The 144,179-nt window shown below is 37.6% G+C and overlaps 4 protein-coding genes, 1 long non-coding RNA gene, 1 other non-coding gene and 1 pseudogene across 6 annotated transcripts; 3 read left to right on the top strand and 4 right to left on the bottom strand.

Annotated features, from left to right (window-relative positions):
- Positions 1 to 24,755: 24,755 nt before the first annotated feature.
- Positions 24,756 to 26,517, bottom strand: LOC114265936 (voltage-gated hydrogen channel-like protein). The gene has a single exon (XM_028206808.2). The coding sequence runs from the start codon at positions 26,468 to 26,470 to the stop codon at positions 25,781 to 25,783; it is 690 nt and encodes a 229-aa protein (XP_028062609.2). The 5' UTR covers positions 26,471 to 26,517; the 3' UTR covers positions 24,756 to 25,780.
- Positions 26,518 to 29,274: 2,757 nt separating this feature from the next.
- LOC114265935 (stearoyl-[acyl-carrier-protein] 9-desaturase 2, chloroplastic pseudogene) lies at positions 29,275 to 49,186 on the top strand (annotated as a pseudogene).
- A 962-nt stretch (positions 49,187 to 50,148) lies between these two features.
- Positions 50,149 to 50,850, bottom strand: LOC145792410 (uncharacterized). Its single transcript, XR_014331811.1, has 3 exons — positions 50,783 to 50,850; positions 50,568 to 50,690; positions 50,149 to 50,483 (listed from the first exon to the last, which is right to left on the bottom strand). It is a non-coding gene; the product is annotated as an uncharacterized LOC145792410 (long non-coding RNA).
- Positions 50,851 to 69,979: 19,129 nt separating this feature from the next.
- Positions 69,980 to 76,194, top strand: LOC114265911 (stearoyl-[acyl-carrier-protein] 9-desaturase, chloroplastic). Its single transcript, XM_028206778.2, has 3 exons — positions 69,980 to 70,274; positions 73,643 to 74,147; positions 75,217 to 76,194. The coding sequence occupies exons 1-3, from the start codon at positions 70,150 to 70,152 to the stop codon at positions 75,775 to 75,777; spliced, it is 1,191 nt and encodes a 396-aa protein (XP_028062579.2). The 5' UTR covers positions 69,980 to 70,149; the 3' UTR covers positions 75,778 to 76,194.
- Positions 76,195 to 86,047: 9,853 nt separating this feature from the next.
- SLP2 (Calcineurin-like metallo-phosphoesterase superfamily protein) lies at positions 86,048 to 87,594 on the bottom strand. Its single transcript, XM_028206777.2, has one exon. It carries the CDS (start codon positions 87,417 to 87,419, stop codon positions 86,247 to 86,249), a length of 1,173 nt encoding a protein of 390 aa, XP_028062578.1. The 5' UTR covers positions 87,420 to 87,594; the 3' UTR covers positions 86,048 to 86,246.
- An 8,282-nt stretch (positions 87,595 to 95,876) lies between these two features.
- On the top strand, positions 95,877 to 100,676 carry LOC114265908 (uncharacterized). The gene is made up of 3 exons (XM_028206770.2): positions 95,877 to 96,118; positions 96,220 to 96,357; positions 100,191 to 100,676. Exons 1-3 carry the CDS (start codon positions 95,990 to 95,992, stop codon positions 100,371 to 100,373), a joined length of 450 nt encoding a protein of 149 aa, XP_028062571.2. The 5' UTR covers positions 95,877 to 95,989; the 3' UTR covers positions 100,374 to 100,676.
- Positions 100,677 to 101,466: 790 nt separating this feature from the next.
- Positions 101,467 to 104,091, bottom strand: LOC114265909 (uncharacterized). The gene is made up of 2 exons (XR_014333159.1): positions 103,958 to 104,091; positions 101,467 to 101,908 (listed from the first exon to the last, which is right to left on the bottom strand). It is a non-coding gene; the product is annotated as an uncharacterized LOC114265909 (transcript).
- Positions 104,092 to 144,179: the final 40,088 nt, after the last annotated feature.

Genomic DNA, 144,179 nt, shown 5'->3' with positions numbered 1-144,179 from the left:
GCCACCGCTCTTATGGTCTTCAGCGACTCCAAGCTGGTGGTCAATCAGGTATCAGGGGAGTATGAGGCAAGGGATGGAAGAATGTCCAAGTATCAAGCGTTGGTGCGGGAAGAAATCAAGAAGTTCCCTGTGATAAGAGTGGAACAGATCAACCACGAAGAAAACAACTCGGCTGACGAATTGGCTGGGCTCGCCTCCACTCAGACAGCTTTTCCTAACCCCTTGATGACAGAGTTTTTACCTCGGCCAAGCATTGAGGAACCGGAAGCAACCGAGGTGCTCTGTACCGACTTGGGTCCTTCCTGGATGGATCCCATCATCGCCTTCTTAAAAGACAGAGTTCTACCGGAAGAAAAGAAGGCAGCCCACAAAATCCGAGCAAAGTCAGAGCGGTTTTGGCTCTCCCCATCTGGAGCCTTGTATAAGAAGTCCTTCACCGGGCCGTATTTGAAGTGTGTCCACCCCGCCAAAGTGGAGACTTTTCTCTACGAAATACATGAGGGCATCTGTGGAAGCCATACTGGGGGCAGGTCCTTGGCATACCGAGCAATTTCCCAAGGTTACTGGTGGCCGTGCATGCAGGCGGACGCACAGAAATATGTTCGCAGGTGTGAGAAGTGTCAGAAGTTCGCTCACCAGATCCATCAGCCGGCTAGAGATTTGCTCCCTCTCACAAGTCCTTGGCCGTTCGCGCTTTGGGGATTGGATATTGTTAGACCACTCCCAGCAGCGCCGGGCAATCGCAAGTTCTTTATCACCGCCACCGACTACTTCACCAAGTGGGAGGAGGCCGAGCCACTGGCGACCATAAAGGAAAAGGATGTGGAGAAGTTTGTTTGGCAAAATGTCATTACTCGCTTCGGTATACCCAGGGCCCTCGTCTCAGATAACGGCACTCAATTCGATGGAAAGCTCTTTCGCGAATTTTGCGAAGAGTTGAAGATCGAGTTCTATAATTCGACGTCGGCCTATCCTCAGTCTAACGGTCAAGCAGAGGCCTCAAACAAGACCATCTTCGATGGGCTAAAGAAGCGGCTTGAAAAAGCCAAGGGGAAATGGGCTGAGGAACTTCACAACGTGCTCTGGGCATACCGCACTACCCCAAGAAGGTCGACCGGGGAAACACCATTCGCTTTGGTCTACGACATGGAGGCAGTCATCCCGTTGGAAATCGGCATGCCAACCATCCGCTCTGAAAGTTTCCAGCCTGATCTGAATAATGAAGCCGTGGCATTAGAATTAGACCTTGCCGAGGAAAGAAGGGAGCGGGCACTAATCCACATCGCAGCTTATCAACAAGAACTCTCCAAGAAATACAACAAGGCGGTGCACCCCAGGCTATTCGAGGTCGGAGACTGGGTTTTGAGAAAGGTACTAGGCAACACAGTGGTCCCTGGCGAAGGAAAGCTCGGTGCGAATTGGGAAGGACCATACAAGGTGATTGGTCTAGCTGGCAAAGGGGCATACCATCTGGAAGATTTGGATGGCAAGGCTATCCCCAGACCATGGAATGCAGCCCACCTTAAGGTTTTTTACTTTTGAATTGTAATTTGCTTATGTTGTTTAAGCTTTTCCAGACCCTTAGCCTCTTGGCACTAGATGTAAAAGATAGCAATGCTTTTGTAATAAAAATAGCACTCTTGTTTGGTATTATATCTCTGTACAATGAAATCGCAAGGATACAAGGCAATCATGGATGCCAGGGGCAAGGAGACCGCCCTGAATGAGACCGGTCAGATTTCATCTCGCTGGAATGGAGACAGACCGCACAAAAAGTTTGCGTAGGGAAAAAGTTCGCATTAGCCTAGGGCCGAGCTGGTTTCCCTCGCCCGGTCGAAATGTTGGCGTCATGACCAACCTAGCTGAAACATTGGTGTTTTGCCCAATGTAAGGGCCGAGCTGATTTTGCTCGGCCCAGTTGGCATATTGGTGTCTTGTCCAATATGGGAAACGAGCAGATTTTGTTCAGCAGGATTTCTCGGTGCTAGCGTTTTGTCCAACCGATAGGAGGCCGAGCTGACTTGGCTCGGCCGAAAGGAAATGTTGGCAACTTAACCAACTCACAAGGCGAGCTGATTTTTGCTCGGCCTCATTGATGTAATGGAAATGTATGATTCTGCAAACATTTCAAACCGAGCGGATTTTGCTCGGCCAAGTTACAATGTCAGTCCATTTAAATTTTCACGGAGTCGAGCTGCCAGATGTTGGAAAACATTCTGGGTGATTTCGGCTTGGCATATTGGGCGGCTCAGCCGACCTGCCAGTTGTGAATTATCAACGTTTAAATCGAGACATTTCAACCGAAAAGAAATAGACGACATATACGAACAGAAGGTTCAAAAGTTTCATTGATTAAAGAAGATTCAGTACAAAGGTGGGGCCTGGCCCGGTTACATGCAAAAAAAAAAAAAAAAAAAGGGAATTATCAATCCATTTCAAGATGGACAGTTTGTCCGGCTGCCTCCACCGCCTGCTCGGCCATATCAATTGTCTGCTCGGGCAAGTTTTCCTCGGCGTCGTCGTCAGCACTATCCCCCACAGCAACATCCCGATCAGCCACTCCGTCATCTTGAGATGCTTCGGCAGTAGTTTGCTCGGCTTGTTGCGCGGCGGCGGCTTCTTCCTCTGCCTCCTTCCTTGCCTCCGCAATGAGCCGGCTTTGGGTAGCATTGGCGTAGGCCTGTATATAGACCGGGATATATGCTGCATGGGGGTTCACAAACATTTCGGCATCCTGACCAAGGCCAACTTTTTCCACGGCAGCCTTCTAGCCGCACTGGAAAAAGATGTCCTTGGTCGCTTGGACTTGGCGCTCGTAGGTTCTCTCCGCCTGCTTATATCCACTGTCCTTTGCCCCATCGACCGCTTTGTCCCTTTCTTCCTTATGTGCGTCGCGCAGCTTCCGCAGCTCGGCGAGATACCGAGCTTTCATCGACTTCACAGCTCGTTGTTTTTCCTCGCTAGCTCAGTCGACTTTTTGGAGCAAGGTATCTCGCTCCACCACGACTGCTTCTTGCGCGGCCTTGAGTTTTGCTATCTCGCCTTTCTGGGCCTCGTTCTCCGAGATGGCATCGCGCAGGCTCTGCCGCACTTTGATCATCCGGTCGTGGGCCAAGTAGTTCTTTTGCGCGGCCTGAAAACCAGCGAGAGATCATTAGTACTCAAAAAACCGCGCAAAAACCGAGCAAACAGTTTGACATAAGAAAATTGAGAACTTACCAGCACTATGGATTTCGCTGCCGAGCGGAGGACCTTGAGGTCGGAAAGCTCGTCATGTTTTTTCATATCGGCGGGCAAGACTAACCCCTTGGTCAAATTGAAACCAAGCAAGTAATCTTTGTCCGCGTAGATAGAGTCCTCAGAAGAAACTGCCCGGCCCTGGTATTTGAACTCGAGCGCCCAGACCGGGGGGGTGGCTGGGCCCTTGCCCCTGGATTTGCCGGCCAGCGGTTGCTCGGTCCGGTCCCCCTGTTCGGTTGAGGCGACCTCAGTTGAATCTTCATCAACGAGGTTTTGCCCGGTCATCTTCTTCCTCGTCCTTTTCTTTGATCGGCCAGTCGGTTGTTCGCTGGCGAGAGCAAGCACAGCTCCTTCTGTTTGCCCGGCTGGGGTTGAGGATGTTCCCCCGGTCGCCTCTGGAGGTTGGGACTCCCCTTCCTCTCCAGTAATCATCGATTTGATCGCCCTTATCTTGGCCATTTCTTGCTCGGCTGTAAGGGGGACGAGTCTGATTGGTGGCAAGTTGGGATCTGGTTCAAGGGATGGCGCACGTAGGAAGTCGGTGACTCTGCTCTTGCACGGCACTTGGTAATGGTAGGTTTGGTCGAAACCGAGAAGTTTTGATGCCTCCCTCTCCTCGGCTGGATGGCGAAGCAGGACTCTGACGGCCTCTTGGTTGGCCTGGTGGTAGTCCGCTGCTAGGTACTTATCTGCAGAAAGGAGTTAAGTGTTAGACCGGTGCAAAATTATAATGATGAAATTCAAAAAGAGGATAATGCGGTCAGCCGGGCTACTTACCAACACTGCCAAAATTTTTCCTAATGTACCAGCCCGGTATGGGCACCTCAGTGTCCTCGTAAGCACCGAACACCCAGAGGAAGTCGTCGTCGTTAGTTTCTTTGTCTGGGTTGCCTTCAATGAGTTTTGCTCGGCCCTTCTTGAATTTGAGGTACCAACAAAGCCCACTCTTATTTCTACTTAGGCTATATTGGTGGAAAATTTCTGCAAGACCGAGATTTAAACCGAGCCTCCGGTTCAGCTCGGCCACGCCGTTTATTATTTTGTATGTGTTATTTGAAACTTGGGTGGGGCAAAGCCTCGTCTGCCTCAAAAATTCGCAGATCAAAGGTTGCACGGGGAAGCGAAGCCCTCCTTCAACAATGGAAACGACCGTGAAGGGGCACCGGTCTAAGTCGCCCCATGGTGTGTCTCCTTTTTTGGCAAGTTCTAAGACGACATCATCAGGAACGTTGTACTCCCTTCTAAATTCGGCCATCGCGCCAAGCGAGCTTACCATAAATCGGTACTTCCCCATTATCTCGGTTCTATTTGGTTTAGTGTGTATCCCAGTCAAAAATGCTGGTGTATTTGCTCGGACTTTGAGCTCCACCAGTGGTAACGCTGAAGGGCTTGGTCGGTCCTAGTTTGTTCTGCATTGATTAAGAAAGAATTTCAAGGGTTAGCACGGCATAAACTGCACGGCTCACGCTGGATTTTTTAGCTCGGTGAATGTTTTTGGGTTTTTGGTCGGTCTATCCCTATCTCGGCTGGACGGCACGACTGATTTAGCCTTCCTGGTCTGGCTTTGATTTTATCTATGGTTTAGTCAAGGCAAGTTTTTGCTCAGTTAGACCAGTTTGTCGATTTTATTAAGCATTTAGCTCGGTTGCGGCCTCAGCGAGCATCCACAAACCATTTTTGCTCAGTTTAAACTCGCTCTACGGATTTAAATGAGCATTTAGCTCGGTTTTTAACAGTGTTCATCCTGTTCATCTTGTTTATCCTATGCTCAAGGCTCACTCGTTCAAACTAAGGGGAAACAGGGGCACGAAAGCCCCCTCCACTCCACCAGTTCCAGTTTTCCTAAGGTATGGCACTATTGGACTAAAAAAAAGGAACCTTAAAAGTCCCAGGCAGGGAACACGAAGCACAGTGGTAGAAAAATGCAAAGAACAGGGAGAACTGGAAAACGGGAGCAGAAAATACAAGAGAGGGGTAGTGTGACTTACCGAAAATGAATGAGAAGTGAGTTAGGCCTCGAGAGCTCGACTGCAACGTCAAGAATGGTAGACACAGTAAGTGGCAGCAACGGTTGGGAGCTTGGAGCGATGGAAGGCTAGGGTTTGGGCTCTAGAAGAAGATGGAGAGTGAAGGGTTCGAATGACCCTTGGTCTGTGCATAAAAAGGGGGGAAACCACCCAAACGGCGCAGTCGTTTGAATTCTGCGCGTGCAGAACAGCTGGCTGCACAACCCAATGGCATGAAGCCACTTGGCACTGGAAACGCGGCTGTCAGTACGGCTGTACGACCCTTAACAAGACTGCCGACACGATGGCCGGCCAAACGGGATAGCTCGGCGCCAGATATTTCCCCATGATGCTCGGCTCGGTAATGGCGCAATTCAACCGATTAGCTCGGTCACAAAGGTAAACCCAATCACGATAGCTCGGATGGGTTTAAGGGGCAATTGAGAGGGGAGATTTGCACTAGACTGTACGGCCGAGCTGAGATAACGTCAGACGTGACGAACCGCGTAGCGCCAAGGTAATCTTTGTTGACATGGCCAGCGGCCTGCATTGCACGGTCAGAAATATTGACCGGTCAGGCAGGCCGGTGCACTTTGGACCGGTCAGTCGATATAAAGTGGCTTCGTGCGACCAAGATTGAAGGTAGACCAGTTGGAGGCCGGCATGCCTCGCAACCGGATGGTCATGATGAACTGACCAATGATAGTTCGGCCGAGGTGGGTAGGCTTTCGCCTGATTCCAAGTTATAGGTCGGCGACACATAGCTCGGTTATGAGCATGTAATAACGACTCTCCACAAGTGACAGGCCGGTCGTGGTACTCCGGTTAAGTATGCCACCTAGGCCAATGGCATGAAGGAGAGGACATCCGCTCCACGCATGCCATTGATACCGTTGGGCAGTTCTGTGTGTACTAGAGGGAGGACTAAGCCTTTACACGCGTAAGGTGGTGAGAGGCGAGCACTGCCACCTGTCTAGGGAATGACAGCAGAGGTAGTGCGCGCACAATCTTGAGGCTGCATGGCCAACCTAGAAATATGGAGGAAGAGGGACGTTGGAGGTAAGCGAATTCATCCTACCAAAAATTCTCTCCCTGATAGCCTTCTTCTTCAGCTAGTGGTCTGACTTGATCGTCGGAGGGTCTTTCCGGCACACCACCGCCGGGTAGCTCACCATTTTTGTGTTGCAAAGATAGACGCCGTTACAAGAAGCTTGACGACCAAGGAGTACGGAGAACAGAGGATATTTCGCCCCCGTACAGGTACTTTAAATTTGAGAACTAGTAATGATCCAATATTAATAAATAAATAAATAAATAATTAAAAAAAAAAAGGAGTTTCTATACTTTGCACTCATAAAAAGCTGAATATATTTGTATGCATATTTTTATAACGAATTTAGCATAATCACAACTTTCATAATAAATATCACAATAAATCATAACTATTTTTATAAAAATAATTTGTAATATTTCTCACCACAAATATTTCATAACATTTAGGGTGGCCTTAGAAAAAATCTCGAACAAAGGCCTTTTCTATTTAACTATTAATTTAAATAGGCATTGCTCGATTTTTAAAATAATAAATTTTTATAATTAAAATTTATTTTTTTCTTTATTTTCAAAATATAAAATTACTAATTAAGTTTTTATAATAAACTTTAGAGAGAGAAAATGTTAATCTTGTTGGACGCTATTAGACTTCTAGCATACCTGATTATTTTGGATCAAAAAAAATATATATATATATATATATCACGTCTGTCTTTTATTTATTTGATCCAAGACAAATATTTAAAAAAATACATAAAATTTTAGTTTTTTAATTATGATTTGAGTATGAGGTCTCATCAAATTCATTTTTAGACCCGAAAAAATAACGAGTTTTTTCAGCTTAACCCATTACTAAGGGTATTTTCTTAATAAATAATATATTATTAATTATCATAACTCTACTAAAAAATTACATAATAATTACTATACAAATACGTAATATATATAAAAGATATATAATAAAATACATATAACGCACACCCTATAAAACGTGTGTATTGAATGGATTCTCTTAAATACAATTAATAAGAGTAGACTAAAACCCAATCACATAAGATCAATTTTTTTGGGAAAAAATTGCAAGTGAGTAGGACCTTCACAAAATATTTACTAATTTAATAAAGTTTATCACTGATTTAATTTTTTTTTTTTTTTTTTTTGAAAAGATTGTATTTCTTTTTTCCCCTCAATTTTATGTGATGAAATTTTAGTTTTCTATTTTATTTTTTAAATTTCATTATAGGAGGTTCTGGAGAGTGAGTTGAACCTGGCAAGGGAATACAAAGAAGAATAGTAGGTGAGAGGGTAATTTGTAAACAAATTGGGTCGAGCTAGGAAGAGTCTTCTTTGGGAGTTGGACCGCGTAATGGGCCGAGATAAGGGCTGGTGTAGCTCGGTCTTAGGCCAAGAAGACATCTCATATTTTGGGTTTGGGCCGAACTATGGACCGAGGTATCGGTAGAAAGAGGACTGAGCTAAACGATAGCTCTACAAGGCGTCATCTCGAAGTCAAGACTGATAGTAGTGCTTAAAGTATCACAGAGCCGAAGTAACTTGGCTGACCGCAATGTTAGCCGAGGTAAAGATGTCAACCGAAATAAGTGGACCTGGAGGTTAGCCGAGGTATTGGTGAGAAAGGATGTCGGGCTTGGTATAGCTCGGCCGCCGGTCTTGGTATAACTCAGCCGAGTGCCATCTACATCATTACTTAAGCGTGTGACCAAGGTAACTTAGCTCAGTGTGGTTGCAACAGCTTATTAAAAAGAGGTAGCATCAATGGCGAAGGCCGAGCTGTGTATAGCTCGGCAGGGTGGCATCCGTTAGATTGGCTTTCAATCACACGGTCCGAAGGGCAGGGGACCGAGATAAATCAGTTCGGGCAGGAATGTATAACCGAGGTAAACGGTTCAGCCATCTCACTTGGCTTGCAGTGATGAGACTCCTAGTAGGACTCTGCTAAGGAGAGTTAGAGTCCTACTGGGATTATGTAAACCATCTCACTTGGTTGGTAGTGAGTATGAGTATGACTCCTAGGAGGACTCTGCTAAGGAGAGTATAGTCCTACTAGGATTGTGCAAAACCATCTCACTTGGTTGGTAGTGAGTAGGGTGTCTGATTTCTAGGAGGACTCTCATAGGGAGAATTGGAATCCTACTAGGATTGTGCCAAAGTAAAGTCTATAAAAGCTCATGACCAGACCTTTATACAGGTATCCCAATTCTTACTCTAGAATGCACGGAGCATATTGTCTATTGTCTAGTTGCTGACTTAGGCATCGGAGGGGTTTCCGGCACACACCCGTCGGCTAGCTCACGTTTGTATTTTCAGGGAGTAAAGCGACGACGTACGGAGTAACGCAGACTTGATCAACAGGATTATACGAGAAGGTTTATTTCTTTCCCATACAATTGGCGCCGTCTGTGGGAAATTCACAAAGAGCAAAACCTCTTGATCAAGTTTTCCTCTCTAGTTGAAAGCAATGGCGTACAATGAAGACTTGCCGCAATCTGCTATAGATGGGCAAACTCCGGAAGGGGGTGGAAGGCACGAAGGTTTACCTTCTATCCCACCCATGGCGGAATTAGATCCCCAGCGAAGGAATCCGCGGAGAGAAGCAAGAAAAAGACAGGGCTCAAGTCCACACCACTCTCGAAGCCCTGATAGACAGAGGCGGAAGATGGATCATCAGGTTCTCGAAGATCGCATAAGGGAGCAAGACAAAGTAATAAGAAGAATAGCGGCTGACATAAAGTTTATGAAGAGCGAGATAAAAAGCAAAGGAGTGGCAACAAAAGAGGGGAGCAGAGGCAACACACAGTCTTGCCACTCAGAAGATCATGACAGACAAGTCACACTATCACAAACTGAAAGTAGAAGCCTTAGGTTGGGTGATACACAATCAAAGACTTCCAGGGCACGCTACTCCAGACCTGAGAGAAAGAAGACTGAAAGGGCTCGAAGGAGAGAAGACACTCAGGCTCGTAACCCCCGTAGAGTCTCCCCACTACAACGATTGGCTCCTAGAACACATAGGAGTGTCGAGGTTGGAATTCCAGAACCACGTCTCGCCTATGAACCAGCAGACAAAGCATTAGCGAGGTTGCAGAGCTCACCGTTCATCCTGATAATTGAGGACGCACCATTACCCTTAGGCTTCCGTCAGCCTAAATTCATAACTTATGAGGGGGAGTCAGACCCCTACATACACTTAAGCCACTTTCGCCAGGTTATGGCCGTGTATCGACGAAACAAGCCCTTAATGTGTATCATGTTTCTGTCCAGCCTTGGCGACATGGGTTTAGCATGGTTTGAAAGGTTACCAGAAGGTAGTATAGCCTCATGGGTGCAACTAACGGAGGCATTTGTAACCAGATTCAGAACAAACACCAAGACGCCAGTGGAAATTGACCAGCTTCTCTTCATCAGCATGGGCAAGAAGGAAACATTGAAGTCTTATGACAATCGGTATTGGGAGACCTTCAACCAAGTAACAGATTGTCCTACAAACCTAGCTATTGCACAGTACAAGCAAGGTCTGTTAGTAGGTCATAAATTGAGAGATTTAACAACAATGGCGCCACATCTTTCTATGGAAGCCCTGATGGAGCGAGTGCACCAACACATCTTGGTAGAGGAAGATGGGATGCACACCAAGGTAGAGTTCGATACAAACAGTGATATCGGACAGAACACCTTTGGCAAAAGTTATCACAGTTGGAAAGAAGGACTAACCAAGCGCAACAAGTCTTTACCCGACTTGGGGGGCAATCAAGAAGTTTAGCAGGAATAACCAAACGCTTAGCTCTATGTTGGCCGGAATAACCAACATTTAGTTCTCCTAAGCCCAGGATAAGGATCCAGGCTGCAGGACGTTTGGTCGGAATAACCAAACACTTTACTCTAGGTTGGCCGGAATAACCAACTTAGAGGTTGGCTGGAAAAACCAACACCCCTCCTAAGCCCAGGATAAGGATCCAGGCTGCAGGACGTTTGGTCAGAATAACCAAACACTTTACTCTAGGTTGGCCGGAATAACCAACTTAGAGGTTGGCTGGAAAAACCAACACCCCTCCTAAGCCCAGGATAAGGATCCAGGCTGCAGGACGTTTGGTCGGAATAACCAAACACTTTACTCTAGGTTGGCTGGAATAACCAACTTAGAGGTTGGCTGGAAAAACCAACACCCCTCCTAAGCCTAGGATAAGGATCCAGGCTGCAGGACGTTTGGTCGGAATAACCAAACACTTTACTCTAGGTTGGCCGGAATAACCAACTTAGGGGTTGGCTGGATTAAACCAACTCTTTGTACTCTTTAGCAGAAGTAAAGACATCGGCTAAAAGAGTGGTTGGCTGGATTAAACCAACTCTTGGTACTCTTTAGCCGAAGTAAGGACATCGGGCTAAAGAGTGGTTGGCTGGATTAAACCAACTCTAGGTACTCTTCAGCCGAAGTAAGGACATCGGCTAAAAGAGTGGTTGGCTGGATTAAACCAACTCTTCGTACTCTTTAGCCGAAGTAAGGACATCGGGCTAAAGAGTGGTTGGCTGGATTAAACCAACTCTTGGTACTCTTCAGCCGAAATAAGGACATCGGCTAAAGAGTGGTTGGCTGGATTAAACCAACTCTTGGTACTCTTTAGCCGAAGTAAGTATATCGGCTAAAGAGTAGTTGGCTGGATTAAACCAACACTTGATACTCTTTAGCCAAAGTAAGGATATCGGCTAAAGAGTGATTGACTGGAAAAACCAACACTTACTTCTCCTAAGCTGAGATAAGGATCTAGGCTGCAAGAAGTTGGCAGGTATGTCCAACAAAATTTCTAAAACTCTTTGGCTGGGATGATGGTTACCTCGGCCAAAACAGGTTGGCAAGGTTCGTATAAACCAAGTTAGTCTGTTTGGCAAGACACAGAAAAAACAACTCAACGTATACAAACTCAAAGGATACATACGTTAAAGGCAAAAAATCAGGGCTATTCAAATTTTTGGCATGACGATGGTAACAAGGAGAACAAGGATATTGGGGGCACGCCATGTATCCTGGGAATAACGTCGTACAAGATTAGTGGAAGGACATGCTAAGCAACTAACAAGGATCATTGGGACCGAACAAGCCGTGAAACCGAACAACTTCTTAGCTCGGTTAGAGAAAAAATAATCCCAATCATGCTACGTAGATGGAATTAAGGGGCAATTGAAAGGGTAATTTATAAACAAATTGGGCCGAGCTAGGAAGAGTCTTCTTTGGGAGTTGGACCGCGTAATGGGCCGAGATAAGGACTGGTGTAGCTCGGTCTTAGGCCAAGAAGACATCTCATATTTTGGGTTTGGGCCGAACTATGGACCGAGGTATCGGTGGAAAGAGGACCGAGCTAAACGATAGCTCTACAAGGCGTCATCTCGAAGTCAAGACTGATAGTAGTGCTTAAAGTATCACAGAGCCGAAGTAACTTGGCTGACCGCAATGTTAGCCGAGGTAAAGATGTCAGCCGAAATAAGTGGACCTGGAGGTTAGCCGAGGTATTGGTGAGAAAGGATGTCGGGCTTGGTATAGCTCGGTCGCCGGTCTTGGTATAACTCGGCCGGGCGCCATCTACATCATTACTTAAGCGTGTGACCAAGGTAACTTAGCTCGGTGTGGTTGCAGCAGCTTATTAAAAAGAGGTAGCATCAATGGCGAGGGCTGAGCTGTGTATAGCTCGGCAGGGTGGCATCCGTTAGATCAGCTTTCGATCACACGGTCCGAAGGGCAGGGGACCGAGATAAATCAGTTCGGGCAGGAATGTATAACCGAGGTAAACGGTTCAGCCATCTCACTTGGCTTGCAGTGATGAGACTCCTAGTAGGACTCTGCTAAGGAGAGTTAGAGTCCTACTGGGATTGTGTAAACCATCTCACTTGGTTGGTAGTGAGTAGGAGTATGACTCCTAGAAGGACTCTGCTAAGAAGAGTATAGTCCTACTAGGATTGTGCAAAACCATCTCACTTGGTTGGTAGTGAGTAGGGTGTGTGATTCCTAGGAGGACTCTCATAGGGAGAGTTGGAATCCTACTAGAATTGTGCCAAAGTAAAGTCTATAAAAGCTCATGACCAGACCTTTATACAGGTATCCTAATTCTTACTCTAGAATACACGGAGCATATTGTCTATTGTCTAGTTGCTGACTTAGGCATCGGAGTGGTTTCCGGCATACACCCGCCGGCTAGCTCACGTTTGTGTTTTCAGGGAGTAAAGCGACGACGTACGGAGGAGCGCAAACTTGATCAACAGGATTATACGAGAAGGTTTATTTCTTTTCCGTACAGTAGGACTGATGGAGTCCATGCAGAGGAGTAGTAATGCCAAGTGGAATATCACTCTCTTTGCTAAATGAATACCTGGAAATGGCATTCTGGCCTTCCTTTGTCCATACTGCCCCAACCTATTGCATTTTGGCAAAGCACAATATGACTTGTTGTCACACACTATCAAAGTGATGTCATAACAACAATATAAGCCTTTGGTGCGTTTGTTTAAACGGACTGGATAAGGAGGGATTGTAATCCATCGGACTATTAGTCCTAGGATATATTATCCCGGGACTATTTGGTTTGACTAAATTTGTATCCTATATTTGTTTAGTCATGGGATTAGATATCTGGATTGGACTATTTTTAGTTATCCAATATTTGTTTGGGATATTATGGAGAAGGATAAATACTCAAATGACTATTTTATCCTTTTCAATTATTTACTAAGTAATAGCAATATTAAACATAGTTTTAATATTTTAATTATTTTTAACTAGATTAAATAAAAATTTGTTTTATTTTATTTTTTGCACAATATTTTAATTATTTTAATTTATTATTTTCAATTAAATTAAATTTATAATTTATATTTTTTATTTTTTATTTAATATATAATTTTAAATTAATGACAATAAAAAATAATTTTATTTAATATATAAATTAAATTTTCAACGACACTAAAAAAATTTAATTTATAAGGCCATAATTTATAATTTATTATTTTTAAATAAATTTAATTTATAATTTATATTTTTTATTTAATATATAATTTTAAATTAAAAACACTAAAAAAATAATTTAATTTAATATGTATATTTAATTTTTTAAGAACACTAAAAAATTTTAATTTATAAGGCGATAATTTATAATTTATTATTTTTAATTAAATTTAATTTATAATTTATAATTTATAATTAAAATTTTTTATTTAATATATGATTTTAAATTAACAACACTAAAAAAATAATTTATAAATGTTCAAAAGACTATTTTATCTTTTTCTAATTGTTTGCTAAGTAATAGCATGGAGGGTAAAATAGACTTTTCACAAAATAATCCCATGGGATACCAATCCCATGGTTTCTATCCCACCCTCCCCCATGGGATAGGATAGTCCCATATTTGTGGGATTAGTAGTCCGGGGGGACTATTAGTCCGGAGCAAAAAAAATGAAACAAAACAATGGACTATTAGTCCAGTGGGATTAATAGTCCAATCCCACCCCCCTAATCCTTCAAAACAAACACACCCTTAGAGCATGTTTGTTTTGAGGGATAGAGTGTGGGATTGGACTATTAGTCCCACCGGACTAATAGTCCATTGTTTGTTTGCAAAATTTTGCTCCGGACTATTAGTCCCACAAATATGGGACTATTCTATCCCATGGGGGGTGTGGGATAGAAACCATGGGATTGGTATCCCATGGGATTATTTGGTGAAATGTCCATTTTACCCTCCATGCTATTACTTAGTAAACAATTGAAAAGGGTAAAATAGTCTTTTGAACATTTATAAATTATTTTTTTAGTGTTGTTAATTTAAAATTATATATTAAATAAAAAAATTAAATTATAAATTATAAATTAAATTTAATTAAAAATAATAAATTAAAAATTATGGCCTTATAAATTAATTTTTTTTAGTGTTGTTAAAAAATTAAATTTACATATTTCTCTAAAATTATTTTTTTAGTGTTCTTAATTTAAAATTATATATTAAATATAAATTATAAATTATAAATTATAAATTAAATTTATTTAAAAATAATAAATTATAAATTATGGCCTTATAAATTAAATTTTTTTAGTGTTGTTGAAAATTTAATTTATATATTAAATAAAATTATTTTTTTATTGTCATTAATTTAAAATTATATATTAAATAAAAAATATAAATTATAAATTATAAATTAAATTTAATTGAAAATTAAAAATTAAAAATTATGGCCTTATAAATTAAATTTACAAGGATAAAATAGTCTTTTGAACATTTATCCTTATCCAGTCCGTCTAACCAAATATTGGATTCATTAAAAATAGTCCAATCCAGACATCTAATCCCATGACTAAACAAACATAGGATACAAATCCAGTCCAACCAAATAGTCCGGGGACAATGTATCCCAAGACTAACAGTCCGATGGATTACAATCTCTCCTTATCCAGTCCGTCCAAACAAACGCACCCTAGTTCTTTCTTTTCCAAGTTTGCCCCAACTTTTCTCTCAATTTTCATTATTTAGCGTGCCTTCAACCAAATCTATTTTTGTTTGTATGTGATTTTTTTTTTTTTTTTGGACAAGTATGCCCAAAAGGGTTTAAAGGCTCAGTTTTATCAAGGGCATATAAATGAAATCAAAGAACTCAGTTTTAATGATTAATAAATATTAGAAATTCGACCATTAAAGTATAATAATTATTAATTAATAGAATTTAACAATTGAGAAGTTTCAAACCACATCTCTTTGTCTTTTCAAATATTCTTTTTTTTTGGTTCATGCATTCATTCTAATATTGATAAAGAATTGGACGTATGGAAGAGTGAGAGACATTAAAATTGTATATTGAGTTATGTAATTGTTGTGATGAAAAATAAAAGTTGTCTTCTTCTTTTATGGTAATTTATCTGGTTATACCTCTAATTAAAACGTCAGGTGTGCTTATACGTCATCATTAAACATTACTTTCATTTTTTTAGATATTTTGTCTCACAATTGTTTGTGTTTTATATTATGAAATTTATTATATCTGTACTTGCTAAAGCTATTATATAGACCTAATGCCAAATGTGCAAATTATTTCAATATCATTCTCAAGATTAGAAGTACAAAAAACATACACAAAAGGTATATGAATAGACAAGATTTTATAAAATTTATTTGTGAGTCTCACTTCTTGAAAATATCCTACAATTCATTTATTTTTTGTATTATACTTTATGTTTAGTTTTTGTACTTTTTTTTATTATAGTTTTTTTTTATTTAAAAGTTTATTTTTAAAAATTAATTAATAAATAAATAAATCATTTTCTATTTCAAACAATTTCATTTTTGTTTTTATTTTTTATTTTTTCTTAAAGTAGTTTTAGTCTTGCGCAATTATTTATTCTTTTTTTCTTCTATATATTGTAATTTTGTGCATTTCAAGTATATAATTTTTTTTCACTAATATACTCGGAGATACACTATGAAAGAAGTAACATCAAAAATCAAGCAAGAAGAAGAATAACAAATAAAACAATACGATGAATGTGGAGCAAATATTAAAGATTAAAACTCCCAAAGCAAACAAGCAAGAGTAGAATATAATGTTTAACAATAGACATTTGAAAATTTGCAACAAAATTTTATAACTTTCCTTTTTAGTAAGAAAATTCTATTTGGTACTAGCTAAATAAAATACTTTTACACTAGTTTTTTTTTTAATTTGAAATTAAAACTATAATAAATTTATGTAAGCATAATTGCTAACCACATTTTTTTACTTAATGTATAATATTTATATTAACTATCTTTTTCAAGTTTATTTTTTTAAGTATTTATATTGAAGTAAAAAAATGTCGTTAGGAAACATAAAAGCAAACATAAAATAATTGATTGAAAATATACTGCATTCGTTATATTCTTTTTTCTGTGTAAAAAAAATTAAAAATCACAATTTATATATATACAAATAATTATAAACACAATTCGTACATAACATGAGTCGAATGCTAGTGTAGATATATATATATATATATATATATATGAATTGAGTTTTAATTTTGTTGATTTTGTCGATTGTATGAATTGAATTTTGATTTTGTTAATTTTGTTAATCTTAACGGTGCTCGTGGAGATCCCAAAGCGTAGTCACGCAATTTCCAAAACCATCCACCACCGCTGCTAATAATATCGCCATCTTTCTTTCTTTCTCTCTATTCCAAAACAGAGATGAGATACAAACCGATATTACCCAATAACCAAAATAAACTGCACACAAGAGAACAACTCTCCACTAAGCCTGTGTTTGGCAAGGGCTTTTTCAGGCTTTTTTGGCTCTTTTAGCCACAAAAAACAAAATAGGCTATTTTAGCCATAACAAACAAAACATCACATCCAACCTATAATCATTACTTTCTTCTCTCACAAAAAAAGTCAAAAAAGCCAAAAAGCCAAAAAGCCCTTCCCAAACCAAGCTTTTTAGCCCAGGCTAAAATAGCCAAAAAAGCCAAAAAGCCAAAAAGCCAACCCACTTCCCAAACGGAGGCTAAGAGTCATAATTGCAATATGGAACCATTCAGCATACCTATACCCCACCCACCTCTTTCAATCTCATTTATTATCTAAGTTGGTGGCTTCCCACCATTACTCATGGTGCTTGCAACTTGCATATATAATAAATGCCAAGTCAAATAAATAAATAAATAAAATATTTGTTGTATATTGTATATAATTCAAATGGTAAGGCATGTTTGGTAATCATTCTGTTTTTAGTTTTTAGTATTTATTTACAAAAATTTAAAAAATTGTCATAAAAACTTGTTTAATAATTTTTTTGATTTATAAATGATTGTCTCAATTTATAAATTTGAGGAAAAAACGTAAACTCAAAACATAAGTTTACGTTTTCAGTTTTTAATTTTTTTTTTCAATTAATTTTTTTTCTAATAATTTATTTTCAATTAATTTTTTTTTCAAATATTTCCCAATTAAAAATTTTTTCAATTATTTTTTTTAATCAATTTTTTTTCAATTATAATGTGTGTGATCCCATTGTCATAAATAATAAAAACAAATATAAATATTTTAGGCCTGAACAAATATTTTTTAGTTTATATTTTTAAAATTTTTTAAACATTTTGTTAAAACCAAACTTGTTTGTTATTTTATTTTTTATTTTTTTTTAAAAAAAAAAAACAGAAACGTAAACATTACCAAACACTATCTAAGAGTCTTGTTTATCAAATTTATAATCTTAAGTTCAAGTCACACCTTCTTCTCTATTATTTTTCTATTTTCTTATGGGAATAAAAAATTGGACACTTGGCATAAAGAAAAAAAAAATTCTAAACACCAAATAGATGCTCACATATATAATGCTATATATATATATATATATGGACTGGGTTTTGATTTTGTTGATGATATTTATTTATAATTTGCAATCTTATTTATTAGACTAGCAATCACGGCTAAAGCTTTTACTACTGCAATTCTTTGGGTTGCAATGACTAATGAGGGGTAATTTGGGAAGTTAGTTTTTAACTTTTAACTCATTTTGAGTCAGATTACCTATCACATTTTTTACACATGAAAGGATAAAAAAAAATTTAAAAAAAAAACAGTTTTTAACTAACTTCCCAAATCACCCCTGAATGTTATCTGGAATTTGGTTTTGTGTTTGAATCATGGATTTTGGTAGTAATTTGGAAAGGAAAAAGAAAAGTATGAGTGAAATATAAATATATTTTATTCACATTTTCTATCTTTAAATCTTTATCCAAATTTATAATTCAAACACAACTTAAAAAATTAGACTTTGAAATGATTTACGTGCGTTTTTCTTTTGGTGGGGAGAATTGCAAGGTGTTTTTTTGGGTAATCCAAATTTATAATTCAAACACAACTTAAAAAATTAAACTTTGAAGTGTTTTATGTGGGTTTTTCTTTTGGTGGGGAGAATTGCAAGGTGTTTAGATACAACAAAAAAAAAAAAAAAAAAAAAAAAAGAAGACGGGATATAGCTTTGAAAGTTGTAGTCTAATTCTAAGTCTTGGATATGTATATTTAAAAACTCATATGAGGTTAACCACGACCAAAGTTTTCCCAATCTAGAATACTGAAGCAATTTTAAATTATTTATTTCTTTTTATCAAAGAGCTAGTAATAAATCTCTTTGTTTACTGGCCCATAAAAAAAAAAAAAAAAAAAAAAAAAAAAAAAAAAAAAAACTCTACTGTTTTGGTAATTTTCCAATTGTAAATATTAAATGTGTATATATATAATCATAAACAAGTTCTGACATTTGCATGATTGATTATCACAAATGCCATAACTAAACCCTTTTAAGTCTTTTATTTATTTTTTTTGAAACAACGAAAAAACTTAATTGATAATCATCAAGCAACACAATTACAAGAGATAACATCAATAAAGACCCACTTGGAGAGGATCCAACCAGAATAACAACAGCTAGAAATTACACAGCAACAAAGACATAGAAAATAGTACAAACACCTTGCACCCTTCTTCCTTTAATGCACCTTCTCACTTGCCTTACAAAATCCCGAACTATAAAACTATGCTCTGAGTAATATAGTCAACCATAATGCAACTCTAACTTTTATCACTTCACATAACTCGGCCACATTAGGGACTGATGCATTGAACACAACATCATTTCTAAGCTTCCACAGGGACAACAACACAACCAGAGGTATGCCCCCCCAAATCTCTCTCCTTACTGTTGAGCCTCTCCCCATCCCACCATAAAAGTATTCCTTCAACAGTTCCAAGTAAGACCCCTTGAACATCCCGCCAATTAAGCATTTCAACCCACACATTTGACGCAAAGAGGCAGGACACCATGACATGGTTCACTGTTTCAATCTTAGCTTTAATGCACTCTTTTAAGTCATAACTATAAAAGAATAAAAAAATGAGTCAGAATCAAACACCATAAAAGGTATAACTAAAGACTTTTTTTCTTTATATCATAACCAAAATAATGTCATAACTAACATCACAATAAATTATAACTAATAACACCATATGTATAATCAAGTCATAACTTGATTATAACTAATACCACAATATGTCATAATCAAAGGCCACAAAGGTCGTAACTGGAACATATAGTATATACCCCATAAAAATTCCATGTATTATTGTACATTTTTGTCTATAATAAAGCCTATGATTAAGAAAGTTTTTAGCCAATGTAGTCAGGTCCGCAAAAATGATTAGCCATCCATATTTATATTCCTATACAAATAACTGATTGTGTTAGCCAAATAAACATATAATGATACATACATATTCTAATTAAGGTCAAGTTTGGCAAGTTGAAAAAAAGCTAAAAAGTCAAAAAGTTACTCAAAAAGTTAAAAAACTATCACTATTCACCAAAAGTCAAAAAATACGGCTACACAACTCTCAATCCTAATTTTTCCCTACACACTAACTTATACAATTTTTTAATACACATTTTTTCATAAAAAGTTAAAAAGTTAACCCAAACATCCATATTTTTTCCCTCAACTTTTTAATCCAAAAAGACAAAAAGTTCACTTATTTAGGACACCTCAAACAACCCCTAAATATCATGAGGAAAGCAAGATATTTAAGTGGTAATTTATATCAGTTACGTTATGATGGCATTTCATATATAAATTTAGTAAATACAGAAAAAAAATATATATATATATTGTGGATGAAGAATGAGCTAGTGAAGGTTTCAAAAAATTATTGGCTATACAATTGCTCCTTGTCAAGCATTTACATTGTGTTTGGTTGGGAAATTTGGGAAGGGATTTAGAAAAGGAAAGAGAAAATGTAAGTGAAATATTAATAAAATATACATACATTTCAACTAATTTCACATACCTTTTCCCTTTCCATTTTCAAATCCCTTCCCAAATCACTTAATCAAATACAGCGTTAATGTACTCCATCATGCACTATAGAAGGTTTTCTTCTTTTTTTCTTTGGGAGGAGAAAGGAGGGGTTGTTTGGCTTATTCAAATTTTGTGGTTGAAATTTCATTAAACTATGTTACTTTAGTTATTTATTTGTTATATGTATTTTTATTTAATTTGGATATTGCTTTGCTGTTTATTGGAACTATATTTGTTTTATGAAAATTCATATATATTATGATTTTCTTTCTTTATTGCATTCTTGTCTTTTTACTCTAATAATATAATCTTCTCATTATATATGACCATTTATAGGCAATTTTATATTTTTGCCTACTTATGAAAGTTAAAGTAATGGAATTGATGCTTATAATACACTTTCAAAATATTCATTATAGTTATCACAAAATGGCTCAAGCCTTAATATAGCCCTGGTATAGCATTGTCTAAGACTAAAATTCATAAAGGTCATATTCAAAGACCTATATATTTATGTATCATAGTTTATTAGGGAATTTTTAAAAAGACGTACTCAGTGCACGAAACTCCCGCTTAAACGAAATCTGAGAAATGATTTATGTACGCAGCCTTACCCTTATTAAGGAGTCCCTATTTTCACTATTTAGATGTACTTTTATTTGTGTGAAATTTCTCCACCTTTTTTTATCTAAGAAACTACATGTATTACTTGGCCATATTAGGAAAAGAGTTACGTCATGGTTAATGATGGAGAAATATTGGGTGCATCTCAATAGGTAATGAAAATTACATTTAGAACCTGCTGTGCTTAAAATATTCATTCTCAAATGTCTTGATAAATTTGGATTTTGAATGGTAAAATAGAACTACAGATGAATACATGAAGGAAGTATTTTGTGTACATGGCTAAAAGGAATACAAGGTATCCAGAGAAGATTATATGTCCTTGCAAAGATTGTCAAAACTTAAGTCACCATTGTATTGAGATTGTGTATGAATATTTGGTCATAAAGGGAATGGATGAAACTTATACAAATTGGTTTCATCACGGAGAACAACCAAATGTGAGTGATAAACTTGATATGGAAATGTTAGGCTCATACAATTTATCTAAAGCTGCATGTATGCGAGATGACGATTATGAAAACCTGTTGACAAAAGTGGGGATGAGGAATTTTTCAAATTACTGGAAGACGTAGAAACCCCATTATATTTAGGTTGTGAAAAATGCACAAAATTGGTCGCAATTGTAGCTCTTTACAAGCTCAAAGTTGTAAGTGAATGGTCTGATAACAGTTTTAATAAACTTCTGAATATATTACATGACATGTTACCAATAGGAAACGTCATTCTGAAATCTGTATACTCTATGAAAAAATTTGTCAAAGCATTTGATTTAGGATATGAGAAGATTCATGCTTGTGTGAATAATTGTTGTTTGTTTAGAAAAAAGAATGTTGAAATGGAGAGTTGTCCCAAATGTAGTTTTTAACGATGGAAGGTCGATCAACACACTAATAAAATTAAAAAGGGTGTTCCTACTAAAGTGCTAAGATATTTTCATATAATTCCAAGGTATAGGAGGATGTTTATAGGTCATCACAAATGGATGAAGATTTAAGATGGCATTTTGCTCATAAAAGTGAAGATAGCAAGATGCGACACCCAATTGATTCTTGCTCATGGGATTTGGTTAATAATAAGTGGCCACTTTTTTCAACAGATCCTCACAATTTAAGACTATGTCTATATCTAAAAAATAAATATATATATATATATATATTGAAAATATTAAAAAAAATCGGTAAAAATAAAAAAAATACAAAAAAAAATTATTTATTTGTGCAAGTTAAACCAAAGAAAATGATTATTATTTCTCTTAAAATAACATGAACAAATTATCAATATTATTTTATTATTTTATATGTATAAAAGTTAAATGACAAATATGTCATTTTAATCTAACAAAAGAATAAGTGTAATCTTTCAAATATGAGAAGAAAATCTGTATTAAATAAAAATCTCAGAAAGTGTTAATGCAATTTACCCTTTGTATTTATAGTGACAAAAAAAAATCTAACGTGAAATTTATTTAGTATTTGGAGTATATAGAGCTTTGACAAAATAAAAAGGGCACTCAACAATAAATTTTATTAACTAGACTTATGTACTTATAGATTCTGATTGATAAATTTATCATTTAATAAATTTATTTAATGAGTAATAAGTTTTGAAAATAAGACCTATTAAGAGATGGTTTGGGATGTTCTAAATAAGTGTACTTTTTAACTTTTATAAATAAAAAAAAATGTATAGAAAAATAGAGAAAGTAGCCCGAAAAGTAGAGAGAAGATATTGATAGATGTTGATTGATCTGACCCAAATAAGTGTATGTATACAAAAAAATAATAATTTTTTAGTGCATACCAAACACCTACGAAGATTCACATTGGGTCCACCTTTACAACCAAACCTAATTATATGGAGCAATGATCCTCTCCTTGGCTCCTTACTTGGTAGGCCATTAGGTTTACTTTTTGGCTCAATTTCGATGATTCGAAATGTTCACATTTTAAGATTTGTAGAATATATTATAGCTGTAAAAAATCAAGTTAATCGAACTAAAAATCGTTTATTAAAAAAAATTTAATAAACAATTTTATTTTTTAATAAAACTTTTAATTCAATGATCCGAACATATGGCTTACCATATCAGATGGACTTAATTTTTTACAAATATGATATACTCGACAAATTTTAAAATATGAACAATTTAAATTATTAAAATTAAACCCAAAAGTAAGTCCAATAACCCACCAAATAAGGAGCTAGGACAGGATCCTTGCTCTCTAATATGGCCCAATCACTTTCGAAAGAGAGGACGTATTGTGAAAGTTAAGTTAACGAGTAAGTGATAATATTCGATTCTTGTTTCTTAATCCACGTGTACTCCCATGGAAACTAGGGTGGAGTTGAGGATAAACCAAGGGTGCAGAAGTGGCTCAGTTGTTAGGCGATTTAATTTGTCACTATGCATCAAAAAAAAATTTAAAAAAAAAATTAATTGTCAAAGGTTCCAATTTTTTAGAAAATAATAAGGTAATGTCTCATTTTAATATTTAATTTAAGGTCTTTGGAAAATTTGAGCCGCCATTGTAATCCAATAGTGGAAAATCTTAGAATATCATGACTTACTTTTGTTAGATAATTGAGAAATAAGAAAACAATTTACTTATAAGTTATAATCCTTTATTTATCGGGAGTACACGTTAGACTATGTAATAATTTTTCAACTAAAAATTCGTCCAATTATATTTATTTAAGCTTGCCCAAATCCCTAAACAAGTTTTAAATTGTTTAATTGAGTTGAACGTGCGAACTCATTTCAACCCATTTAAATGATTATCACTTCCTCCACCACTACTCCTCCACTAATTCAACACATATCCAATTCAATTCAAGTCATTTAAATTCTAAGTATTGTTGTTCAAACTTAAAAGTTAGACTCAATGATATGTCAATAATATGATTGGTTGATAATTAAAATATTTAATTATCAATCAATCATTTTCTTGATACATCACTGGATTTAAAAAAATAAATCTAAAAAGTAAACTTATATATTATTTTCCTAAATTCTTTTATTACATGAATGGATTTGAATTAAATTATTTTAAATGTATAATTCATTTTGACTTGTCTAAATCCGTCATAAACTCCCAGTTGAGACTCCTAGTAGATACTTACAAGGAGAGAGCAATTGATTTTCCAGCTTTACGATAGTTCGAAAGCCATCATAATAATCACCACATGCATCTTGAGTTCATTGTTAGCAAATACACATGTGATTGTGATATGAGAGAGAGCACATTATTAATTGTGTTATCTTTAATGAAGGGTACAATTATGGTTTAATTCATACATTTATTTTCACTTCCTAGTGCAGCAATCAGAATCACATGATTGGTTGTATTCCATTCTATATTAAAATTAAATGGCTAAGCTCTTTGACTTCTCTCTCTCTCCCTCTTAAACCAAGTCTCTCTCTTAGCCTCTTTCTCACTTATCATTTCATCTTTTCTGTGTCCTGTGGGGAGAGCAAAGCTGACAAGGAAGCAAAATAGATGGCAATGATGAAACTTAGTCCCCTCATCATTCAATCTCGACAGTAAGGAATAGGACCTCCCAAAGATTTCATGGCTTCCTCTCTTCCCTCAACCTCTTCTAAGTGAGTTCGTTTCCTTCTTTATTTTATGGGTTAGTTATATTTTTAGTGAGTTTTTGTTGTGAATTAATAGTATTTTTGTTATGTCTCATTATGGTTTAAAGTGGATGCGGGATTACTTATATGTCAAATTAAAATGGATTATGAAACTAGCAGTGTTTGAGTTTTAATTTTTACCCTTTGGTTTATTTTGAAAACTCAGTATTCGGCTAACTGGATAGAATAATCGGGGAGATCAATCTTACCATTCACTAGCAAGGATTCTAATTAAATTAATGATCTTTGGTTATGATTCACATGATTATTTTTCATTACGAATTTAGTGATGTTCAGTTAAGATTCACAATTTTTTTTTGATCGGCAAAGAAAACTTTATTGATGAAACACATACAAAGTACGTAAAAATACATCAATAAAAAGGAGCTTGGAGCTAGAAAAAGCTCCAACCTCTTAGTTGGTGAGGAACCAACAAACAGAGAAAAAGCAAAGACAAACAAGAGAAAAGAAAGACAGTAGCAACACCACAGATTGAAACAACAACAGATCCTGAGTAAACTCCAACCAATCCCAACAACAGAGCAAAGCCTCTGCTTGCAAAGCCTCCACTACTTGAGCATCACCTGATGGAGAACTCAATAGCGGCATCACATTGGTTATGAATCAAATTGACGCCTCAAATCCATTTTTTTAAGTTCTACCGACTAAAAATGATGATGCATATGATATACATATTTTCAAGAAATATGCATACTAGGGAGCTCTTATTTTCACACATGGTTTTTTTAAGTACACACATTTTTCTTAAGAACTTAATTTTTGAATAAAACTATTTGGTTTGAAAATCAACTTCAAAACCAATGAATATTGTTCAAAAACCCAACTTTCAATCTAAAAATTCATAATTAAGTATGTAAACTGAGATGAAGATAAAATATATGCACTAGTAGGAATTGTTTTGTAGTAGTAGATGTGGGATTTTTAGATGTCTAAACTAAGTGACAACTCTCCCATATTGGGTCTCCAATCCATTGGTACATACACTAGCCTTTATGGGTAATCTAGGCCTTCTAAAAAGATTAAAAATTCAATGACACGTGGACTTCGAAATTAAAATTAGAAGACTGTGAATTGGAGGTTTAAATGAGCTTTTTGAAGTAATTGATGGGCTTTGGTGAAGCCCAGAGAGCAAGCTTCACATCTCGCGATATATCACTGCTGACATGGAACAACATGAAAACATTGACACATAATAATTAGTTCAAATTCATGAGAGATCTATTGCTTGCTAAAATTGCTTGGGAAATTTCCAAGCTTTCATAGCTATCCCAAAGAGGTTCTTGCATTCCACAGAATTGGTGATAGGAATTCAATTTAAGCATGTCCACATTTTTCAAGTTCTTCTTGTAACTCCTCTATTATCCGATCTTTATCAGCAATTATTCCCAAGAGCCTTCTGTTTTCTTCTCTCAATGCCTCAAATTGACACACTATAACTTCAATCTGCCCTTCAATGGCCTCATCACTTAGTTCAAATGCGCTCTCAACAACCCTCACCACACGCCACAAGCTCACCACCACCACCAACCCGCCTCCCTTCCTCTCCAAAAACACTTCCAAAACCAACGCTGCCATCACAACCACTCCATCAATAACACAGCCAGGTCGCCTAAAGCAGGACCCACCGAGGCCTATGGCTAGAGCTACGGTCCTCAAACCGAGCAGGCTTAAGATTGTAATTCCCAACCAATGGTACCATACTTGTCCTTTCTCGTGCTTGCTTGGCGCGCAAGAAAGCAAAGACGATGAAAGTTCAAGGGTAGTTAAAATCAAATCAGCGAGAAGAAGTGAGAGTGCAATCACATGAATCGGAGTTGATTCTAGGAAATTGGCTAAGTGTGTTCTCCATGGGGATTTCTTGTAGTCCTCTAGTTGTTGTGTGGAATTGAAGTGTACTTTCCATTTTTGCCTTCTGATCCAGCTTTTTATGAGATTTTCTATGGAAAATTCAATGGTTTCAATAGATATGGAAGTTGATTGTTGTTGGCTTTGAGAGGAATTCATTGAAAATGTTTTTGGGTAATGTTTGAGCCAGTTAGGAAGATAAAGAACGTTGATGTGTGTTACTGAATTTAATATGAAAATATCAATGGAAGCTGTTAGAGAAAGGCACGTGGAATGCAAGGTAGGTTGAGCTTTCATGTGCTTAGGGTTCACGTTGAGAGCCACATTACAGTTTTGTTTTTGATCTCATGGTTGAAGATGCGTCAAGACTCGTTTATATCTTGTCTTACAACACCCTTGCCAACCTAATGTGTCCACACCACCAAAATTAAAAATAAAAATAAAAATTGAATACATCATTATTATCATATTATATTACCAGTTCATAACAATTCAACTTCACTATACAAATAAGATAGCTATTGAATTGTGAAATGAAAAAAAAATTACTATGCATGATTGTTATTATAAGAAAGTTATGAATTGTTGTGAATGATTGTAGAGTAGTTACAAAAAGGCACACTGTGACTATTTTTTTTTTGATAACCGAGTGTCCGGGCCAGTATCCTTTCGGAGTGTCGCATCTCGACTAATCTCGGGGCCCTGAGCTTATCAACCGGGCAAAGACGCAGTGGCCCGCTAATAGCCAGCTGGGAGTGGGATTCGAACCTGAGACCTAGTGAGGCGCACTGTGACTATTTATGATCTTGTTATGAAAATGTTGTGATTTTTGTTATACTCTTTTGTAGTGAACTATATCATTCTAGAGTTCATGTTACCAATTTTTATGGTATAATAAATTTTCATAATTTAGTTACAAAAGGATATGGGGACTGTTTGTTATAGTTTTTAGGAGTGATTATAGCTTATTTTGATTTGGGAGTCTATGCCAGACTATTTGGCGTAACTTCTGTTTATAGCTTATTAGGCAAAAATAACTTAAATAAGCTAAAAAAAATGATTATTTAAAAGCTATGGTAGAGGTGTTTTTAGTTTTTACTTTCTAATTATTAACTCTTAACTTAAAAAAAGCTCCACCAAACAGAGCCATATTGTAGACACTTTTTTAGGGCAGGCGCTAAGGCCTCGTTTGATATTTTAGTTAGTTTTTTTATTCTTTGATTATTTTATGTGATGAAAAAAAGTTACATTTGGAACAATTTGTGGATTTTTTATAATTGAATAGATGGTTTGTGAGAAAAAATAATTGATTGATATATAAAATGTGATTTTTTATCTTATTAGTTATTTTAGCATTTTTTTTTTATCTTTATTAACTATTTTAACCAAAAAAACTATTCCCAAACATGGCCTAAGTTTTCAGGAGTTCTAAGCGTAACTCTACAGCCGTTGTATTTATATCTTTAGTAGGTCTTCTTTTTTTTTTTTTTTAGGATAAAATTATTGCTAAAAAAATTGATCTGTTTTTTAACAAATACTAAAAAAAATTACTTTTTGTTATTTAAAAGGTTAGGGGGGTACAGAAATTATTTTTTTTAGTAAATTTTTTTGATTATTTTTGTCTTTTTTTTTTTTTTTTTTTTTGCTTATGATGTTCTTCTAGACTACGGCCCTATTTGGTAGAGCTGTGGGAAAGTGCTTATAGCTTATACCTTAATAGTTTATACCTTATAACTATGAACATAAGCTGATTTCTGACTTATAAATTAAGTTTCTCCTGCTCCACTCAAAGAATAAGTTGATTTCTGACTTACAAAAAGTTATAAGCTGTATTGTTAAGCTAAACAAAATACATCAAAATAGCTTAAATTAAGCTGAAAGCTGAAATAAGTTGAAATTAAGCTGTACCAAACAGGGCCTACAAATAGAAATAGAAATTAAATTCAGGGTGATAAAGTGTTGGTATACCTCCTTATTGGAGTGTGGGATCCAATTGGTTTGTTAAAAGAATTTTAATTTGGTTTGATTTAGGTGTAATATATTTTAATATATTATCTCTAATTTTAGAGACCCAATTCAAGAATAATGACTTGGACTCCCTTTTTTTCCCACCCCCTTGACCCCCTCTTCGCTTGATTGGCTACTTTTTCTTTTCTTTTTTTTTTATTCCTTCCCCTCCAATCACCAACCGTCACATGTCTGTGGGGGGTGGTGGGGGTGGTGATTGGAAAGGGTCTCAATCATCACCCTCAAATTCAATTTGGTAACAACCAGAATTTTGATAAAACAAATCTAATATTTAACTTTATATATTGATATTGTTATTTGTTCTGCCGAAGAGACAGAGGGACTGCTATCAATATTGATTTGTCTTTGGTGACTATGCTGGGCAAATTCAATTGTTGACTATTGGTCAATGCTTTGGGCTGATTTGTTGATGTTGTTGCCTATGATTTAAAAGTTGATTTGGGTTATTATTTTGGATCTTTTACAATTCTGATTTTGAAGATTTTAGTTTATCTATTTGGTGAAATCTTTCCTCTTGTTTATTTATAATTATTTGAAATTCACCTAAAGATAGTTTTGTGAGACTATTCGTGTCTCGTTTGTAATCATTTGGAAACTTTTTGATTGATATGGAATCGGATTTCAATCTCATGGACGTACTTTACATTGAGAGAACCACGTAAAATTCTTATATTAATTTTGATTTAATTTTTTGCATTAATTTTGTTCCCATTAATTGATTTACTTGTGGGAAATCTTTTATTTTCCCTAACATAAAGAACAATACTGAAACCAATTTCTATGGCTTCTATTTTGGATATTACCTACCAATAACCTAACAAAATTGTCTTCTGTTGGATATCAGATAGGGAAGAAACTCCACAAGGCATGCTGTTTTCCGTCCTCGCGCAGCTCTTAGAGAAGCAAGAAATCTTTCTTTGCCACAAGAAAAGCTCGAAATGTTCAAATCCATGGAAGACTGGGCCACAGACAATCGTTTGGTTTACCTAAAACCTGTAGAAAAATGTTGGCGAGTTTCTTCCAGACCCTACATCGGACGGTTTCTATGATCAAGTGGAGGAGCTAAGGCAGAGAGCAAAAGAGCTTCCAGATGAGTACTTAGTAGTGTTGGTTGGAGACATGATCACAAAAGAAGCCCTTGCAACTTACCAAACTACCCTTAATAACCACGACGCTATCCAAGACGAAACAGGCTTGAGCATGACTCCTTGGGCTGTTTGGATTAGGGGGTGGACTGCTGAAGAAAACAGGCATGGTGACCTTCTTAATAAGTACCTCTATCTTTCTGGTCGAGTTGATATGAGACAAGTGGAGAAGACAATCCAGTATCTAATCGGATCGGGAATGGTGAGTTTTCATACACAAATAGTTATTGAGAGGGTAATTTTGGTGAAAATTGGGCCGGGCTATGAGATGGACTTTATGGCCCAAAGTACGAAGGACTGGGTAACAAGGCCGAAAAGTTACTCCGGCCAAAGAGAGATAAAGTTACTCCGACCCAAGAATTGTAAAGTTACTCCGGCCCAAGAATTGTAAAATTACTCCGGTCCGAAAGCAACTTGGAGTTAGTCCGGTCTCAGAGGTAGTCCGGTCATGATGTATTGTGGTTAGAACGGTCAAAACCTTGCTACTCGATAGCTCGGTCTAAAGACACCATGGGTTGAACAGGAGAGAACCGAGATAAGGAGGAGTAAAAGGAAACACCGAACTAGGTATAGTTCAGCATACTCTGTGGCTCAGCATAGCCAGTTTTATTTCGGTCATATGGTAGTTCGGCCATGGTAAAAACCATCTCACTTGGTTTAAGCAGTGAAGGGGGTGTGGAAGGATAAGCATTATCTTTCAGGAGTATGAATCCTAGGAGGACTCTACATGGAGGAGTAGTAGTCCTACTAGGATTGTGCCACTCGAAACCTATAAAAGCTCACAAACATCACCTTGGAGGAGGTAACACACAACTTCGCTTTCTGCATACATAGAGCTTTGTCTATTTGTCAAGTTTGCTGACTTAGGCATCAGAGAGGTTTCCGACACACACCCGCCAGCTAGCTCACGTTTGTGTTTTCAGGTGATAAAGCGACGTCGTACGGAGGAGCGCAGACTTGTTCAACAGGATTATACGAGAATGTGTATTTCTTTCCCGTACAATTGGCGCCGTCTGTGGGAATAACAGACAGAACAAAACCTCTTGATTAAAGCTTCTCCCCTTTACAATCAATGGCACACATTGAAGAATTGCCGCAGTCCGCCGTCGACGGGCTAACTCCAGATGGAGGCGCAAGGTGTGACGAATTACCTTCTGTCCCTCCCATGGCGGACTTGGAGTCCCAACGACATAACTCCAGGAGAGATACTAGGGGAAGACGGACTCACAGCCCCCGTCAATCTCATTCTCAAAGTCCTGACAGGCAAAGGCGGAGGATTGACCCTCAAGCTCTAGAAGATCGCGTGAAAAAGCAAGATGAATTGATAAGAAAGATGGCGGCGGACATGGAGGCCTTGAAACGCCAGATGAAGAAAAAAGAAGTGGCGACAGGAAAGGGGCGCAAAAACAAGACGCCCCCTCGCCACTCAGAAAATCGTAGTAGGAATACTACACCCTCGCAATGAGAGAGCAGAAGCCTCAGGACAGGCGACACTCAATCTTGGTCTTCTAAAACTCGTCACTCCAGGTCTAAGAGGACGAAATCTGAAAGATCATACACTGAAGGAAGCACGTATTGGCCCTCGCATTCGCACCAAACCAGATCTAGACAGACAGAATTACCCAGATCATCCGACTTACGAACCGTGCTCGAAGAGAAAGCACGATGCAAGGAGGATGCCAGGGCGCGGGATCTGCACAGAGTTTCTGCCTTACAGCGGTTGGCTCCTCGGACGCATGGAAGCGTCGAGGTTGGAATGCCAATACCGCGCCCTGCCTACGAACCAACGGACAAAGCATTAGCGAGGTTGCAGACTTCGCCGTTTGTTCCGGCGATTGAAAACGCGCCCCTGCCATCAGGCTTTCTTCAGCCCAAATTCACTACATATGAAGGGAAGACAGACCCCTACTCACACTTGAGCCACTTTCGCCAGGTCATGGCTGTGTACAGGCGAAACGAGGCCTTAATGTGCATCCTCTTCCCATCAAGCCTTGGCGACCTAGGCTTGACTTGGTTTGAAAAACTTCCAGAGGGCAGCATGGCCTCCTGGGCACAATTGGCAGAGGCGTTCGTAACAAGGTTCCGAACAAACACCAAAACCCTAGTGGAGATCGACCAGCTACTCTCCATCGACATGGGCGATAAAGAGACCCTAAGATCTTACAATAGTCGCTACTGGGAGACATTCAATCAAATTGGGGACTGCCCCACCAATCTCGCCATTGCGCAGTATAAAAGAGGCCTTCCAGTCGGGAACAGACTAAGGGACTCAATCACCATGACGCCACCCCTCACTATGGAAGCCCTGATGGAAAGAGTGCATCAGCACATCAGGGTAGAAGAGGATGGCGCACGCGCCAAAGCAAAATCTGGGGCAACCACAGTACCAGAAAAGAAGACCTCAGCAAAGGTCAACACAGTAGATCGAAGTAACAGAAACGGACGTGGCAGGCGAGATAACGGAGAAGACCCGGATAAAAGATGGTTAAGAATCCGCACTGCCATAACCACGGTGTTCAAGAAACCGATATATCAGATTCTTAGCGAAATAAGAGACGAGCCTTTCGTCAAGTGACCAGCCAAATTAGGGGAAGCTCAGAAGGACTATGACGAAAGATCACGGTGCACCTTCCACAAAGAAAAGGGGCACCGAACTGAGAATTGCACACCATTGAGACAGCACCTGGAGGAGTTGGTGGCGGCAGGTCACTTAGACAAGTACATTAAAGGAGGGACACAGCCAGCCCCCCAGGATCACAATAACCCCAACGGGATGCCAGTCGACGCCCCACCTCAAGGCATTATCAATGTGATACATGGAGTCTTTGAACCTGAGCGTGTATGCGAGCTCAGAGGATCAATCAAAAAGGCTGAACATTTAAGAGAAGTGCTAAGTGCCCAACCTGCCACAAAGAAAGGGAGGACAGAGGCAACAAACGTCATGTCTTTTTCAGATAAAGATTTAGAACGGATATATTGCCAACACAATGATGCCCTGGTCGTCACTCTCCGAGTCAAGGATTTTGACGTCAAACGGATTCTGATTGACCAGGGTAGTTCATGTGAAATCATGTACTACGAAACATTTAAACAACTGAAGCTGCAAGACAAAGACTTGGCGCCTGCAGTATCTTCCCTAATTAGATTCAACTCCATGCCAGAATGGCCCGTCGGCAAAATAATTCTTCCAGTCAGAGCAAAAAGCGTAGCAAAACAAGTGGAGTTCTGGGTATTGAAGGTCCCCTCCACTTACAACATCATCTTGGACAGAACATGGCTGCATGCCATGCGATCGGTGGCATCATCTTACCACCAAGCAATGCGGTTTCCCAACGACACCAGAGTAATTGAAGAAGTCTATGGAGATCAGATCATGTCAAAGCAATGTTTCGCCACGGTGAATGGCAGCCGCGCTGCCAAAGGATACGTTCATTCGGTGGAAGAACCTGAAAGCAATGAACTATTCGCGGATGTTGGCAAAGAGGCTGATTAGAAAGCAGTAGAGGACTTGGTGGAGGTAAAAATATATGAAAAGAACCCGGATAAGTTCTTCTTGCTCGGTTCGTCGTTGTCCAGCACTGAGAGATTAGAGGTCTTGGAATTCTTGACCTCTAACATCGAAGTGTTCTCCTAGACACCCTACGACATGCCAGGCATTGATCCAAACTTCATCAGTCACCAACTCAATGTCCACCCATCTGCCAGGCCGGTCATTCAACGCACTCGCAGATCGGCACTCCACCATGCCAAAATAGTGGCGGAAGAAGTAGGTAACCTGCTGGAGGCAGGAGCAATTAGAGAAGTGCACTACCCAAGATGGATCTCCAACACAGTTGTAGTGCCAAAGAAGAATGGCAAGTGGCGTGTCTGCGTCGACTACAAAACAGTCAACAAGGCGTGCCGAAAAGACAGCTTTCCTCTACCACGGATAGATCAACTGGTGGACCTAACGGCGGGGCACAACCAACTTAGCTTTCTGGATGCATACAGAGGCTACCACCAAATCGCCATGCATGAGCCAGATCAGGAGGTCACATCTTTTACAACTCCAAGAGGACTATACTGTTACAAGGTCATGCCCTTTGGCCTGAAGAACGCGGGGGCAACATTCCAACGGATGGTCACCAAGATGTTTGAACCATTGTTAGGCAGAACAATGGAGGCTTACATTGACGACATGGTGGTCAAGAGCAAGGATGAGAATGACCATCTTAAAGACCTAGGCGAGATGTTTGAGATCCTAAAGAAGCACAAGTTACGCCTTAATGCGTCCAAGTGTGCATTCAGAGTAGGATCTGGAAAATTCCTGGGTTTCCTTGTGACCAACCGAGGTATAGAAGCAGACCCCTCCCAGATCAAGGCCATCCAAGATTTGGAGAGACCGAACTCAGTGAAAGAAGTGCAGCATCTCACCGGCATGGCAGCTGCGCTCAACCGATTCATAAGCAGGTCGTCAGATAGACTACGACCATTTTTTCATGCCTTAAAAGCCAAGTTTGAGTGGGATGAAGAATGCGACCAGGCTCTGGAAAACTTGAAGGAATATATGTCTTCCCCACTACTGCTTGTCACTCCAGTACCTGGTGAAGAACTCTTCTTATACTTGGTAGTCTCTCAGCACGCAGTTAGCGCAGTGTTGGTTCGTGCAGAAGGAATCCAACACCTGCCCATCTATTACGTCAGTAAGACATTGCTGGGAGCCGAAACAAGGTATTTGCCACTGGAAAAACTGGTATTAGCCTTAATGATGGCCTCCAGGAAATTGGCACATTACTTTCATGCCCACACCATAGTTGTCCTCACAGCTTTTCCACTAAAAGCTTTGTTTGAGAGGGCGAACTTTTCTGGGCGAATCTTGAAGTGGGCAGTAGAGCTGGGACAATTCGACATCAAATTCCAACCTAGAACCGCAGTAAAAGCCCAATCTTTGGCAGACTTCGTCGTAGAATTTACTCGAGGAAGTCATCATATCTACCCAGTAAACCTAACTGACACAACCGAACTAGGGATGGAAGTTGACGCCGGAATAGCGCAACCCCTAGCAGAAAGCACTCTGTCAAACTCCAAGGCAGACCAAATTAAAGACAGCAAGGAAGAAACAAACCAAGACTCACCAATAGTACAATCAGATGGCGAGGGGCAGACAGCAAGCATGGACCTTGAAGAAAACACCATTCTTGACCCCACGACATCATCTGACCCCTCCACTTGCTGGAAGTTGTTCGTTGGAGAGATGTGGAAGCTCTTTGTGGATGAAGCATCCAACCGGCATGGTGCAGGACTTGGCATAGTCCTCATCTCCCCAGATGGCCTGGTTATAAAGCAAGCAATCAACCTTGGCTTCCCAGCATCAAACAATGAAGCGGAGTATGAAGCACTTCTCGCAGGACTCAAATCAACATGCTACATGAAGACCACCGAACTAATGGTATACAGCAACTCACAACTGGTGGTAAACCAAATTTCTAGCGACTGCGAAGCAAAGGATGATAGGATGACCAAGTACCAAGAATTGGTCAGAACAGAGATCAAGAAATTTGAAGGAGTAAGGATAGAACAAATCGGCAGGGAGGAAAACAGCAGAGCGGACGAACTAGCAGGTTTCGCCTCTATGGCAGATACCTCCATACCTCATCCACTACTGATCGACTACCTACCTAGACCAAGCATAGAAGACCCCGAAGCAGAAGAGGTATGTTGTGCAGAACTAGGCCCCTCTTAGATGGATCCCATCATCCTGTTCTTAAAAGACGGTATCCTACCATAAGAGAAAAAAGAAGCCAATAGAATAAGAGCGAAGTCGCAGCGATTTTGGCTCTCCCCATCCTTGGCATTATACAAGAAGTCATTCTCAGGACCTTACCTAAAGTGTGTTCACCCCAGCAAAGTGGAAGCATTCTTGTTTGAAATACATGAAGGGGTGTGCGGAAGCCATCAAGGAGGAAGATCGCTAGCTTACAGGGCCATTTCACAAGGATATTGGTGGCCATACATGCAGGCAGACTCAGAGAAATATGTAAAGAAGTGCGAGAAATGCCAGAAATTTGCACACCAAATACATCAACCAGCAAGAGAACTCCTACCATTAACCAGCCCATGGCCTTTTGCAATGTGAGGCTTGGACATAGTAGGACCGCTTCCAACAGCACCCGGCAACAGGAAGTTCTTTATCACAGCAACAGACTACTTCACAAAGTGGGTGGAAGCAGAAGCATTGGCATCAATCAAAGAAAAAGATGTGAAGAAGTTCGTTTGGCAGAATATCATCACTCGGTTTGGCATACCAAAAGCCCTAATCTCAGACAATGGCACTCAGTTCGACGGCAGAATCTTCAGAGGCTTTTGTGAAGAGTACAAGATAGAGTTCTACAATTCTACACCGGCATATCCTCAAGCAAATGGCCAAGCAGAAGCATCAAATAAAGTCGTCTTGGATGGACTGAAGAAAAGGTTAGAAAAGGCAAAAGGCAAGTGGGCGGATGAACTTCCTCATGTTTTATGGGCTTACCGCACCACACCTCGGCGATCAGCAGGAGAAACACCATTCTCCTTAGCCTACGGAATGGAAGCAGTAATACCACTGGAAGTTGGCCTCCCTACAATTCGAAGCGAGAATTTTGATCCAGACTTGAATGGAGAAGCCATAGCATTCGAACTTGACCTTGCGGAAGAAAGAAGGGAAAGAGCACTGGTTCACATTGCCTCATACCAACGAGAGTTAATCAGAAAATATAACAAAACGGTGCATCCAAGACAATTCAAGATTGGAGATTGGGTACTGCGCAAAGTGATGGGAAACACCTTGATACCAGGAGATGGCAAGTTAGGGCCAAACTGGGAAGGTCCTTACAAAGTGGTTGGATTAGCAGGCAAAGGGGCATACCACCTAGAAGGCAAAGACGGCAAAGCAATCCCTAGGCCATGGAACACGGCCAATCTCAAGTTATTTTATTTTTAGCTTTTCAAACATATGTAATTTCTTTTTTTTTTTCCTCAATAAAACAATCAATTCTTTTCAGCATGAGTTATTCCCTGTAAAAGTTAGTTTTAGTGAAGTTTTACGCACATTTATTCTAAGTTAGCTGGAAAAAACTAACTTAGAGGTTGGCTGGAATAAACAAACACCCCTCCTAAGCCCAGGATAAGGATCTAGGCTGCAAGACGTTTGGTCGGAATAACCAAACATTTATTCTAAGTTGGCTGGAAAAACTAACTTAGAGGTTGGCTGGAATGAACCAACACCTCTCCTAAGCCCAGGATAAGGATCCAGGCTGCAGGACGTTTGGTCGGCATAACCGAACATTTTATTCTAAGTTAGCTGGAAAAAACTAACTTAGAGGTTGGCTGGAATAAACCAACACCCCTCCTAAGCCCAGGATAAGGATCCAGGCTGTAGGACATTTGGTCGGAATAACCAACTCTTTATACTCTTCAGCCGAAGTAAGGGCATGACTGAAGAGTGGTTGGCTGGATTAAACCAACTCTTTGTACTCTTCAGCCGAAGTAAGGGCATGACTGAAGAGTGGTTGGCTGGATTAAACCAACTCTTTGTACTCTTCAGCCGAAGTAAAGGCATGGCTGAAGAGTGGTTGGCTGGATTAAACCAACTCTTTGTACTCTTCAGCCGAAGTAAGGGCATGGCTGAAGTGTGGTTGGCTGGATTAAACCTACTCTTTGTACTCTTCAGCCGAAGTAAGGGCATGGCTGAAGAGTGGTGGGCTGGACTAAACCACTCTGTGTACTCCTCAGCCGAAGTAATTATGTCGGCTAAGGAGTGGTTGGCTGGTAAGCATAGTTAGTTTAAGCAAACAAAAACCGAGATAACAGTTGAAAGCACAAAGATCGTAACAAGTACCAAAACGTACGCATCAACCGAAGTAAGAGTTAATGAAAATTTTCATTCATCCGAAAGCAAGTACAAAGGAGGGGCCGTAGCCCGGTTACAAAAGTAAAAAAGGTAGCAAAAAAAAAAAGAAAATGTACAAAATCAAGAGAAAAGATCTTCAATTTCGGCATCAAAGGCAGCATCGGTATCAACATGAAGACCGGTTTCAGGCGGGAGCTCGTTCTCGGTCACAAGGGTGGTTTCGGTCGGAACCACGGTTTCACCTGGTTGTTCAATAGTTAGGTCTTCCACCGTGGGCTCCGGCCGAACTGACGGGTCCGCATTGATAACCGGAGTATCCTCAGAAGCAGAGTCTTCGTCAGAATCTGAGCCTTCGAGAAATTTCTGCTGAATGGCATCAGCATACTCCACTAGGGAGTTCGGTATGAAGTAGGCTGGAGGGTTGAAAACCTCGGTCTGTGGATCGTGGCCGAGCTTCTCAACGGCTGCCCTCCAGCCGCACTTAAAGAAAAGTTCCTTGGCGGCTTCACACTGCTTGACATATGCATCCTCTGCCTTCTTGAAGCCTTTCTTTTCGGCTCCTTTTGCGCTCTCCTTCAACTGGGTTATCTCGGTATCTTTTTTCTTTTCAAGCTTCACTAGCTCGCGCAAATACTTGTCTTTTAGCACAATGGCGGCCTTTTGCTTTTCTGCCTCGGCCGAACTAACCAATCCGGCCAGTCGGCCGTTCTCAGCTCGTAGCTCGGCCATTTGCTTTCTGGCCTCCTCTAGCTCGATCGCCTTCGCTTCAGCTTCTGCCACAGCTTGCCTTGTTGTTTTCCTGAGCTCTACCACCTTCCTGTAAGTGATGTTGTTTTTCTGAATGGCCTGACAAAATAAAGACTTCCCTTGAGCCGAAGTGAAAGTTGGAGAAATTAGACAGAAAAACGGACGGAGCTACTTACCAAGATCATGGATTTTGTTGAAGACCGGATGGCCTTCAGTTCGGTGTTGAATTGCTTTTGGTGGTGCTCCATATCTTTGGGGAGGCACACACTCTTGGCCAGGTTGAAGGCCAACTGATGATCCTTCTCAGCAACAACCGAGTCAGAGTCTTGGATATCTCGGTTGTTGAAGGTAAGTTTTGGTACCCAGCAAGTAGTAGTTCGGTCAGAAGGCTCCGGTTGGGGGCTCGGTGGCAGGCTTGGTGGAAGAGCAGTTTCTTCTTCATCAACCAAACTTTGTTCGGTTTCGGCGGTCCGGGCGCGCTTGGTTCAGCGGGATGAGGACGGTTGTTGAATAGGAAGGGCCACCACCGTTTCTTGGGTCTGACTTGCTGGTGGTACTTCGGCCCTGTTGGTTTCGGTCAAGAGAGCCCTTACTCTGTTCTTTTTGGCCATCTCCTCTTCAGTAGTGAGTGGAATTAGTCTGATTTGTGGTAAGGTTGGGTCCGGCTCTGGGGCGTCTTCAAGAAGAAAATCAGTCACTCTGGCTTTTCGGCGACCACTGTATCTGTAGGTCGGCTCGAATTTCAGCAATTTGGCCCAGCTACGCTCTGGATACCGTAGTGCGGCGCGCAAAGTGGCTAGGTTTGGGTAGCTGTATAAAGAATGAAGGTGGGCAGAATCTGTAAAAGAAGACAACTGTTAGTCCGGTTGATACATTAAAAAACCGAAATATAAAAAAACAAGCAAGAAACCCGAAGTAAATTTACCGGGCTCTCCTTTTTTCCAATTTATACGTCGGCCAGGAATCTGGGCTTGATGATCCTCAAAATTCCCAGATACCCAGAAAAAGTCGTCGTCGTTCAAGTCTTTATCCGGTGTATGTTTTATTATCTTCTCTCGGCGACGACGTATTCTTAAGTAATAGACCCATCCATCTTCTTTTGAACCAATGGAGTATTGGTGGAAGATTTCGGCCAGGCCAAGGTTTAGTCCGGCTTGGCGGTTCAGTTCGGCTATTCCCATTATGATGCGGTAAGAGTTGGTGGATAGTTGGGTTGGGCATAGTCTAGTTTGCTTAAGAAACTCGCAAATTAAAGGTTGGACTGGAAATCGTAGTCCGGTTTCTATTATGGATAAAAAGGTGAAGGGGACAAAGCCTTCATTACCCCAGGGAATGACGTCTTTTTCGGCCAAAATCAGGTGAACGTCATCAGGTATATGGTAGTCTTTTCTGAATTCGGCTAGGCCGCCCGGAGTATTTACTAGGTACCTATACTTCCCCATCTATTGTATAAATTATGAATAAATTAGATCGGTGCAAAGATTGTGCTCAGTAACTCGGTTGAGCGCACGGAGGAGTGCCTGGGCAACCTAAGTCTACAAAGTAGAAAACAAAGGGGTTAAGCACAGATCATTGGACTGTGCTACAAATTAAAAGCAAGGTAAAAGAGTCCTACTTCGGTTTTGTGGACAGGTTCTATCTCGGTTCAGCAAAAATGCTTGGTAGCTCGGTTTGAGCAAGGTTTTTATTAGCCAGACCTTGGCAAGCATCTCGGCATACTTGCCTTGGAAACAATTTTGTTAGACCGGTTCATCGTCTAGGGGCAGCTTTCGGAGTTCGGTCTCAAAAACTAAGAAAGCTGGTTTAGTCCCAAAGGCCTAAATCGGTTGAACTATGAGTTTTGTTACTTCGGTTGAGCCTCTAGGGGTAGCTTTCTGAGTTTGGTTCAGAAACTAGGAAAGCTGGCTTAGCCCCAAAGGCTTAGCTCGGTTGAAGACCGAGGTTCCTAGTTTAATGAGTTCAAACTTCGTTCGATGAGCTTATCTCGGCTAGAGTGATTCAGGAGTTGGTAACTTACTAAAACTACTGATTATTTCTACGAGTTCTAGTTCGGTTATTATCTGAAGTGATCTACATATATAGCACAAACAGTATCCTAGTTCGGTTGCATCATGATTATGGATCAAAAGCTAGTTTTCTACAGGATGAATCATATGCTCATGTGTTCTACAGTTAAAATTTTTTTTATATAGAAATACAGAGCAAAGCAAGATAGAAAAAAGTGTTTGCAAAAAGCACACAAAACAAAATGTACAGATACAAAAGCAAAATAGAGCAAGAAGGATAGACTTGCTTACCAGATTGAAGAAGACCTAGATGGAAGCAGCAACAGTAAAGGAGGCACACGCGAAGCAAACTTCACAGTTGCAAAAGTTGGAGAAAAATGAAGAACTCGAAGAGAAGGAAGAAGGTGAATGACAAAGGTAGAGGGATCTGGCCTCAGGGGTAGTTTTTGTTAGAAAGCCCAAAATTTGGGCGGGACTGTTCAAAATTGCGAAATACGAAGACGGCGTTGACAGCTGCCTTCAGCGAATGGGAACGTGCCACGTGTATACGGAAAAGGAAGCGATTCAGTTTTTGGTGATTGAAAAGACGTTGTGACCGGATGAGAGCGGCTCGGTTTAAGTTTAGCTCGGCAGGATAGGTTGAATGGTTGTAGCTCGACTGGAAGGTTTGGGGACTATAGCTCGGCTGATGAACGGTTAATCCCAATCATGTTGTACAAGATGGAATTAAGGGGCAATTGAGAGGGTAATTTTGGTGAAAATTGGGCCGAGCTATGAGATGGACTTTATGGCTCAAAGTACGAAAGACTGGGTAACAAGGCCAAAAAGTTACTCCGGCCAAAGAGAGATAAAGTTACTCCGGCCCAAGAATTGTAAAGTTACTCCGGCCCAAGAATTGTAAAATTACTCCGGTCCGAAAGCAACTTGGAGTTAGGCTGGTCTCAGAGGTAGTCCGGTCATGATGTATTGTGGTTAGAACGGTCAAAACCTTGCTACTCGATAGCTCGGTCTAAAGACACCATGGGTTGAACAGGAGAGAACCGAGATAAGGAGGAGTAAAAGGAAACACCGAACTAGGTATAGTTCGGCATACTCTGTGGCTCAGCATAGCAAGTTTTATTTCGGTCATATGGTAGTTCGGCCATGGTAAAAACCATCTCACTTGGTTTAAGCAGTGAGGGGGGTGTGGAAGGATAAGCATTATCTTTCAGGAGTATGAATCCTAGGAGGACTCTACATGGAGGAGTAGTAGTCCTACTAGGATTGTGCCACTCGAAACCTATAAAAGCTCACAAACATCACCTTGGAGGAGGTAACACACAACTTCGCTTTCTGCATACATAGAGCTTTGTCTATTTGTCAAGTTTGCTGACTTAGGCATCGGAGAGGTTTCCGGCACACACCCGCCGGCTAGCTCACGTTTGTGTTTTCAGGTGATAAAGCGACGTCGTACGAAGGAGCACAGACTTGATCAACAGGATTATACAAGAAGGTGTATTTCTTTCTCGTACAGTTATACTACACCAATGGTTTCCACATTTTTTTTGTTACAAACCAATTCCCATATCAACTTTTGACCATTGAATCTATTTTTCAAAATAGTATCGAGTGATCATGATTGTTTATGCTAATGTGGTAAATTTTTTGCACACAATTAGATAGTCAAAAACGACTTCGGTTTAAGATTTGGCACACCATTAGATATGCTTTTACATGATGAATCTTTCTCTTACTCAAAAATCACATGATAAAGAAAGCATTTGGGACAGAGGGATAGATCCTTATACCTTTGTTGTTTCAACTAGTTCCTTAAACAGCTTGTAATTATCATTAACAGAAAATTCAACAAATTGTCTCCTAGTCATTCATTTCTTGTAATCAATAAAGCAATGTCACCTTCAAGTTTAAGGAAAAAGTCCAATTTCCTACAATACCCCATTAAAAATAAAAATAAAAATAAAAAACCCAAATTTTGTATATATATCTTCACTCCTAAGGACTCCATTATAGGACATAAAGACGGAAAACAATCCTCACCAAGGCTTCATCTACTCATCATACCAAGAGAAAGCAACCTTCATCTCCCATGGCAACACAACCAGGCATGCCAAGTAATATGGAGACACTCTCCTGGCTCAAATCTATGGCACAATAGCTGCAGACAAAAAGCGACACGAAACAGCTTACGTCAAAGTCATGCAGAAGATATTCGAGGTCAATCCGGATGAGAGTGTCATCTCATTTGCCCAAATGATGTAGAAGAAAATGTCAAAGCCAGCTCACCACATGTATAATGGTGAAGATGATGATCTTTTTGTGCACTTCTCGAAAGTTGCGCAGCGGCTCGGGGTGTACACTGCCAAGGACAATGCTGATATATTGGAGTTTTTGGTAGAAAAATGGGGAATGGAGAAGGTAGTTGGGCTTTCCGTTAATGTATATATGGTATATATTCTTACATATATTAGGTATTGATTTCCTAGATATATTAGGTATTGCCATAATTAGGTCTCATATAGGATATTATTTCTCATAGTTAGATTTCTAGTATGATACTCTTTCTCAATCTATACATACAGGCTTTCTATTGTATAAGACAATTCATTCAATACAATACATATTATTATTTTCCTCTCCCTCTCTCTACTAGTCTAACATGGTATCAGAGCTATAGGTTAAGTTCTTGGTGTTTTTCGCTTTACTGGCGGCGGCAGCCTCGCCTTGGCCGCTCGCCTCAACCGAAGATGCTCCTTTCTGGCGCACAATCCAAGCCGTTTCCTCTAGCGCACCACCAAAGTCGTCCCCTGGTGCACAATCCAAGCTGCCTTCTGGCGCACTCAGTTATCTGTTGCCATCATCGTTCAGCACCACGTCATAAGTTATGTGTGTGCCACGCTTGTTGGTTCAACATCCAGTTCTCTACATCGGTCCGACATGACCCTCGTAAATTGTTCCTGACATTGATTCCGATTAGCTTTTACATCGGTCCGACATGACCCCTTTAAACTGTCCCGACATTAATTTCGGTTAGCTTCTACATCGGTATAGCATGACCCATTTAAACTGTCCCGACATTGATTCCGGTTAGCTCCTACATCGGTCTGGCATGACTCCTTTAAACTATCCTGACATTGATTCCGGTTAGCTCTTACATCAATCCGGCATGACCCTTTTAAACTGTCCTAGTATTAGTTCCAACTAATTCCTATAATGGTCCAACACGACCATAAACTGTCTCTCGGCATTAGTTCCAGCTTGTTTCTATATCGGTCTGGTATGACCTTAAATTGTCCTGACATTAGTTTTAACCAATTCCTACAATGGTTCGACACGGCCATAAACTGTCTCCCGGCATTAGTTCCGGCCTCTGACCTATTTCAAGTGCCCTTGCACTACCATTCGGATTTTGCAATCTATTTGCTTTTTATTTTATTTAGTTTTATTTTATATTTTAGTTTCTCTCTCCAAACTCAAGATGTTTATCCTCCTTAAGTTTGAGGGGGGGATGTTAATGTATATATGGTATATATTCTTACATATATTAGGTATTAATTTCCTAGATATATTAGGTATTGCCATAATTAAGTCTCATATAAGATACTATTTCTCACAGTTAGATTTCTAGTATGATACTCTTTCTCAGCCTATATATACAAGCTTTCTATTGTATAAGACAATTCATTCAATACAATACATATCACTACAAGAAAATTGGGCTTCAGAGACGGAACTTTTTGCGACGGCACATTTGCCGTCGCAAAAAATGACTTTTTGCGACGGCACAACTTGCTGTCGCAAAAAATGTGACTTTTTGAGACGGCACAACTTACCGTCGCAAAAAATAAAGTATTTGCGACGGCACCGTCGCTAAAAAATGTGACTTTTTGAGACAGCACAGCTTGCCGTCGCAAAAAATAGAGTATTTGCGACGACATTTTATGTCGTCACTAAAAAATGTGACCTTTTGAGACAGCACAACTTATCGTCGCAAAAAAAATATGATTTTTTGAGACGGCACAACTTGTCGTCGCAAAAAAATGTGACCTTTTGAGACGGCACAACTTGCCGTCGCAAAAAATAGAGTTTTTGCGACCGTACCAGCTGTAGTTGCAAAAAAAAAAAAAAAAGAAGAGTTTTTTGCAACCGTAATAGGTACTGTTGCACACACAAAAAAAAAGTAAAAATATATATATATATTGTGGCTTTGAAGCGGCTTCATATATATATAGTCACAAAATTATTGAAATAAATGCAATGGTATTTTTTTGTCACAAAAAAAAAAAAAAAAAAACGACGCCGTCTTACTCTTTTGAACATTTCTCTTTTCACCCATTTTTTCATCTGTCTCTGTCTCTCTTCTGTCTCACTCATCACTCTTCTTTGTCTGTCTGTCTCTCTCTTTCTCTCTGTGTCTCTGTCTCTCTTTTTTTCTCTCTCTCACTCATCACTCTTCTTTGTCTGTCTGTCTGTCTGTCTATCTATCTCTCTCTTTCTCTTTGTGTCTCTCGTTTATCTCTCTTATGTCTATCTCTCCCATCTCTCTTCTCTCTCTCTTCTCTTTATCTCTCTCGTTCATCTCTCAATGTCTCTCTCTCGTTTATCTTTTTTCACTCTTTTTTGTTCTCTCTCTCTCTCTCTCTCTCTCTCTCTCTCTCTCTCTCTCTCTCTCTCTTTGTCTATATCTTTTCACCCATTTTTTCATCTTCCTCTCTCTTTCTTCTCTTTCTCTCTCTCACTCATTACTCTTCTCTCTCTGTCTATCTGTCTATCTGTCTCTCTCTCTCTCTCTGTGTTTCTCACTCATCTATCTCTTCTCTCATCTATTTTCTCTGCTTGTCTCTTTCCTTTGTCTGTCTTCTCCCTATCTCTCTCATCTCTCATCTCTCTCTGCCTCTCTCGCTCATCTCTCTATCTCTCTCGTTCATCTCTCTTCTCTCTGTCTCTCTCACCCATATCTCTTCTCTCTATCTCTCTCGTTCATCTCCCTCTCGATTTATCTATCCACTATAAGAAAATGCACTTTTAGCGACCACTTTGTCTCTCTCTCGCTCATCACTCTATCTCTCTCTCTCTCTCTCTCTCTTCCTCCTCTATCTGTCTCTCACTCATCTCTCTCTCTCTCACTACTCATCTCCATTACCACCTTCACCACTATTGCAAACGCCATTCCACTACCACCATTACCACCACTGTCGTCACTTCACCTCTACGACTACCATTATTACTACCATTGCCACCACTCCACTACCACCACTACCACTGCTGCCACTACTACTACCATTACCTCTTATTCACCCCTGCCATTCCATCTACTGTACCACTACCACTACCACTACCACTACCACTACCACAACCACAACTTCATCACTAATCTCCTTCGCCATCACCACCACCGTCATCTCTTATCCACCACCTTCACCACTACTGCCGCTCCCTCTCCTCAACCACAAAAAATTAGTTCATGATTTTTAATAACCAAAAAAAATGGGCCGCTGAAAAATATTTTTCATTGACCACAGAAAATTGACTTTTATTTTAGTGAAAAATATTTTTCATTAAAATATTACCCCTACTTTTACCAAATAAAAAATAATAATATTTTTTTTGCATTAAAATAAAAATAAAACAAATAAATTTTCAATCTTAGTAACTAAAAAAAAGAGAATTTTTTTTAAAAAAATTCATTAACTACAAAAAAATATATATCTTAACAAAAAATAAATTTTTTTAACGATGACAACCATCGTCGCAAAAAAAAAAAAAAAAAAAAAAAAAAAAAAAAAAAAAAAAGTTAAACGGTGTTATTTTATTATTTAAATTTCATTTCTGACCCCACAAAAAAAATTTTATTTTTTATTTTTTTATTTTTTATTCCCAACCCTTTTTTTTTTCCATTCCCGCTCCCTTTTTTTTTTCCATTCCCGCTTCCCCCCTCCCAAAAACAAAAAATCCCCAATCTCAAACCCAAAAATCCCTAATCTCTTCTTAGCCCCCGCTCTCTCTCTCTCTCTCTCTCTCTCTCTCTCTCTCAATCGACGGCGAGCGGCGAAGGAGCAGCATCGGAGGAGCAGCAGCAGCAGCAGCGTTGGAGCACTCCATCGGAAGATCTGAGCCATACATCTTCGTAGGTGAGGCGGAGACAAGAAGGAGTGACAGGGTAGGACTTGCTGAGGCCAGGCAATATCGGAAGATCTGCTGCTGCTCCAACGAGGTCTCTCTCTCTCTCTCTCTCTCTCTCTCTCTCTCTCATATCATGTTCATCTATCCCACCAGGCCACCATTAGATACTAGCCATCAACATAACCACCAACCATCACCACTGGACAACACCAATTGTCAATCCACCATTTTTATGCCTCTCTCCATCCATTTCTGTCTCAAAACATTGACTAATGGGTATTTACATCATAGGTCTTGTACGTATATAATGGGGTATATACATATATATAATAATGGGTCACCATGATCTGTTTTTTATTTGCTTAGATATATATATATATATATTGATAGGTTAACAGAGGCATTCACCTTTGAATTGGTGGAACTCATTTGTTGGTTTGTTTTAATGGTGGAACTCATGATTAGGAGACTAGAGGTAAACGATGAATAGTGGATTTAATTTGCAGACAAATTTATTGCTTGCTAATGATCTGATTTTAGGTCTAATATGTAATAGAGGGAGGGAGAGTGGGTATAATTTTTTTGAAAGGAGATCTGGAGAGAGAGAAGGGACAGTGAACACCAGAAACGAAGGCCAGAAGTGATGGAGAGAAGGGGGGAGATACAGAGGGGTAGAGGGGGATTCAGTGTGGTCAAGTACATAAAAAAATTATGTTGATTGTGCCCTCAAAAGAGTGTCATGTGCACTATATAGTAATTGAAATGATAGGGACTAAATTGATATAAGAAGTAAAGTTCAGTGACTATTAGTACAATTTGTCTTAGAAAATAAAAAGTGGATAATTAGATATCCTGTACCACCATAGATATACAATAACATGTACATCTAGTGAATCTAAGAATTTAATGGATAAGAAAACAAAGTTGATTACATGATATGCTTCAAAATATAGATTAGCCTTTTTGGGAGCTATTATGAAGATTTACGTGACAATCCAAGTATATTAGCTGTAAAGCACAGTTCACAAGAAAATTACAAACCCAAAAAGGAAAGGAAAAAAAAAATGTGATTGGTTTTAGAATTAGAAAGAGTTTACTCAGATTAAGGCATTGTTGCGTGAAATCGAAATTGTAACTGTGAAAAGAGTTCTAAACTCGAATCTGACTTTCAGAGTTGTATTTCAATGGAAAACTAAATATTCAAACTCTTTGGTGTTTATCAGTCTCACATTGTACTTTGTGAGATTAGATTCAGAACCGTGACAGGAGTTCGAACTGTAGCAAGACCAATTCGCGCCTTCTCCGAAAGGGGGGGCGCGCGAAGAAAGTCGAGTCTACACGGTGTAACTTTCCTGTGTCTATGGTACAAATCCATTCCTATGTTTGGTAGAACTTTTTCTGCGTATTAGAGTTGCAAGAAAAAAAAAAATTTCTATTTTTAGTTTAATTATTTTGTGACTATCCCGCCTATTTGCAATTTGCCTATTATTTTTTCTATCTCAGTTGTAACTCTTTCTAATTATATTGAAAATCACAATAACTTTAGATGTAGCCCAAGTTTTGGGATAAACTACATAAATAGTGTGTTTTTGTATCTGCATGTAATTTGCAATTTTTATGCTCATACGACCATGGGCCGAGGATATTCTATGATCAATTTTTATGTTCCTCTGTTCATGCACTGTGACTCATACAGTTGTATTTTAAGATATATATATATATATATATATTTATCTCGAGATTCTATTCACACCGAATGACTAAAAATGTTTTGGATTACAAAGAATGTCATGCTTGTGACTAACAAAAATGGGTGGCATAAGTGATGCAATTAGAGATTGACCAACTAACAGAACTTGAGATCTAAAGGATCACAATTCTTAAAAACTAAAGTGATAATTGTGAGTACTAGGATCAATCTTTGGACAACAAAACAACTACTAGCTGGGTGTTTTGTTAAATATAGGTTGTCCTGAAGATAGTATTGACCCCATGAAAGTATCAAAATTTAAATACCAAGGTTTGTGTTTATATATGTGTGTAGAAGAATGCCAGTTTAAGGATTTAGATTACAAACTGAGATATCACAAGTTCACAATCATTCAACAATATGTTTGACATACATAACTTCTTTCTTTTTTTAATTTATAAATATGTTTGGCATACATAACTTCAACAATATGTTTGGATCTTGAAGTTATCTTGAAGTTATTAATGCAAGTATAGATCCATTTGTCAAGTGCACTTATTGATTAAATGAAATGTGCAATTAATTAGATCTGATAGATATAATTTATGCTTGGATGCATGCATACATATGCAAATGTAAATATAGCAAATTTACCCTAACTTGAGGGAAGTGTCAGAGCTTCCTGTTTAGGGCAACCTAAAAGTTTTTTAATAACCTTCCTGTTTAGGGCAACGTAAGAGGTTTTTTTTTTTTTAAAAAAAAAGAAGCAAAAACCAAAAGATTGAAAAGTAGGTGTATGTAGGAATGATATGATTGAAGTTGAATGTGTATATAACTTTACTATGAATTGTGTGCATAATTTTGCAGATGTCAAGTTCAACTGTTAACGGAGGTACCTCAGATCAGTTGACGTTCAACAACAGAAATTGCCCTAAATGTCATAAGAAAGCAACTATTCAAATTTCAGAGACGGAACAAAACAGAAACAAATTATTTTATTGTTGTAAAAATTATGGCGATTTTATGGGATGGTGCTTGGCTACAAATTCACAAGGTAGACGTGAAGGAGTAGTGCAAATGGAAAATATGTCAACTGTCACCGAACAACAACTTCGACTTATGAATGAAAAACTTCGATTTCAAAGCGAAGAACTGCAATTTATGAGGGCGAAGATGCTTAAGTTGGAAACAGACATAAATCAAAATTCGAGTCGTATTTATGGGTTGTGTATCTTGCTTGTAATTGGGATCGTGTTAGTTATAAAAATGTAATAGTTTTGTAATCTTTGCGACCCATGGCAGCTAGTGGCAGTTTGTATGGTTATGTGGTTAGGTAAACTATATCTTTGTATGGTTAACTGGACTTGTTAATTTTGTATGGTTATATGGTTATGTAATGGCACTTGGTTATTTTGTTCATTTTGTCCAACAGAGCTGCGTAATCAGTGTAATCAGTTTGTATGGTTATGTTGTGCACTTTGTATGGTTATGATTATGTTCAACCTGTCCATTACAGGGTGTAATGAAAACAGGGAATAAGTGTATTTTGTCCATTACAGGGTGTAATCAAAACAGGAAATAAAATGAAACCTGTCCATTACAGGGTGTAATCAAAACAGTAAATAACCGGAAATAAGTTCAACCTGTCCATTACATTACAGGGTGTAATCAAAACAGGAAATTTTAAAATTCAAATTGACATAGAAACATTGATTTTAGTTTTTAATGATGTCATCCAAACTAAAGCATTATATATCTCCATTCTTATTTTGAATATCCCAATTGTGAGAATTGGTATCATATGGCATGCAAAGTTTAAAGCTGTGCACTTTCATAACATGCATAAAATGCTTTCAAATTACTCTTGAACAAAACACCCATTTTTTTTTAAGAATGTAAACTAAACAATTCTAGAAATTACATTTTTAAACAAATGTGAAAAATGGCGTTTGAAGAATTATAATGGAAACCATAACATGAAGATTACCACAATTAAGTGGACAGTCCAACCAGTACAAAAAATTGAATGGAAAAACAGAGTAAACTATGAATCAAACAAAGGATTCTGACCGTATTAATGAAGAATTTATCATGTGAAGTAAAAAAACATCATCGTTCTTGGGTGTAATAAAAAATGTACGCAAACATTCAAATCCCCACCAAACATGAATACATTAATACTAAACTCTTACCCCTTCTTGGGTGTAATAAAAAATGTCCATAAAAAAATTCAAATCCTACCAAACATTACAAATACATAAAAAATATATCCATAAAAATTATACAAATCCCACAAAACATTACAAATACATAAAAAAAATTGTCCATAAAAAATATCCAAATCCCACCGAACATAAAAAAAAATACACCCAAATCCACAAATATAATAACATCATCGTTCAGTGCAAGCCTTCCAAGGATGTCCATCCACACGACTGTCAGCAGGACTATGTGAGGCTTGTGACAGTTGGACTGCAGTACTATCTCGAAGCAATTTCTGAAACGATGTCGGAGTGGGATACAGTAAAGGCATTGAATCAGGCGGCATTGACTGAGGCATGTTATTTCCCTGCAATAGTGATACATGTATTAAACTTTTTTTAGAATCTATACTACATTTTCAATGTAAAGTATGTAACCAATTACAACTCACATCATATGTAGGATACATGACATGATGTACACTTGTACGACCCATGGCAAATGAAGGTTGAGATTGGGATTCAGGTCGAGATTGGGATTGAGGTTGAGAAATATAGGTTGCACGACCATCACCCTAAAGTAAACCAATGTAAAAAAATAAAGTATGAAATGAAAAATAGTAATAATGTATTTTCATTTTACAAAACATACAATATGAAATATTACCTCGGCATAATTAGTATGACACATGGCAAAAGAAAGTCGAGATTGGGATTCGCGACCATGACCCTAAAGTAAACCAACACAAATAAAAGAAGAATGTCCATCAAAAAAAATAATAATGTATTTTCATTTTTAAAAACATACAATATGAAATATTACCTGAACGTAATTACTACGACCCATGGCAAAAGGAGGTCGAGATTGACCTTGTGGAGTGTAAACACCCTAAAGTAAACCAACATAAAGCAAAGAATAAGACAATGCATTTTAAAAAAAATTCATAATGCATTTTCATGTTAAAAAACAAACAATATGTTATATTACCTCAACATAATTACTACCCATGGCAAAAGGAGGTCGAGATTGACCTTGTGGAGTGTAAACACCCTAAAGTAAACCAACATAAAGCAAAGAATAAGACAAAGTTCATAATTCCGTATGAGGTTCAATTTCCCTAACGTCTATGCATGTCAAAGGTAAACACCCTAAATTAAATATTACCTGTATCGAATGATTACCCATGTCGGAAGAAGGTTGAGATTGACTTTGATAAGTAGAAAAAGAACCATCCTACATGCATCACAAAAGACCAAAAATAATCAATATAACGCTACTAGTTGCAAGAATAATCAATCCATCAAATTAATATAAGGTTGCACACAATAGTAAAAATTACCTGACTAGAAATATTACCCATGGCAACAGGAGGTCGAGATTGACCTTGTGGAGTGTAAACACCCTAACGTAGTCCATTATCATTTGTGCATCCGCCCAAAATATGTTACTTATTTGCTCTTCACAATCTAATTGGACTGCATAATAAAAGGATGGATTTTCTAAACTTTTCTTACGAAAGTATTGCAACACACTACCCGCTTCTCCATATTCCAAATCTTTTTGTCTCTTCGATCTCAAGTAATTTTTTTGGTCCAATTTGGTGAAGCCAAGTGATGCTCTTCCACCAGATTCCCTACCAAATAGCTCATAAGCAGACCTAAGAGGAATTCCAGATTCTGCAGCCAATTCTACTTCAATTGCTTGGGTGGTAGATATTTTTCTTTGGGATGGCAACATATGAATGCACTCTTGAGGCACAAGATCATGATTATGATGTTCAACAAAATCAATGGCGACATATTTTCCTAAATTTCTATCCAACTTGATACTAAATCGAGCACGACAACCACACCTCACCTCTTGTCTCGGAAATTTTACTAGTGGATCTCGCTTGTCAATACCCCGAGTTCCCTCTTTGTAACATACAAAAGTCCATGAAGTTATTTCCTTAGTATGTTTGTTCTTGTGTGCATATAGCTTCTTAATACTAAAGCCCACCTTTCCGCCATAGGTATTATAAAAATCATATGCGGCTTGTTCAGAGTCAAATGACATGCCCAATTTTGGCTTCCAACCACAATTAGCCAACTCATTAACAACATTATTTTCTTCGATTACCTGCAATTCGATTTATAGGTTCAATGAATCAATTTATATTACTTCAATCTATTGGTTCAATGAATCAATGAATGAATTTATATTACTTCGATTTATAGGTTCAATGAATCAATTTATAGGTTCAATGAATCAATTAGCCAACATCAAATGTGAACTTATTTTGTTATGGGGAGTGGTTTATTAAGGTAGTTTTATTTTATAATTTTGTAAATCTCTTTGAAATGATGGACCAGATCATAGTTATAAATGATATCTTTTATACTTATTTTGTTATGGGGAGTGGTTTATTAAGGTAGTTTTATTTTATAATTTTGTAAATCTCTTTGAAATGATGGACCATATCATAGTTATAAATGATATCTTTTATATATAACTATCATAGTTATAAATGATATTGAAAAATCAATCATAGTTACTAATCACTCTTCTTTATAATTACTAATTTCTGAATTCACAAAATCCTTAATTATATATAAATCCTTAATTATATATAAAAATTAATATAGAGAAATGTATAGAGAAAAATTAATTATTTTATAATTTTGTAAATCTCTTTGAAATGATGGACCAGATCATAGTTATAAATGATATCTTTTATATATAACTATCATAGTTATAAATGATATTGAAAAATCAATCATAGTTACTAATCACTCTTCTTTATAATTACTAATTTTTGAATTCACAAAATCCTTAATTATATATAAATCCTTAATTATATATAAAAATTAATATAGAGAAATGTATAGAGAAAAATTAATTATTTTATAATTTTGTAAATCTCTTTGAAATGATGGACCAGATCATAGTTATAAATGATATCTTTTATATATAACTATCATAGTTATAAATGATATTGAAAAATCAATCATAGTTACTAATCACTCTTCTTTATAATTACTAATTTTTGAATTCACAAAATCCTTAATTATATATAAATCCTTAATTATATATAAAAATTAATATAGAGAAATGTATAGAGAAAAATTAATTATTTTATAATTTTGTAAATCTCTTTGAAATGATGGACCAGATCATAGTTATAAATGATATCTTTTATATATAACTATCATAGTTATAAATGATATTGAAAAATCAATCATAGTTACTAATCACTCTTCTTTATAATTACTAATTTCTGAATTCACAAAATCCTTAATTATATATAAATCCTTAATTATATATGAAAATTAATATAGAGAAATGTATAGAGAAAAATTAATATATACATTGGTATATTTGTATATTTGTAATGTCTGCAAATCAAAGCACTGGTAATGTGAAAAATTAATATATACACTGGTATATTTGTATATTTGTAATGTCTGCAAATCAAAGCACTTGTAAGTCTGAAAAATTGTATATTTGTAATGTCTGAAAAATTAATATAGCACTGGTATATTTGTAATGTCTGCAAATACATACAGACTGAAATAGAGAAATAGACTGAAATAGTGAAATAGACCGAAGATCTGAACTCATGTATACCTCGTCACAGCCAAACAAAATATATACAAATACAGAGATTGAAATATAGAGACTGACATATTTGTAATGTATACATTGATTATCCAAACAAAATGTAAATATAGAGACTGAAATATACATATATACATAACACAGAGACTGAAATATACCTCGTCACAGCCGGACTCGCGTCCCTCCGCCATCGTCGCGTCACAACCGGACTCGCATCCCTCCGCCATCGTCGCGTCACAGCCGGACTCGCGTCCCTCCGCCAACCTCTCTCCATTACCGTCGCCTCCGTCCACCATCGTTCTCCGTCTTCACAGATGGCGTCGAGGAGCCACTCTCCGTTCTCCAGCACCTCTCTTCTCTCTCTCTCTCTCTATCCAGCTGCGTGGTTTGTTAGGGCAAAACAGAGGAGATAGGGACGAAGATGAAGTCAAAATGATCAGGCGGGAAATTCGAATTTTTCGGAACAAAAAAAAAAAAAAACCAACTAAACAAAACGACGTCGTTTTTTCACTACAAAACGGCGTCGTTTTGTAGTGCTGCTGGAAAGAGCGGCCGAAGATCTGAACTCCCCACGCGGGGCGTCGAAACTAAGCGAAGAGGGATCCTTGCAAGAAGAATCGGGATTAGGAAGGGATTAGTGGCATCTTAATTCGGCTGGACATCTAGAAGATTTGTTTTTGTTTTCGTTTTTTTGCTTTGTTTTTTTTTGGATTCTATTCTCAAAAATAAATAAATAAAATAAAATAATACCAAATATTTTTAAGCAAACTGTTTGTGAAACCAACTTTCGAAATTATTTTTCCTAAAAATACTCAACACCCCTCCCCGTGGGGTTTATTCTGAATCTATTTCAAGGATTCGAATTATTCATATTATAAAATTCGTCTAGTAGATCATTTTAAAAAAAAAATCAAGTTAATCAGATATTTCTAAACCTATAACAAGATCATAAATTTTTTTTTTAGGTAAAAAAATTAACAACTATCATAATTTGATAATATTTTTAAAAATAACTAGAATCCGATCATGAGGTTATAAATATTTAATTAACTTAATTTTTTTCATAAATAATATATCGAACAAATTTTATAATATAAATAATTTAAATCATCATAATAAGCTTGAAACAAGTCACGGCAAACCTCACAACAATTGCTGTTATGACTAATGTAAGAGCAGCATCCCCGGATCTTCCTCATCAAATAATTACTCAAAAACAATAATTAAGGTTCTGAATTAAAATTAGAAATGTCTCTCACATTTAGGGTGGTGTACATAGGCAGAAACACATAATCCTGGCTTAAATATAAATTATAGTATAAAAAAATAAAATCAGTGTAAACAATTTTGAAGGGCTCCAATAATGCCTTAAGTTTCAAATAACTTAAGCTGCTTGTGTCTATGATTCCTATTTTATGAATCTATTAATCATGTGTATGAAGCATATTTTTTTGAGGGAGAATTTCAAAATAGTAGAACAGACCGAAAAAATAAAAAAAAATACAAAAACATGTGGGGTGCAATTGATTTTGTGATGGGGGTGCAAGTGAAAGGTTGTGGGGCTGCAAGTGTGACTTGTACCCTCCATGTTTGTGTAATTTTTTTTTCTCTCATTAGGTTGTAATTCCCTTTTATTTTATCTTCTATATCTATCTATACTATTATATATGTGAGCACTAGAATTGGTGTCCAAGTGTTTGGTGGTTTCTCAATCTATCTATTTATTTATCTACTCCTTTTGCCATGTGCTAAATTTTTATATTTTAAAATATATCTACTTATACTATTATATATGTGAGTATTGGACTTGATGTCGAAGTGTTTGGTGGTTTCTCCATCTACTACTTATCTGAATTACACACTCATCTCGTGTTCCACCAGCTAATATAAATAAATGGAACAACTAGCTCACCCAAAGCCCACCAATTTTGGGCTGACATGAATTCTAAAGTTGCTCTCTTGTGGGCTCAAAGGTCTAACAATCCTAACTTAGCTAATGCATTGTAATGTAAAACAGGCCGACCTGCCTAGTCCAATTATTCTGGGCTGGGTTGTGCTGTAGGTTTTCTGTGCCGGGCTATTTCTGACTCCATGGCCAATCACTGGGCCAAAATTTCATAGTGATCAAAACAATTCCATCTGAGCAAAAAAATATTTTTTGAAATGAAGTGACAATGCCATCACACTATCATCGGCAGTATCACCTCGATCTCTACACCACCATTATCACTTCAACTGGCCCCACCACTACCTCTATCCTATCATTGTCGTTGCCACCACGCTATCACCTCCACTGAAAAATACTTTAGACCTCTAAATTGTGAGTTCTAACCTGTGAATTCTACTGTGTGATTTGATATTTTGACCTTTGTTTTGTTTTTTTTGGGTCATGCTCCGGAGCTCTAATTAGAGCTGCAAAAGGACAGTTCTAATGAGCTGTTAACCAATAATAAAAAAAAAAAACAGTGAAGTAAAAGACAAAAAAGAGGGAAGAAAAAGACAAATTAATGCTCTATTAGAGCTCTTCTTTTAGAGGTCTAAATAATTTTTGGTTTTTTTTTTAGATTGTCACGTCACTAGTGTTCTTATTAGAGTTCTATTATTAGAGCTCTTAATCACCACTGCATCTCAACCTCTGCCCAATCTCACTAATACAACCATTAATATATTGATCTAAAAATACAACCATCATAAAAGTAAATATTTTCACTTAATTTTTTTTTTACCCAAACAAACAGAATGTACAAAAGAAGCCTATAAGCACCCCATTAACTGCACCATATATTACACAATTTGAGCAATAGTTTTAAAATTCATGATACAACAAAAACTCAAAACACAACATCTAATCTGAGTTGGTTGACAAGAGCTTCAACTGATACACCTACACTTGCCTATCAAAATCCAACTAAAAGGCATGAGAGGTTGTTTCTTAGCCCTCAATTCAGCCCTCTCCTCCAACTTCCTAATTTTTGCACCCAATCCACAAACATAATCCTGAGCCTTCCTTCCCTCATCAGTGTTAGAATAGTAGAGAGAGGGAGAGGAAAAGAATAATAAACTACTAAAATTTCAGTTGTTTGCGACGGTAAAATGCCGTCGCTAATACTCCTAATGCCGTCGCAAAATTTTTTTTGCGACAGCAAATGATTTTTTGCAACGGCAAGAGGGGGGTCGCAACTGAGGGGGTTGCAAAAGAGTTTTTGCGACGGCACAGTGCTGTCGCTAATGTTTTGCGACGACATTTTTGCCTTTTGCGATGGCACTTTGCCGTCGCTATTAATGTTTGAAATTTTTTGACTTTTTGCGACGGCACTATTTTACCGTCGCTAAAAATGTTATTTGAGATGGCAAAAAAAACCATCGCTATTAGTTTTTTTTTTTTTTGCGACGGCAGAACACTATTTTTGCGACGGTGTGGTGCCGTTGCAAAAAGTATTAAAAAAATGAAAATTTCTATTTTTTTGCAACAGTGTACTGCCGTCGCAAAAAGTATTAAAAAAATAATAAAATTTCTATTTTAAATAATAAAATTTTTATTTTTTGCGACAGTTTAGTGTCGTCGCAAAAAGTAAAACCTGTAACAAAATCAATAAAAATATTAAAATTTTTTGTTTTTTGCGACGGTGTATTGTCGTCACAAAAAAGAAAAAAAACATCCTACGATAAAATTATTAAAAATATTAAAATTTCTCCATAATAATTGCATAATAATATAAAAATTCCTGTATAAAAATAACAATTTCTCCATAATAAAATATTCTTCCATTCATAATTACACATCAACAAAATTATCCCACTGCATAATGTTCCATAATACATATATAATGTTTAAATACATGATTTTGTTTATAATTCAAAATAACATAAACCAAAATTAAATATTTTTCTCATCATTCTTCGTAGATAACAAAAACATAAGTTAACCACATTCTCCACAGGCATGCATTCCACAAGAAGCACACTCCTGTATGGGAAATACCTGAAAAATAAAAATAAAAATAATTAATGACAATATAATTATGTGTTAATGTTAATTACAAAAAAAAAAAAAACATAAAAATTTAACTATTATAGCATCAAATACAATATTTTTTTTGTTAGTCATCAAATCCCACATGGATAATTAAACATCTCAATCAAATACAAAAATAAAAATTTAACTACTATAGCATCAAATACAAAAAAACATAAAAATTATATTTGAAATCTGGCTCTATATCTGAAGAAAGCTAGTAAAGGCATCCAACACAAATATCTGAAGGAAGCTAGTAAAGGCATCCAACACAAATAAGACCCATCAAAACTTCAAAAAATACCCAAAAGATTCATAAATAAATAAAAATTTTAAAAATTATAAATACAACCCAATGCAAATCTACTGGAAAACAATAGCAAAAGGATACTCTCAGCATTTTCTTGGAAAAACAGAATGGTTGGGCCTGCAAAACCAACATCACTACTTTCTAAGCCTTGAAAAGTATTACTACTTGTTACAAGCCCAAAATATTTGCATAAAATACAAATAAGAAAGATATGGACACAATATAATAGGAAATAACCCGCACACGGTTATCGGTGCCATGATACAGTGATAACAGAGGTGATGACACAATATCTGCAGCCTTCATTCATGCTTCCACTAGGCCACACACACATATTTGCACTAATATAAATGATTTTCTAGGCTCGTCAGGTCATATGCGATGACATTCTAGAGGATTGGGCAAAATGATAATGTTAAACCAGTGTTATCTTCCCCCGTTGAAGTTTTAATGATACCTCCTTATATCAAACTCAATTCTTCATTGAATAATAAAACAATTCTAATAAGTAATCGACATGTCTGCATATCACAATAATTGTAATAAGCATCAATCTAGTTAGTCAGTCCAACAAGCCAAATTGAACAAGGTGATTTAGATAGAGCAAAACTTCAAATCTTCCTAGAATCAAAATTTGAAAGCAAACAAGTAAGGGAGCTGTTACTACATGCACCTATGAAGCATGGATATGAAAATTTGAAAGCAAACAAGTAAGGGAGCTGTTACTACATGCATCTATGAAGCATAGATATAAAAATTTGAAAGCAAACAAGTAAGGGAGCTGTTAAAAAATTTGAAAATTTGAACGGCTCGTATTTACAAGATTTATTAAGTAGATTATCTATTCAAAAAATCAATTGGACATAAGAAACCTTATAATAAGAGAACATTTGTTATTCAAAAAATCAATTGGACATAAGAAGCCTTATAATAAGAGAACATTTGTTTTTCAAAAAATAAATGATTAACATTATTTTTATAATTTTTTAAGAACAATTAGAACCCGATCATAGACTTACATCACCATTTTCGAAATCATAATCCTCTCTCATTTGCCTAGAAAATTCTCCTCGGAACCAATTCTGAGTTTTTTTCTTCTCTGCAAAATGCATTACCAAGGTTTGTTTTCATTGCTTCATCAATATATATCACACCTAGAGGCCATTATGGAGTGAGTAGATTGATGTACGACAGGGATGGTTAAGGGCATCTTTTTCTTGGAAGTTTGCTTGTATCTTCTACAGACTGATGTGTATATAATTGAAAAGTTTCCATAATTTAAGATTTGATTTGAGTTACTAGGAAGTCCCCAAAATTCTGTGGAGGGTAGGGGAAAATGTGAAAAGTTTACTACATACCTTCTTTGAAGGATTGAGTTTTTTGTGGTGGTATTCTTCTATCTCCGATGTTGCTAGCCTCTTCTTTATTATCCTGACCTACACCAGAAAATCTCACCCTAACAAAAGTGGTTAGTGATCATAAAACAAATTGGAAAGAGCACACGAATGCTATGACAAAATGAAAATAGCATAATTTTGTCCTTCAAGAAGTTATAGATGTTAGGGTAAAGTGGATCTTGATAAGTTTTGAGCACTAACCACTCGACCTCAAAAGAAGGGGTTCAGGGGGCTTGCATCCTACCCGAATTTTGAAGTATAGGTATTTATTGTATTCGATACTTGTGGCCTAATGCTCTAATTTCTATGTATTTGTAGTTGAAAGGAGATGGCTATCTCTTTTAATCTTGCGTAACCTTTCAACTTATAGTGAAAATTGTAACGATTGTAGATGTAGCCTTAATTTTTGAGTGAACTATGTAAATTTTATGCTCTTCGTGTGCAGTAAGTGTGATTTATCTAGCTTACATTTTCAACATACCTCTCTGTCTTTCTCAAGAATAGAAAATCATGGCTGCTCTGCTTAATAAACCTATGCTTTTGTTTCTTTCGTTCGCGGCTAGTTTATGGTTGTGTTGTCATTTCTCTGAGACTGCACTCCCACGTTTCCATCACCCCTTGAAAACCGATGGCTCCCTTAGCTTTTTGGTGGTCGGAGATTGGGGACGTAAAGGCCTTTTCAACCAATCTAAAGTTGCTTCTCAGGTCTTTCATTTTTCTTCCCTTAATTATTAATCATCAATTTTTTTTTTTTTTTCAAAATAAAAATATTGGATTTTTGAAATGTGCTATATATGTTTACTTCAGAATTTTCAGGAGTTATTTAATTTAATACCTTTGATAAACACTTGAATGGTATAAATGGACTGATTGTTTTGTTTGGTGATCATACATAATATTGCCAAAGATGGCATATTTGAATTGAATCTTCCCTTTTGCAAAAAAATAAAATTAGTATCAATCTACTAGGGGCCATGTCTACTAGTATAGCCCAAAATTTGCTCGACTCGCATGAAGGGAATGCTTTAAATGAGTGAGAATTAGTTGGGATTATACCTAATTAAATATCCAATTATCAAAATAAATAAATAAATATATATATTTTTGGCCCCATATCAAGTGTAAGTTCTTCACGTCGATAAAGTTTTTTTTTTTATTTCATGATAGTTTGACTAATCTTTTGTTGTTGTTGTGTGAATAAAAAAAATAAAAATAAAATTAGTGTTATTATAGTCTAAAAATTAGATTCATTATAAACTTAATGATGTAACAATCTATTAGAATATTTAAAGCAACTCTTTCTCTCATATCTTGTCTAATTATTAATCAATAATCTCATTTAAATATCATTTGATTTAAAAAGTGAACTTGTATATTATTTTTTTTTAAAAGTAATCAATAAAAAATACATAGTTCTATGTGGCAAAATGATAGCCATATTGGGAATGGACATATAAGAGTGAGCCGTATTCGGTGACTTCGTTAATGACGATAGACTTCCATATATGAGACCATCTTGAATGGTAGTTTGGAAAATGGCTCCTATGTAATTATAATGTGATTCACTTCAATGTACTTGTTTACTATTGTATGTTACAAATCGCATCATTTTCTTCAATATGTGATATCCTACCAATGTGAATGCAACAATGCTTTGGTTTTTTCCACTATTGTAGGATAGGACTACCAGGTTTGGGTTAGGTGACTTTGAGAATAACATAAATTTATTAAAAATTTAAAAACTACTTGAATTTGAGAATTTAGAACAATGTGGTGCATTTGTAATGTCTACAGGTTATAGGAGCATACTTTGACAAACTTGGGTCAAATTCATTTGCAGTTTACTCAATTACAGTGACAGATGCAGATGAAAAATGATTAGCATACTACTTTATTTTCTAGTTATCTATTCTGTAATAGAAAGAAATCTATGTTCAACTGAAATATGTTCTGAGAAATAAGAATTTGTTCACCCTGTTCAAATAAAAATATTTGTAATCCTGTTCTTAAATATGTTAAGAAATATGAGCATGGAATTCTGTTTCTCAAACTCTGTTCATCAACCATTGTCCGAATGGAATCTATGGAACATTGTCCTATTTCTCAAACTCTGTTCATCAACCATTGTCCTATTTCTCAAACTCTGTTTTATTTGAACATATTTAAGAATGGAATCTATAGAATCTATGTTCATCAACCATTGTCCGAATCTATGTTCATCAACCAAAAAGAGTATGGGCAAAAAAAAGAATGGAAAATCTATGGAAAATCGAAAGGGAAAAATCGAAAAGAATGGAAAGGGAGAGAAACGAACCTCGTTCTTCCAGATCGTCCAGATCTTCTCCTCTCCTTCGTGTCGTCCTGTATCGTCGCCTCATTCTTCCAGATCGTCCAGCTCTTCTCCTCTCCTTCGTGTCCTCTGTCTAGGGTTCAAAAATGGAAAGGGGAAAGGTGAATAAGAAGAAAAGAAAGGAAAAAAAATATATATATATATATACAAAACGGCCTTACTCTTCCAGATCGTCTAGCTCTTCTCCTCTCCTTCGTGTCCTCTGTCTAGGGTTCAAAAATGGAAAGGGGAAAGGTGAATAAGAAGAAAAGAAAGGAAAAATATATATATATATACAAAACGGCGTCGTTTTGTAGTGCTGCTAGAAAGAGCGGCCGAAGATCTGAACTCCCGCGCGGGGGGGGTTTGGTTGAACCAAAAAAAAAAGAGTAAATTACACTTTGTCCCATTATGTTTGGCCACTTTTAAATTTTGGTCTTTGAAATTTATTTTTTCTCACTTTAACCCTTCATATTTCAAATTTTTTCTACTTTACTCCTAAAGCTAATTTCTATTTAAAATTACATAGAAAATGGCACATTGACAGTTACGTGATATAAAAATATTTTATTACATCATTTACATAAATTCTAATATAATAATATATGTTTTATGTTATATGATAGTTATTATAACATTTTCTGTCTAATTTTGAACATAATTTAACTTTAGAAGTTAAGTGGGAAAATTTTGAAACATAAAAGGACCAAAGTGAAAAAAGATAAATTTAAAGGCCAAAGTAAGAAAGTGACCAAACATAAATGGGACAAAATATAATTTACCCAAAAAAAAATTGATGCCTTAAATTTGGGAACTAGTAATGATCCAATATTATTAAATAAATAAATAAATAATAAAAATAGGAGTTTCTATAGCATGCACTCATAAAAAGATGTATATATTGTATGCATATTTTTATAATGTATTTAGAATAAGAAAAAAGCTTGGTAACCCGAAAAAATGTGGTTCAAATGGTCCGAATAGATGTTGGCCGGTTGTCCGCCCGGATGACCTTCCGGACGTCCAACCAGACGATTAAATGAAAGCTTATCTATTGCGGTTGTCACCTTTATCGACCGTGGATGTCAGTCTCCTCGCTGGATGACCTACCAAATGTCCGCCTGGACGACTAGTAAGGTGAAATTCAGGCCATTCGAGCCAACTTCCTTTTCTGGTCACTTAGCATAGCTCTTAGAATAATTACAACTTTCATAATAAATATCACAATAAATCATAACTATTTTTATGAAAATAATTTATAACATTTCTCACCACAAATATTTCATAACATTTAGGGTGGCCTTAGAAAAAATCTCGAACAAAGGCCTTTTCTATTTAACTATTAATTTAAATAGGCATTGCTTGTTTTTTAAAATAATAAATTTTTGAAATTAAAATTTATTTTTTTTTATTTTCAAAATGTAAAATTACTAATTAAGTTTTTATAATAAACTTTAGAGAGAGAAAATGTTAATCTTGTTGGACGATATTAGACAGGTGACTCTATTTACACACCACATTTGGTCTTAAGGCACACCACTACTCAATTCATACCTTTAATAATTTGAAAAAACATACAGCTTGTTTAGTTTTGATTTTTAGAAAACAGTTTTTCAGAAAATTTTATTTTTTTATTTTTCATATTTTAATGTTTTCAATGAATATTTTTAATGTTTTAAACAATTTTTTTTTTTAATTTTTAGACGCACCTAAGAGCATCTCCAACGGTAGTAGGCATTTTACCTATCTGAATATTACTATAAAGTATATATATTTTATTTTGCCTATCAACTGTTTTATGTTTTTACTCCAACCATGCTCTTTATTTTAGCTATTTATCCAAATACTATTAATTTTATAGAATGCCACGTCAACAACAAAGATGGAGGGAAATGATCCTCATGAATGAATACATTTTGCCTAGCGTTGAAGGCTAGCTACATGTAGCTAGTGAATATCAGTTGAGGCAAAATGCCTAATCATATGCCTAGTGCATTGGAATTGAAAAAAGTGAATCACACTAGGCATTTTAACTAACAAGTATTATATGCCTAGTGCATTGGAGATGCTCAACATAAATACACTTAAAAAGTATATTATTTATGGAAAAAATCTTTAAAAAATACACTAAATACCAAAAAATACAAAAAAAAATAATAATTCAGTACAATTTTCGTATTTTTGTGTATTTTTAATTTTTACAAATATTTTTCACAAATATTATACTTTTTGAGTGTATTTATGTTAGGCGTGTCTAAAAATTAAAAAAAAAAATTGCTAAAACATTAAAAAAATTCATTGAAACTATTAAAATACAAAAAATAAAAAAGTAGAATTTTCTAAAAACCAGAACCAAACAAGCTATATGTTTTTTCAAATCATTAAAAGTATAAACTAAATAATGGTGTGCCTTGAGACCAAATGTAGTGTGTAAATAGAGGCACCCATATTCGACTTCTAGCGTACCTGATCATTTTCGATCAAAATAATAAAAACTATCACGTCTGTCTTTTATTTATTTGATCCAACACAAACATTAAAAAAAAAATACATAAAATTTTATTTTTTTAATTATGATTTGAGTATGAGGTTTCATCAACTTCATTTTTGGGCCCGAAAAAATAATGAGCTTTTTCAGCTTTATCCATTACTAAGGGTATTTTCTTAATAAAATAATATATTATTAATTATCTTAAGTCTACTAAAAAATTACATAATAATTACCATAAAAATACTTAATCCATATTAAAAATATATAAAATACGTGTAACGCACAACCTATAAAACGTGTGTATTGAATGGATTCCCTTAAAGACAATTAATAAGAGTTGACTAAAACCCAATTACATAAGATCAATTTTTTGGGGAAAAAATTGCAAGTGAGTAAGACCTTCACAAAATATTTACTAATTTATGAAAAATTTTATAATTTTAATTATTAAAATTAATAAATTTTATTTAAATTTTTTTTTAAAGAGTGTAATTTTTTTTTCCCTCAATTTTATATTAGATTTTAGTTTTCTATTTTATTTTTTAAATTTCATTATAGGAGGTTCTAGAGAGTGAGTTAAACCTGGCAAGGGAATACAAAGAAGAATAGTAGGACTGATGGAGTCCATGCAGGGTAGTAATGCCAAGTGGAATATCACTCTCTTGGCTAAAGGAATACTTGGCAATGGCATTCTGGCCTTTGTTTGTCCATACTCCCCAACCTACTGCATTTTGGCAGAGCACAATAGGACTTATAACAACAACAATATAACACTATTTGTCCTATTTGTCTTTGCCTTTAGTTCTTTCTTTTCCAAGTTTGCCCCAACTTTTCTCTCAATTTTCATTGTTTTAGTGTGTCTTCAACCAAATCTATTTTTGTTTGTATGTGAATTTTTTCTTTTTTTGGACAAATTTACCCAAAAGTCTTTAAGGTAATCAATGTATTCAGTGATTTAGGCTAGTCAAATATTAAATAATTATTATTTTTGATGTTTTGAAATTAGTTGGGTTGAGTTTATAAAAAATAATTTTAAATTAAAATGAATAAAAATAATATTTAAATAGTATAAATATATAATAGATAGAGTGTTGGAAAGTATATTAAAAGTGTATAGTCAAAATAGAAAATGAATTTTCAAACTAAAATATAATAAAAAGTTAACTAGTTTGGTGGAGATGCGTGTAATACATGATACAACAAAAAATTAAAATTGAAAATTAAAAAAAAATTAAGCATTAAAAGGAGAAATTTTTTTAAGGTCCCTGATATTAAGATTTTATAAGATAAAAGGCATACAATATTTTCATAATAATTAAGGTCTTTCAACATTTCTACAGAGAAAATTCGACTTAAAGAAATTTTACCCGACTCAGAGAAATTTCAATTTTCATAGAGAAATTTCTCTAATTTTTCTGAGTCAAGGCCGAAATTTCTCTAAGTTTAGGTGAAATTTCTCTGAGTCGAGTAAAATTTCTCTGTGAAAATGTTGAGAAACCTTAGTTAATATAAAAAATAAAATAAAAAATCTTGGATCTCTCTTCCTAAGCAAAGTTGGAGATGGATATTTCACTGATTTTCCATATTAAAAATTGAATGTTGATTTTTTTTTTTTAATTTGAAAAAATTATATCAGTTAAAATTTAAAATCTTTAAGTTTTTAATTTTTTTTCTTAAACTCTTTATATTTGTAGTATTTGTCTAGTAACCATGTAACTATAGTGGTTAACTGTGGGTAGTGATTGTGTCGCAATAAGGCAGTTGTGTTGATGATAGTAGTAGTAATGGTAATGGCATAATGGTTGTGGTGGTGATAGTTGTGTGAGGTAATATAAACTTGGCAAATGTAGTAGTACTAGTGGTAGTAATAGTGGAGTGTTGGTGGCCATAGTGGTTACGTGGAGGTGATGGTAATAACTATAGCGGTGGTAATGAAGTAATGATGGTGTGGTGGTACAAGTGATGGTAAAAACAGAGTAGTGATGACGACAATGATGGTAGTGATAGCAGAAGCGGTGACAATGCAATAGTGCAGGTAAAAGGGGTGACGACAGAAGCGGTGACAATGCAATAGTGCAGGTAAAAGGGGTGACGACAATAGTGGTAATAGTGAAGTGGTAATAGTGAAGTGACAATAGTAGTGATAATAGATAGCAGTGACAACATTATAATAGAGGTAAAGAAATGCCAATGACACTAGTGATAGTGGTAGTGAAAGCGGTGGTCACAATGTTGTGATAATGGTGGCAACGTGATGATGGTGGTTATGGACTAGTGGTGCTTGAGTGGTGACAATGATAATAGTAGCGATTATGGTAAATATGGTAGGGGTAGTTGTAGCGACAGTAATAGTGGAAATAAATGGTCAATGGTGATATGGTTGGTCAATTAAAATAAAATAGTAAATTATGAATATACTTCCTGAGATTTACTTAAAATATTAATTACTCCATATGATTCTAAAATTACAAATATCCCTTTATTAGAATTTTTTATTTAATAAAATTAACAAAAAAAATAAAAATTCTAATTACTATATTATATAACAATAAAATTATATGAATTATTAATTGAAATATATTTTTGACATCGTTAAAAACTGTTAATTACTTTATGTTTTATTAATAGAAGGGGACAATGGTTAAGCTATTAAAAACTTTAAGAGACGAGATGTAATTTTCAAAATTATAAGAAACAACATGTAATTTAAACAAATCTCAAGAGGTATATTCATAATTCATCCTCAATAAAACTAACATTGTCACATCTTGTGACAACCACTTAAGAGAATTTTCTTAGATGAATTTGCAATAATTTGATAATAGTAGTTGACGTGTATAAGCCCATAAAGGCCATGAATCACTATGAACAACCCAAGCTCATCACTTGGAGCCCAATACATAACCCAGCTGGTGAGGTCCAGGACAGCTGGAATCTAACATGGCATAAAGAGCCAATGACATTCAGACACATGGCAGGTAAAGGACGAGCCACATCAGCAGACAAAGATCTACAAAGTTATTGCCACTGCACATCAACATTAATGCAGCCCATCACAGCATTTATTACGACACCACCTCTCCGTCGGAACAGGACCCCCTTACCCTGAACAAGGTAAGCTACAGCATAGACTTTCGGCGAGGAAGTCAAGTCGGAAGGGACAGTGAAATGATTACCAAAGGATATAAGCAAATGTTGAAGACAAAAAGAAGGTTAAGCTTTTTTATCTCTAATCTCTCCCTCTGCACTCTACTTCTCTTCCTAACTTGTTCGTCGGAGGGTTCACTGGGGGACTATCCAGTTCCCCGTAGAACTTGTTTGCAGGTTATCCGGTGAGCTTGATCATTTGAACGTGGGCTTGAGGAGCTTGGACCAGTCCGATCCATTCACTGGAACAAACTGTATCATCAGTAGCTATTACATAAACCCATTGAATTGTTAGGCCATCCGCATTAAGTTGAACAAGTTTTGAATTAAATTATAATATGAAAATCACTTTTTTCTATTTTATATAGTTCTCTTTTTAAATATAACATCTATTAGACTTTCTATTCTAACTTTATTTTATTAAAAAAATATTTTATTATTCATTCTCTCAATGATTGGTACTCAAAAAAATGAAGATAGTGAGGTCAAATTTATCAAAAAATAATAAACTATTGAATAGCTAATGAATAATTCCTCAACAAATTTATTGAGTTATTGTAACAAATATAAATAATAGCTAGTTGTAGAATTAATTTGATGAAACTGATGAAACAATATTTTCATAATTTACTAGTTATATTTAGCTAAAACATTAATTTGTTGAAACTAACCTGGATGCTCTTATTAGAGAAATTGAGATTGTGATTTTGGGGTACTTAAAATTTTACCATAAAGCCTAAGGGTGAAAGCAACAAAAACGGACAATCCAAATAAGTATTGAGCCCGTTTTTCCTCCAAGGCAATTACTAAGAGCATATTCGGACCTTGTTCTATTGTCATTGCCAACAATTCTATTCAAACCTAGTTTACCTTAAAAAAAGAAAGAAAAAAACAAAAGGCATTTCTAATAAAACAATTGTTTAATATATTGACTCTCAAAAAATTACTTATACAATAATCAATACTAAGGTCTGATTTGACATAATCTATTACAGGTAAAAAGTCAAAAAGTTATCAAAAAAAGTCTAGAAATTCATACTTTTTCATGGTTTTGGCGGAAAATCTATGTCTAAGTATTCAGAAGACAAAAAGACAATTTTACCCTTACTTTCGGGATAAGAAATAAAAAAAATAAAAACAAAAGTACAAGTCAGTGTTGCATTGCATTTTCCATTATGCAATGACGTGACACAATGGGAGCCACGAAAACCCATGAGCCAAAAATTGAAATGTACGAAAACCCACTTTTCTTGCTACTATCTCAGGAAGGGTAAAAGAGTAATTTTAGTAGTTGCTATAATATTTTATTACATATTTTTTTGCAAAAAGTCAAAAAAATTATCCTAAACATACATCTTTTTTTTCCTACCTTTTTAACTAAAAATTCAAAAAAAACATTTATTGTTATATAATATAGTAATTATAATATAGTAACTAAAAATTCAAAAAAAAACATTACAATTTGATCATAAGAGGGAACAACTAATTTGTTTTATTTATTTATTTATTTTTGTTTTTAGTAAAAAAAATTTAAATTTTTATCAAAAAAATTATCCATCTAGTCTAGAAGGACATAAAAATTAATTTTTTTAAAAAATCACTAAAATAAAAAAAAAACCCCTTAAAAATTGAATTTTTTTTTACAGGTTTTTTGTTGACTTTTTCGAAGGGTTTGATTTATTTTTTATTTTTCCGGTTCCTTAGCAAAATTTAAGTGAATTTTTTTTGGAATTTTTTTGAAAGCATCTGAACTTCTCTTTCAATAAAAATCTAAACTAGTTTCCTCGCTCATGGTAATTACCCCCCCCCCCCCCCCCAAAAAAAAAAAAAAAAAAAACAATTCTTTGCTCATGGAGCCGTTGCAGACTTTTTTTTATAATTAGAATCATTCATTTTGAAAAATTTATATTACATTATTCATAAAGAAATTAAATTAATTTAATAATTATAATTTTTTTATTTTATCAAGTTCACTACCGCCACCACTACTAAAAGTATCTCCAACATTGCATCAAAATTTTTATCAAATTTAAGTAAAAATTTGATGAAAAGTTTGATTTAATACAATGTATGCCAATAATAAATTTAAATTTTTTATCAAATCTTGGTACAAGTCCGGTTATCCGGGAAGACATTTGACCATGTGTAAAAATTGAAATTCAGATGAAAAAAGCTCGATTGTTTGAGAGGACATCCCAACGGCTACTTGCAAAATTTGATGAAGAATAAAAACTCCCTTGATTTAATGAAAATTTTGGTTCTTCCTTCATTTGATATTAATTTGATGAAAGTATTGGAGTTGAGTTTTAAGGTGTTTTCATCGAATTTAAATTTAATGAAACATTAAAAATGACCTAATATAGGTATTAGTATATTAGTTTTGAATGACGCAATCAAATATATATATATATATATTTTAAATGTAATCTCCTTTGAAAAAAAAAATTACTTGATTTTTTTGTTAATTCAATAAATAAATAAAATCTGAATAACTCCAAAAGGGTAAAAATGTAACTTCACGCAAAATTAGGGGATTTTGGTGATATAAATGGTGATGTATATGTACACCCTGTAAATCCCCCAACTGGCAGTTTGCCCCCACCACCTCTCTCTCGTTTCCTCACAGCCTCTCTCTCGCTCTCTTTTGTGGCATTCGCTCTCTCTCTCTCTCTCTCTCTCTCTCTCTCTGTTCTGCGGAGAAAAACAAGCTCCTGGGAAAAGAAAAAGGCTTTCAAGAAACAATTGAAATGGCTATGAAGCTCAATCCCATCACTTTCCAGTCCCAGAAATACCCTTCTTTTGCTCTTCCACCAATGGCCAGTCTCAGATCTCCCAAGTTTTTCATGGCTTCTACGCTCCGCTCCGGCTCCAAGTCAGTTCTCTCTCCTCATTTTTCACCTTTTTTGACCGACCCACATGTCTTTTGGATTCTCATTTCAATAATTGGATCTGGGTTCCTGATTTTTGCCTCTGAATTGGCTTTGAGATTGTTGAATTTATGTTGTTCTGTTGCGATCTTTATCCGTGTCCTGTGTATAATGCAAGAACTGTATAATTTTTTATGTTATTTGTTGAAATAATGATACACACAAAAAGTAGATATTCAAATCTGGAATATATATATATATATATATATATATATATATATCAGGTATTTCGAATTAGCAATTTTGTGTTTTGTTTGTTTATTCAAAATGGGGTTTTTCTTGGATTGGTTATTGTAATTGAATAATTCAATTGATGCATGCAATTGTAGTTTAGCTTAAATGCATTTGATTCTTCTGATGATCTGTGCTCGTCATTCAATTGTTTATTTCTCGAATTCGGCCTATTTTGATCTGAATTTTTTTATTATTGGAACAGGGTAGTTTCTGTTTTTTTCTTTCTCGAGTGTTTTGTGTTTTTTGTATTTATGCATGTACGGTTTTTGTTTGTCCTTCTCAGTTTGGGGAGGTGTGGGCGGTTAGGATTTTTATTATATCATATTCATTTAATCATTTGGAGGATCATCAAAACATTATTTTACATAAGATGCTTGTTTTCATTTGTTGAGACTTAGGTTTGAAACTTTTGGGTTGTTGGTTTTAGCTGGATGTTGACTCATTTATTATTAGTTTTTTTTGTTCCAATTGGCGAATGTGCATGACAAATATTTTATATTTGAAATGTGTATAATTCAAAATGTGTTCTTGTTTTGATACTTATGCTTTTTGTATTGTAATATTCGTTTTATAGAATAGATGTGCGATTGACCCTCTTTTTTTTTTCTTTTTTTCTTTTTTTTTTTCCCTTTTATATAGTTTTGTGCACATGTGGAACCATTTTTTTATCAATGTTTGTTCTTGGGTTAAAATCATGGTTATTAAAATCGCAATCCGAATCGTACAATCCTATATTGCTAAAACGATCCAGATCATTGTAGGATTGATATTATAACATGACCGTGTATGGGATTGTGCAGGATCATGTATGGGATGCAGGATTGCAAGTAGTATTGTAGATTTTGTGATTTTTCACTTTATTTTTAATATGTATCATTGTAATTTGTATTTTTATCTTTTTTTTAATAGAAAGTAAGATCTTACGATCCTCGATCCGATCCTACAATCTGATCCATAAGACCCTCTCACTGATCCTACATAGGATCCCGATTTTAACAACCTTGGTTAAAATGAGCAAAACCAAGCCAAGATTTGTACTTGTGTTTTGTAGTTATATTGAATTATCATGTTATTCTAAGATTGTATTTCCCATGTTTCATATCCATTTTGGCATTTCTCATTTGTCTTGTGTTATGTATAATTTTTATTTTTTGGTTTTTCTTTGAACTGCCCCAAGTGGTTTTAAGTTTTTCATTCTCATTGGTTAATTGGTTACTTGCAACATAATAACCAAGTTGGTGAACCTAGTCCTAGTATTTTGATCATCCAACTTGTACCCCACCTAAAAGACGAAAAAAAGTTTAATAAGATGGAAAATTTTAAATTCTATTGTTTTTAGGTGGTACATCTTTGATCTTTGCTGAAACTAGCAGCTGTACTTTATGTTTCTAAGGACTAATGATCCTCCTTTTTGTTTTTATCAATTTTCTTCCTGCCTTTCTTTCTTTATTTTTAGTAGCTGTACTTCTTGGTTTTGGTTGTTATCAAGTCAGCTAGCTAAATCTGGTGTGATCCCCTTTAACCTTGTTGACATACACTTCATTAGCAGATTCTGTGGTGCCCATATATAGTTATACTTTTTCTAAGTTGCTTGCCTGGATGATTTTGTCTTGCTATATTCATCTCATAATCTTTGATTGAAGTTTGACCTATTTTGTGATTGTTAGGAATTTGTAACCATTCACTTTTTTCATCTCACGATTGTTTTGCAGTTGTAGAATTCTTTAATCATTTTATTTGAATAGAGAATGGGTGAGATTTATACATTATGCCCAATGGTTGGTGAATCATTAGCAAGTAGTATCTTTTTGGAAATCTGAATCTTCTATTGTTTTGTTTATTCTCTTGGTGAGATTTTTTTGCTGAGAATATGTCCAATAAAGAATACCTAAGCATCCAACTTGTTGAGTCATCTTGGTTTCCTTTCAAGTTTCAATCTTATAGGCCATCTAATTTGACTTTTATTTGATGGTGCAAATGAAGAAGAAAAAGTGGGTGGGTAGGGTTATTTGTACTGTGAGATCATATATCCATTAAATGGTGAGAACAAATGGTTAGTGTTCTAGTCAGATGTGTAGAGGTCCTGTGGGTGTATTCTTGAAGGGGATAAGGGCAAACTACATGAAAGTAACATGCAGTTAGCATGATTATGTTACGACTTTCTTATCTTGTTTCAGCTGCATTACAAAGTTAAACCAGCATATGTAATGACTCCCATATCTTTGCAAATCATTGTCCTATGAGAAGAATTAGGCACTGATGTTTGCTGGTCTTTCTAACAATGGAACATCAAGTATATATGTTGTACTTGTTATTGTTACATTTTGAATCTTTTTTATGTAAGTATTTCTACCAGTTCTTATATTAAGTATGGGGCAAGAAGGATGATTAATGATATTCACACATGAATCGAATAAATTAAGGGAACAACGGAAATTAAGGCCAGAGTCTACCATAGAATGGTTGACACTTCAGAAATAATCATCTAAGCACACACACTTGGTAGGGTGAATGATTGGCAGAAGAAAAAGGGGAGGGAGGAGGGAGGGGTTTGTTTTCCCGTGTTTGTTACTAATTAAATGAGAGAGAGGAAATTAAATGAGAGAAAGGAAAGGAGGGTGGTTTTCTTTCCTAGCAGACACGTTCTTTTCAAAAATGAGAAGAAAGGACACAGAACAACTCCCCTTTTCGATCATTTTAAAAAAAAACTTTCTTCAATATGCAAGGGCATAGTGGTAAAATGATACTTTGACATATTTGCTTATGTATATTATGAAAAGGTAATATAATTGCCATATGGTCATAATTTATTTGAGATGATCACGTGTACATAATGGGCTCCCGTGTCTTTGGATGACGTGGTCGCTTGAAGAAACTGATGGCAAATAATCTTTTTATTTTATAATATATGTGTGCGTACATATATATATATATATATATAAACTCAAGCATATTTACTTTTTTCTGCAGTAAGAACATTTGTGCTTATGTTCTTCTTGTCATGAAACCAGTGTCTTGGTCTTGCCCTGAACCCCAACCGAATTCTGCGTATCTAATTATTGTCTTCTGTCTTTTTTAGGGAGGTTGAGAATCTAAAGAAGCCTTTTAGCCCTCCTCGTGAGGTTCATGTTCAAGTAACACACTCCATGCCACCCCAAAAGATAGAGATCTTCAAAAATTTGGAGGATTGGGCTGATCAGAACATTTTGGTTCACCTTAAGCCTGTGGAGAAATGTTGGCAACCACAGGATTTTCTGCCTGATCCTGCTTCTGAGGGATTTGATGAGCAAGTCCGGGAACTAAGGGAAAGGGCAAAGGAGATTCCAGATGATTACTTTGTTGTTTTGGTTGGAGATATGATCACAGAAGAAGCCCTTCCAACTTACCAAACAATGCTAAATACCCTAGATGGTGTTCGGGATGAAACAGGAGCTAGCCCAACTTCTTGGGCAGTATGGACTAGGGCCTGGACTGCTGAAGAAAACAGGCACGGTGATCTTCTCAATAAGTATCTCTACCTATCTGGACGTGTAGACATGAGGCAAATTGAGAAGACAATTCAGTATTTGATTGGGTCAGGAATGGTAAGATGCTTCTTGCAGTGTCTACTGTTTCAGTTCCAAGTTTTTTTGTTTACCATATTAAGGTTGCAACTATTCTGAAGTCAAAATATTCATGATGCTTATGTGAAGCAGATTGAGGAAATGATTACATAACTTTACCATTTACTTACATCTGAGGAGCTGATGTATACCTGCCAACCACTTTTTGGTTCTGATTTTCTGATATTGCAGTTCCAAGGAAATGTGAACTAACTTTGTAGTCGTGATTTGGTTTCGTGGGGAAAAATATTCTGAAAAAAGTCTTAAGGATTAAGTATGCACATCTAATCAATTTGTTATTCTTTTTTTTTCTCCTCTCATTTTTGGCATAGATTAGTTGACTTCCTAATGCAAATCAAGAATCAAATTGAGAGAGAAGACAAATGCCCCAATTAGGGGTAAAACCCCCCAAGGACTAAGAGAGAAACCAAGCTCTACTCTAATCACAATGTATCTCTCTCAATTTGATCTTTGATTTGCATTTGGATTGCATTACTTCCCATATGATCAGTCATTCCTCATTTTCATTTCTTTTCTGGGGAAGTGCATATGATTACTGTGTAAGTAAATGAAACAGTGATTTTGTTAACATGTGCCTTTAAGCCACATGTTAGGAAATTTAAAGAGATTGTACATTCTGCATGAAACTGAGTGCAACAAATAATGTACAATCTTTGTAAGCCCAAGACCCCATGAGACGAGTCAGTGTTCTCTTGCTGCTGTTCTTTTTGAAGTTTGAATAGGATACTTTGTTGAGACAATACCTTTTCATCAAGGAGTTTATAGTTTGTTTGTTTCTAGGAAATGGATTTTTTGATAGCTTTCTAAGCGTGCTTCTGTGAAAGAAATTTTTTATTTCCTGGGTAATAATAGTAAGACAGGTTGAAGGCTATCAGGATTGTTTGCAATTACCAACTACAAGTGCAACAAGGTGGTGTTATTGAGATTGTTAAAACTAGCGCAACAACCATCAAGTCTAATTTGTGTTTCAAAAAAAAAAACCATCTAGTCTAATTTTAATTTCTCAATACCCTTTTCTATTTTGTTTCAGGATCCACGGACAGAAAACAGTCCCTACCTTGGATTCATTTACACATCATTCCAAGAAAGAGCGACTTTCATCTCGCACGGGAACACAGCCAGACTTGCCAAGGAGCACGGAGACATTAAGCTCGCTCAAATCTGTGGTACTATTGCCTCAGATGAGAAGCGCCATGAAACTGCTTACACCAAGATAGTGGAAAAGCTCTTTGAGATTGACCCTGATGGAACTGTTCTAGCTCTTGCTGACATGATGAAGAAGAAAATCTCTATGCCAGCCCACTTGATGTACGATGGCTGTGACGACAACCTATTTGAGCACTTCTCATCCGTTGCTCAGCGGCTTGGTGTCTACACCGCTAAGGACTATGCAGATATATTGGAATTTTTGGTTGGGAGGTGGCAAGTGGAGGAACTAACTGGTCTTTCTTCAGAGGGACGAAAAGCTCAGGACTATGTTTGTGGGTTGCCTCCAAGAATTAGAAAGCTGGAGGAAAGAGCTCAAAGCAGAGTTAAGCAAGTCCGCCCTGTTCCATTTAGCTGGATCTTTGATAGAGAACTGAAGATCTGAGTGCCTGACAGAATAAGAAGTTGTTCAGCTTCACTCTCCTGCAAGTCCCTTCTCACTTTCCCATAAAAAAGCAAATTTGGAGTTTTAGTTCGTTTTTGCAATTCCATTTCCCTTTCATTATGAGAAGAGACTGTGGTTAGTAGTTGTAGATAACGGTTCTTTCTCGTGTGCGGTTGGATCTTCATATAAGGATCAACTGTTAGTGCTGTGTTTTGTATGATTATGCTGTTTTTTTTTTTTTTCGTTTCTTTTTTTTGGAGGGGAATTAGTAGTGTCTTGAGTATAACAAATTGTCCCTGTTTGGCAATTTTGATGAGACTTTTATGGTAAATTGGCACTTCTCCATAGTGTCTATTTACAGAATTATGTAGCATTCACTATAATGAAATGGAGAAATATGATGCATTCTGAGTTTAATGTTTAAATTGAAACTATTGAAATACAGAGAAACCACTTTTTTATATTATGTTGTTGATGGAGGTAGGCTGGGACTGTAGTTGGACATTATTACATTAGAAAGGGACCCTAGTTTTGTCATGTTTATTAGAAAACTTGATTAGGCCATTGATGCTGTGAATCATGAGATGTAAATTTAGCAAATTCATGATAGCAATGCCTTGTCATTTTGGTAAAAATGATCGATGTTTGCGAAAGGAAATTAATGTTTCTTTATATTATAGTAGAACAGCTGTTCTATACTATCAATGAGTCTATATTGTTTTATTTATTTATCTGCCGGATAGAGAGAACTATTGTTTAAAAGTTTCAGCTGTTCTATTCTTCTCCAATTTTTAAAATTTATGTAATTTTCCTACTCTCTCTGTATTTAATTGTTTCATTAACGACCCTTTTGTCTCTATAACTTTCCTTAGCCAGACATAGCTTAAAACTGGTAAGAAAATGTTTGAAACTTTTAAAAAATATGTTAATTTTTTATGTGTCATACGTGTATTTATATATGATCAAATTTCAGTCACATTATTGTGGGTGATTTCATGATTTTAAATTGTTAATTTTTAATATTTTTTTATATAGTTTTAAATATTGGTATTGTCAATATAATTTTGATTACATAAGCTGGAGATCAAATAGTGGCCTTGTTTTATTGCGAATTTTCAATATATTTTTATATAGTTTTGAATATTGCTATTGTCAATACAATTTTGATTACATAAGCTGGAGATCAAATAGTGGCCTTGTTTTTTACTAAATAGGTTGGAAAGAGGCGAATAAGTATTAAATAATTTAATTTATAGGTGCTACCAAAACAGGCCTATTATATTATCCTATTATATATGTAATGCATTGGGCTGTTTATTTTAATTTGGTGAAAGATAGTATTGTATGTAGTTCGGCCAGTCAATTAATTGGTCGGTCAGCCAAGCTTTTGGCTGGCCAGCCAAAGAATTAGTCGATCAGTTAATTTGCTCAGACCTTTTCCCATCATACCTAAGGTTCCGAACCAAGTATCCTTAGTTACGACGAACAATAACCTTGGCATAAGTCACGAATTTCCTAATTTTTTCAAAATATTAAGTGGCGGCTCTGAGAGAGGCAATTGTAGACACCCCATAGTCTTAGTATGTAGGTTGGTTCGATGTTTCTCACTTTCATGATGAAATAAAAAAATAAAATAATATATGACCCGTAGTAATGACCATTTTTGCATGAAATTATGTCACGACTCAACTCCCGCCCCGAGGGATTAGAGAAGTGATCAGCCAATAATCTGAGATTACTAAAGGTCTGCTTAATAGTAATACAATAATTGGGGTTGGCGAAAGCCAAGAAATAATAAAATGTAACGTCCAATGAGTTGTGAACAAGTACATGAACAAAAACGAGCTTTTATATGTTTACATATACAAATGAGTCCAAACATTAAATTTATATATGCGTAGTCCACGACAAGCTTAATCACTAAAACAAAAACAAAACCTAGGGATTTAATCCCAATAACAAAAACCAGTCCTATCAACCGTCATAATCACATATAACACTTGTCTCGGTATCACTTAAACCATTTATATGCAAAAATAGAAGGGTGAATTCTAAATCACCCAAAAGCCTTGAAACTTGACCATTTGGAACCTCGTAGTGAGGCACAAGAGTTGGCTTGACAAAACAGAGATTAGATCGACGCCACTAGTTCCAATTTTGAGCTTGGTCAACTACATATATACATAAAACAGTGAGCTAGAGTGCGGCGTCTGACCTACATAAACATATTCAAGCACAACATTTCAAAACACATTCAATTCATTCAGTTGGTTCTTAAACTTATTCGGGTCATTCATTACTTGTTCATTCAGTTATTTCGATTTGTTCTTTAATTTCTCTCGTGCTCATGCTATGCATATGGATGTGAAATACATACGAAAACCATGCAAATGGAGATCCGGAAGTCAAAAAGATGGAGAGAAAATGAAACCAAGTCTGCCTTGAAAACTACAATTGCGGGAGCACTGGTCGCACGTGCGGAACCACCACCGCATGTGACTGCCCCAAAATGTATGTCACAATTATCCTTATTTAATTATGCAATAATATGAATTAATTGGAGAATATCTGTTTGAATCGAAAAAATATCTGCTGAGGCTACAACTTCGGGATTGAAATTGACGACCAAAATGAGTTCAGAAATCGAAATTGAGCATGCATATATGTTATTGGGAATTTTTAGAACCATTTGGGAAGTTTAATTGAAAACTGATTTTGTCTGATTCGCTAAGCCATGTTTGGCTCAACTTTTAGGCACAATTATATATAACTAAAGATATGGACCCTTGTTTGACTCAACACAAAAGAGGGAAAAAAATCTAAGAGAGGAAGAGAGTTCTAGAGAAAGAGTGAACCAAGGGGAAGAAGAAGAAGAAGGAAAGGTGATCAAGCTAAATCTTCACCAATTAAACCATCCAAGGCAAGATTTGTCATCTAATTTCATGAATCTATGTTGTATTACCCTTGACATCTAGCAAGTTAAGGAGCTTCATGGTGTAGATGCTTGTTAGAACTCTCATCTCAAGATCTTGGCATGAGTTTATGAAATTCTTGTGCATATGTATTTACTTTTCACTTAGTTCTTTAATTGAGAGCAATCTCCATGAATTTTGAGTTTATGTGCATGTATTATGATGTTCCATATCAATTCAAGGTTTGATCCTTTACATGAAACATTGAGTTTTATTAGAAAGTTATGATTTTTATTTGAAGCTATAGATGAGAAATTCAAGTTGTTTTCAAGTGTTTTGGGCCTTAATTTCCATGAATTTGAGGTTGATTTTGCAAAAGAGGAGGTTCCCTTTCAAAACAGAATTTCGGACTGGATTTTCACCCATACCGCTCGAGCGGCTAACCTTGTTTTGGGCAAGATGCATTCTGCAGTTCCACCGCTCGTGCGGCCAAGGCCACCGCACGAGCGGCCAAGGCATCGCACGTGCAGCCAAACAGTGCAGATTTTTCGATTTTGTTCTTTTGTCGTTTTCTGACTTCCGGACCTTCATTTACACGGTTTTCACATGTCATATGCATCCATATACACCTCATAAGCACGAAATTAAGTAAGAAAAGAATAGAACTAATTGAACACCCAAGTATCGAATAACCGAATGAAGTTTAGAATTAACTAATTGACTCGGATATGTATTGAGAAATTGTGCTATGAATGTTTGTATTTGTAGGTCAAGACTCGAAGACCGTGCAACCGGTTTTGGAAGCCCACTGTGAGTAACATTTCTGTAAAGATATGTTGATATAAATTATGTTTTAATTGTTATCGATAAGCTATGGTTTCTTGAAATGCTATCTTGATTATGTGAACGAATGTCCTATTTGTGAATCTATTATGGCATCCACGGATAGTCTCAAGTCATGGGGGACGACATGTAAATGCGGGTCCATGACATATGTGTGATACGAGATCTCGTTAGCCACTTCATTGTGGTGATATGTGTTTAATCGATATCCGGAACCGATTACTCTAGTCGGAAGACAATATGTGATATGTTCTGTGAGATGTGCCATTACATTATGTTCTGATATGAGACTGATATGATTGATTGTGATATGATTTGTTTTACGGATATTGTATTTGGAATTCGTTCACTAACCCTTTTACGTTAATGTTATTCACTAGGTTTTAGCTCACTGTTTTTATATATATTTATTTATAGGTGAGCGTTCTGGAAGTCAAGTCTAGGCGGAGTCTTGAACCGAGCCGCCGTTTTGAAGCCTACCAAGTGTTTTGGGTGCCTCCGAGTTGGGGCTAGGCCTAGAAGGCCATTAGCAAGCTTTGTTTTTGTTGTACACATGCTTTGTATAAAATATTTGGTTATATATTATGTAATGTAAGTGGGTAAATTAACGTTTTTGCATGTACTTATTTGTTCATATAGATGCACAGTTCATTGGACTTATGGTATTTTGTCTTTGCTTCCGCTAGCCCCAATTATTTACATTTTGTACAGAAGGCCTTTAGTAATCTTGGATTACTGGCCAGTTACGATGCCAAACTTTTAGGGGCAGGTTTGGGTCGTGACACCGCACATGCGCCCAAACGTGCAATTAAAGCAGTGGCAAAACTAGAACAGGGGAGGTTTGGCCGCACATGCGGTCTAGGTTAAAATTCAGTCCAAAAATCTATTTAGACTTTGGACTTCAACCTCTTCAAATTAGGGTTCAAATTTATGTATTTACAACTCAAAATTCTTGAAAACAACTTTGAATATGGATTTCCAACATTAAATACAAATCATAACTTTAAATACAACTCAAAAATCCAATTAAAGATCAAATTCTTTGGAAAAATCATAGAATCATGAAACATAACTTTAAAAGTTTCAACTAAAGCTTATATATAGAAATTCCTTTGAAATCATGAGAGGCCATGCAAGATAACAAGTTTGTGATCATGATTTTCATGAATTATGCCATGTATGCTCAAATTTTGAACTAATTCCTACAATTCCTCTCTTTTATGTTCATATAGGTTCTCAACTCTAAACTTATCCTTAAAACTCTTAAATAACCATGAATCCATTCAATTTAAGCTTCAATCTTTCAATATGATGAGTGTATAAGCCTTAATTTCATGAAAGTAGCAAGAAATTCTTACCTTAAAGGGTTGATTTATGAAGATTTTGCTTGATTCCTCCTTTTCCCCCTTCTTTCCTTCTTCTAAAGCTCTCTAGGGTTTTCTCTGTTTCTCTCAAGTTTTTTTACTCCAACAATATGCCTTCCTTCTCTCACTTAGCTTCTCTTTTCTTTATTTACATTGATGAGTACAAGTGTATAGAGTCACTAATTTAATATTGTACCTAAATTAGATTTAGACTGGTCATTCATATTAATCAAATTTAAATCACTTGATGTTCTTAATTAAATCATCAAAAATCTACTTTAATTTAAACTAAACTTAATCATCCTAATGTGAATTAGACTCTAACTCTCTATCCAAATATTTAATTTTCATGCATATAAATTACTGATTTAGACATATTCAATTCATATCCTAACCATAACTGGTCACAATATCACAATTCATTTCATACATACCACATAATAACAATTAAACACATAATCAATGCAAATCATATTATTAACTTAATTAATTAAGGAGATGGTCATCACAAATTATTTGGTCATTAAAACTCTGTGAATGCCCATAACATGAAATTTGAATGAACAATAGCAATTTATTATGACAAATTGAGACACTTTGAAAATCATGTTGATTACGTAAGCTGGAGATCAAATAGTGGCCTTGTTTTTTACTAAATAGGTTGGACAAAGTCGAATAAGTATTAAATAATTTAATTTATAAGTGCTATCAAAGCCAGCCTATTATATTATCCAATGATCATTTTTGCATGAAATTATTTGGACATTAAACTTTGTGAATGCGCATAACATGAAATTTGAATGAACATTAGCAATTTATTATGACAAATTAAGACACTTTGGAAATCATTTTCTTTTAAATGTTGCCTTATAATGTCTATGTCTAACTAGTTTACACTTAAATATTCTTGCTAATTTTGTTGATGTATTAGAGGAAATTAAATACTAAAATTTTGAATAGGGATTGCTTTTAACATTCACTCATTTTATTACAAATGCATCAATAATTAGTATAACACTAACACATCAGCTTCATCAGCTTAAACAAGCTCGTAATGAAAGAATATTATAAAAATTATCTCTCAACATTGCAAAACTAGAGAGGGTTGCCTCTTTTGCTCTCTAATGTAATGTCACATCTCGTCTATCTCTCTCTTTGATCTCTCTCTTACAGAAGATGACGAGCAAACTATGAAATAAATAATCTCATTTGATGCGATTTAAATGGGGATTTAATTAATTGAAAAAGTTTAGAATTTGTATTTTACAATTTGAAAATGAGATAGCACAAATTCGTAGTTTAATATTTGTTTTGAGTTGACAATATCATGTTAATGAAAACTAAAAAACGGTTTATAGTGCAATAGATAAAGCTACTTCATCCAAGTAAAAAATAAGGAATAAAAGATAGAACCACAATTGACCCTCCTCTTTTGATCATGCCTACAACTTGAGACTATTTTCACTGGCTCTCCTTAAAATTAAATATTTATCAAGAATGAACATTTGTTAAAATTTTATATAATTTAACAAGGCAAACAAATGTATATTATTGTATTAGATATTCAAAAGAGAACAAAAAATCAATTTATTATTCTAGTTGAATGTGAACGCCTATTGTTCAAAACTAATTATTCTTTATAATTCATTATCAACCCACACAGGCTTTCCAAATCCCAAATCCCAAGTCCACATCATAGAACCCAAACCTACACCAGCTGCTACATGTGTATACTTCTGGTGTTTCATTTGAATACAAACCTCTTGCCTCCTCTGTAGATTTCCGCACCATAAAAAACCCTTCATCGCCTTGTAAACTTCGCACATAATCGCCATTGATTTTCTTTACTGCTCCACTTAGAATATCCAGCACACTGTTTGGCTCTGATTCTTCCCCCTCATGGTGTGCCATTGTCTGCCAGATGATGTTTCCAATGGAATTTTCCAACATTGGTGGCACCATTTTTGGCCTCACTTCACTGCAACCATCATGATAGATGGTTGTTTGGAACCCAATGCTCTAGAAGCATCCATAGCTTGTTTCCATATGAAGCTAGAAACCACTTCAAAGCGAGTTGGGTTAGGCACAGCTTCACTAGTTGCCTGAACTTTGAGTGAAGGTATTGCTTCAGCATCGTACACAAATCTACTCCAAATTCCATTTTCTTCCTTCAACAACCACCTCATGTCAAGCAACGATATGCGATCGTCTCGTGATTCTCTCAGAGGGAAAAGCGAAGAAGCTGAATTGAAATGGGGATGATATGCAGTTGCTTGATCATCATTAGACCCACTTGCAATGCTGCCCAGCATCTAACGAAGCCTTTATGGTGGCTGCATCTACGATAAGCACAAGCCGATTGATATTCCCCCACGAGTGAACACCTTGACTTGAATAGCTACTTGAACTGCCGCATTTAGTGCCTCCATTGAAAAATCCTATGTTACACGGACTCGGATATGGGTATCGGATGCGGGTGTGTATCTAGGAGTCGGAGACTTCAAAATTAAAAGTTAAGAATACGTGGATATGTATCCAAATTTGGATACAGGTACGGGGATACGCTAAATAGTTTTCTTTTTTTAAAAAAAATATATTTATTATATGAAGATGAGTTATATTATAAAAATAACAAATAATTTTTTTATAAATATTTTTATTTTAATATACATTAATTATTTTATTTATTTATTATATTTTTTAAATAATGTGTTCTAATTAATTTTTTTATTTTATTTTACATACATGTGTTTATTTTTTTTATTAATATATATAAGTATATATTATCTTATAATATGTATTATATATTATTTTATAAATATATTATATGTTATATAATAATTATTATATAATATATAATAATAATAATAATAATAATAGTTATTATTATAGTTATTATATATAGATAGATACGAATAGTCTATTCGGAATAGATATGAATCAAGAGAAGATATGAATCAAATCAAGAAATAAAACGACAGAGAGAGAGAGAGAAAGAGAGAGCGAGAGAGGGAGAGAAGTGAAGCGAGCGATCGCGATCGCGAGGGAGAGGGAGAAGGCGAGAGAGAGAGAGAGTCGTCTGGGGTGTTCGACTGTTCGATCGACTGATGGAGCTTCGATCTTCTACTGGATCGACCGGATGGAGCTTCGACTAGAGGTCTTTGATCTTCGACTGGATGGAGCTTCGACTAGGTTCTCTTTTGCTCTCTCCTCTTTCATTTCTTTTGCTGTCTGTAAAGAGCCGTGTTTGAGAGAGAACAGGCGAATCCGACATAGATCCCACGCCCGCACCCGTGTCGTGTCAACACGGGTACTTCGCCCCAAAGTGTTGAGTCCATGTAACACAAGAAAAATTTAGGCTAGGAAGAAATCAATCCAATAAGTCTATTTTAGGTTGTTCGAGAAATTCAGACAAGTGACAGTTCACTCTGGCTTCTTAAAATATAACTCCTTCATCGTTACAATCGATCGATAAGTAGTCTTTAATCCGTCCAGCAAGCGGGTAGAAGATGGACAAGGTTTTCGAAAGAGAATCATGTAAGTGGCTAAGATTGAGATTATTGGTATCACTAGTGAGGATGAGTGGGTAAAAGAAGGTATATAATACCTAGGAGAGAACTGGTCTAAAAGGGAGTGAGTGAAGATTCTTAGATGGGAAGGTGTTGGTGAAGGCCTGATTGTTTCTCAGGAAATGATTTCAACTTCCATAAAACCAAACCAAACAAAACCAAACCAAACCAAGCTTTAAGTCTCATCAAATGGAGTCGGCTACATGAATCATTCTTCTCCACTCGACTCTATCAAAGGTCATTTACTATCATCATATCGCATATCTTCACTACTGCCTCTGTTGGTCTCCATTGTATATGATCAAACCATCTTAATCTATTCTCTCTCAACTTATCTTCTATTCGGTACTACTCCCACCCATTCACAAATATACTCATTCTTAACTCTGTCTTTTCTAATCTTGCTACGCATCCACCTTAGCATCCCCATCTCAACAACACTCATCTTATCTACATTGTTTCTTAGTTGCCTAGCATTCCATCTCATACAACATCGTTAGTTTGGTCTAATAGCAGTCCTATAGAACTTTTTTTTAGTCTAATAGATATTCGTTTATCACACAGTACCCCAGATGTACTTCTCTACTTAAGTCACCCCGGCTTGATTCGATGGACCACATCCACTCTAATCTCTCCAGTCATTGTAATACTGAATCCTAAATAACGAAAATATTCACTTCTTAGATAATAATCAATGCTAGTTACTAACCATCAGCTCCATATATAACAGCTATTACTTGCATACATACATATATACATACATATATATATATATATATGTTCATAGCTAAGCAGCAACAAAACCTGGCCCAAATCAAGGTTACCTATGCCAATACCAATGCCAATGCCACGACTTAAATTGTTCAAAATAACAGTAACTTCCACTCCATTATGGTGTACCAAATTTGACTTTTTTTAAGAATACTTAACCGTCAATTTTGACTTCACTCCATCGCATGTTTTCACATATTCGCATCTCCACTTGACCAAAGGCCCCCTCTCTTGAGCCACACTAGTTTTCTCGGTAAACCAAAACGCATTTTGTAACATTTTGATTATTAAAGTATGCATTTTATTTCATTTAGTCTCCAAAATATACAATTTTAACATTTTTTTATCCCTTATCTTCTAATTATTTTTTTTTATACATTTTTTTAATAAATTTGTTAAAGTACTCGTCTTCCCATTACTGCAGACCACATAATTTGATGATCAAAGTGGAATAATTAAAAGATTGGTTACTAAAAGTGTAACAAAAAAGGTACTTTGGAGCCAATTTGTGTAATTAATTCAAAAACCTATTTTGGTGAAATTTGTGTAATTAATTCAAAAATCTATTTTGGCATCAAATTCTCTGCCAAACATTCCACACGCAATAGTAAAAATTCCTCAATAGAGGTAGGAAAGAGTCATAAATTCCAGTTCAAGTGAACAGCTAAATCTTGAAATGAAGTAATTATTGACCATAATCTATTATAAGCTGACCTTTTTATGGGATCTTCTGTTATCAAAAACTTTGTCCCGAAAAAAAGATCCAATCATTACAGAAAAACAGAGAAAGATCAAAGTAGAAAGCAACACAAACCAGAACAATCTACCTACTAATCACATTTCTCAAATCACTAATTCATCACAAGCAATCTTGATTACACTTCTGAAACTAAACCCACAATGATAAATCTAACACTTACTTCCCACAAAGAAGAATTATAAAATTTCTCAAGAGATTCCAATAAAAACAGGCCTTCTTGAGTTTATTCAATTGACAGCTATGCTACAAATTAAGCCTTCACTTCTACTTGCTTTGGTCCATGTTCAGGTATCAACAATCCAAGCCCTTCCTTGGTATTGGATTCAACAACAGAAGATTCATATCTTTTCTGATATATAGGGTTCGATGTCAAAACCCTCAACTCCGAATTCCCATTTATCTCTAAAACTTCCGGCAATCCATTAATACATCCTTTCGACATACCCACATCAATCCGAATAGCTCGATTCTCACAAACCCCATTGATTCCACTCTCTTGAATTGTATGACCCATGATCATCCTCTTTGCACCAGGAATGGTGGCAAGAACATGTTCAAGAGTCGAACAATCGCAATGTTGAGCCAATTCCTGAGAGAATTTCCTCAACCAAACAACCGAATTCCTCCCCCTAATCAAATTCTTTGAAACACTCTCTTTCAATCCACTAATCCAATCCCTAACCTCTTCGTTAATTCGATCCAACCCATAATCAACATGGCTTGGTAAAAGCCCTCCGTGAACAAACACAGAATCACCAACAACAACAATAGTCAAATTATTTGCTAGAAATCGACTCGAAATCGGACCTTCAGGTCTCAACGCAGCAAACCTAGCCCTAACTCCATCACTAATTTCTTGTTTCAAATTAGGGAAAACCAAAGGCAACCCACGATACAAATCCTTGGGTTTTTCCAACCCATCACAAAGACTCTTCATTGAATTACCAACACAGTACCAATCAGCCCAAACCCTAAATTCATCGAGAGCGGACTTAGTAACAAACCTGAAATCGCCGTCGATGTTCATGATTTCGTGATTCCCATTCATGGTGACGATTTTCCCACCGACTTCCGCGGCCTGTCGCTTGAGTTTCTCGAGAAAATAGAGGATCTTGATTTCGTCGCCGCCGCGATCGAGGACGTCGCCGACCTGGACGAGGGTGGCGGAGCCGCCAATCCAGCGGTCGGAGGGGTCGATGAGGCGGGCGAGGCGGAGGGCTTGTTTGGATTTTTGGAGGTCGCCGTGGAGATCGCCGATGGCGATGAGGCGGTCCGGCGACGGGTATGTGGTCTGCAATGAGGGATTAGGGTTAGGGTTTGGGGGTAAGAAGAGGCCGCTGACGGTGAAGTCAACGAAGGTGTCGATGAAGGAGGAGAGAAGGTGAGGGAGGTTTTTGCAGGTGATGTGCTCTGTGTCTGCCATTTTTTTTCCACTCTCTCTCTACAGTGTGTGGTAAAAAATGGCGAAGAGAAGAAAGAAGAGGTATTTATTGGGCCTGTTAGGTTTAGTGGAATTTTTTAAGTTGGAAGATGATTTTTTAAGAAATAGTTTTAAATTTGTATAAAAAATATTCTTTTTAAAAAAAAAAACAGAAAAAAAAAAGTCAAAACAAAGTTAATTTTTTCTTTTTTTTAATCTTTAAGGGTGGTTTGGGATGACCTAAATAAGTGTATTTTTTGTCTTTTTACGAAAAGATATGCAGAAAAGTAGAGAGATGATGTGATGAAAAAAAGATAAAAAATGTGTACTTATTTAAGATAACTAAACTTGGTCTTAGTAAAATTTTGTTAATGATTTTTATAAATAAAATTTTTTTTGATGTTTTCCTAATATATATAGTAGAACTTTTCAATAAAAAAAATGTTTAAAAAAATATTGCAACTTTTTCACATTTTTTAAATAATTATATTTTTTGATTTATTTTAGTTATTTATTATTAGTCATAAGTTACAAGCTGTAACAAGCAATTGGCATAGACACTCTTGCTATTAAAAAAAAGTTTTGCAACCACCTTTTAAAAATTGAATTAAAGTGATAACTACGTCTTTACCTAACCTTCAAAAAAATAAATCAAATCACATACGTTTGTGATAGGATAGAGGTGGTGGAGTTGGAGGGAAAGGATGATTTTTTGTTTTTTTTAATTTGTTATGGGTAACAGTTAATTGTTAGTTGTTAAATTTATAATAAGAATAATGTTTGAGGGCCCGAAATTAGTGGCCCGAATGTGGCTCAAAACCCAAAACGACGTCGTTTTGGGTTTTGATTTTTTTTTTTTTTTTTCCTTCCTCTTCTTTCTTTTCTTTCTTCTTCTTCTTCTTCGTTTTGAACCTGAGAAGCAGAGGCGAGAGAGAAACAGAGGGGAGAAGTGGGAGCTCGTCGTCGGTCGTCAACCAATCATCGCAGCTCGTCGATCGTCGCCTCTGCCTCCGCCCGCCTCCGCCTCTGCCTCTGCCTCTGCCTCCGCCCGCCTCCACCTCCGCCTCCCTCCGCCTCCGCCTCTAGCCCTATTTTTAGGGCCCCCTCCAGTTCTGCTCCTCCTTCTCTTCTTCCTCATTCTCTTCTTCTTCTTCTTCTTCTTCTTCTTCCTCCTTCTCAAATTCGAGCCAAATTTGGCTCGAAACCTTTCGGGCTCTGTAGCAGAGCTGTTATAATAATTAAGGTTCGTTTAGAATGTGAGTTGGTTTTTTGATTTTTTTAACTTGAGTTTAAAAAATCTCGTTTGAGATAGGTCTTTTGACTTTTTTAACTTTTGTGAAAAAAAAATTGAAATAATTTTAATTTGGATGTGATATTTTGTCTTATTTACTTTTTATCTTATTTTATCTTTTTATAGTTAAAATAGCTAAAAAGTCAAAAAATTTGGCATGCCAAATGAAGGCTTAACTTTTTTACTTTTGCAAAGCAAAGCATTTAGCACTAGGTGTTTTGGAAAGGAAAAAAAAAAATCTAGCTTTTAACTTTTTACTCATTTTGATATACATCATTTCTCACATTTTTTACCCACAAAAAGATAAAATAGACTAAAAAAGTCAAAAAATTTAATTTTTTACCAACTTCCCAAAGCACCACTAAGCATTTTCTTTCTAATTCAACTCTCCCTTAGGAAGAGTTGAATCCATAATTTATTTTTTTTAGATTAAACCCTTAAAATAATTATAATGACCAATTAAATTAGACTTAATTAGTTAAAGATAGCAAGACCGACCCTAACCTAAGGGCAGTGAAACATGTGTCTTAGGCTCCAAAAAATTGACTCAAAATAGGGCCTCAAAATTTAGTAAAGTGTTATAGGCCCAAGTTTTTTTTTTAAGGGCCAATTTAAAGGGTCCTAAAATATTCTATTGGGCTCATATTTATTTATAAGTGTTATTTAGCCCGTATTTATTAAAATTAAAATATATACAAAAAAAGTGTTTAGGGACCAAGAAGAACAATACATACATGATATATCTGCTCAGTGCTTTCAATCTCTCTCTCTTTTTCTCTCTCTCTCTCTCGAAATGATGAAGGAAGCATTCTTCAAGCATACCAAGGATAAAGCAGGGCACCGAGCAGCGGCAAGCTGGCGACTCACTCTCTCTCTCTTACATACTCCGACAACTCACTCTCTTTCATACTCTCTCACACACACGCGCGCGCGCGCGCGCACACACACACACACACTCTCTCTCTCTCTCTCATGGTAAGCCCTTTCTCTCTCACTATCAGATTTGATTAAATAAAGTTGCCCTAATTTTTTTCTACCTTCTTTCTTTATCAGTTTGTGAAATAATAAATTTGCCCTATTTTTTTTTACCTTATTTAGCTATCAGATTTTAGCGGAATAAATAATTTTGTCTTAATTTTTTTTACCTTCTTTATCTATCAGATTTTAGTGGAATAAATAATTTTAGCCTAATTTTTTTACCTAGGTCTTTATCAGTTTTAATTGAATAATTTTTTCCTAATTTTGTTTCATTAATTTTTTTTTTTTTTTTTTTTTTGTAATTTCATTGCTATCAAACATGAGATAATAAGTGAATTGTGATTTGTGGATTGAAGTATGATTGTAGTCATGTTTCCTAGGAACTATAGTTTTGGAAATGAAAAGAGAAAGAAAAAGATGAAAGCAGAACAATTAATTCAATCTCAATCAGGAGCACTTGATAAATATTTTGGTAGCAAGAAATAAGTAGATATTTTGGGTTCAAATGACAATAATGATGAAGATTTGATAATTGAAGAACTTACTCAATGTGTGAATAATCATGAGGATGATGATTTGGCGATTGAAGAACCTATTGAACAAATGAATGAGAATGAGAATGAGAATAAAGATTTGGAGAATGTAGAATCTGGTAAAAGTAAAGATATCAATGTTGAATGTAGACCTCCAAACATTTATGATCATAGTAATGGAGACAAGATTGATCAAAATTTAAGATATTTATTAGATGAAAGAAGTCCTATAAGAGGTAATGGTGTGAATTTTTCCCTATATGTCAATTGTAAATTGAAAATTGCTAAACTATTAAGCAACCAAACCAATTTTTAATGTTTTTAAATCATTGTATTGATTTCTTCCTATCTTAATATATGAAAATAAATTTTAGTTTATAATTTTAATGATTATAGTGTAAGTAAACTTAAATAAAAAAATTATTGATAATCATCGTTTTATGCATAAATTTTTTATTAAAAAATATATATATTAAAGGGCCCATTTTTATAATTCACCTTAGACTTACAAATCTCCGGGCCAACCGTGAAAGGTAGTGGGCTTTGTTGGTTCTAGCTGGCGATGGGCAGCAAAGGAGTGGGATCGGGGTGAGTAGTGGGTTCTTAGAGAAAAAAGTTTATTTAGGCTATGGTAGACATAAATTTTTTGAATTAAAATAATTATAAAAAGATAAAATAAATTAAAAAATTAATAAGATAAAATATTATATTTAAATCATAATTATTTATTTATTTTTTTTACCAAAGTTAAAAAAGTCAAAAAGTTCATCCCAAACGAAACATTTTAAGCCTAGGATAAAATAATCAAAAATTTAAAAAGTCAACTCACATTCCAAACGAAAACTTATTCAAAAATTATTTTTTTAAAATAAAATGTGGATTGTAAATTTAAAATTAATGGAATATGAATTATGATTTATTGGTATAAACTTTATGTTTGTTATATGAAAAATGCTCTAGACTTCAAAAGCTTTAAAAAAAAAATAAAAAATTACCACACACAGGTATTTGTAGAAAGAGGTCAACCTTCATGGTTACTTGTATTTAGTGGTGTAAATCTAACCCAATGGCCCGCAGCTTGATGCAGCCGGCCCAACCATATCCGAGCTCAAGCTCAACATGAGACCGTAGGCTTGGGAGGTTTGTTTTGAAGTAAGGCCTAGCCCGCAGCCCGGTCAGTTTGGCTCGAAATTTTTTGCCTCTATTGGCTCGGACCAGCACTACCCAGCTCGACCAATTGACTTAGGTCAAAAAATTTCAACCCTCCTATAGGCCCAAAAATTGTATTCATCAAATATTATCTATTTAATTTAATGATTATAATATTTTGTTTCATTTTGATATATAAAATTATTCATTTCATTTCATTTCTTTTTCTTCCGGGAAAGACTATTGGGGAATTTTCAAAATGGTTTTTAAAATTTATAGTTTAATTTTTGGGTGTTTTCAAAACCTTCTTGGTTTTTCTTTGGAAAGCATTAATTAAGCTTGGGGACTTTATCCCACACTGGAAAGAGAGGAAAACATAGAGTACTTAATAAAGTACTACATGGAATATTCCTTTGAATATGAAATTATGGGATGAAAGCTAGTGTGCATGCACTCACACCACATGCACGCGCGCTCGTGCGCAGTGACGTTTGATGGCGCACTTTGCACGAGCACCATGAGGGCGCTTTCCTATTTGCATCGGATAGGTTGGAACGATGACGTGGCATGGGTGACGCGGAATACAGTTAGCTCCACGTGGCAGTGACGTGTCGTCCGTTGGCTATGAGTCAACCAACCGATCAAACAGTTGTGTGTCCGATCTAAAGTGTGTTGATCATAGGCCGTTGATTGGAGATGCGCGCGATCGTACGGATGAGATGGCACCCGATCGTGATCAAGTGTGATTAGTCAAGGCATCTATTCGGTGTCAAAATGATCTGCACCTATAAGGGGGGTTCGAGGTTAGAGAGGTGATTAGAAAGGTAAACTATGCTAATGATCCACTGATGGAGGAAGTGACTTAAGAATGAACAACAGTAATTATTTAGAAGTTGAAGAGTGTGTAGCTGGGTGAGGGTGAAGCAAGTGGCTCAAGAAGAAGAATGTGACAGTACCAAATTGGGAAGCATCTCCCTAAAATCCCCAAAATTCCTCCTCTTGAACATTGGGAAATGGGTCCTATTTATAGGCTTTTCCTTAGTGCTAAGAAGACACCAAGTGGCCAAATAGAGAGAAGACATGTGTCCCAGAGGATCACATAGAATATTCTGCCTTGAGCCACCAGGCTGAAAGTGTCACGTCTCCCTTTGCATGTACTGTATACTATCTGTTTGCCTCCGCAACTACCTTTTTGAACCTCAGCAAGTATAGTTGCGTTGGGAGTGTTTGGTGCAGCAACTCCCTTTTTGGGCCTCGGCAAGTGCAGTTGTAGCGGGAGTGTTTGCCTCTTCACTTGCCTTCTCAGCTTGAACCTCAGCAAGTGCACTTGTAACGGTGAACCTCGCCGTTGCAATTGCCTTCTCAGTTCTATTTGGCCAATACATGTATTCTCAGGACTCCATTAGTCTGCTATCGATTATGTTCGTGCTCACCTCAGCGAAGCCTCTACCCTTAGCCACCTTACCACAAACTCTCCAGCTTCCCAGGGCGAAGGTCATAGCTAAGCTTGCTATCAGTCATGATGTGCCTTAATACCAAGCCCAAGGGGGCTTCCTTAGTTCTGCATGTGTGACTAAGGTAGGTCCATAACCTGGGTAATGGAAAGGAAGTCCCTTATGTGTTCGGGCTACCCTGTTCCCATCTTCGCGAGGTTGTCGCGGTAAACTGGTATTTCTGGGCCTGCTATTAGCTCTAACCAGTAAGTCTTAGGGCCTGCTATCAGCGCCAAGTTAAATGAACTGTGGGGCCTGCTATCAGCCCTAGGCCAGTAATGCCTTGGGGCCTGCTGTCGGTGCTAGGCATTAGCTTCTGCTTGCAGAGGGAAGCCTCTGTCAAAGACTACTATCACCTTGGCAGGATATTCCCTCTGTAACTTAGTTGCTGCGATAGTAGTTACTGCGGTAGTCATTTCCCGCGGCAAGTTCAAACAACATGACCAAAGATATTAGAGATGGCGGCGCCGACAGAATGCCTCTGCAACTTGGGCGCTACAAGTATTCCCTGAGCAACTTAGTTGCCTCAGTCTTCCCTTTCCCTCGACAACTCCAAATGATCATGACATCGACATTATTTGGAATGACGGCGGCACCGAAGATATTTAGCATGACGGCACTGAGACAAAGTGCCTCAGTAACTCTGCCACTGCATATGTTCCCTCGGCAACTTCAAATGGCAGCGGAACCAAAGTTAATAGAAATGGTGGCGCTGAGGCAAAGTGCCTCAACAACTTTGTCGATGTACATGTTTCCTCCGCAACTTCTCCGCTACAGGTGTTGCCTCCGCAACTTGACTTGGGCATTTCTCTTCGCTGAGTCCATCTAGAGCCCTGGTGGGTCAGACCTGCCTCGGCCCCACTTGTTGGCCCACTTTCCTTGGGCTTTGGCCCATACTCCTTTTTCGTTCCTGATCGCCTCATTGGGACGACCTCAGCACTTAGGCCCATTATTATCTTGGGGCTTAATTTCTGTCTCTCTACAGCACCATAGATCGTTGATTCAACAGTCAGATCTGATCGGATGCGATCAAGGGACATGACTATTCGATTAGGTGCTTCAAGGTCTATAAATAGGCTATGAAATCAGCCATTTTATTCCATCCAAAAACCTTAAGAGCATTCCTGCAATTCTTTCTCTCCCTCTTGATTTTGAATTTTCGATCAAGAGTTTCTTAAGCAAATTTCTGTTTTTCTTATTCATAATCAAATTCTCTAGATTTGATTATCAATGTCTTGATTTCTTGATTATATCAAGAGTGTTCTGATCTATTGTCGTCAGTGCAGACGCCGATAAACTAGATCTTTAGATCAGACTTCATTGTATCCTAAGGCAAATTTGTTGTAACCCCTCGCACACCTTTTGATGGGTACAAATATTGTCTTTAGGAAAACGACTTAGTAACGTGACTTGAAGCACCAATTTTCTGTTCTATATAGACAAGATTATTGCCAAATTTTAAAGACCCGAAGACCACCATTTGAAGAATTCAAGACCGTTTGTTCCAACACGCACTTTATAATTAAATAAGAAAATTGTATAATTTCATACTTTTTGAGTCATAACTACAAAATATAACAAAATCAAATATTTCATTAATCATAATTAAAATAATGTCATAAAATTAGTCATAACTAAAGTAAAAAAAATGACATAATTTGATACTTAGTCATAACTTAAAAAAAATCATAATTAAACACCACATGAGGCATAACAAAATAGTACTCATGAATCATAATTAAAACAATGTCATAATAAAAGAAGAAAATTACATAATTTCATAATTTTTAATCATAACTAAATACCACATGAAATATAATTAAATATCTCATTAATCATAACTAAAATAATTTAGTACAATTTTTCATTTGCTTTTTATCCCTCATAAATAATCTATATATATAATATATCTATCAATTATTTTTTGCCAAAAAAAAGGTTCGGCCAGCCCTATCTTGAGTGGGTTTGGGTCTGGGTCTAGATTTTGTGACGTGGGCTAGCCCAAGTCCAGGTTGGGCCAAATTTACACACCTACTTGCTTTTAAGGCTATAAATGAATCAAGTTAAGTCGAGTTTTTATATGTTTGGACTTATGTATTGAGATTTTCTCAAGTTTAATAAAATTTAAAGAACTAAACTTAAGCTAATCTTAGACTTGACTTGTACTTGAGATTGTTCATGGGCCTTAACAAGTCAAAAAAATTATAAATTTATACTTACGTATAAAACTAAAGTAACAATTAAAATTTTGATTATATAATCATATATACAACATATATAAACATACTAAAAAAAAATTAATATTTTATCAAAATAATAATATCTACCATTACTAATTTATAAATATATTATCTATAGTTAGTTATTATTTGCAATTTACATTTTTTAAATATATAAATAACATATTATTTTTTATACATATTTTTATATTATTTAACATATAAATAATAAATGTTAAATGAATCAGTTAACGAGTTGAATTTTAATATGTTTGAACTTGTTTAGCCTTCATTTGAGATGTGGGTTGACTTTTTAGTTATTTTTGGGCTAAAAAGTATTGTTTAGGATATATTTTTTGGTATTTTTAACTTTTGTGAGAGAGAAAATGAAATAATTATGAGTTACATATGACATTTTATCTTATTTGACTAAAATAATTTATTTTATCTTATATAACTATTTTAACCCAAATGATATTTCCAAACGGACCCTTATTAAAATTTGAACGAGTTTAAGGCCTCGTTTGGCAAGTGACTTTTTTAGTAAAAAATCAAAAAGTCACTAAAAAAAATTAAAAAGTCAACAATTTATACCAAAAAGTCAAAAATTTTATTTTCTCTCTATACTTTTTTGCATATCTTTTTATAAAAAATTAAAAAATCATCTCAAACATTTTTTATATCATATTTTAACTAAAAAAATTAAAATATTATTAAAAAATATGTTTCTAAACGAGCCCCAAATTTAAATTTGAGGTTAAAATTTTTTAACAAATACTTACGTTTACTTGATATACCCTTTTCTCCCAAGCGAGCAAAGAAAGAGAGCCGCACCGAAAGCCCCCTTAGACCCCTCTCGCTACTACTACTAGTACTACCCAGCGAGAAAGGGAGACAGACAAACCCAGATATGGATCACATAGCAGCAGCTGAAGAGCAAATTGTGACTGAGAGATTGAGGAGAAAACTCAACCAAGTAAACACAGCAACTCAAACCCAACTCTCTCCTATCCAAGACCACGTCAATTTCACTCTTCAGGTCTCTCTCTCAGAACTCTTCTTTCTTTATGCATAGCATATACAATGCCTATATTTGATTGTTGTGTGATGGGTTGTTTTGATTTTGAATCGTCTCTGCAGCAATCCTACTTCAAGTGTGCGTACCAGTGCTTTGACAGGACCAGAACCCAAGATGAGATTAACAATTGTGTGGAAAATTGCAGCGTCCCTGTTCTCAGAGCCCAGAATCTTGTTGACACTGAAATGGCCAAGTTTCAAGTAAGGGTTTTTTTTTTTTGAAACTTGAAAAGAAATTTGCAATAATCGGTTTTACCCACATTTTGTTGTTGTTTGAACTGGTCGGAATCATATTCAATCTGCACATATAGCACACACAAGTATGGCAATTGTAGATTTGGGTCAAGGTATATCAAAGAAAGAACATAGGTCCCACTTTTTTCTTAGAGACCATACTAAACTAAAAGCATGAAGGAAGTTGATGGCAGTGCTTACCCTAATATAGATATCTCTACTCAGTTCTTCCCCTACCTACCATAGCGACAACGGGAGCTATTAGAAAGGCAGGAAAGATGAAGTGCCGAGAGTGCAGCAGCAGGAGCAGTAGCTGTTGCAGGAGCAGTGGGGTGCCTGTCTCTATCATCCGTATGCCCATCTTTCATTAGCAAGAATGCCTCTTCAAGCTGTCGGAAAGGCTTGGCCGCAAGCGTAGTGGCAGGCAGGCGATAGGATGGTAGCAGGTCAGGGAAGGGGTAAGATTAGTAAAGCTTTTGATGATTTCAATCAATCGTTGTGAAGATACGGTTCAGGGCAATGTCCAGGATATTAAGTTGAAATATCGGAGCATAATCATAGGGAAAATATGACAGAAATGTAGGTCTGCGAATAAGTTGAGTTGTTCACAAACAACTTGGACTTGGCTAGACAATTGACTCGTTTCAACTCCTTTATTTACTAGATGAATCAAGGCTAATTTTCAAGCGAATGTAGCAAGCAATGAAAGTCAGACAGGCCCAAGGTTGGCTTGAGTTGGCTCGTGGATGCGAACATAATAATTGCAAGATGTAGGTTTCTAAAATTTGTGATGCCCTTCTGTTAGTAAAAATTATGCTAGGTCTAGATCGACGGCAACCAAACAATAATTCAAACTAGACAATTAAAGAGGAACAATTAAGCAATTGTGGTACTGGTTTGAATGCCTCAAAAGGATGAGGGCTTCTTTGGATCAACTGATAGTAACAAAGTAGACAGGAAGAAAACAAACTTTTTATATCAACTGATGGTAACAAAGTAGACAAGATAAACAAGAGTAATTTCAAATTGAAATCACCAACGTTTACCCAGTTACAAAGTTCAAGTTGTAAAGGAAAAAATTACTCCTAAATTACAATGAACTACTCCCAAGTCTAAAAGCTAAGTTGTTATGTTGTTGTTAATGTCCTTATTCCTTCAAATTTCTAGCCTTTATATCCTCTCCTTTCTTTCCTGGCCCATGATCGCATGACCTCCTTGAGTCTTGTAACAATCACTGCGTAACTGCTGCAACTGCTTCCTGACCTTTAGGCTGTCAAACCTCTCCAATCCTTCATCTCTTCATGTCGAATTGCTTCCCCTCTAAGTTGCCACATATCTCTTGGACCCTCCATCGACAGATAAAAACTCCCACCTGGCACATTCCTCTTTTTGCAAGTCACCTACTAAGCCCATGACTTAGCCAGTAACTGCTCCATCATCTGCACTGTTTAATGCACATTATTAATCTCTCTCATGTTGCTTGCCCACTCAAATAACTGTTGAACCCTCACTTGACTTTACCACATGTCACACTCCAACTGGTCCACCTGTCGATAGACCCAGCAAAAATGGGTGCAAACACCTTCTCTAAATTTGAAGATCTATAAGCCACACTAGAAGTAAAGTAATGTCAAGTATGATACAATCACGTTAGTTTATATAGAATTTGTTAATTTCTCCTACGCTTTTGATCAGCTTTTTCACTCTTTCTTTTTTTTTATTGGCACTGGGATGTCCAGATCAAAGCCCGACTAGCTTTTTCACTCTTATTAATTTGACATTTCAAAATTGTAGTAAATTGGAAAGTTGGTATATGTTACGCATAACAAAATACATACAAGACAAGCTGAGTTTGAAAGATTGTGTAGTTGCCGAACCGGTTAGGTTTGAAGATGGTTAAGCTTGTCAGGAGTGCTGACTAAAATTTGAACATCTGAAATTTTAGGCAAACTGAGCTTAAACTGGCTGACACTGGCTGACACAACTTGGTATGTTTGCACCCTCCAGAGATGAGGGTTTGAGGATTGAGTGGAAAGAAAAGACATATAGGTTGTTGAGGAAATTGGACAAGGGATTATTTATGGTAAAGAAGTGAGACACAGCCAGATATGAGCAGTCTAGTGAGATTGTTGATTCTTTGGCAGGGATGTTCAATTTGGAATGACGCTGCTTTGGAATCAATTAGTATGGCATCAAGGACTTTTCCTGTTACCAACTTACCATCTTGGCCCCTAAACATCAGCTTCCTATCATATTTGTGTTTTCTGTCACAAATGAAGGTAAAGTGTTAGCATTACCAGATTGCATGAGGCTCTTGGAAAGCCCAGTATAAATGAGGCATCTTGAGATGGCAAAAGTGGAAGCATATTTCTTGATGCTCTACCAAAAAGCATCAAGAGGTTCACAGATTTAAACGGAATTATCTCAAAAGATTAAAATTATTTTGTTCTAGCACAACCATCAGAAGGCAGACCGAGTGAGGTTAAGGGATGATCTAACTCAAATGGAATGAAAAATAAATAACGAAAAGAAAAGAAATTTTATGTACTTTCTGGCCAGGGGTATCTTTGTTAATTTCCAAAGTTTCTGATGAACTGAGGCAATGTTCCATGGGTTGCATTTTGGGATTGTCTCTGGTCTTTCCTATGTGTAGGATACTCTTACTAAAGTATGAAGATTCTAAATTTGGAGTCCTTTTAGTAGGAAAAGTTTTTAGCCTTTATGTTTGAAGACCTTATGACACTTTTTATCAAAGTTTTTAAAGGCAAGTGTGTACCTCCGAGGCATTTTACCCTTCATGAGGCGCGGCGTAGGTCTCAAGGCGTTGAGGTGTAAATAATTAGTGAATAAATTAAATATTTTAAAATAGTAAAAAAAATAAAAACAAAATTAAATGTAAAGGTGTAAATACTTTTCTCCTCAAGGTGTTGAATTTTTTTTACTGCATAAAAGGAAATTTGCCTTCACTGAAAGTGAAATTGATATTCTTAACTTTAGTGATGGAGCTTCTCACTTGGCCATTAACTGTGTTTTTTCTTGATTGATCATTTTACTTAATTTTTCCTATAGAATATAGTTGCAAAAAGGGATTCTTTTATTTTTTATTTTTTATTTTTTTATGTTTAAACAATCTACTAGACTAAGTTTAACAAAAGCCCAAGGCAATCTCTGCATATGCGCACTCCTCATATGCTTATGCGCAAAAGGCATATCTCAAGTTGTGATGCACAAGCCGTTGGGGAGTAATGCCTGAAAATCAAAGCCTTGATGCATTTTACCTTAGCCTCGAGGCAAGGCGAGCCTCAGCAAAGCCTTTTAAAACTTTGCTTTTTATGCATTAAGGCTTCTTTGATGGCCTTTGAGTGGCCTCATCTATTGGGTTTCATTCATTGTTTGAGGATGACACAAGCTTTGGGCTCAGCTGAATGAAAAATGAACTATAGGTCCCTGTCCACGTATATTAATATGTTGACATAGATTTTGGACTTATTTTTCGTCTCTCCCTTGTATGTGTGTGTGTGGAGGGTTTTATTTATTTATTAAATTTATCATTTACTGGTCTTTTTGTTCACTATTTTTTATGGGTTATAGGGTCGGCCAAATTGACTCTTGAATCTCCTATAAGCATTGCTCGTGTCCTTGTGGACTTAATGGGCTAGAAAATTGTGTGTTTTTTCATAACCAAACTAAGCCTTATTTTTCTGATTGTGCTCTAAACTTTTTGTATGAATGTGTTCTAGCAGTGGTTCTGTAAACTAATAAAAGATTATTTGAACATTTTTTTCTGATGACGTATTCAGGAAAGGTTGAATAGGTCTCTAATGGTCTGCCAAGACAAATTTGAGGCAGCCAAGCTCCAACAGATCAGAAGCGACGCCACGAAGGATTTGGAGTCATGTGTCGACCAGTCAATACAAGACAGCGTCAAGACACTGCCACATCTTGTAGGAAGATTGAAGTCCTCTCTGTCTATGAGTGAATAGAACGACACTGTAGTATATGAGTCCCAACTTTTGGCAACTTGTATATGTGATGTGATACAATTTATGAACACATCGTAGACCTGATTGGAGGCCAGAAGACATAAAAAACCATATGCTGATTATTTTCACAAACTATAGACTTTATTAACCAATTGGTTGACATAATTGTTTCATGATGTTGCTCACACGAGCGACAGTGGTTACGAACTTTGGCTACCATCTGAATTACACGGTGATGTCATAGATTATTTCAATGCCAGTGCATTGCTGAATTTGTGTTAAAAATGGGATTGTTCTTTTGCACTTTTCTCTGTGCTGATGTTATTAATATTTTGTTATCAATCTCTTGGTGCAAACTGGGCAATGTAGCTCAACCTCAAACAGAGTCCTCACCTAACACAGAACTAACATTTTATTCGGTTACACCATGAAGCAAATCTGTATTTTTTAGCATGTGTTGAAATAGATTGTGAGGCGTCTTTACCTAACACAGAACTAACATTTTATTCGGTTACATCATGAAGCAAATCTGTTTTTTTCTAGCATGTGGTGAAATAGTTTGTGAGGTATCTTATTTTGGTGTAGGTGCCTAAACTTTCCTAACTTCCCTGGTGGTTTGCTTCCTAACTTTCCTTGCAAAAAGTGAAAGAATGACATGGTATTTTTTGATTTTCTTTGAAAAAAATTCTACCATCCTTTGTGTGTGTGTAGAGATGTTTGATAAAGCAGAAGCTTCATTACATTGAAAATTTAAATTAAATAAAAGAGTAACGATAAACAAATAGAATAATTGTACATAATTTGTATAAAGAATGGCATGATTGTATTAAAACTAATTATTTTAAAGTAGAGGGTCCATTGAAATTACATATGATTGAAATGTCACTGATACATCATTTTGTATGGAATTTTTTTTGTAAAAATAGTATTTTTCCAAGTAAAAAGGAGGCAATTCACACTTATGTATCAGGTTCTGACTCTCCTTTCTGTACTCTTGTGCAGAAAGAGATTTCCATAATTACATGGATATCTCAAGGGTCCATCTCATTATCAGATTTCATGTTGCGGCTCAAGCTATACCTACATGCACCCGTCACAAACAACTCAAGTCTATTTTATTTTATTTTAGTTCTAAACAAATACATCAACATGCATGTTCAAAAAGAAAAAGAGTCAAAGAGGATTAGGCCTTCGATGCCAAACTAGATTGAAAACTATGTACTGAAGTTATTTTGAAGATCCAAAAAAAAAAAAAAAAAAAAAAACAACGGGAGCCACAACAAGAAACATTAGGCCTGGGATGCCAATCTTTGCTTCAACCTAGTTCTTGTTTTTCTGCCCTTCAAATTTATCAATAGCCACCTGAAGTTCATCGGTACCTCCAACAGCTCTCATGGTGTAGAAATAAACACCAAAAACAAATGCCGTCAACCCTCCAGCAACCACCAGATTCTTGGTCTTGGGTGCAAGGTTGCCAAAACGCAAGACCCCAGCCATCTTCCAAGAAATGAACTTTGTTTTGGTGTGCCTTCAACCTGTGAACCAAACACAAATTTAATCGATTTCATAACTTTTGCCGATAAAAGATACAGAATCCAATGTTGAGCACTGGACGTAAAAAATTAGGATTCTGAAACTATTGCTTTCCACCTGTGAATTTAACAAAACTCAAGAAACACCCTTGAGATGCAAAATCTACTGTAATTAACCTAATGTAACCAGCCATGGTAGAATTCTGCAACTGATTTTTAAGGCATTCAAGTTCTAAACTTTAACCATATTTGAGTTTCGGAAAGGATTAGTTATCTTGAGGAAGGTACATTAGTCATTTTGTGACGAAAGTCTCAATATGGGCTAAGTTGTCCCATCTTTCCCTGGGACAAAATGGGACAAAATTATCACACATATGTAGGATAAAAGGGCTGCCTGTATAAGTTATCAAGCCATCCCAGTTCACAAAATCTGAACCAAAAGCGGGATAATTTATCTCGAGAAAAAACAGTTCTACCCTGCCCCTTATCCGTGAATCAAGTGTGGCAGGTAGATTGCAGCTGGTAGATAGAAAACTATCTTCTTGTTGGTGTAAACAGAATCCTTTGAAACTTCCTTTATGTTTAATTGCTCCTTTGCAAAGTCATATAATACAAGAGATCAAAATTGATCACCACAAATGTAGGTTGTTAACCTTTTAGCCCGTGAAAGATGTGCACAGCAGAAGTGGAAAGAAAACTATTACATATTCCACATTTTATTGATTCTGCAAAATACATGAATTTGGAAAAGAAGAAATTAATATTTTTTACAAAGTATATAAAAAGCTATGTAGCACAGACACGGACACGAGAACACGCAAATTTTCAAAAAATGACTCATCTAACATTAATACCATGACTTGCCCCTTTCAGCTCATCTAACAATTATAGCTTCCAAGTGGACTTAAGTTCACACTAAATCTTCAAAATATTAGCAAATTTCTTGATGCCCTTGATATGCTAACACTCCGTTTAGATGGAGGGATTTGGTGAGAAAAGAAGAGAAATGGTGAGAATAAAAAATCCCTTCACTTGTTTGGATGGTTAAGTAAGTGACAAATTGTGAGAAAATAACTTTCACCAAAGCTTTGTTTTGTTTCTCATCAAAAGTGATGAGATTTGGTAAGAAAATAAATAGATTTAATGAAACTTTTCTAAAATGCCAAAATTACCCTATAGTGGAAGAAGTTGGAAAAATAACCTTTTAATATAGAAGGTTATTTTGATAAAATGAAATAAAACACTTTCTTTTATTGACTATCCAAATAAAATAGGTAAGAAACCACATTCTCTTCTTTTTATTCATGCAAACACAATGGTGAGAAATCATAATCATTTCGTTTCTTTTCTCATCTACGTGAGAAAATATAATCATTTCTTTTCTTTTCTCACCCCATGATCCAAACGGATCAAAGAGAGTCTCTATGTGAAAATAGGAGTCAATCAGAGGAGGCAGGCTTATTCATTCAAGCACATCCTCGTGGATACAACCATACCATTTTTCATCAACATTAGATTGATTGCATGGATAGAAAAGGATTATAGAGAGCATAATGACATCAATAGGTGTTGTTAGCCTATGGCATAACACTATTTTTCTTTTTGTTTCCAAAAAAAGTTTGGGGCTTTAGATTCATTGTGGCCACTTATAACAGCTCAAATTCATTGTAATTCACTTCATTTTGCAATCACTAGAAAGAAAGGAAGAGCAAACCAAAAGAACACCATAACCCGGTTTTTACGAGACCACAAAAATTACCAAAATCTTTTTGGTTCCCAAGAAAAAGGGAAAGAAACCGAAACGGAAATCTAAAATTTCTGAAATTCTAACGCTATATAAAAAGAAAACAACACAAAAACTCTCAAAGGAAGCCTATTTCAACTAATTAGGTATGATCAAGTAGAACCTTCATGTCAATTCCACCTATATATAGACAGATAAGATTCGTTTTCTAAGCAACCAAACAGGTTAGGATTCAGAATTCAATCAAACAGAAGAACAATAAAATTAAAACCAAGTAAGAGGGGAGGATGATGATGATATCAACCAACCTTACGTTCTCGAGATGAACTTCGAAACTTGAAAACCCTAAGCCCTAATCGCATTGCTTCGCGCTTGTTACTCTAGCGTGGGCTGCGTGAGATGGCCGAGTTAGTGAATGTAGTATGGTTTCGGGTCGGGTCGTTTTTGGTTTGGGAGGAAGGTTTCTTTTTTAAAATGATAAGAATTATACAAATGCTTTCAAAAAACTTTTGATATTTTAAAACTTGTTTCTTTTACTATACTGCTCTCATCTATTAGCTCTCCAATTAAGCCATCCTCACAAGTCATCCTTACAGTGTATTTTAAAGTAAAATTTTACTTTAATTCAGAGTAAAATTTTATTCTAAACGTACAATTTTATTCTAAATCACAGTAAAGTTTACTATGATTTAAAGTAAAATTTTATATTTTTAAGCAAATCAACATATTTTTAACCAAAGTAAAATTTTACTGTTACAAAAAATAAAATACATACTAAACGAATGAACTAGAATCAAATTTTACTCTTAGATCTATTAACAAATTAAAAAAAAAAAACCAATTGAAAACAATAAGGCAACATCTACAACTCAAATTGCTTTCTAGCCTTTGAGAGAGAGGTGAGGAAAGATAAAATAGAAAATAGAGAGATCTAAGAAAGAGGCGGATAAGGAGCTACAATTGGCTTTTCTTATCTCTATATCTCTCATCGACTTCATGAGGGAGTTCGAAACCTTAACCCTTCAATGATCGTCAATGTCTGTAGTCGATTAAAGCTCACAATGACGCCATTAACGTCGTCGTAGCTACGAACGATGGCAGGAAGAAAGATGGAGGAGAGAGAGAGAGAGAGAACAACCGTGATGTTCAAAGATGGTCACAACGGCGGCGGCGGCGGCGGCGTGGTAGAGGAGCTGAGAGGAGTAGCACCGTGACAACGGATGGAGAGAGATCGATGGGTAACGGCGATAGAGAGAGTCAGACCGACGGACGGCGGTGACAGGGGGAGAGATCATCGAGTGGCGGCGAGCGACGAAGGCAATAGTGGAGCCATGACAGAGGGATAGGAAGATTTAGATGAGGGTATAATAGTCTGATAAAATATTTAAATAATAAATTTTGACCTTTATATAAGATTTTGTAATTACGAGGGAGTTTTGAAAGTATAATTTTTTTCCTTGGTCCTTTTAACTATAAAATGAAGGTAAAAGGGGTCTATAGCCAAATTTGCCCAACAAAAAAGCTAGGGACCCAGGTAAGGATGGCAAAATTCTCTAACCCTGTTATATTTCTTCAATTTAATTTTAATATAAATAATTTGAAAGAGCATTGATTAGATACCATAAAGTATAGTGGTAGATAGGTTAAAACTGTCAAGTTTATAATAAAATATGAAATCGTATTGCTAAAATAATTGAGTTTAAAAGTAAGAATTTATGCACAAAATCAAATTCGTTGCCATACTTAGACCTGGATTTTGGATCCCAGAAATTTATTCGAAGGAAAATGCTATAGTTTCCAAATTTTATACCAAATAAATAACTAAATGTCTCACAAGGATGTGGGCTCCACAAAGTAGACCCCACACCCATGTGAGATATTTAGTCATTTATTTGGTAGAAAATTAGATATCCCTAGCATTACCATTATCCGAAATAGGTATGCATGATAGAACTGTATAGATCGGCGATGATGAAATGCAGATCGGTGACAGTGGATTTTAAATAAATATTATGGAAATTGTTGGTGAACAATGGCGGAGATCGAACAATAAGGTGGCGGCAGCAATGGCAGGTAGACGATAGTAGTAGTGGTGTCAGATAGTCAACGATAGTGGTGTGAACAGTTGCAACGGTGGCCGACGATAGATAGTGATGGTGGCAATGAATGGTGGTGGTGTGAAATTTCAAAAATAGAAGAAAGATGAGAGAGAATAAAAGATATTTAATGAGGATATTAAAATCATTTAAAGACTTAATAGTGCATATGAAGAGTCTCTAAAATCTAAGGGATAACAAGTTAATTAAGAGCAAATTAGTAATATCTCCATAATAGTGCATATGAAGTGTCTCTAAAATCTAAGGGACAATAAGTTAATTAAGAACAAATTAGTAATATTCCCATTTCTATTAGGAATTAGTTTAGAATGGTTTGATTAGGCCAATAGTAATAAGTGAGGCTAAGTTTAGAATTGCATGTGTTTTTATTAGGGCTTTGTTTGAGATGTGAATTGGGTTGTTAAAAAATTTCGTTTGTGATAGACTTTTTAGTTTTTTTGACTTTTATGAGAGAAAAATCTGAAATGATTATAGATTGAATGCAATATTTTGTCCTATTTAACTAAAATAGTCAATTTTATCCTATATGACTATTTTTGCCCAAATTTACTTCCCAAACGTAGCTTAGGTAGTGCAGCGTGGACAAAACCCAATCAAACCTAATCGATGTTGACTCCACCGCATGCCAACCATATGATGTTGAGCCTTACAAACAGTAACATCATTATTTGTTAGATGCAAATATTTTCTAAGACATGTCACGCATCAAATAAAATATAGTTAAGGGTAGAATCTGAATTTCATCTTAGAAAACTGTGGGTGTTGGTTTCTGACCACACAACCAAACGAGGAACTTAACTAGAGAGTATCGACAGAATAGATTAAGCCCAACAACCTGCACAAGAAGATGAGAATCCGACAGTGGTTTGTCTACCCGGGGACACTCCGACGATCAAGTCAGTAATCGATATCTCTCAAATATAGCAAATTGTGCTTAAACTCACAAGAAAGAACCTACCTCAAACCCACGAGGGTGCATTGTTTTTATAACTAGCAATGACCTGATCCCTTTAGAAGCTTTGCTTTAATAGACTCAGGCTCAATGCTCATCCTGAACCCTCATCTAGATAGAGATAAACTCTTTTTGAGCCTTATTTTTATCCAGAATGAGATCTTCCTCTGTTCTAGGACTCTTGTCCCTTATCTACTTATCTCAGAATCCGGCATCTCCGCAGATAACCTTGGCCTAGCCGAGATTATCTCGGCATCATGACCAGGCCACGTGGCACCTTGACTGAGACTTCGGCGTCACCTTAGCCATGTGCTATTATTCATAAAATATGTCCCCACAACTACTCCCTAAGTTCTATTACCTTGGTAACCTGAGATGATGGAACCTACATCGTTTGTCCATATAGCATGTCGACTAACGTTCACTCTTCTCTTCAACCGAGATCATGACTCGTCGGCTTCATATAACCATCACTCAACTGTCCACTTTACCAAGGATCAAGAATCAATTTCTTTAAGCATCTTAAACCAAATCACTCCTTTAGCTGAGGTTATTGCTTCATTTACTTCAAGAATGTCAAGAGTTCTAACCGCGTATGAGTTGTCACGCACAACCTTTTCAGCCGTTTCATACACGTGTCTTTTCCTCATTGCTTTGTACCTGACATGCATTGTTAGGGCGCGTCATTTCTGCCCACACTGCCTGACAAGCACGTCGTCCAAGGAATTTCATTATGTTTTACTGCCTTTTCGTATTTTTGACAAAATTTTTCTCTCTCTTTCTCCCTGTCTTTTCACTTTTGCAAAATCAATTTCCCTTTTGTTCGAGATTTTCTCTCTCTACATTCTACCATTTTTGAGTTCTCTCCAGCTCCTACAATTACGCCGTCCACTACTTCCGGTGAGGCACTCATTGTTCCGCTTCGGTGACTATTACTGTCTGATTTCGACAAGTATTGCTCTGGCGTCGTTTCCTCGGCCCTACTCGGTAAGTTCTTTAATTTTTTCTTTTCCTTCTTCAATTCTTTACTGCTTTTTGATTATGTTCTTCAATATAACTTCCTCTTGCTATATGTTCCATATTGTATATGTTGTTTGTAGAATCTGCATTTGTATTCGTAGTCGTAACCTATTTTCTCTGTTTTCACTTCAATTTCTGAATAATATAAGCCATTTTCTGTTCTTGAGTCTGTCTCACTCTTCGAAGTTTGTTATTGTATTTCTGGGATGCTCAATAATATTGTTATTGCACATTTGGCCACAACTTTTACAAACTTGATTGTTCTGTGTATGAAAATCTGATTTCTTGTTCGCCCATTTGAGTACTCACTATTGTACTGATCACATCTGTGTTCTTGAATTTTGGCACCATTCTTGCCATATCTGTGTTTCTCTCCATATTTTTGCTTCGTTTGATTCTTGAACTTTGTTTGTCTTTGATCCTTTTTAATTCTGAATCATGTTCCTTTTCTCTATTTTTCTTGCTTGTTTTCAAATCGTTGCCTCTGTTCTTTGTAGATTTAGGTTTAGGATTTGCCAGAAATCATACACCTAGGAAAATCGAAACAAATTTCCCTTTTTAGATCTTCTCAATCCTCACCTTAGTACTCTCTTGAGCGTAGCCGAGGTTCTCCAAATTCTACCAGTGTCTTTTCTCTGAAATCCATTACAAAATAGCTTAAGCCAAGATCATGGGTATGTTTAGGTGGAGAGTAGATACCATGACCGAATTGGAGCACTTATGTCGAGAGTTCTTTATCCCAACCGACGTTCAAATCAAGTTGGCTGGGAAAGAGGACTCTATCATGCCTGATGGAGATTCTATGCCCTTCCAAGTCGTTGCATTCATAAAGTGTGGACTTCGATTCCCTCTAGACACCCTGTTTAGGGAAGTCCTTCATCACTACAAGCTTAACCCCATGTAGCTAGCTATCAACTCATATAGGATTATAAATGGCATAATCAAACTGGCACGAGGGAAAAAACCAGGATAACCCTAGCCGACATCCAATTCTATTACACCATGTATGGCCTTAAGTCTAAAAAAGGCTACATATATTACCTCAAGCACAGATCCACCGCCTATAAACTTATAGCTGACCTCCCAGACTCCAACAAAGGTGCTAGAGATGATTACTTCATCGCCTCGAGCAACTGGGAGTTTGCGCCTGATAACGGTCTTCATCTGCGCCGAGCAATGTTTAAAGAGGGTGATGGTAAGAACGGAGTCATCTCGTATCTTACCTCTATTAAGACCTGTCAATTCATCTATCTGTCTTAATGTTTTCTTTTTTATTTCTTTTTTGCAGCTTTTCTCCAGCCATCAAAGGATTTTTGCCAAACTTTCTTCCCCAACCCCGATCTGAAAAGGCTTCTAGGTTTGGATATTAATAAGCGCAAAGCCCCTTTGCTGCTTAACTACGTACCAACCTACAAATCAACTTTGCCCGACATTCCTAAGCGAAGCAAGACTCTTCTATCTGCCACAACCCCTCCAGCCACTTCATCCCCAAGGCCAGACTAAGCCTCCTCTTCAGATCCAGTAAAGCAACCGTCCACCTCTGCCCCCTAACTTATCCCGACATCTGAGCGCCGATGCTGATGTTATGCTCCACAAAACGCTTTGGCTAGTAGAACTCGGAGTCGCAAATGCTGAGAATCTAAGGCGTCGGCTTATGATCCTGTCAATCCTCCAATTGCCCTTCCTACAATTCATTTCGGCACCTAAGTTGCCGTTGCTACGACTGCTGACGACATGGGTAGCAGTAAAGTCGTTGTTAAAGATCTTCTGGCCAACTTGCCAGGGGTCATCACAGTTCAATCTTCTTCGCCATCTCAATCCCAACCCAATCCAAAACCAAAACGAGTAAAGAGAACCAAGGCAAAGGCCACCGTAACCCAAATCCCAATAAACTTAGAGGACGCAGTGCTGATTTCCAAATTCGCAGAGGCTTAGAAGAGGCCGCCTAACCCCAAGAAGAGACCTGCCGAGGCCGAGCCCTTCACTACTAATTGGTCAAAGGAGCTAAGGTCTGAAGGTGTAGCGAGCCCAGGTTTTTTCAAAGCCGATGAGCCTTGGACTCCTGCCATTATGGTTGGAGATCAACAGATGAGAGCTGGCAAAAGTGCTATTGACAATGTCGAGGTTGGCGCTGCTTTATCTACCGCCGTGTTCTTGCCAACCGATCTGAACCATATGGCCGAAATCAATGAATATGAAAATTTTGCACTGATGATACAACATTTTGTGCTGGTAAGTTTTTGACACTTGTAATTTTTTCATTTCGGTTTTTTGCCTTTACTTATGCAATTCTAACTTGTTTGTTTCTTTCTCTTTAGGCCATTCAGCATACCCACTTCTTTGCGATGAAAGCTGAGCATATCAAGAAAGAGTGGTTAAAAAGAGTAAGGAAGTTGCTGGCTTCCTCTCTTTCCTCAACAATTCTAAGGCCAAGATCAAAGCCTTCATAGATCATGCTAAGACTGCCAACGCTACCCAAGATAAAGTCGAAGAAAGGGCTGAGGCGGCAGAAGCTGTGGCCGAGGTGCTTAAAGTAGAGGCCAAGGAGGCCGAGGCCAAAACCACCGAGGCAAAGGCGGAGCTCCAGGAGGCTCTAGCTACCAAAAAGGCCGAGATCAATGCGGCCAACAAGAAAGCATTCTCCGAGGGGCAGGTGTAGACGTCCTCGAACGCCCCGAGAGGACGAGTCCCGTTCTGTTCATATTGGGCTCACTACAGTTCGGACTCTCAAATTGTCACTGTTCTAAATCTAAACCAAAGAGTCCAAATCCGACAAATCGTTTTTGAGAAAAAACAGATTTTGAAAGAAGTGCCAAACATGAACTGCTTCACCAGATACAGAGTCGCCACCTAAATATTTTATTTTTGGGAAATTTAGGAAACCCTGACTCGTTGCCTAAGGCCACGTGTCTGTCATCACCAAAGTTGCCTCGGCTCGGGAACTTGGGTACGATTGGGGAAGGTCACTTCGTGAGCACCCCCGCTCGCCCGATCAAAGATCGGTCTCTACTAACCATGATATCTAGTTTTGAAAACTTTATGCGTTCTTATTCCGGTTTGTAGCGACCCTAATTTTGTTAAGTCATTTATTTATTATTATGATTATTATTATCTTATTTTATTTTTGGCTTCATTAATTGTGTGGTCACATGAGAATTTAATGTGATATTTAATGAATTTAATGTGGTGATTAATTAATTTAATGTGTTATTTAATTATATATAATTAATTTAAATATTTAAATATTTATATTTGTTATATATATATAAAGAAAAGAGGTGTTATATATATATATATTATTTTATATTTATATTTATATTTATATTTATATTATAATTATGTTGTATTACATAATACAATATGGTAGTCAAATAGGGTTTAGGAGTTAAGGGTGGAAGCAAAAAAAAAAGAGAACAGAGTTGTCTGCGGCGTCAAGCTCCAGAGAGAGAGAGAGAGAGAGAGAGAGATTGATCATCAAAGGAGAAAAAAAAGAGTGTTGTGTGTGTGGCGTGGAAAGTGAAGAAGAAGAAAAGGAGAAAAAGAAAAAAAATAGATTAGGGTTTTATTTTGATGGCTCCATTAGCTTTTCAAATATTTCTTGGATCTTCAAAAAAATATGGTGAGTACAAAACCCATTTCCCTTTATTTATGTTTAATTTGATGTTTTATTAATTCATTTATTTTTTTTATTTGTTTGATGTTAATTTGATTTTGTTTTTATATAAAGATGATAGCTTAATTTTAATTATTTTGATTAATTGTGAATGTAAGATTTAGGATTTATAAATGATTGATCGATTTTAATTATTTTATTTAGTTGTGTATGTAAAGTTTAGGGTTCTTAGATAATTGATTGATTTTAATTATTTTGATTAGTGTGTAAGAAAAGTTTAGGGTTTATAGATGATTGATTGATTTTAATTATTTTGTTTAGTTGTGTATGTAAAGTTTAGGGTTCTTAGATAATTGATTGATTTTATTTACTTTGATTAGTGTGTAAGTAAAGTTTAGGGTTTACAGATGATTGATTGATTTTAATTATTTTGTTTAGTTGTGTATGTAAGGTTTATGGTTTTTAGTTGATTGATTGATTTTAATTATTTTGATTAGTTGTGTATGTCAGATTTAGGGTGTTTATATGGATTTATTTTATGGTTGTAATCACCCTCATAATTATATGAAACTAAAATTAATATGGCTGTATGAAATTAAAATTAATTAAGAATCTACAGATAAATTCCTTATACTCCACCATGACTCCATAGATTGTTGTTTTATTTGAGTGATGGTGAGAAAGAGTGTATAAAAAAAAGTGAGGATTATGAGATTTATTTGAATGCCTTAGACTCGGCATTGTTATGTTTATTCTCATGCGTGAGATGTTGTGTATATATATATTGTAGTCTCGTTCTCATGAGTAGACGAGTGCTTTGATTTGCGCGCGTACGTATATGCTAACCATCCAGGGAGTATGAGTCAAACTCGGGACGATATCCCCGTGCAAGTTTGGCTTCGGAGCGGTGTTAGATATACGTGAGGCACATGGGATATATGTGTAGGCCGGAAGGGGAGGGCCGAAGTGGTGGAGTTAAGGAACGAAGAATTTAATTATGAATTTATTAGTATAGTGTGAATAGTACTGATATGTACTAGATAAAAAATATATATATATATAATATATAACGATCTTGATAAATTATGAAATTTGAGCAGAAGTATGTATACGTGATTCTAGACAGCTTTTTTTGTTTTATCTTTTTATTAAAAATATCGATTAGAACTTATAATCGGATGATCTTGATTATTGTCGGTTTGATTCATTTTAGCAAGGCTGATTTTAGAGGCTGTTTTAACCCACGAAACGAGCTCATTTTTATTGGTTTCGCGTAAACTGAAGTAAAACATTATTCTGCACACTTTTTGTGTTTTGAAATTTTTCGAAAAAAATCATCTTAAGGCAGTTTTGGTTCGTTTTCAGCTTCCGATTTTTCGATTGAGTTCTGTCTAGATTTTTATATCAAGTTTTTCTCTTAACCTGTTCAGTTTCTGTTAAATTCGTTCACATAGTCTTATAGGAAATTTGATTCTGTACAACTTTCATTCTTTGAGTTTTGATCAATTCGAATTATTTAAGTATGAAACGGTGTAATTTTATATTTTTTTTTATTAAGTTACTTATGATTAAATTATACTAACTTTATTTGTTTTGCAGGATGGTGGGTCTTACTAACTTTTTATGCAGGGCTGACCTACCATATTTTTTATTTCTATTTTGTCTATTCTATAATCAATTTATATTTCGTTGTGTACAGACGAGAAACTAAATGCCATCGTATCTCGGGAAACTACCCATTCGTCTCGGTACGGTTGGAACTACTTGTCTTGTCCCATGATAAGAATTAAATGTATTTTTGTCTGTGTCTGGAGGACACGTGGGTGTTAAATCTTGTACTCATACCAGTATACCCGTATACTGACCCGTTTTGTCTCTTGGCAACTCAGGTGCGTTTTGTTTGAGCGCAGCTGAGCTTCCTTTGCAGGATTAGTTGAGGCTACGGTGGTGACGAGAAATAACTAAAGTTTTTGGGCATATCTCTTGGATTTCTTTTGTTTTTTTTTTTTTTGAGCTTAGGCTTGTTAGTAGTTTATGTATTTATTATTATTATTATTTTTTTTATGACTTTAGTATTAGAATAATTTAGCATGGTTTGTAACCGTGCTTTATTTAAGTTGTTTTGACTAGTTGTTGCTACCTTAATGTTGAGGTATTTGTTAGTTATGAATTTATGGTGGATGGTTTGGTTGGCGTTTTAGTTTTTTTGTTTCACCCCTAAGATTTGGATGATAGAATATTGATTGGGGTTAGTCCTAATTTAATATTTAATTGTCCAAATTTTGGGACGTGACACGGTTATTAGCTTAGATTTACAATGTGATGCGCACAGCATACAAGTATAGACTGGATCGTCTGAATTGGAAAAAAACATTTCATGCTTATTTTTTAAAGTGATTTGATGGTGCTACCCGCAAGTAGGCTAAGACGTGGATTTGCCACCCTCAGGTGGGCTTTAGAAAGCATGATTTGCCACTATCTAGTGGGCTTAAAACTCACAGTCAACAAATTGTTCCAATCCAAATAACCCAGCCTTCACCCACAGGCATTCAGGCAGTTTATATCACATAAGCACATAGCCTCATGGTAAGCATGCTATCATGGCAGTCACTCACACGCGTGCAAGGATGCTAAAGCATAAAACTTACCGAGTACTCCAAGCCAAAACAGAAGCTAATTAGAAATCCATGCATGATCCTAACTATACAGAAATGCCTAATGCAACACATGCAAAAATGCAACTATAGAAGGCTCGGCTATTCTAAAGATGACACGTGAAATGCTACAACTAACATGTATTCAACTTGGAATTGAGATACAAATGCAGTTAGTATGATGCGTCGAGCCTGGTGCATGTAAGACAGATGAATGAATGCAAACATGCTATCATACTGTATGCTAATTGAAACATGCCCTAATCTAACCATTATAAGCGGGTAAATAAAAGGGAGAAAGACGTGGGGGAGAAAGACGTGACATACATCACACACACGCACACTTATTACAACATTGCCCTCGCGCAGAGGGTCCGAATAAATAATACAGTCCCAAATGAATAAATAATACAGTCCCGAATAAATACAGAATCCTAATTAACTAACAAATTAATCTAGGAAAGTAGTAAATTGCACGCAAATCCGTGGACCACCTCAGCTCTGTTCCGAATAATGGATGATGCATGCTCGAGTTGCCTTGCGCGGAAATCCATTGCGATGCCCCGGTTCGCCTCTGTTTGTAATTATTCTTGGGATGCGTGCCAAGCTCCGGAAGGCTGCCGATTTCTGATTTGCTGCAACAGAGAGCAACACAGAGGCATGGCAAAGTATTTTCACATATGTATGCATGACTACTCTTTAAGGAGTGTAGTCCTCGATCCTCATGCCACCAATCACGTATCTCGATGCATGATGGCCGAGGAGTCGATTTGCACGACTCAATATGAAATGAATGCACATATGGACACAACAAGGCCTAAACTCCATCATAGGTAATCCGGAATGTCGACGATAGGGAATTGAGACACGTTCCGTCACTCGGAGTACGAAACGTCCCTCGTTTCCCGTGCTTGGGCTAACTCCTATCCCGAGCACAATGCAATATGCATGACATGCATGAATGCAATCCTAACATGCAACCTAGCATACACAATGCTATGAAATGGCATACACAACGTACGATGTAACGAGGCATACACAATGCTCTAACATACAACCTAGCATACACAATGCTATGAAATGAAATGGCATACACCATGCACGATGGACTTACACCAACATGAGTAGACCTCAGCCACACTCACATCAGTAGCCATTAGGTGAGAATGGGACTATCAAAATGCGTGCACACATGCACGCAAATCGAGGACCGATCCTAAGGCATAACATGTAACTCTAACAAGGCATGGCAAGGCATGGAATATGGCATACAAGCATGTAGATTCCAGCACTGAAATATGATGCAAAATGGTCCCGAATTATGGAAATATGGCACCCGATGATGAACCCCGAAACTCGAAACTACGCACATGGAATGACTTGTAGCTATACAAAGCATGCATTATTTGATCATGAAGCATAAATACAGAGCCAAGGCAGTCCCAAAACATGAAGATTTCTAGTTCAAAGCATGGCCAAAAAGTGTTAGCAAGATGGACCAAAGTAGCATGCAACTTTGACTAGCAAACATGGTTTACATGGCAAGTGTGTGAAGCATATGGAATCTCACCAAACCAGAAAAAATCAGTGAACAAAACATGTGAAAATAGGCCCAAATAACCACTGAAATGAAGCCAACACATGCAAAAATGATGAGTTACTTTAGAGGGCCATGCGAGGAGTTATTAAGCACATGTAAGATAGACATTTAGCATGGCATAAAAAACCATGAAAATCAAATATGATAGTCCTAAAACTTAACAAATTGATCCTGAAAAGTGGCTTCAAAGCATGCAAGATAGGGTCTCTTTGGAAGGCCAAAATGACCACCAAACAAGTCAAAGAGAGAGGGGGTCACCCCCCTCTGATTTGGAAGCTCAAAATAGTGTCTTAGCCACTTAAAATCCACTGGATTTTAGTGGCTAGAAGGCCAAACAAAGCATGCAACAAGGGCTTAGGTGTAAGGCTCAAAATAGGAGCCAATCAAGCATACAAGGAAGCATATGACCTCAAAAAAAAATTGAACCTTAAACAAGCTTGAAGATGAGATTAAAAAAAGATATTTTCAGTTTATGACAACTCTCAAAAACAAACACAAGTAGGACAAATCTATCATGCAAAAATGGCCCTAAAAGAGAGAATAGAGACAAGGGACAGCAACTGGCCTCAAACAGTGAAGAGCCTTTAAACAAAGCTGAAGAGGGGCTCAAAAAAAGGCACTTTATAGTTTATGTCAAGCTTCTAAAATAATCACAAGTAGGCCTAAAATATCATGCAAGAAAAAGGCCTAAAAGAGGGATAAAGAGACAAGTGATAGCTGTTGGCCTCAAACAGAGGAGAGCCCTTCAACAAAGTTGAGGAGGGGCTCAATATAAGACATTTCACAGTTTATGACCAAGTCCGAAACAGCTCACAAATAAGCCTAAAATATCATGCAAAAATAGGCCTAAAAGAGAGTTTAAACACAAAGGGTGAGGAGGAGACCTCAAACAGAGAAATACCCTTAATCAAACATGGAGATGAGCACAAAATATGACTATTTACAGTTCAGGTCGGAGCCCAAAAATGCTTTCAAGCAAGGCTTGTAAATGAAGCAAGAAAAGACTAGTTTAGGGGAAAAGTGTGCTTACCCTTGAAGAGCAATGAACCAGCAGCCTTTGGACCAAGAAGAGGAGCTCCCAGCCTCTGGAAATCAGCTTCAAAAGGCTGGAATGGAGTGTGGATGTGTGGAGCTATGGGTTGGTGTGTAAATGGTGCAAGGCTTTTAGGGTTTTGAGGCTTGGAAGAGAGGGAGAGGGAGAGATGTAAGCAAGGCTCTAAACAAGAATTTGTCACCCCTCAAAATGGAGCTGGGGTGCTGGTTTTATAGAGGGAGGAGTGGAGGAAAAAGGGGGGAAAACCAATTCAAATTCCCCCCTAAAAGGGCAGACCCTCGGGCAGGGGTTTTGTGCAAAACAGCTGGCACAGCTGCAATGTACCAGGAGAGAGAAGAATGGCCGGCCAGGTAGAAGAGGTTCAAGTGGCCGGCAGGCCACCTCCCCTGGCCGGCCGGTCAGGGGTCAAAAGGGTCAATGAAAATTGCTGGCCGGCCACCCCAAAAAGGTGGCCTTCCATGTGTGCACAACACAAATATGTGGTCAAAACCCAGAAAAAGTGAACCAGGAGAGAGAAAAGCCAACTTTTTAGAGGGATTCAAAAGGGTCAAGGACAATTACTGGCCGGCCTATACATATTGGTGGCCTCCCAGGTGTGTACAACACAAATATGGGGTTTAGGGCTAAAGAAAGTGGCCCCAGGGTGGTCAACATTAGCTTTCTAGTGAGAAAAACGGGCAACGGAGAGCGATGAAGAAATAAAACTGGCTTTTCAGAACAATTACTAGCCTCCCACCCTCCTACAAGCCTTCTAACAATGAAAATAAGGTCTCCACCAAAAATGAACCAAAACGGAATGTAAAACGGAGGTTTGGGGACCGAAACGCGCTGCCCGGGGCCCCGTAAATGGGCTGTTAAGCACTGGAGGTGGCATTCAACCACGAAGTTGGTCTCTCAGGCCACAATGTTCCTCAAAAGGGAGGAAATAAGGTGTATACCAAAAATCGGAGCAAACGGAGGTGGCTGGGCGGTCCCGAACCGAGGCACACGGCCGTCGGCTCCGAAAAAAAGAGAAACCGGGCTCCAAACGGGAAAAATGGCCTACGACCACGAAACGTAGCCTACGGCCGCTGAGAGATGATCTACGAGACCTCTCCCTCCATTTGGAAAGAGAAAACAGAGAAAACAGAGCCTGGTTCGCAAATCGAGGCAAGGCACGAAAGAGTCCGGAAGTCCGGAGGCAAGGCTTGCAGCCGGGACTCTGAAACTTCTAAACGAGCACAATATGCAATATCACTGAGCGCTCAACTGGTGACGTCTGAGTCTTAAGGTCGGTCAAAAATGGGGTGTCTACAGTTGCCCCTCTTTGACAGAACTCGGAAGTCATAAGTGACGGGAGTGAATGTCAAAGCCCAAAGACGACCCATTTTTGACAAGGCCGAAGACTTAGACAAACAGGCGAGATAAGCAGAGCTGCGCCCGCAGGCGTGCCCGCAGGCAGGGGGCAAGATGCGAAATGATATGCACAAAGCCAGACGTAACTTATGATTATGCAAAGGCAGCTGTAGCGAAGCAATCATACACAATGAATACGACAGTTTAAGCAGGTGAATGAAATCAAACCAAACTACATTACATGCAAAAAGGATGCAAGAGAATTATGCAATTCTCACCACGTCTCACACGGAGAATACAATATCGTCCGGTTCGTGTGGTCGCACCAGCTTCAAATGAACCGTACATACAATATCGTGCCTCATGTTGCTGGGGATCTTTTGCTTCTTCTCAATTGAACTGCAGGTACTACTTTTCTCCCTGACTATGGTTGCAGTTTTTCCTATTTTCCAACAGGGTGACAGACTAGGTTGGTTCAGTATCCAAAATTGAGGTGCATACACATGCTATCTCAATCTATGGGGCTGCCATACAGATTTCAAGCCGAGGATATACCCCTGGGTATTTAAACCAGACTTTAGTCTCAGAAATCCCGAACCTTTGCGTTCTAGGCGTGAGCCATTCGAACTCTAGTTTCCACCGTCTCAGTTAGTCTCCTAGGAACTCACCGTAAACACAGGCAGGTGGCTATACCAGACCGCCGAAAGTCGTTCGAACACGACAAACACCAAAGGAATTTCACCTTTAGAGGATTTAAGGTCTCATAGACCAAAGGGTGCACAAGACAGTGCGATACAGAGTGAATGTACAAAACAGTGCTAAGAAGATGCACAAAATAGTGCGATGCTAAAGGTGTACAAAACAGTACGAGCATGGGGAATGCACAAAACAGTGCGATACAGATAAGGTGCGCAAGATAGCACGATGCAATGTACTAACAAGTGCAGGTAAGGTGTGCAAGATAGCGCGATGCGATATGCAAAGCATAAGACAGTGCGATTGAGGTGTGTAAAATAGCGCAAATGTAAACTGCACAAAACAGTGCGATGCGCAAAATAGCACGAATGTAAGCTGCACAAAACAGTGCGATGCGCAAAATAGCGCGAATGTAAGCTGCACAAAACAGTGCGATGCGCAAAATAGCGCGAATGTTGAACTGAACAAAACAGTGCGATGTACAAAATAGCGCGAATGTTAAACTGCACAAAACAGTGCGATGCGCAAAATAGCGCGAATGTTAAATTGCACAAAACAGTGCGATGCGCAAAATAGCGTGAATGTAAACTGTACAACACAGTGTAATGCGCAAAATAGCGCGAATGTAAACTGCACAAAACAGTGCGATGCGCAAAATAGCGCGAACGATAAACTGCACAAAACAGTGTGATGCGCAAAATAGCGCGAATGTAAGCTGTACAAAATAGTGCGATCGCAAAATAGCGCGATAAAATGCATGCACAACGCAAGACTTGGCACACAACTTACGACATAGCATTCCATTCATTTAGCACACGGCTCATAACACATCACTTTGTTTGTTTGGCACGCGACTCACAACACAATATTCTATTCATTTGGCACGCAGCTTAAAACATAGCACTCTGTTTATCTGGGCACACAGCTGTTTTGGGCACATAGCTCGTTTCTGGCACGCAGCTCATTCTTCGGGCACACAGCTCGTTTCTGGGCACACAACTTATTTTTCGGGCACACAACTCGTTTTTGGCACGCAGCTCATTCTTCGGGCATACAGCTTATTTTTTGGGCACACAGCTCCTTTTTCGGGCACACACCTCCTTTTCGGGCACACAGCTCATAACACTGCTCGATTTGAACACTCAGTCCATAACGCAGCATTTGGTTTGCATTTTGAACACACAACTCAAGCACTTGAATTTCTGAACATGCAGCTCAAACTTTTGGCGTGAACACGTAGCCCACATTTTTGAAACCTGAACACACAGCTCAAACTTTTGTCGTGAACACGCAGCCCACATTTTCTTGAAATCTGAACACACAGCTCAAACTTGTTGTTGTGAACACACAGCTCACAGTTTTTGAAAGTTGAACACGTAGCTCAAACTTTTGAATTTCTGAACACGCGACCCATCTTTTATTGTGAACACGCAGCACACACTTGTTGAAAGTTGAACACGCAGCTCAAACTTTTGAACTTCTGAACACGCAGCCCATTTTTTGATTGTGAACACGCGGCGCACACTTGTTGAAAGTCGAACACGCAGCCCAAACTTTTTAATTTCTGAACACGCAGCCCATTTTTTGATTGTGAACACGCAGCACACATTTGTTGAAAGTTGAACACGCAACTCAAACTTTTGAACTTCTGAACACGCAGCCCATTTTTTTGATTGTGAACACGCAGCGCACACTTGTTGAAAGTCGAACACGCAGCCTAAACTTTTGAATTTCTGAACACGCAGCCCATTTTTTGATTGTGAACACGCAGCACACATTTGTTGAAAGTTGAACACGCAGCTCAAACTTTTGAACTTCTGAACACGCAGCCCATTTTTTGATTGTGAACATGCTGCACACATTTGTTGAAAGTTGAACACGCAGCTCAAACTTTTGAACTTCTGAACACGCAGCCCATTTTTTGATTGTGAACACGCAACACACACTTGTTGGAAGTTGAACACGCAGCTCAAACTTCTGAATTTCTGAACACGCAGCCCATTTTTTGATTGTGAACGCGCAGCACACACTTGTTGAAAGTTGAACACGCAGCTCAAACTTCTGAATTTCTGAACACGCAGCCCATTTTTTGATTGTGAACACGCAGCACACATTTGTTGAAAGTTGAACACGCAGCTCAAACTTTTGAATTTCTAAACATGCAGCCCATTTTTTGATTGTGAACACGCAGCACACATTTGTTGAAAATTGAACACGCAGCTCAAACTTTTGAACTTCTGAACACGCAGCCCATTTTTTGATTGTGAACACGCAGCACACATATGTTGAAAGTTGAACACGTAGCTCAAACTTTTGAACTTCTGAACACGCAGCCCATTTTTGAAAGTTGAACACGCAGTCCGAACTCTTGATAGTGAACACACAGCCCACAGTTTTTAAAAGTTAAACACGTAGCTCATTCATTTCATTTGCACGCAGCTTATACATCCCACTTTGAACACACAGCTCACACATTTCACTTGTGAACACGTAGCCCACACATTTCTCTTCTGAACACGCAGCTCATTCATTTCATTTGCACGCCGCTTATATTGAACACACAGTTCATACCCTTCACTTCTGAACACATAGCTCATTCACTTCAGTTTGAACACGCAGCTCACATATTTCAATTCTGAATGCGCAGCTTATTTATTTTCATTTGCACGTAGCTCATTCTTAATTCTGAACACGTAGCTCATAAATTTTCACTTATGAACTCACAGCTCGTTCACTTCATGTTGAACACGCAGCTCACATACTTCAATTCTGAACACACAACTCATATACTTCAATTTTGAACACACAGCTCATATACTTTATGTTGAACACGCAGCTCACATACTTCAATTCTAAACACACAGCTCATATACTTCAATTCTGAACACACAGCTCATATACTTTATGTTGAACACGTAGCTCACGTACCGCAATTCTGAGCACACAGGTCATATACTTCAATTTTTTTTTTGAACACGCAGCTCATAACATAACACTGCTCAATTTGAACACACGGCTCATAACTCAGTAGTCTTTTAATTTTGAACACACAGCTCATTCTGAACATACAGGATGCGATGACGGAACTTGCAAAAGTTGAAACAAACTTAGATGTCCGACATCTTCCTCTTTTCCTTTTGCTTCGAAGTTTGGAACCTATATAGCTTCAGATGGGTTCTGGCTTTACTGTTCCCACATGACTCGGGTTGAACCCTGCGGTTTTTTTGAAAGATCAAAATCTTGTTTTGCACAAATGTGGAGAACGACACGGCACTCTGAGCACAAGACAATTTTTTGAAATTAAGAAATGTGTTCTTAACTGGGTATTGAGCCTACGACTGAACACAACGAAAAAGACTCAACGACGGAAAACAAAAGGTAAACAACCTGAACACAATGAGACACGCTCGGAAAGACTCAAGGCAAGAATCGAGACAAACAAAACAAAAGACACGACACACAGACGTGTTACAAAGACGAGAGACCTCTCAGTACGCGAGGAGCCAGTTTCTTCGGGTATTGTTTCCCACCCTTTCTCATTTGTGATTCTCATATCACTCGGCCCTCAGGCTCTGTTTTTGCTAAAAAAGCCCTTTTCCTCATTTTTTCTCTCAGCGCACATCTCTCTATTCTTTAATCTCTCTATTCTTTATCCCTCCCCTAGGTGGTTGATGGATGAATAGGAAGTTGCGGGCTCACGCCCAACATAATCAGCTCGCGGTTATTTCCCCTGGTGACATCTATTGATACGCCGGATAAGGGAATGGAGTATCTTGATCCATTTCAATTCGTGCTTCGCGCTCAGCTTGATACCTCGCTGCTTGGAGGATAAGAGTGCTTTCAGCCCTTTGTTGTTAACTTCAGTTATGCCCTTTTCTGGCGGGTAGAGTATCCTTTCTGGCAAGTAGAGTGCCCTTTTCTAGCAAGTATGTTGACAACGGGGAAAAGACAGAACACCTGACTTAATTTTGCCCTTAGTTCATTATTTTGACCATTTTTTCTTTTTGACGTTTTGTTAAAACAATTTTGACCAATATGAGAGTTAGATTAACATGCTTGTTCGATTTTCAGATTTAAAATCATGCAAGTTAGGTTATGAGCACTGAAAATTTTCCTTTTTGGGTCCAAGAAAAGGTCTAGTTTTGGAAAAATGGAATAATTTTTCGAGAAAATTAGTCGATTCATTAAAAAATTCTCAAAACTGTTTTTATAAACGACCGCTGCTCAACGAGCACGAAACCTACTCTTGAGAAGCACAACCTCAGATCCGAAGGAAAATTGGCCCTTACTTGGAGGACATTGCATGGCAACGGAAAGTTGCCCTTTGTTTGAACGGCACCACGGCGCATTGAATGGCAACGGAAAGTTGCCCTTTGTTTGAATGGCACCGCAGCGCATTGTAGTCAATCCTCAGAGTGACGAACACAACCAAACTCTCGGATACAGAGAAGGCAAAGATGATCAAAACCATTACATGGGCACAATCAATTTGGAGTGTTTTACGGCTGGACTTCAGAATGAAGTTGCCTACGTATCCCAAAGATGGGAATCAAGCCTTACGTAGTTCGGGGTTAAGGTACACTCGGGTATTAACCTCTCCTTTTACGCTCTAACTTTTGCCAAGGTTGCCCTTTCTGGGTTTTCAACCTTGCGAGCTTTGTTTTTCTTTTCTTTTCAATTCTTTTCATTTCTTTTCTTCTTTTTTCTTTTTCATCTTTTCTTTTCATTTTCTTCATTTTTCTTCTTTTTCTTTTTCTTTTTTTTTATTCTTTGCATTTTTCTTTTTTTTTTTGTTCTTTTTCTTGCTCTAACTTTTGCCTGGGTCGCCCTTCTGGATTTTCGGCCCAGCGAGCCTCTCAAGGGTAAAAGTGTAGCTTAGTCCATGTCAAATGGTTCTGAGATCTCGAATCCGTCTGAATCCAAGAGAGTGGTTGCTGTTCGCTGACGATGCAGGAGTCCATCCCGTGAAGGCTAAATTTGCCCCTAGTGTTGTAGATCGGAACTCAGTCTTTCTTCAGCAATACTTTCTTCTCCCTTCCCCTCTGGGATTTGGCATTCTTGCCGATCTTTGTTAGCTTGAGAAACATCTCAATTTTTTTGACTCTTCGAGCACATCTGACAGTTTTGCCCCTAGTTTGAGGGCTTTTGATCTAGCTTCGCAAGCTTCCTTTGAAAACACTTGATCTTCTTGATCTGACTTTTCTTACCCCTAGTTCGAGGGCTGCTTTGAATTTGGCCACGCAGGCCTCACATTATGGTTGACCTTTGAACTTTCTGAGTCCGAGTTCGAGGTTTGAAAGCAAGGGGTCGAGTCTCGAGGCTGAGAGCGATCCTAGGCTGCACAATCTCAAGAGCGATTCCACACAGGTCTTCGCAGGACCGCCAAAACATTTTTTGAAATCTTTTAAGAAAGCGACTAGTCGCTTGCGCTGAAGATAATGTAGAACCAATCTGGATCAAGCCAGGATCTTTCTCAGTACTCACATTAACAAGCATGATCTCATTCATTAAGGGCTTAGCACGCCTCTCTTTCTCTCAGTTGATCAAATTTTTGCAAATCCCGAGGAATTCCTTCCTCTTTGTTTTCACCATAGTGTTAGAAAAAGTTTTAAAAACTTAGGTCAATGCAATGAGTTCAAGGCACAGAAAAGACACAGTTCTGGTCAAATACTGCCATCTCAATCAGAACTTCTGGCACAACTGGCACATGGCAGAAACAAATACAAGAGCGTGAAAATTACCGCTATTCTATTCAAATTTGTTGGTGTAACTGGCTCCAAGCAGGAACAAACTCAAAGCAAAATGAGAAGACAAACACAAAACAAAATGGTGATGCCCGAGGTAACACCCCCAGAATCACCCGACCTTTGTACAACAGGACTGACTCGATACAACAAGACAGACCCTTAATCAAGAAGAATGACTCGAGACAATGAGACAGACTCAAAACAAAACTACAGAACTGACTCAACACCCAAGTCAGAAACTACAAAACTAGCATTCGCAAATGCTCAAAATAGTACGTGCCATACGCCACATCCGAGGTAAACCGCGCGCCGCCCGTAGGTGGTCGAACCCCTGATCACATACTTGTATTATCCTCGAAATCCACCAACCCGGTGGTGACAGACTTTGCCGAGCTTGGAGGGAGGATAACTTCATTGTCAATCAAATCTTGCACTTCGTGGCGAAGACGGAAGCAGTTGTCGGTGCTGTGACCGGTTTGTTGATGGTATGCACAGTACTGGGTACCATCATGCTTAGCTGGAAGGGGACTCGGGAGAGGCCGAGGCTCGAGGGGTTTGAGATGCCCTTTTTTGACGAGGATTTGAAGGGCCTTAGACAAAGGCATGTAGAGGGCATGGAAGACCCTACGACCTCGGGGCGAATACTTTGAGGTTTGCTGACTTTTGCTGGACACACTCGAAAAAGGGTCGGCAGGTGCTGCCTTGGCTCTCTGATCTTTTCCAAGTGCAGGGTTAGGATTGGAAGGAACTGTGCTGGTACGACGGTCCCCATCTCGATTTTCCCTCTGGCTTAAACTGCTCTTGGCCTGAGTGGAGAAGATATCATCTACAGTTTTTACAGCAACAGCGAGCACCTGCTGTTTATTCAATCCTCTGGCTTTCAAAGCCTCAACAGCCCACAGGAGTTGTTCGTAGGGATCGGTGTCCACCTTCATCTTGTTCTTACCACTCGCCTCGGCTTGGTAGAAGGTTTGAGTTGCTACATCAGAGTGGAGCCCCGTTATTGTCGACATGCCATTGCCGGAACTTCGGATGTCTTCAGGTTGGCTATGTTCGTTTACAATTCGTCCCAGTAGCGAGGGCTCCTCCGATATGAAGTTCCCAGCATACGATGTGGTTGGTGGCGGAGCCGACATTTCGTAGGCTAGATCAGCCACGGATCTCTGAAGGTCGCCAGTCATTCCCATCAACTCAAACGTGGTGGGCTCACGAGCTTAAAACAATTGGGGTGTCCAGACCAGGTGCGCGGCAGGTGACCTAGGTGGGTGTGGTACTTCAACGTCGGTCTCACCCTGCAATGTGATTCCTTGGTCTGATGCGGCCGCCATAACCACAATTTCTTCCGAATTTTGCGTCATCACGAGTTTTGTTGAACTGAACAGAGGTGATGTGACCGGTGACTGACGGATCAGATGGACTGGACTGGTGACTGATGGATCTGATGGACCGGACAGGTGACTGACGGATCTGATGGATTGGTGGGCCTCGACTGGCCTCTTTCTGCCCTACCTCAGCGAAGGAGAACACTGGTTGCTCTGAACTGAATCTCTGATCCGCCCTAAAGAGAAAACAGGCAGCATCTCAGCCCAATTTTACCAGAACAGATGTAAACAAAGCTGAATAACTGTATTCGACCACTGATCATTATTCTCAAATCACTGTCCAAAACTGAATCTGATACCCGCAGATAACTGATTCTGAAAATGCTGAACTGGTTCCCGCAGGCCCTTGATACCCAGAAACACTGAACTGGTGCCCGCAGGCCTGATGCCCAAACTTGCAAACTGATACATGCATTCGTATAGAGACGCACTCTAAAAGCACATGACAAACAAGTGAGAGCCAAAACATCCCTATGTTGGGGTAAGGTTTCCCTGTCCTATTTTGTCAGGAGCTAGGGTTTCACTACGCACGCAGCGGTTTCAAGCAATCTATATCGGGTAAGCAACCTGTCCTAGTTTGGAATGGTCACTACGGATTCTGAATATGCACTAGGTTGAATGGTCGAAAAGGGTGCCCCAGTAAAACCGGGGTTTGTGTTCCCATACTGGCAGAGCCCATAACCGGTCAGCCTTATGGTCATGCCTTGACAAGACAAGCCTCCGGCAAACTGTTCAGGAATAACAGATGGATAACACAGTGTCCTAGGCTCACCAATGCACATGCAATGCAAAGAAACACATAAGTGTAGTCAAAAACAGATATCATGAGTTCGAGTCAAGTTCTCTAAGTCCCCAGCAGAGTCACTAGAAACTGTAGACGTCTCCGAACGCCCCGGGAGGATGAATCCCGTTCTGTTCATATTGGGCTCACTACAGTTCGTACTCTCAAATTGTCACTGTTCTAAATCTAAACCAAAGAGTCCAAATCCGGCAAATCGTTTTTGAGAAAAAATAGATTTTGAAAGAAGTGCCAAACATGGACTGCTTTACCAGATACAAAGTCGCCACCTAAATATTTTATTTTTGAGAAATTTAGGAAACCCTGACTCGTTGCCTAAGGCCACGTGTCCATCATCACCAAAGTTGCCTCGGCTCGGGAACTTGGGTACGATTGGGGAAGGTCACTTCGTGAGCACCCCCGCTCGCCCGATCAAAGATCGGCCTCTACTAACCATGATATCTAGTTTTGAAAACTTTATGCGTTCTTATTCCAGTTATTAGCCTAGATTTACTATGTGATGCGCATAGCTGTAGACACCCCATTTTTGACTGTCCTCAAGACTTGGACGTCACCATTGGAACACTTGGTGATTACCCTTGTTTGTGTTCGTTTGGAGTCCCCGGAGGTCTCGGTTACGCGCCTTACCTCAGGATCTCCGAACTCGACCGTTTAGTGTCTGGTTTTGTACCAAACACTTGTGTTTTGCCTTGGAGGGGCAGGGAATGCCTTGTGAGGCATCCCCACACATCACCGGCCATGGCCATAGGCCACCGGCTGTGTTTTATTTCCATCAGCAATCTATTTTGGCGGTCGGCACTATTTATTGCCGATCGGCACTAAATTTTGTCAAAATGGCAATTTTGAGTAGCCGACTACTGTTCATCTACTTTATGTAGATATTTTGTGCCAGCTGTGATAGCTGGCACCAACTCTGCTTCCCTCCATACACGTGTATGGAGGGATTTCCCTCTAAGCAAGCTTGTTGTGTAAGCTTTGCAAGAGGGACTTCTATAAGAGGAGAGGTCTTCTCCTTGTTCTAGGTTAGAAACTTTGAAGGCAAAACCAGAGCTTATACATATAGATACACCCTCTCTCTATATTTCCCTCTCTCTCCTCCCTTGTGTGTGTTTCTTGGCCTAAAAGTGTGTTTTTACCTTATTTTTGCACTAATACACACACCATTACACCTTGCTCCGAGGTTGAGAGGCTTGGGGGGTTAATTCTTGAGTTTTTGGACTAATTTTGATCAAAAGAAGAGGGCTGGACCAACTGTTCTTCAAAGGATCTTCAAGGGTAACTACTTTGCTTTAGTTTCCCCAAACTTGCACTAGTTTTTTACCTATCTTGCTTGCTTTTTTAAGTTTTGTGCATAACATAAAAAAAGCTTGTATTTTCATGCTTAAGAACTTTCATTAAGGGTATTTTGTGATTTGAGTTCAAACTCACCCTCTTAGGCCTTATTTGGTCATTTTGGTGCTTCCTTTGTGAGGCCTTGTTTGCTTGAGTGTTTTGGTCTTCTCACCACTGAAAACCAGTGGGTTTTCAGTGGTGAGGAAGGTGGTTTGAAGTCTTGTATAGGGGAGGGACACCCCTCTCCCTTCATTGCCTCATTTCCTTGCCTTTTAGCTTAAAGGGCAACATGTATGCTTGATTGTTTTTGGCCCTATTTCAGAACTTTTTGGGTGTCCTTAGGTCGCATATGATCTCTGTTTTTGGTCGGATTTGTACCCCTTTGCATGCTTAACATACTTGCTTTACATTCCTTTATTTGGCCTAGAAATGCATCTTGTGTTTAGGTCATGGTTCTTGCATGTATTGGCTTAATTTCATGAAGATATTGACATTATTTCACCATGTTCAAGGTCTATTGGCCATTTGTTTCAGTCATGCTTGCCATGTTTGGTGTCCTCTCTTTGTGTTTTGGCTTGTAAGCCTCGAGCATATTGACCTCTAACATGCGTAGCTTAGTCCATCCTCATGATTTGGCATCATGTAGGATCATATTTCAGTCCATAAATCATGCTTGTATGCTTGCATATGTGACCTCTTTCATGCTTTGAGGATATGCCCTTTTATGCCTTGTAATGAACTTTGGTGCATGCATCTCATTGGAGCCACTTAAATTGCCATATTAGTGGGTTTTGGAGTCCATTTTTGCATGCTAAAGTTCTGTTTTTACTTGTCTAATTCATGCCATGATTGGTCATATTGGTAGAAGTAAAATGCCCTTTTTTTTGTGCCTTAGCCCTAGGTCCATTGGCTTGCATGTTGGCATGAGAGTTTGTCCATCATTTTGGGCACTTTTAGGTACTGTTTTGAGGTGAATTAAGGTCTGCCCCTTTACCATTTTAAGCCACCATTGCATGCTTGTTTCATGTTTGTTGCATGATTGCTTCATTAGGTGTTGTAACATGATGGTCTTACTGCTTAAATTGTCCATGTTCGCATTGCATTTGCATCTTGCATGCCTAGCATTGCATATTTGCCATAGTAGTTGCATGGCATTTGGTATGCCTTGCATAATTAGTATCATGCTGCATTTTGAGCCTTGTGAGCATAACATGCATTGCATTACTTGGTTTGGGGTGTCAAACCAAGTGTGAGGGTTAAGGAGCGTTCATACCGTAAGTGATGCAACGTGCCTTAACTCTCGGTCACCGGGGCCTTTGACTTCGACATGATAAGGCCTTGGTCCTCATTTGTGTGTTGCATGCATTCTTACATCAAATGGCAAGCTTGATCTCTTGGGCTATCATGCACAATTGATGGCTCAAGGATCGAGGGCCATGTTTCCTTGAGTTCAACACATGATGGGGGACATGACCATGCTTACATGTACCTGAAATCCCATGCCATATGCTGTCTGTCCTCTGTTGCTGTCAAAACTGTCTCTTGCAGGAAGTTTCTGCCGACCGGCATAATTCAGTGCCGACCGGCCATTGGTGAATGGCCGATGACTCAATCAGCAGCCGATGGATGTTATACACTGCCGGTGGGTACTTCCTTCAGCCGGTGGTATTCTACAGTGTGCAAGGAACCTGTCCCAGAACTTTGGCATTTTTCAGAGAAGCAAGGCAGTAAAAACAGAGGCAGCAATGGTATGGTGCGGGCTTTCCGGACGAGACGGGTTCGAGCATGCATCACTCGCGCATCCCGAGGCGGGGGGCTGTGGCCACCTTTCTTCCTTTTGCATTCATTCTGTTAAGTAAATTAGAAATTCTGTAATAATTTATTTGTTTATTATTCGGACTGTAATATTCATCTGGACCCTCCGAGTGAGGGCAATTGTGTAATAAGTGTGCGTGAGTGTGTGTATGTCTTCCAACCCCACGTCTTTCTTCCCTTTTATTTACCTGCTTATGATGGTAGACTAGGGCATATTTAAAATTAGCATACCTTATGCTATGCATGCGTGCACTCATGCATTTGTATCGCATGCACCGGGCTCGACGCATCACGCTAACTGCATTTGTACTTCAATTTCAAATTGAATACGTGATAGTTGTAGCATTTCACATACCATGTTTAGGTTAGCCGAGCCTATCTAATTGCATCCTGTATGTGTTGCATTAGGCAATTTAACATGAACTAGGATCACGCATGTTTGCTAACCGGTTTATTGTTTTGGCTTGGAGTACGATGCAAGTATTTACGCTTTAGCATCATCGCATGTGTGTGAATGCTATCATGACAGTATGCTTACCATGTGGCTAGATGCTTATGTGTCTATACTTGTTTGCTGTGCGCATAACATAGTAATTCTAGGCTAACAATTGGAATAAGAACACATAATGTTTTCAAAAACGGATATCACGGTTAGTAGAGGCCGATCTTCGGATCGGGTGAGAGGGGGTGCTCATAACTGACCTTCCCCAATCGTACCCTAGCTCCCGAGCCAAGAAACTCCGGTGATGACGGACATGTGGCCTTCGGCACCGAGTCAGGGTTTCCTAAATTTTCCCATAAAAAAAAATATTTAGGTGGCGACTCTGTATCTGGCAAAGCAGTCCATGTTTGGCACTTCTTTCCAAAAATCTGTTTCTCAAAACGATTTGCCAGATTTGGACTCTTTGGTTCAAGATTAAGAACCGTGACACAAATCGAGTCCAAGCTGTAGTGACCCCCAAAATGAACAGAACGGGACTCACCCTCCCGAGGCGTTCGGGGACGTCTACAATAGCATACAAGTATAGACTGGATCGTCTGAATTGGAAAAAAACATTTCATGTTTATTTTTGAAAGTGGTTTGATGGTGCTACCCGCAAGTAGGCTAAGACGTGGATTTGCCACCCTCGGGTGGGCTTTAGAAAGCATGATTTTGCCACTATCTAGTGGGCTTAAAACTCACAGTCAACGAATTGTTCCAATCCAAATAACCCAGCCTTCACCCACATGCATTCAGGCAGTTTATATCACATAAGCACATAGCCTCATGGTAAGCATGCTATCATGGCAGTCACTCACACGCGTGCAAGGATGCTAAAGCATAAAACTTACCGAGTACTCCAAGCCAAAACAGAAGCTAATTAAAAATCCATGCATGATCCTAACTATACAGAAATGCCTAATGCAACACATGCAAAAATGCAACTGTAGAAGGCTCAGCTATTCTAAAGATGGCACGTGAAATGCTACAACTAACATGTATTCAACTTGGAATTGAGATACAAATGCAGTTAGTATGATGCGCCGAGCCTGGTGCATGCAAGACAGATGAATGAATGCAAACATGCTATCATACTGTATGCTAATTGAAACATGCCCTAATCTAACCATCATAAGCGGGTAAATAAAAGGGAGAAAGACGTGGGGTTGGAAGACATACATCACACACACGCACACTTATTACAACATTGCCCTCACGCAGAGGGTCCGAATAAATAATACAGTCCCAAATGAATAAATAATATAGTCCCGAATAAATACAGAATCCTAATTAACTAACAAATTAATCTAGGAAAGCAGTAAATTACACGCAAATTCGTGAACCGCCTCAGCTCTGTTCCGAATAATGGATGATGCATGCTCGAGTTGCCTTGCGCGGAAATCCATTGCGATGCCCCGGTTCGCCTCTATTTGTAATTGTTCTCGAGATGCGTGCCAAGCTCCGGAAGGCTGCCAATTTCTGATTTGTTGCAACAGAGAGCAACACAGAGGCATGGCAAAGTATTTTCACATATGTATGCATGACTACTCTTCAAGGAGTGTAGTCCTCGATCCTCGTGCCACCAATCGCGCATCTCGATGCATGATGACCGAGGAGTTGATTTGCACGAATCAATATGAATTGAATGCACATATGGACACAACAAGGCCTAAACTCCATCATGAGTAATTCGGAATGTCGGCGACAGGGAATTGAGACACGTTCCGTCACTCGGAGTACGAAACGTCCCTCGTTTCCCGTGCTTAGGCTAACTCCTATCCCGAGCACAATGCAATATGCATGACATGCATGAATGCAATCCTAACATGCAACCTAGCATACACAATGCTATGAAATGGCATACACAATGCACGATGTAACGAGGCATACACAATGCTCTAACATACAACCTAGCATACACAATGCTATGAAATGAAATGGCATACACCATGCACGATGGACTTACACCAACATGAGTGGACCTCAGCCACACTCACATTAGTAGCCATTAGGTGAGAATGGGACTATCGAAATGCGTGCACACATGCACACAAACCGAGGACCGATCCTAAGGCATAACATGTAACTCTAACAAGGCATGGCAAGGCATGGAATATGGCATACAAGCATGTAGATTCCAGCACTGAAATATGATGCAAAATGGTCCCGAATTATGGAAATATGGCACCCGATGCATGAGATGAACCCCGAAACTCGAAACTAGGCACATGGAATGACTTGTAGCTATACAAAGCATGCATTATTTGATCATGAAGCATAAAGACAGAGCTAAGGCAGTCCCAAAACATGAAGATTTCTAGTTCAAAGCATGGCCAAAAAGTGCTAGCAAGATGGACTAAAGTAGCATGCAACTTTGACTAGCAAACATGGTTTACATGGCAAGTGTGTGAAGCATATGAAATCTCACCAAACCAGCAAAAATCAGTGAACAAAACATGTGAAAATAGGCCCAAATAACCACTGAAATGAAGCCAACACATGCAAAAATGATGAGTTACTTTAGAGGGCCATGCGAGGAGTTATTAAGGACATGCAAGATAGACATTTAGCATGGCATAAACAACCATGAAAATCAAATGTGATAGTCCTAAAACTTAACAAATTGACCCTAAAAAGTGGGTTCAAAGCATGCAAGATAGGGTCTATTTGGAAGGCCAAAATGACCACCAAACAAGTCAAGGAGAGAGGGGGTCACCCCCCTCTGATTTGGAAGCTCAAAACAGTGTCTTAGCCACTGAAAATCCACTGGATTTCAGTGGCTAGAAGGCCAAACAAAGCATGCAACAAGGGCTTAGGTGTAAGGCTCAAAATAGGAGCCAATCAAGCATACAAGGAAGCATATGACCTCAAAAAAAAATTGAACCTTAAACAAACTTGAAGATGAGATTAAAAAAAGATATTTTTCAGTTTATGACAACTCTCAAAAACAAACACAAGTAGGACTAATCTATCATGCAAAAATGGCCCTAAAAGAGAGAATAGAGGCAAGGGACAGCAGCTGGCCTCAAACAGTGAATAGCCCTTCAACAAAGCTGAAGAGGGGCTCAAAACAAGGCACTTTATAGTTTATTTCAAGCTTCTAAAATAATCACAAGTAGACCTAAAATATCATGCAAGAAAAAGGCCTAAAAGAGGGATAAAGAGACAAGTGATAGCTTCTGGCCTCAAACAGAGGAGAGCCCTTCAACAAAGTTGAAGAGGGGCTCAAAACAAGACATTTCACAGTTTATGACCAAGTCCGAAACAGCACACAAATAAGCCTAAAATATCATGCAAAAATAGGCCTAAAAGAGAGTTTAAACACAAAGGGTGAGGAGGAGACCGCAAACAGAGAAAGACCCTTAATCAAACATGGAGATGAGCACAAAATATGACTATTTACAGTTTGGGTCGGAGCCCAAAAATGCTTTTAAGCAAGGCTTATAAATGAAGCAAGAAAAGACTAGTTTAGGGGAAAAGTGTGCTTACCCTTGAAGAGCAATGAACCAGCAGCCTTTGAACCAAGAAGAGGAGCTCCTAGCCTCTAGAAATCAGTTTCAAAAGGCTGGAATGGAGTGTGGATGTGTGGAGCTATGGGTTGGTGTGTAAATGGTGCAAGGCTTTTAGGGTTTTGAGGCTTGGAAGAGAGGGAGAGGGAGAGATGTAAGCAAGGCTCTAAACAAGAATTTGTCACCCCTCAAAATGGAGCTGGGGTGCTGGTTTTATAGAGGGAGGAGTGGAGGAAAGGGGGGGGAACACCAATTCAAATTTTCCCCCCAAAAGGGCAGACCTTCGGGCAGGGGTTTTGTGTAAAACAGCTGGCACAGCTGTAATGTACCAGGAGAGAGAAGAATGGCCGGCCAGGTAGAAGAGGTTCAAGTGGCCGGCCGGCCACCTCCCCTGGCCGGCCGGCCAGGGGTCAAAAGGGTCAATGAAAATTGCTGGCCGGCCACTCCAAAAAGGTGGCCTCTCATGTGTGCACAACACAAATATGTGGTCAAAACCCAGAAAAAGTGAACCAGGAGGGAGAAAAGCCAACTTTTTAGAGGGATTCAAAAGGGTCAAGGACAATTATTGGCCGGCCTATACATATTGGTGGCCTCCCAGGTGTGTACAACACAAATATGGGGTTTAGGGCTAAAGAAAGTGGCCCCGGGGTGGTCAACATTAGCTTTCTAGTGAGAAAAACGGGCGACAGAGAGCGATGAAGAAATAAAACTGGCTTTTCAGAACAATTACTGGCCTCCCACCCTCCTACAAGCTTTCTAACAATGAAAATAAGGTCTCCACCAAAAATGAACCAAAACAGAATGCAAAACGGAGGTTTAGGGACCGAAACGCGCGGCCCGGGGCCTCGAAAATGGGCTGTTAAGCACTGGAGGTGGCGTTCGACCACGAAGTTGGTCTCTCGGGCCACAGTGTTCCTCAAAAGGGAGAAAATAAGGTGTATACCAAAAACCGAAGCAAACAGAGGTGGTTAGGCGGTCCTGAACCGAGACACACGGTCGTCGGCTCCGAAAAAAATGGAAACCGAGCTCCAAACGGGAAAAATGGCCTACGACCACGAAACGTAGCCTACGGCCACTGAGAGATGATCTACGAGACCTCTCCCTCTATTTGGGAAGAGAAAACAGAGAAAACAGAGCCTGATTCGCAAACCGAAGCAAGGCACGAAAGAGTCCGGAAGTCCAGAGGCAAGGCTTGCAGCCAGGACTCTGATACTTCTGAACAAGCACAATATGCAATATCACCGAGCGCTCAACTGGTGAAGTCTGAGTCTTAAGGTCGGTCAAAAATGGGGTGTCTACAGCAGGCCGCCGTCCGCGATGCATACCAATCCTAGGTCAACCAAGCCTACAACCGAGGATTTTATCTCAACTGGATGGCAGCTCTAAACAAACTCTCTATCCCAATGGATTTCCCCATGCGAGACATTAACCAACTCCAAGTGCCCTTTCCTCTAACTTCCAAAGAGTCAGATAAAGAAGTCGACGAGGAGGAAGCCAATAAAGAGGCTGACGACGAGATGAAAGCTACCACTGGAGCCAAATCTGCCGCTTTGAATGATCAAATACTAAACTTGACTCATGATGATGAGGAGGACCTAGTTTCCGAAGGTGCCTCTCCTAAACAAACAACATCTGAGGTCAAGGTCCCGACAACCGAAAATAGCTTAAACCAAACCCTTCTTTAAATAGACTCCGAGATAGCAGCGGAGAAGGACGCAACATTGCCAACCGAGGCCGACACAACGCTAGTAGCAGAGGTTGAGCAATCCGAGATCAATGCCAATATCTCCAGCACTTAGGATTTTTCCTTTATTTTGCACTTTTTTTTCTTGCATTTGTAACTTTTTGAGTTAAACAATGTTAGCTTCATTTTGGCCGACGTGCCCGATGCTTTGTAGTTTGAACAAGCCTTTTCTTTACCAGGCTGAAGTGGCTTTTTGTCTGTGAATCAAGTTTCTTCTTCTGAATGCAAGTTCTCTTTTTGACTAAATGTTGAATGCTCTCTTCATGCATGCTTTATCTGTCTTCACTACTTTCTATGCTTTCATACTAAGAATAATATTGCAATTCTTACAAGTATACCTTAACTATATAATCACTTCAAGTTGGAACATATCTAACATATATCACCTCGGATCCACTCTTAGTTGGTCACCTTGGACCAGCTTACCTCGGAGTTTACCTTTTACTGTGATCTTAGCCAACGAGCTCTTTATTAAAATTCTTTTGATAACGCTCAAGGACTTCACCCTTCCAAGTTTGTTAACCTATTTGATTATCTCAACTAGAGAATATCTCAAGTATCCCTTTATCTGGTTACTCTGGCTGACTCCAACTTGTAAAATTTTTTCGAAAATTTTTAACAATGTCAAGCCTAGGAAATTTCAATAAGTGTCAAGCCTATTCCTGCTTCCTACCCCCTAATGTGAACCTAAGTACCACTTATGTTCACATTAAGCATGCAACTCCAATTCTTGCGGACGTCCGATTCAAACAAAACTTAGCTGGGGTTTTTAACTTCAGCGTCTCTGTTAATCCGACTAGATCAAACTTAGTTCAACTCTACCATATAGCAAGTCTAAGTTATTCGTCATGTTTCATTCGGAAACAATGCCAACTTTGTTCAACTCTATTATATGGTAAGTATAATTGAACTCTACCATATGATAAGTCTAAGTTATTCGTCTTGTTTCATTTGGAAATATCACCAACTTAGTTCAACTCTATCATATGGTAAGTATAATTTAACTTTACCATATGATAAGTCTAAGTTATTCGTCATGTTTCATTCGAAAACATTGTCATAAGACTGTTCAGTCTTATCGCACAAATGTCAACAATTTATAGAAACAAGATCAAACTAGTACTTTATTAAAATTTCGGCGAATATTACATAAAACTAAAAAATCAAAAACTAATAGTAGAAAAACTTCAGATTGCAATTGTTCCAAGGTTGTGGCAACTCTTTGCGATCAGTGTCTTCAAGCCGACATGCCCCATTTCCAGCAACCGAGATGAATCTTTATGGCCCCTCCCAGTTTGGGCCAAGTTTTCCCTCTCTAGGATCTTTCTTGTTGCTGACAACTTTCCTCAAGTCGAGGTCCCCTACCTTGAACTCTCTTGGGTTGACCTTCTTGTTGTAAGTCCTAGCAAGCTGTTAATAGTATGCCTTCCAGCCAAATTGCTATTCTCTCTCTCCTTTCTTCTAAGAGGTCCAAATCTTAGGCCAGGAATGCCTCGTTGGTCCTATTCTCCAACTCATGGGTTCTAATTCTAGGGATGCCGATCTCTAGTGGGATGACTGCTTTAGTGCCATATGTCATAGGAAGAGGAGACTCCCCAGTTGATCTTTTTAGTATGGTTTGATATGCCCACAGAACATTGGGCAATTCTTCCACCCACTTGCCTCTAGCTGCTTCCAACCTCCTCTTGATTCCATCCAAAATGGTCTTGTTGGTTGCTTCTGCCTGACCATTCTCTGGGAAAAACTAAAAGTAGAGTAATGGTTTTTGATCTTATATTTTGCTAATCAACTTACTGTCAAACTAAGTGTCATTGTTTGCTATAATGGCTTTTGGAATCCCAAACCTAGTGATTATGTTCTTCCAGATGAAGTTTTTCACATCAATATCTCGAATCTTTGTGAGGGGTTCAACCTCTACCCATTATGTAAAGTAGTTTGTGGCTACTAACAAGAACTTTCTTTGTCCAGTTGCCTGCGGCAGTGGTCTCACTAGGTCCATGTCCCACTAGGCAAATGGCCAAGAACTGGACACTGGGTTCAGATCTGCTACTGGCTGATGTATCAAAGGTGCAAACCTTTGACACTTCTTATACTTTCTGACATAGGCTTCAACATCCTTTTGCATGTATAGCCACCAGTATCCATGGGATATGGCTCTATAGGCAAGTGACCTACTCTCTGCATGGCTTCCACAAACTCCATCATGGATTTCATATAAAAAGTCATCTCTACCTGAGAAGGATGCATACATCGGAGTGGAGGTCCAGTGAAGGATCTTCTGTACAGATGGCCTTTTGCTAACAGGCAGAACCTGGCTGACTTTAACCTGGTTTTGTGTGTCTCTTTTCTATTCTTTTGCATTCTACCCTCTTTGAGGAATATAATTGTGGCGTCTATCCAGCTAGGACCCATTTTCACGCACATTGTTTCGTACTTTGTTATTAGAGTCTCTATACTTGAGCCTGACCAATAATCAACCATTATTATCTTAGCCTCACCTGATTTCATAACGCTGGCCAGGTTAGCTAAGGCGTCGGTATGGCTATTGTCATCTCAGCTAACCTACTGTAGATGGCAATTTTCAAACGGTGTTATCAACTTAACAACCCCCTTGACATAGGCTATTATTCTTTCATCTTGGGCTGTATACTCGCCCATTGCTTGATTCACAATAAGTTGGGAGTTACAGAAAACTACCACATCATCGGCTTCCATGATTGCTGCTAGTTTTAGTCCTATAATCAACGCTTCATACTCTGCTTCATTGTTCAAGGCCTTAAACCCCAAACGAATAGATTGCTCAATCATTCGCCTATCTGGCGATACCAAAACCACTCTTGCCCCTACTCCTTGATGATTTGAACTTCCATCAACAAACAGGCGGAAAGAGTCGCCGATGTAGATGTAGCAGGGCCTTGGTTTCTCTTCCCTCTTCTGTTTTGTTGGAGTGGGGTTCTTTCGCCCTAGTTAGGTTTCTTCTAGTTGCCCTGGACATTCTAAACCTTGGCTCATCGAAACCCAACGTGGAATGGCACTAGGGGTGAACTCGGCCACAAAGTCGGCCAGAACTTGGCCCTTGATCGCCGTTCTAGGCCTGAATTCCAAGTCATGTTGGCCCAAGACCACTGCCCAACTGGCTACTCTACCAGTCAAATCTCCATACTGCAATAGAGATTTCAAGGAATGCTCAGTCAGCACCACAATCTTGTGGGCTTGGAAATAGTGATTCAATTTTTTGGAAGTCATCACCAGGGCTAGTGTCAACTTTTCCAGGGGCAAGTACCTAATTTCTGCACTTGCTAGGTTTTACTCACATAGTATACCGCTTTTTGTTCTCCATCCTCTTCACGGATTACCACTGCACGTACTGCGTGGTCTGAAATTGCCAAGTATAAGAACAATTCCTCTCCAGGTATTGGATTTGACAGAACTGGAGCCGTTGTTAAGCACCTTTTCAAGTCCGCTAATGCTACTTCGCACTCTTCTGTCCACAAGAAATCTGTGGCTTTCTTCAACAATTGAAAAAAATAGTTTATACTTATCAGAACTTTGACTGAAAAATCTATTCAAGGCTGCTGCCTTGTCGGTCAAAATTTGGACCTGCTTGGCTAATGTTGGATTCTTTAAATCAATAATGGCCTTGATTTGATCTGGGCTTGCTTCTATGCCCCTTCCAGTGACCAAGTATCCTAGGAACTTACCAGACCCGACTCCAAATACACATTTCGAAGCATTGAGTTTGAGCTAATATGTTTTTAGGATGTCAAAGACTGCCTTCAAGTCGGCCAGATGATTCCCAGGTTCTTTGGTCTTCATGACCATGTCATCAATGTACACTTCTACTGTTTTGCCAATCAAATGTCTGAATATCCTGGTCACTAACCTCTGGTAGGTTACTCCTGTATTTCTCAACATGAAAGGCATCACTCTCTAGCTGTACAACCCTTTTGGGGTGATGAATGTACTCTTCTCCTCGTCAAAGGGATACATTGCTATCTGGTTGTGTCCCTTGTAAGTGCCTAGAAAGCTCATCCTCTCATGCCCTGAAGTGGCATCCACCAGCTGATCAATTTTAGGCAGAGGGAAGTTGTTTTTGGGACAAGCCTTATTCAGGCTGGTGAAGTCCACGTAGACCCTCCACTTACCGTTTTTCTTTTTCACAACTACTGTGTTGGATAGCCAAGTTGGGCAGTTCACCTCCTGAATGGCCTTAGTTTCCAACAGCTTGTCCACTTCCTCCTCTACTGCCTCCACATGAATCAATGTTGGCCTTCTTGCCCGCTGGATGACAGGTTTTGCCGATCTATCTACATTGAGCCTATAGCAGGTGACTTCGGGGTTGATGCCTGGCATCTCATAGAGCGTCTAGGCAAACACTTCTATGTTTGCTCCAAGAAAGACTCCAATTCCTTCTCCTCCTCCTCGGTCAAGCCTGAGTTGAGAAGAAAGAAGCGCTCTCCATCATCTTCTTGGACCAAAACCTTCTTCAAAGCTTCCTCACTCTTGTCAGCTAGTTCTTTACCGACATCATTTAGGACCTCCTTCCACTGTCTTTGCCTCTCGCACATTGCAGGTGGACTTCATTGCTACCATGGAGCAATTTTTTGCTTGCCCCTAATCCCCTCTGACCTCATCAATCCCATGTTCAGTTGGAAATCGTAACGAGCTAGTGCAATGTTGAGGGGACAGCCCTCATTGCATGCAACCACGGTTTTTCCAAGATAACATTGTAAGGGGAGAGGGTGTCAATCACTGTAAACTCTATGCTTACCTTCTTTGTGCCTGCCTACACCTCCAAATTTGTGGCTCCTAGAGGCCACATCGGTGTTCCATTGAATCCAACCATTGGGCGGTTGGATTGCTCCAGATCATTTGGGTGAAAGCCAAGTTCCTTGTAACACTTAACATACATGATGTCACAAAACTGCCTTGATCAACTAGTATGCGCCTCACTTGGCACTCCCCAGCCTTCAGCGTTATCACCAAGGCATTGTTGTGTAGATGCTGTACCAAATCTAGGTTTGTCTCAGTAAAAGAAACCATTGGGCCCTGGTACTCATTTGTCCTAGGCTTCTTTTGTTGGACCTGATACACATACTACAGGTGCCTTACTCTTTGAGTCTCTCCTCGTACATCATTCTCATTCACTTTCGAGTGAATCACATTGATCACCCGAGGTCCCTCCGCTTGTTACTGTGGCGACGGTAGAGGTGGTGCTGCCGGTGCTTGGGGTAGCCTTGCTTCCTCTTCGCTTGTCCTGGCCTCATCTACTAGGTCTCTCAAGTGACCTTATCTGATCAAATCCTCTAAGTGTGTCTTCAAAGCCCTACATCCTTGAGTCAAGTGCCCATCCTCATTATGGTAAGCACAATGCTTCCCAAGGCTCATTCCCATAAACTCGCCAGGGATTTTTTTCGGCACTCTATAATACGATTAGTTTCTAATCCTTTCTAGAACTTTGTAGGCTGGGATCCTAAATACAGTGGTGATTGCCTGTGCAACCCTCAATCGTGTCTCCTGCCTGTTGAAACCAGTGTTACCTCAGCCTCGCTTCGGCGAACCGTTTCTCTTCTCCTGCTTTAGTACCTTTGCTCCATGTGTGTCTTCCTCTGCTTTGGCATACTTCTCAATTCGTACCATAAGCTCCTCCATACTCTTTGGTAGAGTTTTTACAAGTGACTTTCGAAGCGTGCATTCATCCTCCAGGCCGTTTTTTAAAGATACGACCGCCAACTCCTGGTTACATGCCAGTATTCTGTTGAACACCTCATAATACTGTTTGGCATAAGCCCTAAGGCTTTCACCCTCGCTAATGTTCAAAACTAGCAAGGAGTCTACCCTTAGTGGCTGCAACTTGTTTGTTACAAACCTGGCCACAAACATTTTGGCCAGGCCTTCTCAACTCTTTACAGTTTTTTTCGGCAACTTATGAAACCAATCCGATGCAATTTCCCCAAAGGATGAAGGGAACATCTTGCACAGCAACTGGTCGTTCCCGCTATATAAAGCTATTAAATTTAAATACAAGCCAACATGAAAGTTTGAAGCAAGTTCGTAAACCTGGAACCTCGGCATATGGAATCTCTTTGGGGCCTCAAATCAATCTAACTCCACTAAGAACGGTTTGACGGGGGATGTTACCTCAGCGTAGAGTCACTTCCTCTGGAGGTAGTCCCTCAAATCCTTCTTCATTCAGCTGAGAGCTCGACTATCAACAGATTTTAGCCTTTTTGGTACGCTGCTCTTAGCTTCATTGTGCGTCTTCTTGGACTTCTCTTCATTCACTGTATCAAAGAATAGTCCCTTCTCTTGGATATATCGAGGCTCTTTGACGTAGGTCCCCTTGGTTCGTGGTATCTTTTGTGACTCACCTCTCACCGACTCTACTCACCCGATATCCCGTGAAAGCCGATAGGAGTGCTTCTTTTCCTTGCCATACTACGGGACTGCTGGGATTGTTTTCTACCCTCCTTTTTGGGCGTCAGTCTTGGCTGTTGGTACCAGCGTGTCTTGTAACGGGAACGGTGGTTGCATCACGTTGTTTTGTATCATGAAGTTGACAACCGATAGTAAGTCTACCAACTTGTTCACTATCCCTTTCATCTCGTCATCCCTCATCAGGCATCAATCCTTCCATACCTGGAGGTCGCACTCGTTGTAGTACTCATCTCGGCCAGCTTTCTTCGGGGCAATCCCCTCTTTGCCGACGTCCTTCTCCCCAAGATTCGGATCCTCTGCTTCCTCATTACGATTTTCTTTCCTGACGTTAGGATCTCTATGTTCACAACTCTCACTGTTAATGTCATCCCCAATCTTTTCTTCCTGCTCGTTATTGGCCATCTATTCTCCTTAAGTTCCCACAAACGATGTCAAATTGTCGGTGTTGATTTCTAACCAAAAAACCAAACGGGGAACTCAATTGGAGAACACTGATAGAATAGATTAAGCCCAACAACCTGCACAAGAAGATGAGAATCCGACGGTGGTTTATACACCTGGGGCACTCCGACATCAAGTCAGTAATCAATATCTCTCAAAGATAGCAAATTGTGCTTAAACTCACTAGAAAGAACCTACTTCAAACCCATAAGGGTGCCTTGCTTTTATAACCAGCAGTGACCTGATTCCTTTAGAAGCCTTACTTCAATGGACTCAGGCTCAATGCTCATCTTGGACCTTCATGTAAATAGAGATAAACTCTTCTTGAGCCTTATCTTTGGACATAATCTCGGCTAGACCAGAATCTTGATGAGGATTCTCCAGATATAACCTCGGTCTAGCCGAGATTATCTCAGCATCATGACTAGGCCACGTGGCGCCTCTGCTGACACTTCGACGTCACCTCAGCCACGTCCTGTTATTCATAGAATATGTCCCCACAAAAATAGTGAGAAATTTTATTTTCACACACTTGATTAGTTTAAGGTACATATTTAATGAAATATTAATTTAATAACAATTATATCCTAAGTAAAACTTACCATAATAAACATCCAGCAACACTCATAATATTATATAGAAAAATTCTCCGTACACATCTTTTAAGAACAAAAAAATCTTAATATACACCGTTGGTGTCCCTCGTCATTGCATCTCTCTCTCTCTCTCTCTCTCTCTCTCTCTCTCTCTCTCAGTTGGTCACCAGAAGGCTGAAGCTTCACAGTCAAAGGAAGAAGATAAATTTGAACTGCAACGAATCGTTAGTCGCCTCTGTCTCCTTTCTCTATGTATATATATATATATATATATTTATGTATACAATCATAGATTTTTTTCTCTGATTTCACATTTCTTCAATTTTTGTGTTTTCTCAGATTTTTAGCTTCCGCTAGTTTTTTCATTGTACCTCATCAAACATCAATGTCAGGTTTTCAAAAGTTCAAATTTTTTGTAGCTAATTATAATAGTTGTAATAATATATATACATATAAATGTAATAATAAAATGAAAAGATTTCTTACCTTTAACAAGGGTTTTCAATGGTTATTCAATGGAGGTCTTCAAGGTCTACAATGAAAGTGAGGAAAGTTCACAGACTTCTTTTTTTTTTCTTTTTTCTGTGTGAACGAAACTGACTTTGGTCTTCACTTTTGTGGGTGGAACTAGAAATGTGAAGTAGGGTCAATAAAAGTGTGTGTACCATGGTTATGAGTGAAAGATGTAATTGTAATTTTAAGGGTGTGGATTGAGAAAATTATTTAATAATCAAATTAATAAGTGTTTGTATTGAAAAAATATGGACCTTAAGTTAATTAGGTGTGTGGAAATAGAATTTCCTGGAAATACCACGTTGGTAACATATCAAATATGAATTTTTTATGTCATCAATAAAATTTTTGATATCAATAAAATTAGTGCATATAATTCTCATTTTAATATGAAAAATTTTCTTATAAATCTCATATTGAGAAACAATGATTCGATTAGTTCCGAGGGTTTTCTTATAAACCAATTAGCCCCATTAATTTTGGAAAGGTAGATTTAATATATTATTTGAAAATTAAATTTATGGTTATACCCTTATTTCTATTATGTTTCCTCCTCCTTTTTTTTTTTTTTTTTGTTTGTGTGTGTGTGTGTGTGTGTGTTAGAAAGGTAAGATACACAACCTATGATAATCAAATTTGGGATGAATTTTTAGAGATTATTTCATTTTTACCCCTATACTTTGTCACGATTT

This window comes from Camellia sinensis, chromosome 6 (genome assembly GCF_055761805.1).
Source record: "Camellia sinensis isolate YWXY chromosome 6, ASM5576180v1, whole genome shotgun sequence".
Taxonomy (NCBI): domain Eukaryota; kingdom Viridiplantae; phylum Streptophyta; class Magnoliopsida; order Ericales; family Theaceae; genus Camellia; species Camellia sinensis.
The sequence above is the reverse complement of the archived record's forward strand: the minus strand, read 5'-3'. Positions and strand labels throughout refer to the sequence as shown.

Bases quoted from the DNA above. Each gene is read 5' to 3' on its own strand.
- LOC114265936 (XM_028206808.2), bottom strand. From the start codon at position 26,470: ATGAATTCCTCTCAAAGCCAACAACAATCAACTTCCATATCTATTGAA.
- LOC114265911 (XM_028206778.2), top strand. From the start codon at position 70,150: ATGGCTATGAAGCTCAATCCCATCACTTTCCAGTCCCAGAAATACCCT. The intron at 70,275-73,642 runs GTCAGTTCTCTC...TGTCTTTTTTAG, and splicing joins ACGCTCCGCTCCGGCTCCAA to GGAGGTTGAGAATCTAAAGA. The intron at 74,148-75,216 runs GTAAGATGCTTC...ATTTTGTTTCAG, and splicing joins ATTTGATTGGGTCAGGAATG to GATCCACGGACAGAAAACAG.
- SLP2 (XM_028206777.2), bottom strand. From the start codon at position 87,419: ATGGCAGACACAGAGCACATCACCTGCAAAAACCTCCCTCACCTTCTC.
- LOC114265908 (XM_028206770.2), top strand. From the start codon at position 95,990: ATGGATCACATAGCAGCAGCTGAAGAGCAAATTGTGACTGAGAGATTG. The intron at 96,119-96,219 runs GTCTCTCTCTCA...TCGTCTCTGCAG, and splicing joins ACGTCAATTTCACTCTTCAG to CAATCCTACTTCAAGTGTGC. The intron at 96,358-100,190 runs GTAAGGGTTTTT...TGACGTATTCAG, and splicing joins CTGAAATGGCCAAGTTTCAA to GAAAGGTTGAATAGGTCTCT.